This window comes from Staurois parvus, unplaced genomic scaffold (genome assembly GCF_062004578.1).
Source record: "Staurois parvus isolate SC_StPar_1 unplaced genomic scaffold, SC_StPar_1.0 ptg000096l, whole genome shotgun sequence".
NCBI classification, from domain to species: domain Eukaryota; kingdom Metazoa; phylum Chordata; class Amphibia; order Anura; family Ranidae; genus Staurois; species Staurois parvus.
The window spans coordinates 18,538,059-18,682,237 of NW_028317892.1; the positions used below are offsets into that span (position 1 = coordinate 18,538,059).

Here is a 144,179-nt window from a genome sequence, read left to right on the forward strand (position 1 = left end):
CCGAGTAGGAAACTTTGCCCCCGCTACTCTTCACTGGCTGACTGCTACTTCCTCCGTGCGCACCGGCACCACTACTGGCCGTGGTGGTAGGCTGCAGTGGAGCTGGTGCTCTACTCCGTGGACGTTTGGCTCCACTGACACTGATGCGACCCTGCTGCTGTCTCCTGGGCAACCCACCGACTGTTTTGCTCGCTGCCAAGCTGCCACCCTCTTCTCCTGATGATGCGGAAGAAATTGCCTGATGACGACGAGGCTGCCAAGTGCGATCAACCTCCTCATCATCAAGTAGGGTCTCCGCCTCACTACTAGCCCCCTCGGCTGCGTCTGGGTCAGGAGACAGACCTGTCTCTAGACCGGCTACCGAGCCACTCTCCTCGCCAGTACTTGTTCGCTTGGCTGCTGAAAAGGCCGATGTCTCCCCCCGTTCCTGACCGCCCTCTGTTAGCTCTTCCTCACTGTACAGTGGGGCTGAGCCCACAGCATGCGATACTTCGCTTGGTGAGGGAACAGCAAAGGACAGGGGCAGGTAGAGGACACGGGATTTCAGTGGGCTTGGTCCCGGGCCATGCCAACTAACGGTTGTGTCTGACGTACCCACCGACCGTTGGCTGTAGGTGTCAGAGGTGACCTGGGAAGAGGAAGACGACCGAGCCAACCAATCAATGACGGCAGGGTTGTCGGTGGAGACACGACCGCTGGATGACACCGGGAGCACTGGCCTCTGGCTGCGAATACTGCTGCCTCGACCCCTTCCTCTGCTGCCACGTCTGCTCGCTCCTAAAACATTGCCTCCTCTGCCACTCCTCTGCATGTTGTCTGACATACTATTTAATTCAACGATTAGGTGTCCCTGAGTAACAATTCTCTGGCACTCAGTAACAATTCTGTCTGTCCCTGAGTATGAATTCTGTGGCCCTGAGTAACAATTATGTGTCTGTGCGAGTAACAATTCTGTGTCTGTGCGAGTAACAATTCTGTGTCTGTGCAAGTAACAATTTTGTGTCTGTGCGAGTAACAATTCTCTGGCACTCAGTAACAATTCTGTCTGTCCCTGAGTAACAATTCTCTGGCACTCAGTAACAATTCTGTCTGTCCCTGAGTATGAATTCTGTGGCCCTGAGTAACAATTCTGTGTCTGTGCGAGTAACAATTCTGTGTCTGTGCAAGTAACAATTTTGTGTCTGTGCGAGTAACAATTCTCTGGCACTCAGTAACAATTCTGTCTGTCCCTGAGTAACAATTCTCTGGCACTCAGTAACAATTCTGTCTGTCCCTGAGTATGAATTCTGTGGCCCTGAGTAACAATTCTGTGTCTGTGCGAGTAACAATTCTGTGTCTGTGCAAGTAACAATTTTGTGTCTGTGCGAGTAACAATTCTCTGGCACTCAGTAACAATTCTGTCTGTCCCTGAGTAACAATTCTCTGGCACTCAGTAACAATTCTGTCTGTCCCTGAGTAACAATTCTCTGGCACTCAGTAACAATTCTGTCTATCCCTGAGTATGAATTCTGTGGCCCTGAGTAACAATTCTGTGTCTGTGCGAGTAACAATTCTGTGTCTGTGCAAGTAACAATTTTGTGTCTGTGCGAGTAACAATTCTCTGGCACTCAGTAACAATTCTGTCTGTCCCTGAGTAACAATTCTCTGGCACTCAGTAACAATTCTGTCTGTCCCTGAGTAACAATTCTCTGGCACTCAGTAACAATTCTGTCTGTCCCTGAGTAACAATTCTCTGGCACTCAGTAACAATTCTGTCTGTCCCTGAGTAACAATTCTCTGGCACTCAGTAACAATTCTGTCTGTCCCTGAGTATGAATTCTGTGGCCCTGAGTAACAATTCTGTGTCTGTGCGAGTAACAATTCTGTGTCTGTGCAAGTAACAATTTTGTGTCTGTGCGAGTAACAATTCTCTGGCACTCAGTAACAATTCTGTCTGTCCCTGAGTAACAATTCTCTGGCACTCAGTAACAATTCTGTCTGTCCCTGAGTAACAATTCTCTGGCACTCAGTAACAATTCTGTCTATCCCTGAGTATGAATTCTGTGGCCCTGAGTAACAATTCTGTGTCTGTGCGAGTAACAATTCTGTGTCTGTGCAAGTAACAATTTTGTGTCTGTGCGAGTAACAATTCTCTGGCACTCAGTAACAATTCTGTCTGTCCCTGAGTAACAATTCTCTGGCACTCAGTAACAATTCTGTCTGTCCCTGAGTAACAATTCTCTGGCACTCAGTAACAATTCTGTCTGTCCCTGAGTAACAATTCTCTGGCACTCAGTAACAATTCTGTCTGTCCCTGAGTAACAATTCTCTGGCACTCAGTAACAATTCTGTCTGTCCCTGAGTATGAATTCTGTGGCCCTGAGTAACAATTCTGTGTCTGTGCGAGTAACAATTCTGTGTCTGTGCAAGTAACAATTTTGTGTCTGTGCGAGTAACAATTCTCTGGCACTCAGTAACAATTCTGTCTGTCCCTGAGTAACAATTCTCTGGCACTCAGTAACAATTCTGTCTGTCCCTGAGTAACAATTCTCTGGCACTCAGTAACAATTCTGTCTGTCCCTGAGTAACAATTCTCTGGCACTCAGTAACAATTCTGTCTGTCCCTGAGTAACAATTCTCTGGCACTCAGTAACAATTCTGTCTGTCCCTGAGTATGAATTCTGTGGCCCTGAGTAACAATTCTGTGTCTGTGCGAGTAACAATTCTGTGTCTGTGCAAGTAACAATTTTGTGTCTGTGCGAGTAACAATTCTCTGGCACTCAGTAACAATTCTGTCTGTCCCTGAGTAACAATTCTCTGGCACTCAGTAACAATTCTGTCTGTCCCTGAGTAACAATTCTCTGGCACTCAGTAACAATTCTGTCTGTCCCTGAGTATGAATTCTGTGGCCCTGAGTAACAATTCTGTGTCTGTGCGAGTAACAATTCTGTGTCTGTGCAAGTAACAATTTTGTGTCTGTGCGAGTAACAATTCTCTGGCACTCAGTAACAATTCTGTCTGTCCCTGAGTAACAATTCTCTGGCACTCAGTAACAATTCTGTCTGTCCCTGAGTAACAATTCTCTGGCACTCAGTAACAATTCTGTCTATCCCTGAGTATGAATTCTGTGGCCCTGAGTAACAATTCTGTGTCTGTGCGAGTAACAATTCTGTGTCTGTGCAAGTAACAATTTTGTGTCTGTGCGAGTAACAATTCTCTGGCACTCAGTAACAATTCTGTCTGTCCCTGAGTAACAATTCTCTGGCACTCAGTAACAATTCTGTCTGTCCCTGAGTAACAATTCTCTGGCACTCAGTAACAATTCTGTCTGTCCCTGAGTATGAATTCTGTGGCCCTGAGTAACAATTCTGTGTCTGTGCGAGTAACAATTCTGTGTCTGTGCAAGTAACAATTTTGTGTCTGTGCGAGTAACAATTCTCTGGCACTCAGTAACAATTCTGTCTGTCCCTGAGTAACAATTCTCTGGCACTCAGTAACAATTCTGTCTGTCCCTGAGTAACAATTCTCTGGCACTCAGTAACAATTCTGTCTGTCCCTGAGTAACAATTCTCTGGCACTCAGTAACAATTCTGTCTGTCCCTGAGTAACAATTCTCTGGCACTCAGTAACAATTCTGTCTGTCCCTGAGTATGAATTCTGTGGCCCTGAGTAACAATTCTGTGTCTGTGCGAGTAACAATTCTGTGTCTGTGCAAGTAACAATTTTGTGTCTGTGCGAGTAACAATTCTCTGGCACTCAGTAACAATTCTGTCTGTCCCTGAGTAACAATTCTCTGGCACTCAGTAACAATTCTGTCTGTCCCTGAGTAACAATTCTCTGGCACTCAGTAACAATTCTGTCTGTCCCTGAGTATGAATTCTGTGGCCCTGAGTAACAATTCTGTGTCTGTGCGAGTAACAATTCTGTGTCTGTGCAAGTAACAATTTTGTGTCTGTGCGAGTAACAATTCTCTGGCACTCAGTAACAATTCTGTCTGTCCCTGAGTAACAATTCTCTGGCACTCAGTAACAATTCTGTCTGTCCCTGAGTAACAATTCTCTGGCACTCAGTAACAATTCTGTCTGTCCCTGAGTAACAATTCTCTGGCACTCAGTAACAATTCTGTCTGTCCCTGAGTAACAATTCTGTCTGTCCCTGAGAATGAATTCTGTGGCCCTGAGTAAGAATTCTCTGGCACTCAGTAACAATTCTGTCTGTCCCTGAGTAACAATTCTCTGGCACTCAGTAACAATTCTGTCTGTCCCTGAGTAAAAATTCTGTGGCCCTAATAACGTTTCTGTGGCCCTAAGTAACAATTCTCTGGCACGGAGTAACAATTCTGTCTGTCCCTGAGTATGAATTCTGTGGCCCTAACTAGCGTTTCTTTGTCCCTAAATAACGATTCTGTGGCCCTCATTAACAAGTCTGTGTCCCTGAGTAATGGTTCTCTGTCCCTAAGTAACTTCTCTCTGTCCCCAATTCTCGTTTCTGTGGCCCTCTGTCCCTGTCCCTAGTACAGAGCGGTCTGCCTCTGTTCAATGACTGCAGGCAAATGAAGATTTCCAAAATGGCCGCTATATATACCTCGACCATTACACAGTGCTGGCTGGCTGGCTGCTGATTGGCTGATGCGATCACATGTCGTTGAGGAATGCATTATGGGGCAGCGCGCCTTGTCTGCGCGCCTTCCCCGACATCCCCGCTCCGTCGCCGCACATGTCAGCCGCCATTTTCGGAAAAATTTCGATTCGCGCGTCCGAATTAGGCTGTTTTTCGGATTCGGCACGAATCGAAATTTTTCCGATATTCGACTCGAATTCCACTTCGGATACTTCGATTCGCTCATCTCTAATAGTAATATTCCCCCCATAGTAAGCATAGTAATTAATCCCCCATATAGTAATTCATCCCCCCTATAGTAATTCATTCCCCATATTAAGTCCCCAAGTCCCCCCTGTGTCAATTCACTTACCTTTGCTCCACGCGTTCCTCTCGCCGTGTTCCCGCGCCGTTCCGGTGTAGCATAAAAATCTGTCTCCTATGAGGATCTGTCCCCCTCGACGTATCTGTGCATGTGCCAGTTTCAGGCATTAGCAGCCGATCGGCAATCTCCGGCACATGCGCAGATACGTCGAGGGGGGCAGATCCTCATAGGAGACAGATTTTCATGCTACACCGGTCTTCAGGGCGGACTGTGAGAGGAGCCTAGCTCCCCTCACATTCGTCACGCTGCCCCGCCTAAACACATCCTGACTGCCATCCTGACAGTATTACGCACCGCGGGCCGGATTAAAAGGTCCGCCGGGCTGTAGTTTGCCCATTGCTGGTCTAGACATTGACAACTGAGGAAGTCCACTTGTCAATTTACTATGCCAGGGATATTTATGGTGGACAGGGCTGGCACATGAGTTTCTGTTCAAGCAAGGACCAAATTTGCTGCTTTTGAGCTATGAGACTTCTGGTTTCCCTCTATGCTTTATGTAGGCCAGCACAGTGGTGTTGTCTGACTGCATCTTGGTTGGATATCCTTGCTGCTGATTGGTACAGAACTCCAGAATACTGATCAGAGGATGAGCTTCTGCCAGTGACCAAGTCTCTTCCACAAATAGAGTATCCTGGACACCTTCCCAGCCAGGCTGGCATCTGCCATGTGAACCTTTCACGCCATGGATAAGGAGGATTTTCCTGTTTAAAGCACTGGACTCACAGGATCCACTAGGCCTAGGCAAACCTAATTTTGGAAGTCAGGGGTATACAACCATCCAAACTTAGGCCTGATCCATGCTGCCAGAAAGCTGAGTTGCAATGGTCTAAAAATATATTGCGCATATGGGACAGCCTCAAAGGAGGCTACCATCAAGCCCAGAACCCTCATGCCAAGGAATGGGAGTGGAGAGTAGAGTTTGTCCTGTGAAAGGAAAACCTTAGGTAAAGTTATGTCTAGGAGCAGGCCCAGATATTCTAAACAATGAGATAGCTTCAGTGTAGACGCCTGAAGGTTTAGGACCTCTGGAGGACGTTTGTTGGGCATTGGCTGATAGAGCTTGTGCTGATCAGAAGAAGATCATCTAAATAGCTAAGAAAGAGGATGCCTTGAGATTGAAAATAGTAAGAGAGAGGGGAAAAAAAAAAAAACACAACAAAACACACACAAGCAGAAAGGAAAATAAAAATAGTGTGATGATAGTTGCTGTTGCTAACATCAAATTGTGTTCCCACAATAGTAAACCAAATTAAAAATAAATAAGTGATGTAGCACTGCTAAATAATAGCTACAAAAAATAAAAGAGTGACATAACTGAATAAAATGTCCATAGAGTCCATATATGTAAAATCAATCAATTTGTAATAAAGATGCTGCCATAATTCATGCATTTTCTTCTTGTGCTGATATCCCAAACACCATCAAGTAAAATAGTGCACATAACATAGTACCACCTCAGTGCTCACAGAACTCCCACCTCAGAGCACATGGAAATGTGCTTTATGATATCAAATAGGTAAAAGGATCTTCACTTTTTCAATCCACAGCCATGTGATAGTAATCAAACACCTTTGAGCTTTCAATTGATTGTCAAACCATGCTCCTAATGAGACAATGGATGGTGTCCTGGGGTATTTCCTCCCAGATCTGGACCAAGGCATCACTGAGCTCCTGGACAGTCTGAGGTGCAACCTGGTGGCGTTCGACGAACTGAAACATGATATCCCAGAGATGTTCTATTGAATTTAGGTCAGGCGAGCGTGGGGGCCATTCAATGGTATCAATTCCTTCATCCTCCAGGAACTCCATGCATACTCATAGCATCACAAATATGGGAGTCTCAGTCAGGAACTTGGGAAGGCTCGCACATTGAAACTGTTAAACTGTTTGCACTATCATATATTGTGTATTCCTACATATATTGTTTTTTTTCTTTGCCATTTCAATGCTTATTGTACCTCTTTTTATTGTCCAAATGCTCACCACTCGATGGGTATTTGTTATTGCACTTGTCATTTTTAAATTCCTTAATAAAAATTTATTCAAAAAAAAAGTGGCTGTGTTTTCCTGTAAATGTGTGAAAAAATAAGGCAAGTAAAATTATATAGTGAATATTGTAATTTAATATACCAACCTAATACTGTTATCAGAAAACAATATTTTTCATGAAAATGGTCCCAATGGAAAAAAGCATCTTAGAGTGCATTTTATCTGGCTCAAAGCAGTCATAAATTCAAAGACTAAACATTATATGAAGGGCTAATGAGCAATGCAATCTAATATTGCTTGAAGGCAAATTTCCTTTGAACAGGAAACTTATTTTGAAGTCTTAAAGTAAAATGAGAGAAACATGCTGCTTCATTTGCTGACCTCTTGAGAATGCTTGTTATTGCCTGTCTGATTTACATACTTTAGAATAGGAGTGAAAATAAAGCCCACTACAAAGAAACGTTGTCCACAGTGACCATTCACATTTCTGCTTATACTATGGGAAACAAAAATCTATGGAAAAACCTTAATTTCTACCAATTTATTATTCATAGGCCCCACAAACCTGTAATCATCTTGCAAGGTTTTTTCTGGGTAATTAATTTAAAAAACAAAACCAGAGGATCTACATTGCAGTTATGGAATGGCATCTCAAAAAATCTGCAGTAATTTTTTTTTGTATTCGGACCAATTTTTTTTGTGTGCATTAGGGTCCAGTTCAAAACTGCTAAATCAACATCAGAAAATCACCCTTGATAATTGTATCAGTTATATTTAATACATTATTAACTATTTTTACTATCTTTTGGCTAGTAAATTTGGCTTAGATGTGTAAATGACTAAGATTTGAAGCCCTGGATTCCCAAGTACAACGTGACTGCAATGCAAACATGTCTTCACTTTACAATTAATGCATAATACTTCTTGCTTCAGAGATAAAATAATCTTGGTACATTTTTTTTTCTATTTAAAGCACAGCTACACCCCAAAACAAAAAAGTGTTAACACTCTTGCTGTGTTTTTTCATAACACACCATGACCAGAGTAGTATGTTACCATAGTAACATTGTACTACTCTGGGGAAGTGATCAGTATTTTTTTATTTTTTTTTTTTACACATTATGATTGCTTATCACAAAGAATTTAATTACTGTAAGCAAGCATTTAACTGAATTAAATCAATTAAAGAAATCAAATTATTCATTCAGGTTCTTTTGTGATGACACAGATGGGCTGTTATTGGCCCAGTCTGTACCACGTGATTACGATGACAAATCACATCTAGTGATAATAGTGACACAATTATATGCAATGGATGGCATGAACGCAAGCAATGTATTGTTTACAATTGTCATGTAACCTGCTGTGATTGGTCACTGCAGTCACATGGTACTGGCAACGGGCCTGTACACAGATCTGTCATCGGCTGTGTCCGTGGGACACAGCTGGAGACAGATCTCGCCACAGTGCAACCCCGTGCGAGGCAGGAGGATGTCATTAGATTGTAAGCTCCAAGGAGCAGGGCCCTCCTAGCCCTCTTGTATTGAACTGTATTGTCTCCCATTATACTGTAAAGTGCTGCGCAAACTGTTGGCGCCATATAAATCCTGTATAATAATATGACGGCCCACCCAGATCATTGAGAGTCCTGCTCAGCCGTCATTTTGCTATTGGGAACTGGTTAAATGTTTGTTTTTGGTTTAAATATGCTTTAAGAATATGTATGTAGTACACATGGTGACATCCCCAAGTTTTAGTTTTTATGTGACGTGTACATCCTTGCTCGCTTACAAAAATCTGAAAACCAACGGTCCTGCACCATAGCATACTTGTTTTTGAAGGACGAAGAAGTGTTTGTACCTGTGCTACTCTGAAGCTTTTGCCTTCTTTATCACTCTTTTATATCACTGGACATGGCTCATAGTGATTATTTCATCTGTTGTCTTTGAGAAAATAAGTATTCATCAATAACACACTTTAAGTAACTGGAACCTTCCCAAAGAAAAAAAAGTGTTCAAAACACAGTTTAAAAAAAATAGGACTAAATTTTTAAGAATTATTTACTTCTCATTCAGAAATGTAAACATACAACTAGAATTTACCAAATAGTAACATGTTTATTTCACTCATGTTCTTAAAAATAGTTCATCTGCAGTTGTCGCAAAAACATCCTACTGTAAAAAAATATTGAACTGTTAGGAAAAAAGCAAAGCATGAAAAACAGACCCAAAAATGTTAAGATTTTATTTACAAAGTTTTTTTTTTCCTCTTTTTGCTGTTTGTTGTACAGAAAGTAAAAATGGTGCTCCAATGTCTATTTAATAGGTAGCCATTGACAATCATGACTCACCAATCACACCCTTAACTTGGTAACCCTTAAGAACCTCAACATAATAGTAAAAGCATTGACCCAGTTTGTTTAGCTGGACATTTTGAGAATATATATATATTTTTAATCTCTGTATATATATATAATTTTTTTTTTTACTTTTTGAGACTTAACTATAAACCATGATGTAAGCTTCCAGTAGGGTTTATTGGCTGTAGGAATGTCACAGTAACGACTCTTTGGCTCTTTTTGGGTGTTCAGGGATAGGGCTTGTTTTCATTGTTACAATTTATTTGTAGCCTGTTTTTCAATAATCCACGAATGGGGCCAGTTCAATCAATACTGTATAATCCAATAAAGTCCTTTTTTTCCCCCAAATTTCCCAAATGACTTAGTCTTCCTCTTCATCACCCTCATCATCTGTTTCCCTCTTCCTCTTCTCTCCTTTTCCGACTTCTTCTTCTGGGGTGAAAAAAATATGGTTATTCTTCTTAAACAAGCATCCCACACAGAAAGCCATTCATACAGCTTTATATCACTTAAAGCAAATAAATGATTTCCATATTCTAATTCACCACACTGATGTGAATGTAGGGACTGATGTGAATATACTAATATATATTTATATATATACTGTATGTAATTATGGCAATTTGAAAATGAATTCAAGAGAATACTTTGATCTTCAGTATTTTATAAGTATGTTAACTAAACTTAAAGCAGAACTCTGTGGGAAAAAAAAAAATCTTATTATATATAACCACAGGTGCTTGCATACCAGTCAATAAATTGTCAGTAGTACTGTATTTAGTCCTGTTGTCAGTGAGAAAGCCAGCATTCTTTACTGCATGAAAGGCTCTCTATCCCCTTCATATCCTGTTCACAAGACCAGTGGCTGATATGTCCTTTTCCCCACAGCCACTGGTCTTGTACATTCCCCCTTGTAGTCCTTTAAAAGCAAGTGTTGCTGCTCGCTCCAGTAGGCAGACCCGCGATTCTCAGATAGCCCGGTCTGCTCCGTCCACTGCCCGGTCTGACCCGCCTCCTATGACAGAAGAGTGTGCAGCGATGCAGGTGGGCAGTGTCAGTGTCCTATTTGTAAACACTACTGCTCCACCTGCCCATACACCCATAGTCTCGCTCACTCAAGACTCAAGCCCAGAGCATATTGGGAATTGTAGTCTCAGTGATCAGCATCAAACAGTAACAGGAAGTGACGTCACCACTTCTGAGATCCCTCCTCCCAGAATCCGGGGACTGGAGGAAACTGGGGGAAAAAAATTACATCAATCGCTTTTTTAAACAGTGAGTTTTCTACAAAGTTTACATTTATATTGAAAATTACATTAACGGTTTTGCTTAGCTATGTAAACATTGCTATTGTGCAGATTTTAACCCCATTCCAGAATTCCTCTTTAACCGGTTCCCGACCGCTCTATAGCAGAAATACTCCTACAGGGCGGCAGGGGCACACAAAATCACGTATATATACACATGATTTTGCATTTCCGGATAGGGGGCGCGCGCGATACGCGGCTGTCAATCACCGGGTCCTGCCGAGTAATTACTCGCCGGCGCCCGGTAATTTCTGACGGTCACCAATGGGGAGGAGGGCTGTTTTGTTTACGAACAGTTCTCCTCCCTCTTGGCTCGGGCACACTGTTGTGAATGGCTGTGCACAGCACAGCCATCCACAGCAGTGTGCTTACTGTGAAGCACCAACACACGACCCCTTAGTAAAACACTCCCTGCACATAGTTCACCCTTTGATCACCCCTCATATTATCCCCTTCCTGCCCAGTGGCATTAGTACAGTGTCAGTGCTTTTTTTTTTTTAGCACTGATCACTGTATTGGTGTCACTGGGGATGTCAGTGACACCAAGCCAGTTCATCCCAGTGTCAGAATGTCCGCCGCAGTCTCGCTATAAATCGCTGACTGCCACCATTACTAGTTGAAAAAAAATTACAAATTCCAGTATCTATACCACCATTTGTAAACGCTATAACTTTCACGTAAACCAATTAATTTACAAATATTGGGATTTTTTTTTAGCAAAGACGTAGCAGAATACATTTTGGCCTAAATTTATGGCGAAATTTGATTTTTAAATTTTTTTACTGGACATGTTTAACCTCTTCACGCCAGCCGAACGCAAATGTGCGACCTCCTGGCGTCTGGGCTTAGACACCGAGCAGCTGCACATTTGCGTTCTATTAAAAAAAGACATACGTGCTGAGAGCGCGCGCCCCCAGCACACATGTCCGGTACTCAAGGAAAAGTTCCGATCTCCTCTTTTGATCGGGACCTTTCCCGATCATGTGACCGCCGTGACGGCGTGTCAGGGCGGTCACATGACCCTAAACCCCGCCCCCGGCTTCTGAAACCCTTAAAGGGCCGGGAGGCGCCGCAGTGAAGGGGTTAATAGCAAAAAGTCAAAAATATTGTTTTTTCTCAAAATTGTCTTTTTTTTTTTTTTTTATAGCACAAAAATTAAAAAACGCACAGACAATCAAATAGCACCGGAAGAAAGCTCAAGTCATGGGGAAAAAAAGAACGTAAATTTCATTTGGGTGCAGCGTTGAAATTCTCCGCATAGACAATATGTAATATTGATAAAATTTGATTTGTGTTTAACATGTTGGCTAGAAGCTCACATTGATGTAAGAAACAAACTAATTGTGAATTAGACTAACCATCATCCTCATCTTCATCCTCTTCCTCATCTTCGCGTCCAAAGTCTTCCTCCTGAAACAAATAGATTAGGATTAGCACCCTTCTAGCTTTAGTTTTAACATGCATTTAGACAAATGAGGTTGAATGCATCATACAGGCTTCAATGGCAAAACAGCTTGGATTATTACAAAACAATGCAAGCATTTACTGGAAGTAAATGAGAAGCGAGTATTGGTGGGCTATAACAGAACAGATGCCTGGGGTCCCAGACTCCAGGGGATGCTAAATAAAAAAAATTGCCATTCAGTACTGTTTATGGTAAGGCTAGGTTCACACTGCTGTGATCTGATTTCCAGTGTGATTGCGTAGTGCAGCTTGGATAAGGTTTGGTGTGATACTAGCGTCATTTTTGGCTCCATAGAATATCCAAAGTAGCACAAGAACCTTCTCCAAAATTGCTCCATGCTGAGTTGCGTTGATGTGAACGGGCCCCATTGAAAACAATGTGATTTCCATTGTCATGAGATTTAGTGAGACTAAAATTGTACTAGTGCAAAACGGAACTCAAGTCAATTTCAGGCAACATTAAACTTTTTTCAGAAGGTCAGTAAAGCAAGGTGCTGATGTCCACTAGATTTTAAAACTTACAGAATCCTATCGATGATTTTAATGAGGTTTTATCACAATGGTGACAACAATTCTGCTAAACAGAGTTGTTGTCAAGGTAACTGATGCGTGTGGATGCTGCTAAATTTGGCCTGGATATCCAGACATCAATGAGGGCGTCAGCAAAGAGCTAAAGCCCAATTAAAAACACTTTTTGTTTTAGACAGAGCAGGGAAGGGTTGGAACCCTTGTCAGGTTTATATTGCTGTTTATGCTCCTTTTGGGCACAATTCCCCTTACTACCTGACAGAACAGGACAGGACAGGACACATTACCCACTCTATCCAAAACTAAAATTTTTTGTTGGAGTTGGGTTTTGAGACTGGTACTATAAACTAGTGGAAATTTATATTATAGATAAAACCGTATAAATACATTTTAATTGAAAAGTATAAAAGCTATAATTACATCTTCTTCTCCACTTGCATCTTCTTCGTCTTCATCTTCTCCCACTTCTTCCTCCTCTTCATCCTCATCTTCTTCCTCATCTATATCTTCTTCCTCCTCACCTTCTTCCTCGTCATCATCATCTTCCTCTTCGCCCTCTATAAAACAAGGTACATGTGCTATATACTGCATTACTAGATAGATTTGGTGTCCACCAAATAGAAAATTGAAACATTGCTTGGATTTTAGGAATTACATAAAAGCTATTTAGCATAGGAAGAATGGTACAATATCAACCTCTAGGCTAGTCTCACATTTGTCCTATTCAGGAACATGTACAAATCCATAAGCATTCCTGCAACGACCAAAAAAAAAGTGCATCCTTTTGTAGGCGTATGGCGGTAGCCATCAATAGTTAATGGCACCCCAACACACAAAGGGGTTGAATTACTAAAACTGGAGAATGCAAAATCTGGTGCGGCTGTGCATTGGAACCAGCCAGCTTCCAGGTTTTTTTTAATCAAAGCTTAATTGAATAGGTTAGAAGCCGATAAATAAATATTGATCAGTTATGACACCAGCCATTTGAAGGCTTGACCATCAAGTTAAAAGCACAAGCAACTGCGGCATTTATTCACAGCATACCTTGAATGTAACGGTTCTGGGAAACCTGTTAAACTGTTGGGTTTAGTTACACTTTAAAGCAAGACTACACCCTTGACAATTCAGTTGACAGCATCTGTGACAGCCATCATTCATGGCATGTCTTTATTTACCTGTTTTGAGAAAGCCAAATCAATATTTAAAGTCAGACTTAATGTAGACCATTCTAAATCTATTTTATCAATTTCTGTGTTAAAGTAGGATTGTAAATTACACGAAATGCCATATATCTTTTTTTCATAATTACCACTGCCACTTCCTCCTCTGTCCTGATGAAGCAAATATTGGGAAACACGTCGACTGACAAGGACTGTTTGCCACACGTTCCTGTGAACTAGTCACAGTGGGTACTTGATGCACTACATATCTATATACATGTAGTGGTAAAGTTCTTAGAACCCATACTAGGTCTGATTGTATTGTACTACAACAAAATGTATTATAATTTAAATGATACTGTTGTCCCGAATGCTGTGCCAGTAAAGTCTGATACATTTTAAGCCTTTGTTTGTTGTAGAAGCAATTAGGACATGGTACATAAGTCATATTACACAGCCCATGCCAGCCAATCAAAACAGCCAAAGAACAGCACCTGGAAGAACCCAGGGAGAAGATGCTGGCACTGGCAAGGGACTTCACGAACGTCAGATTGGTAAAAGCAATGTACATATTTGGGCCTTTAGCGCCACTTTAACTATTTCTTAAAATAGTTACATTCAAGACACGCCATGAATTACAAGTCACATTTAATTGTGCTTTCAATGGAATTGTCAAGCCATCAAATGGCAATAAAAAGCAGTAGTAAAGCATAGCTGCAAAGAAGCACAAAAAAGCTTGTAAAGAGTAAGTATGGCTGGCCTTATACATGCATATAACTGCAAATCATACATAGAGACAAGCTTTTTCAAACATTGCCAGAAAGAGTCAATTTTTTTTTAAAGGTTTATTGAAAAACCAGTACCATTTAAACATCTTGAGTGGCAGGCCAGCACTACTTTCTTCCCCGGTCACTAAAAGCAGAACTGAAATCCCACTGTAAAAACCTGAAAGCAGGGGGTTTTTTTTGCATGAAAGACATGCATCGTCTCTTCTGCAACCAAATGCCCCTACCTACCTCCTCACCATCTCCTCTGGCATTATAAACTGAGCTGCGCATGCACAGCTCAGCTAACAATGCCGGGTTGGTCTCTGAATGCCAGGATGATGGCCTCCTGCGCATGTGCAAGAGTTACGCCATGCGTTGGCCTATAAAATGGCCTGAAGAAGATGATAGCACAGGACCGTTGGACAGGCAAGTATGGAGACTTCAGTTATGATTTAGAATGGAAAAAACCCCATCGACTTTAATGGTTTCCCAAAACAGATACAATCAAGGCATTTGAGGAATGATAAGTGTCACAGCTGCTTTTTCTCTCAACAAGACTTACAAGCCATCTTATGGCTGGTGTCACAACAGCTAAAACAGAGGCTAAGATGGCAAGTTTCTTGTCTGTAAAAGATAGAAGGGTTTAGGTCTGCTTTAAGACCGTTATGCAAAACTTGGCATAATACAATATCTAAATCAGCCTTGCAGAAATACACACGGATAGTTTTGAAAAATGTCATGTTTATATCACACACCTTCATCTTCTTCCTCCTCATCAACACCATCCCCATCAGCTTCTGCATCGGAATCTGGAGCTTCTTTATCATCTTTGTCATATCCATCCAGATAAGTCAGCTGAGGAAGGAGTTTGAATACACTTTCTCTGTAGTCATTAAGATTTGTTACTTCACAGTTGAATAGGTCAAGACTCTTTAGATGCTCCAATTTTTTCTGAAAATAAATCAATCATTTTCTCATCAGCAAGACAACGCTTACCAAAAGGAAGTCAAAATGAATGACATTTAAAATGTAAACAGAATGTTGATTCAAATAGATTCCTTCACCCCTGCATACATCTACAAAGATTTCACCTTTATCAGGCTGATTTGCAGCCTACAGATTTTGAGGACATTTCAAACTGCTATGATTTTTGAAAAATTAAAACCAAAAGAAAAAAAAAAATAATAATAATAATATAAAAACTATCTGATTTCAAAGTAAGCTCTGGTGCACACCAGTGTACCTTTGAAGTCACGCTACTTTAGCGTGACTTCAAAGCCGTTGATCAGTGCGATTTCATTGCAACCTCATTAAACAGATGTTAATGCAAGTCGCACCGAAAATGCACAAAAATAGTGCAGGGACCTTTTAAAGTCCCTGAGACTTGAGTTGCAGCATTTTGAATGGTTTCGCAAATGCGGTGCAACTTGTCATGCGACTTCGAACTGTCAATTCACATGACAAGTCGCACTAGTGTGAACCAGCACTTGCCCAACTGTTCTTATTGTAATAATAAACTAACCAATTAAAGTATGGGGAGTGGGCCAGTCTGCAAGCCAGTTATTACACAGATCGTGTCAGAGCACCAGTAACTGTGGACTGCTAATTCCACAGTACAGATGAAGGTGGGATTGCTTCAGTTCCACAGGGGGTTAAAGGGAAACTTTAATTTGTGTCAATGAACAAGCATGCAACAAGTGCAGCCAGAACTCTTATTCTGCATACTTATTCTGGACCCAGGATCACTGAAGCCACTGAATAAAGCAGTTCTAAATAAACCCAAGCAGAGTGGTATTGCAATTTAATACAAAATCCGTTATTACATATCTTATACAAAAAAAAGTGAAACCTTGCAAGGTAATCAAACACATAAAACACACAACAGTAAAATTTAAATAAGCACTCCAGACTGCAATATAGCCAGGTCCTCAGTAGCATCAATTGGAGATGCCAATGACCACACAGATGCTCAAACAAATGCCACGGATGCATATAAGCCTATTAAGGAGAGTGGAAACAAAAAACAGCAAAGCGCTGTGTACAAGATAAATGTGGAGAGGGCAAAATAAAAATGGTCATCGATATCATGAGTGCTGCAAATTAGTGTCCTTAATCATGAATGATCTTATAGGTAGGATTTTACAAGTTCCAATGACCTTGGAATAAAAAGTTTTAAAGGTCATATAAATATTCTGAAGAACACTGTAGAGTTATCCAGTTATATCCATAAAAATAGATCATGTAGATCAGGGCTTAAAATTTCAAGTCCTGCGCTACACACAAACATGTACACACACACACACGTACACACGTACATACACACACAGACACATGTATACACACACAGACAAATGTACAGATACACACATGTACGTACATACACACACCCCCCCCCCCATAAAAAGTTGCAGTACTTCGTTGTTCACTCACAGATCCGGGTACTGCACTCTAGGGGGAGGCAGAGAGCACAGCACACCTTCCTTCCTTCCTTTGCTTTCACTGCGCTCAGCTATTGAGCAGTCTGATGGCTCCCAGTGCCAATGACAAATCCGGCCTGAGCTCCGAGCCTGCTCAGCAAGACGGCCCTGGGGGACACACTCACCCCCACCATAATTTCCACTCGCCATTGGCGAGCAGGCGAGTGGAAATTTCAAGCCCTGATGTAGATCACAGAAAATGCAAGCAACAGGCATCGTCCATTATGACCGCAACACAGGAGCTGGAAAAGATGGCAACTGCTTCAGCAATAAACATGTAATGCCATATATATTAGCTTCGAACTGGCATAAGGGTTTAACAGATCAGCATACATTTAGACGTTAACACAGATCCAGCTGAAGTGGAAAGTGAAGGTAGATAGTTGCATAGGAAGATCACAATTGAATCATTCACGAAGAGTGTACCCGACACTTCATGACTTGGTAGTGAGCAGTTGATCTCTCTGCATACTTCTGTTGAATGCGGTCTGCATTGAGCTGCACTGTTCCTCATTGAAGTGGTCCAAATGTTCCTGGCAATGACTCCTTTTTAAAAGCAGTTAACAAGTTCTTGCAGTGTTTAGGCACTGCACGTGGCTCCAGATTCGGCCTGGTTTGACGCATTTCATCCGCCAATCACTGCAGACTTTGTCAGAAATGTGGGTGCTGGCTCTGCTGATTTGTTTAAAATGTCCATGGTTGGGCATAGTCATATTGAATTTTAGTAAATCATCTGAACAATCATATAGAAAATTCCTGGGATACCAGACAGGCACCTACATAGGAGCAAGCATTGACTCACCAACTAGTAATAAAGGGTAAGAACAATGCCCTTGCAGCAGACATCTTCACAAAAAGTCAGCGATGCCTTGCAGATAGTTCTCCTTCACCTATTCTTGTGCAGTAGTGAACTAGTAAGTAGGAACATGACTGCTATGTAGTTTACAGGGAAGTGGGTAGCCGCTTATTTTTCCCCCATGGAAAATTGTACTATAGGTGACATTTCACAAAAGCATAATATTAGCTAAACTTCCACAAAAACAGAAAAACATTGGAGTTATGCGACTTCTCATCATTTTTCTAAGCCCCCCAAAAATAAAATAAAATTATTTTAATTTAATAAATAAAGGTGGTTTCCATACTGATCAGCAGGGATCCGTTAACAAATCCCTTTCTGTATCAGAACAGAATGAAATGGATGTCTTGTTTTGTGACTTTAGTGTCTGTTTTTTTTCCCCTCCGTCTTATGATATAGGAAAAAATGGAATGTAACATACCCATGTTAAGTCCAGAGGTAGGCAGATGTAAATTGGATGTGAATACGGTTACATCCCCTTACTGACAATCTGTCATGTTTAGGTCCGAAAAAGAGAAAAAAAAAAAATAAATAAAAAAGGAGAAAAAAAAAAAGGCAAACTTTTTTTTTTCCTTTCCTGACCTAGACGGAGGTAATCTAAAGTAAATAGATGTACAGACAGTGAGCTATTCACATCCACCTGAAAAACCTGACAGGCGGACCTAATGGGACCTGATAGAAATGACCAAAGGGATCTAAAGGGAAGAGCAGGAGATTAGCAGCAAGACTAAAATTAAGGGCTGGTTCACATAGGATACAGTTCACTGTGTTTTTTTATTTATTTATTTTTTAAATATGGACAGAAGATGTGTTCCAATGGGATAGTTCACACCAGTGCAGTCAGTTCTGGTGCATTCCAGTGCACAAAAAAAGAAAAAAGTAGAACATAATTAATTTTTTCTGTACAAAACTGTAGTGGAACACAGCAAACATATCACGTGAAGAAAACCAAAGAAACCTTGGAAAAAAGAAAATCAAAAGGAGGTAAAAAAACACTGGAACGCATTGAAAACGCATCAAAAAAGTGCATGCAGAAATACATCTGGAAAAATGTATAATATAGGCTTCATCTGGTACATTCAGCTTTAGGGCTGATTCACACCACATGCAGTCCAGTGAGTTTTTTTTTTTGCAACAAAAACACATGGATAGTAGGTTATATGGTTTCCAATGGCATAGTTCACACCAGTGCAGTCAGTTTCAGAAAAAAAAAAGTAGAACATGCAGCATTTTTTCTGCACTGAAATGTACTGGAAAGCGGTAAAATGAATCCAAAACACACCAGAATGCATGTGTCTATATTGAAGATGAAGAAAAAAAAAAAAAAAAAAAAGGACTGGAATGAAACAAAAAATGCACTGGAACGCATCAAAAACATATATACAGAGACAGGGGCAGACTGACAACTTATGGGGCCCCCGGGCAATAGGGTATCATGGGGCCCCTGTGTCCAAACCCACACTCAAACCATACCCAAAAAAGCCTATGAAAGGTACCAGGGGCATCTCATGGGGCCCCCTACTGACCCTGGGCCCTCGGGCAGTGCCTGAGTTCCCAAATGGTCAGTCCACCCCTGTACAGAGAATAATCTGGAAAGCATCCAGACTGCGTTTCTATGGTGTGAACCTCCCCTTAATGTATATTAGATAAAAACAATGGATTTAAAGCGGTAGTAATGTCTGAAATAAAACTTGTTCCTAAAGGTAAACTTATTACAAGTCCTACTTTTAGGTACTGTGAATATCTACTAAATTCACACCGTTTAGTAGATCTTCACATCGGCCGCAGCCAAAGACATCACTGCATATTAGGGCAGCACAGTGGCTAAATGGTTAGCACTTCTGCCTGGCAGTACTAGGATCATTGGTTCACATCCCAACCATGGCACCACCTGCCTGGAGTTTGCATGTTCTCCTAGTGCCTGCGTGGGTTTCCTCCAGGTACTCCGGTTTCCTCCCACACTCCAAAGACATGCTAGTAGGTTGACTGGATCCTGTCTAAATTGGCCCTAGTATGTGTATGAATGTAAGTTAGGGACCTTAGATTGTACACTCCTTGAGGGTTAGGGACTGATGTAAATTTACAATATAAAATAAATTGACGGCGCTATATAAGTATGTGAAATAAATAAAATCTGTCACCATGCATATTCAAGCAGCCGGAGAGTGGGAGCTCAGCACTGGAGGGCTAGGCTTTAATGGTATGTCTGTCATGACGTGCTAGTATGCAGTGCCCTATTAAAATAAATTATTAGAGTTTCTACCACTTTAAATGCCATAAATTGAAGTTCATCTTCTAATGAAAAGGTTCTCTTAATCTTTTTCTCTTTATGAATATCCAACTTACAAAGAACACAAATGAATGCATAAATCACAGTGATGGTGCAATGAGCCAAGTGCAGTAATCAAGCTTTAGTTTACTGTGGTTAGATCGGTAAGAATTCATTTTGATTGGCTGTTATAAATGAGCGCATTTTACGCTTGTTGAATGCCTGTATTCTTTGGGAAACAAAACATCCACTATATAAACATACGTACTTCTGACCTTATATAACAGATCAAACCACTGTGATGTCAAATGCTTGCAAAAACTGTAAGCACCAACACACTTGGAAATGTTCTAGACTGAGAGGGCAGTGTGCGCTGCCTCACCCATATTTGCATTCTGTGAACTTGGTCTAACAACATATTTGTGTGTATGTCTGTGACACAGCTGGGATAAAGGTCATCCTGGACTGCTACAAATTGACGTAGAAAAATTTGAACTTCGTAATGATTCTAACACACTGCCCTTTTTGCCTCCTTTTCAGGATCACTTTAGTTGGAAGAACTTAGAAATATGTGGGGGAACGGACTATAGCAACAACATCTGAAAATTATAGGTATTTTGCTTTTGCTACTGAGGACATATTACCCATGCACAGCGTGTTTTCATGCTACTACTTTGCCAAAGCAAAATCCACAGAAAAGTGGTGGAATTACTTGATGAATGAATCTCAGAGCAGTTATAGAAAATAACAGGTTTGTCAAGACCTTTCACAAATTAACCTATGTTGTGGAGATGACGTTAAACTTGTGTGACTGCTGTATCTACAAAAAGAGTGTTAGAAGTTTAGAAAAATAAAAAAAACAACCTGAGTTCCATGTAACCCTATGGCTCCTTGAACTGTGGTTCCATGGTGCCTGCATAGATCTGAGCCATTGGCATGACACCAACAATCTTTTTGGCCATCTGTAAGAGGGACACTCTTTCCATACACCAGGGGTCTTCAAACTTTCTAAACAAAGAGCCACTTTACTGTTCTTCAGACTTTAAGGATTGAGGCCACTGGGAGTAGAAATTAACCCGGCTTTAGTACCCCATCATTGGCGTCCATGTGAGGAATAGTGCCACGCTGTTGGTGTCCGTGGCAGCAATTATACCACATTGTGCAATAGTGTCTCATATTAGTGGGAGACAAAGTCCCCCAAGGGCCTGATAATGGCAAGCAAAGGGCTGCAGTTTGGAGACCACCAATATAAAGGAGGATGTGGTTTTAGCAGGGGTTACCCATAGAACCTGAAAATTATTTCAGAAATCCTGAACTAGAGTTTTGAATGAGCATAATAAAAAAGTAAACAACTCCAAAGTTTCTGGTATACCAACCTTCCAAAACATACACATGCACGCGCACACACTTAAAGGACCGCTTTTAATCAGAGTGTAGCATCAAGTCAATTAAACTCCTGGGATATTGATCTGGTCAGCTAAGTAGCAGAGGGGGTTGTTAATCAGTTTCAGCTGCTTTGGTGTTAATTAAATTAACAACAGGTGCACTAGATGGGCAACAATGAGACAATCCCCAAAACAGGAATGGTTTTACATGTGGAGGCCACTGGCATTTTGTTTCCCTACTCATCTTTTCTGACTGTTTTTCATTAGTTTTGCATTTGGCTAGGGTCAGTGTCACTACTGGTAGCATGAGGCAATACCTGGACCCTACAGAGGTTGCACAGGCAGTCCAACTCCTCCAGGATGGCACATCAATACATGCCATTGCCAGTCTCTCTCAGCACAGTCTCAAGAGAATGGAGAAGATTCCAGGAGACAGGCAGTTACTCTACGAGAGCTGGACAGGTCAGTAGAAAGTCCTTAACCCATTAGCAGGACTGGTATCTGCTCCTTTGTGCAAGGAGGAACAGGATGAGTACTGCCAGAGCCCCACAAAATGACCTCCAGTAGGCCACTGGTGTGAATGTCTCTGACCAAACAATCAGAAACACTATATGAGGGTGGCCTGAGGACCCGATGTCCTCTAGTGGGCCCAGTGCCTGGCACCATAGAGCTCAATTGGCATTGCCATTGAACACTAGAATTGGCAGGTCCACCACTGGTGCCCTGTGCTTTTCACAGATGAGAGCAGGTTCACCCTGAGCACATGTGACAGATGTGAAAGGGTCTGGAGAAGCCGTGGAGAATGTTATGCTGCCTGTAACATCGTTCAGCATGACTGCTTTTGTGGTGGGTCACTGATGGTCTGGGGAGGCATATCCATGGAGGGACGCATAGACCTCTACAGGCTATACAATGGCACCCTAACTGCCACTAGGGATGAAATCCTTGGACCCATTGTCAGACCCTGCACTGGTGCAGTGGGTCCTGGGATCCTCCTGGTGCACGACAATGCCCGGCCTCATGTGGTGAGAGTATGCAAGCAGTTCCTGGAGGATGAAGGAATTGATACCATTATTCAATGCCCCCACGCTCGCCTGACCTAAATCCAATAGAGCCTCTCTGGGATGTCATGTTTCGCTGCCATTATCTCAGACTGTTCAGGAGCTCAGTGATGCCCTGGTCCAGATCTGGGAGGAAATACCCCAGGACACCGTCCGTCGTCTCATTAGGAGCATGCCCCGACTTTGTCAGGCATGCATACAAGCACGTGGGGGCCATACAAACTACGGAGTACCATTCTGAGTTGCTGCAATGAAATTTCAGCAAAATGGAGTGGCCTGCTGCATCATTTTTTCACTTTTCAGGGTGTCTTTGAAATCATTCCTCTGTAGGTTTATAATTTTCATTTCCATCAAACGATGGGGTATCCTTACGTTCCTGACACATTACCCAGTCCATATCAGTATAGATATCCAGCATGATATTTTTCCCCATTGAGATCAGATCTGTTTCCAAAGTGTTCCTTGTATATACAGTCAGGTCCATAAATATTGGGACATCTACACAATTCTAACATTTTTGACTCTATACACCACCACAATGGATTTGAAATGAAACGAACAAGATGTGCTTTAACTGCAGACTGTTAGCTTTAAATTTGAGGGTATTTACATCCAAATTAGGTGAACGGTGTAGGAATTACAACAGTTTGCATATGTGCCTCCCACTTGTTAAGGGACCAAAAGTAATGGGACAATTGGCTTCCCAGCTGTTCCATGAGCAGATAAAAGGTCCAGAGTTCATTTCAAGTCTGCTATTTGCATTTGGAATCTGTTGCTGTCAACTCAAGATGAGATCCAAAGAGCTGTCACTATCAGTGAAGCAAGCCATCATTAGGCTGAAAAAACAAAACAAACCCATCAGAGAGATAGCAAAAACATTAGGCGTGGCCAAAACAACTGTTTGGAACATTCTTAAAAAGAAGGAACGCACCGGTGAGCTCAGCAACACCAAAAGACCCGGAAGACCATGGAAAACAACTTTGGTGGATGACCGAAGTATTCTTTCCCTGGTGAAGAAAACACCCTTCACAACAGTTGGCCAGATCAAGAACACTCTCCAGGAGGTAGGTGTATGTGTGTCAAAGTCACCAATCAAGAGAAGACTTCACCAGAGTGAATACAGAGGGTTCACCACAAGATGGAAACCATTGGTGAGCCTCAAAAACAGGAAGGCCAGATTAGAGTTTGCCAAACGACATCTAAAAAAGCCTTCACAGTTCTGGAACAACATCCTATGGACAGATGAGACCAAGACCAACTTGTACCAGAGTGATGGGAAGAGAAGAGTATGGAGAAGGAAAGGAACTGCTCATGATCCTAAGCATACCACCTCATCAGTGAAGCATGGTGGTGGTAGTGTCATGGCGTGGGCATGTATGGCTGCCAATGGAACTGGTTCTCTTGTATTTATTGATGATGTGACTGCTGACAAAAGCAGCAGGATGAATTCTGAAGTGTTTCGGGCAATATTATCTGCTCATATTCAGACAAATGCTTCACAACTCATTGGACGCCGCTTCACAGTGCAGATGGACAATGACCCAAAGCATACTGCAAAAGCAACCAAAGAGTTTTTTAAGGGAAAGAAGTGGAATGTTATGCAATGGCCAAGTCAATCACCTGACCTGAATCCGATTGAGCATGCCTTTCACTTGCTGAAGACAAAACTGAAGGGAAAATGCCCCAAAAACAAGCAGGAACTGAAGACAGTTGCAGTAGAGGCCTGGCAGAGCATCACCAGGGATTAAACCCAGCGTCTGGTGATGTCTATGCGTTCCAGACTTCAGGCTGTAATTGACTGCAAAGGATTTGCAACCAAGTATTAAAAAGTGAAAGTTTGATTTATGATTATTATTCTGTCCCATTACTTTTGGTCCCTTAACAAGTGGGAGGCACATATGCAAACTGTTGTAATTCCTACACCGTTCACCTGATTTGGATGTAAATACCCTCAAATTAAAGCTGACAGTCTGCAGTTAAAGCACATCTTGTTCGTTTCATTTCAAATCCATTGTGGTGGTGTATAGAGTCAAAAATGTTAGAATTGTGTCCATGTCCCAATATATATGGACCTGACTGTATAAACACAAATGCACTTTTTCTTTTACAACTTTTTTTTTCAAAAAATCCACCATTACATAATTCCATATAAAACAGTTCTTTATGTATTTTGGTACCCCATGCAGAACACTTACATCGCAATTATATTACAAGCTAACAGAAGACTGCAAATCTAAGCTCAGCATTCTAAATTCTAAAAAACATTTTTCGTAACTACTCTCAGAAGCAAGGCATTTTGAACACCAAAGCAAAAAACAAAAACAAAAAAAACTAAGAGCTTGTGGCCAAATAAATACATACAATTGGAAAATGGGCCTTTTTCAGGAAGCACAAATACTTTTTCTGACAAAAATGAGTTGTCATTCTTGCTGGGCTGCTTGCTAGCTCTGTTGCAGCAATGACAGTCATGGTAAAGTTGTGTTCAGTTTCACTGCCCTGCAGCTTAGGGGTCAAATGTTGGCTTCTACATTAACTTTATCACGCAGATTTGAAAGTCTGAATAGGTGACAATCGGGTTTTGCATGCTAATGCACAGTAACGTACTGTTCTGAAGGTATCTTAGATTTCTTGTGTTCCAATGATTCATGCCGCTACAGGTTGATAAAACTCTTCTCTAAACTTACCTTGCATCCACAAAGTTGCATTTCACTAAGACTACGTTCACACTAGCCTTGTTTGCAAGCAGCAGACAGGCGTTTGGGAAGCGTTTTTACCGCTTCCCAAACGCCTGTGAAAATTCTGCACATTGCAGCACATGGTGCTGTTCACACGGGAGCGTTAGCATCACGGCAAAACGGACACCTCTGGTAGAGTCAGGAGGAGTTGAAGCCTCCTATTCAAGTCTATGGTGCCGCTCCGCAAACGCCCGGCCGGCGTTTGCGATGCGGTTGCGGGGCATTTGCGGTTGCGGGGCAGCATTCAAACTTCATTATAGGCGTTTGTGGGGCTTTTTTAATGCTTTGCAAACGCCTAGCAACCGCCTATAAACCGCGCATGTGGCGTTTGAGGAGCGTTTGCGGAGCGCTATAAAACGCTATAAAATGCTCCGCAAACGCCGGACCAACGCTTGTCAAACGCTATAGGGGCGTTTGACAAGAGTTGGAAAAACAGTCAAGTGTGAACGAGCCCTAACTGACTTGCAGAAAATGTTATTTACTTCATATTGTGGAAACAAATCATTTTAGCAGTTTACTCACTAGAGGGCAATATTGTAGCATTGAAAAAAATCTTGCTACAGACAAAAGCAATATTTTTAGCCTGAAACATTGAAGCAAATATAACTAAAACAGCACTATTCTGAAATTTAAAAAATATAGGAGCGATTCGATAAGGCATACGCAACATATTTCTAGTGTTGTACTACGAAGCTTTGCTCCAAGTTCATAAAACTGCTGTTCCATTTTTATAGTTAGTACCGTTGTGTGTGTCAAATTCAGATTCATACATACAATTGTGGATGTAAATAGGACCTCTTCCGTAATGACGTAAATAGCAAGCAGTGTGTTGCACTACTGCAGGACTAAAGATCATCTATGACAATGGCACGCTTTATGAATTTCATAGATCATGTGAAAGAACAGAATCAGTTTACCATGTACAGATATACTTGTGTCATATTAACCAACTCTGTACAATGGTTTTGCACATAGCAGCCCCGATCCTCCTCTTTTCGGGTACCCCATGGCCATTTCTGGTTCCTCCCCCATTCCCCCAAGCCGCTTGCTAAGGAGGCACCCTAGTGTGCTTGCTCCCAAGCCGGTTCCATGTATCCAGAAGACACATGAAGCATGGCTTGGCCCCGCCCCAACCCCTGCTCCCTCCTCACTGGCTGTAATTGTCAGCAGCAGCTCTAATGGCTCCCACTGCTGTGTCTGAGCCAATGAGGTTGAAGAGAGCCAAGAGAGTCTCTGCTCTTGCACATCGCTGCATCAGGTTCAGATAAGCATAAGGGCGGGGGCTGGGAGGAGCACTCAGAAGGTTTTTGACCTTATTGCAGAGAATGCATTCAGGTAAAAAACCTTCAGCCTTTAGAACCACTTTAATCTTACTCCCGTGTGAGGTTCATGTTTGTATGGACAGGTGTTCCCTGGATCCCTGTGCTGGCAGTCCCCATTCATGTCAACTGGGAAGCAACAGCTGCTACCAATTTGGCATTCATGTGGGCGTGGGTCTCCAAACGCAGACAGTGTCAGTTCAGGGACATGCACCTGCACGGATGTCAAACAGAGCAGCGGCTGTGTCTGTGCAGTTGCTGCGTCCCAAATGGGACTGCTTGCACGTGGATGCACGGAACATCTGTGCATCCCGTGTGGGAAAACACAGCCCTACTACTTCTAAAGTACTGGCGTTGATATAATGGGCACAATACCATGTGCAAAATGACAGGGTAGACAGGAAGGCAACACCAGGCCATACACGCAACAAAATTTTCAACAACTTTGCTTTATCGAAATGTCTATGTAAATGAAAGACTGGAGCATTTTAGGTCATAATTTTATACAGCCTGTATGATTTTACAATAAATCTTTTTTTAGATCTGTAAAATCTTCAGATTGTGATTTTCCACAATTTTGAGCTTTATCAATTTTATCTGCCAAAAGTTTCTTTTGTACTTTTAATGCCGTCATTTTGGACATTTCCCCAACTTTTCTCTTGAATTTGTCTCTATTAGGCTCTGTGTGCACAAGGCATGCCTTCATGCACAGAGAACTACTGTTCTCCATACATTTTATACTCTGCACAGGCTCTTTTCTCTCAGCCCTGGTTCCCTTCTCTCCCCCCCCCCCCAAATATGTGTGGGCAAGAGGAATGACAGGCCTGCAGACATCCATGTAAACCAAGCCCTTCGTTTTGAAATGTATTTTAGTCATAAAACAGTACACTTCAGGACAGATGAATATTTGGGATTTAGCATTTTGAGTAGTGGTGAACACAGTAGAGTATCTTCCAAGTGAAATCTTTAGAACTTCCATGCCCCCAGTTGTTCGGGAGATATCAATCCTCTGTTGCCATGGATGCTACTAAAAAGCACTTACATAAGCCATGTCCTTTAATCAAACCCTTACCTTCTTTACATTTGGATACTATACAAAAACTTATAATTGCAGTCGTGAGGCAAGCAGCCTGTAAAACTAATGATGGGCTGAAAGCTGCTGCGGCTGGATGGGGCACTAAGTACTACTAACGTTTAGAGTGGTATGCACCCAGGAATGAATGCCCAGAATGCAGACTTCTTGCATGCCGGACATTCATCCCTGGGCACATACTGCCCTAAACATAAGTACTACTTGGTACTAGTTCAGCTGAAGCAGCTTTTAGCCGCTCAGGTTTACAGGCTGCTAGCAGTGGGGCTACACAGTGCACATGTACCTTCTGCCCGCATCTAAATGCTAGTCTTTCCCGCACTGCAGCCAAACGCCCAGTGTGCATGAGACCTTGAAGATGTAATAAATTTGAATTAAATCAAAAATATGTCCTCTTAGGGCATGCACTTCTTTGAACATACACGATAATGAAACACTGCAATGTTCATTATCGGAAAGACACAACAGTCCAGAATGTTTCCATCATAAGTTATTCTACAGAGCTCTAGATCAGTGGGAATACTCTACTTACCAAAGGTTCCAAGGTGCTAATATCTTTTAATTTATTTCCACTGAGATTTAGATGTGTGAGGTTTGGGAGCTTCTCTGCTAGTACATCTAGACCTCCAGAAATCCGGTTGTCACTTAGTTCAAGCTAAAAACACAGGAATGAAAAAAATATTTGTAAAGGTGACCATTTTATACTGTAAAAACTTGCATAAAGAAAATAACCGCAAATAATGTTCCATGCACATATATGCAATTTACTCTTCCATTTGGCTCAATACGCTTTTTGTACTCCGGGCACCAGGGAATGCTCAGAAAGTTACAAATATATACTGAGTGCTCCTTTACAGAATGTATGTTCACAAGCACTGAAACCTCTTCCAAGCTAGCTGTTCATAGAAATTCATATATCTCAGTGTTTTTCAACCTTTTTTTAAGTCAAGGCACCCTTTAAATAGCAAAATCCTGGGGCACACTAGTCTAAAGGGCTTGTTCATACAAGGAGGTGCATCTGAGCACGAGCGCTTTTTCACGTTCCCACATGTTGCATTTTTGAACAGGCTGCTCTATGTTTGTGAAACACGCAAAAAAGGAACTGGTATGATTTTTATACTGTGCCCCACTAAAATGCCTGGTACTGTGGTACCGTGCATTGTATTGGGCGCAAACGTACATGCAACTGGTGGAAGCATGGTGGTGCCATTAAGAATTAATGGCACCTCTATTCATCTTCAAAAGGCAGTGTACTCTTTCACACGCATTCCCGCACTGTGAAAAACGCCCTAAAATGTAGTTTGTAAGGCAGATCCCACTTGCTAACACAAATCCCTCCCTCCATCCCCTATAGAGAGAGGAGGCAGGAGGGGTTGTACAGGATTGTGCAGCATTACATTACTGCCCCCACCCATGGGGAATGAGCAGCCTGGAGAGGAGGTGGGGGAGGTAATCAAGCCCTTTACAGTCTGATCATGAAAAAGTTACTCTGTCAAAGTGGAACGTCACTCTCTCAATCAACATGGACTATTTCTAATGCTTGTGCTGCTAGCATTAGAAAAGAGATAGAAAAGTATACCATATTTACCGGTTTTAACCTTTTTTTTTGCATTCCTGCTTTTACATCCTGGTTTCCATGCCTAGGCAAAAGTCATACATCCCAGGAGTCTTCAGGAGGCGAGGGTTCTCACCTTAGCCAATGCCTGAGCTATGGACAGATGGACTCCACCAAATAACTGCTACATGAATCCTCTACCTCTACTGCCCTCATCTGGCTACTGCCAGAAATGCCAGGCGGTGTTTTTTAAAATGATTTTTCAGCAAAATAAAGCTGGATGGATGGATGGATGGAGGGAGGAGTTGGTTTTGAATATTAAAAATTAATTCTATAGAATTTTTGCATAGCGTTAGTCAGATGCAGTGCAGTTCCACTTTAATGTCTGTGTAAAGAGAGGAGGGAGAGAGCTCACCTGCACCTCCTCCTGGCTCACTCCTCTATGCGGTTATCTTTACTCTCGCCGGCAAAGCTGAAAGCTATACAAGCTACCCGGCCTGTCCTTAGCAACCGATGACATCATCAGTTGGTAGGATGCAGGCGGATGGCTTGTACGGCTTTCAGTTCTGTGGCAACAGTACAGATAACAGGATAGAGGAGGAGAGAGCCGGAAGGAGGTGTGGGGTGGGCACTCTCTCTCCTCTCTGTACACAGATGTTAACACAGCAACTTTTTCATGATCAGACTGTAAAAGGGTTATGTGTCATTTTGCAGCCGGACCCAGATTGAAAAACCGATATATTCTATGACAGACGTTCAAAACATTTACATGTTTATCTGCATCTACAGTGCAGTCAATATAGTGTGAAAAGAGGAACATTTATCATCTTCCTTACACAAGGAAGTGCTATGAAGGAGGGAGTTTTATGACACAGACTACCCATACCATTGCTGTTCAATGCAGAAATTCCTGCTACTCAAAAGTGCACTACGCATACATAAAACATACCCCTGACCAATGCTTAGAAGCAAAGTAAAAAACAAAAATGGTATAAATCTAGCACAGATGTTTGGTAAACAATCACAGGCAGGTAGTTGGAATTGCAGGTAGCAGGATTGGAAAAAAAAAAAAAAAAAAATCACATAAAAGTTGACTGACACAGGGAGCAGTGTATTTTATTATAATAAAAATGCCACGATGCAAAAAAATTGCCTTTATACATTACAATTCATAATGTATGTGTTGTCCTCAAAATGAATGTTACTGTACCCCAAACAATGCATTTAGGGTTTTTTTTTTGTTAAAAGTACTGTCAATGGTGTAAATAAACTATGTTGGAATTCTTTTTTTATTGTAATTCCTACTTGACATGTATTTCCTTACAGTAAAACAAAAGTCTTCCCACAGAAAGTATGGGCAAACTCCAAGGTACATCATGTGATTATGTAGTCTTTCAGCTCAGGTACTCATATACCTCAGTAATAAGTTTCAATGCTCCTGTACAGGAGAGACCGACTCTCCATCCAGTGTTTCAGCAGCAAGCTGTGGCTCCTGGACTTAGATTGGTCACTTTATTCCGATTAACAAAATAGTAGGCCTGTGGCGCTTACTGCTCAATGGGAGATGCGCTAACAACTAACCATTAACAACAAAAAAGGCTTGAATGTGTTATGAGGTAAGCACGTTTTGTGGGGTTTTTTTTTATGGGAAATCATTAGCGATTTCTTTTACTTAAAGTGGTTGTAAACGCTCAAGGTTTTTTATACCGTCATGCATTCTATGCATGAAGGTAAAAAAACCTTCTGTGTGCAGCAGTGCCCCCAGACCCCCCCAATATTTACCCAAGCCCCACTGCGATCCAGCGATGTGCATGACAGCCTCGGCTGTCTTGGGTCTCCACATCCTCATTGGCTGGGACCGTAAACAGGGAGCCATTGGCGCAGACTGCTGCCAGTTACAGCCAGTCAGACAATGAGGAGAGAAAGGGGATGGGGCCAAGCCATGGCTCTGTGTGTGAATGGACACATGGAGCAGTGGGTGCCCCCATAGCAAGCTGCTTGCTATGGGGGCACTTCGAAGAAATGAGGAGCCAGGGGCACCAGTGGGGGACCCGAGAAAAGGAGGATCCAGGCTGCTCTGTGCAAAACCACTGCACACAGCAGGTAAGTATAGACATGTTTGTTATTTTACAAAAAAATAAAAAAACAAAAATTAACCTTTAGTATTGCTTTAATAAACTGAGGTTAATTTGAAGGCTTGGTCAGTCACATTTTGAAATCAATAGTGGCATCATTGAATTACAAAACACACTAAATTCTCGATTGGCAAATCATTCAGAATTCGACCCTGCAAAAGGTAGGGAAAGGGTTAAAACATCAAGGTTTTTTTTTTTTTGCTCTCCGGAAGGGACATTTTTGCTCTTGTGACCACTGTCATTGGAGCAGAAAGTAACGGAAAATGAAAAATCTTACAGTTGTCACCCTAAACAGAGAAGAGGGAAATCTCAACAGGGGCACCTTGTAAAGCTACAACTATCTAAGGCAGGCCATAGATCAGGGCTTAAAATTTCAAGTCCTGAGCTACTAGCCAGGCCTTAAGAGTTACTCGCCACCAACAAACACACACAAACAGACACCTGTACACACACACACACACACACACACACACACACACACAGACATGTACATACGCATACACACACAGAAACATGTACACACACATGGAAACACATGTACACACATACAGACACATGTATACAAACACAGGCACGTACAGACGCATACATACAGATACATGCACATACACAGAAATACACACGCACAGACACATGTACATACATACACAGACACATGTACACACAGACACATGTACGCACATACACACAAACACACATGTACACACACATACATGCATACACAGACACATGTACATACATACAGACACATACACACACATGTACACACCCCCCCCTATAAAAAGTTGCAGTACTTCGTTGTTCACTCACAGAGCCAGATACTGCACTCTAGGGGGAGGCAGAGAGCACAGCACACACTCCTTGCTTTGCTTTCACTGCGCTCAGCTATTGAGCAGTCTGACGGCTCCCAGTGCCAATGACAGATCCGGCCTAAGCTACTGGCCTGCTCAGCAAGACGGCCCTGGGGGACACACTCGCCTCCACCATAATTTCCACTCGCCATTGGCGAGTGGAAATTTCAAGGCCTGCCATAGATGATTCAATTTTCTTTCCTGCTACCAAGGAGCTGCCCCTGCCAGGGAAGCACAGTGATTATTGCTAGCAGCTATAGCTGCTGGCAATCGCATGTAAAAATCCAACATGCTGGTTGTACCCAAGTCGATCGATGGATCAACTTGAGTACAATGTGCCTGCCCATAGATGGTTTGAATCTTGCCCGGTCCCTGCTGAACCATCTATGGCTAGCATAAGTAGGATGCCTATTCTCCCTAATGGGTCTACATAGGAAAATAAAACAATAGCCGCACATCTTCCTATTCTTAATAAAATGTTCTGAATACAGATGGGCTACAATAGTTTTTTACACTGCACTTTTGCTTTACTGAATAACTGTAAAAAGTAAAAAAAAAAAAAAAGTAATACCTTCATACTACAATTAGGCAGTGCACTCATACATATGGATGCAATCAACATCCTCAGAAGACCAACATCAAAATGAAAAGCAACAATGTTCTGCCACCTCTCAGGAGTTTGTGGTTAACAGCCTATATTAGCTCACATGCATTTAGTTTAGGAGAGTTTAGTATTTTTTCTGCCAGAATGCTCCAATCAAAAATGCAAACCAGAAGGGTTTTCTCGCCTGCATCTAAACATTGAGCTTAAAATACGCCTCGAATCGTCCTAATGTGCATTGACCCATAGGATAACATTGAGCTGCTTCTATAGGCAGAACACAAAACATAAAAAGATTTTTAAGCCCAGTGTGCATGGAGTCTTGGTCAACTAGCCTAAAAAGCACCATGTTTATATTATATTTATATTAATACAGCCTCGGTTGGCTCATAGAGACAAAAAAGGTCAGTTTTCCATCTTTACTTCCAATTTAAATACTTTCTCTACTATGCAGTTTAGGGCTCATTCACATCAACCTGCACATGAAAATCTGGGGCGGGATCACTGGGTAATGCCACTGGGTGACCCCACCCCTTTGTTTCCTTTAGCGGCGGGGAGAATGACAGCTCCTTCTTGGAGCTATAGTGAAGGAAAAAAAAAAGCTGGTAATTACATTTAAAAACCGGCATTGACATATGGCGGCAGCCAGTGTCAGAGCCTGAGTGTACACACTGCTCCTCTCCTGCCCCCTCCTTGCACACACTGCCCCCCACACCCTCCTACAAAGAGGACCTATCACTCATACACTATCACATAGGGGACTATTGGTCCCCTATGTGATAGCAATAAAATCATATGAACGATAGGTCTTCTTTGTAGGGGGGACAAATAATGCAGATAGGGCTATTTTTGGCCGATATGTTTCGGCTGACAAAATTTTGGTGGATCCCTAACAACTAGTTAATGACATAACTCCACCTCCTAGGCTTAGACCGGCCATTTACAACAGGAGTAGCAGTGGGTGAGGATTGTTGGGCTATGGTGCTGTGTCAACATTGCTAAATCATTGAGAATGATGTGGATGGACATTTCCCCACCCGCCTTCCATTCCCCAAAAATATATGTCACCTAGATTCCTTGGCCCCTTTGTTTACAAAGAGAACCTGCAGCGGATCTGTCATTTAGCCGCAGTAAAAAAAAAAAGTCCCCCCCTTTTTTTTTTTTAGAAAAAAGTACACTGTACTGCTCTGCATCACCACATGCATATTTTAGGGGCATCCCAAAACCAAGGTACCTAAAAGATTTGTGCATTTGTAATGTTTTCGTATAGGCTCCATGCACACTAGCATTTTTTTAAAGCGCCTAGAAGCTGTTATTAGCAAGTTTTCTGCTCCTAGAAGCGAAATTGTGTTATCCTATATGTGTCTATGCACACTACTCTATGGTATTAGTTTCCAGATGCTGAAGCTCCTAGCTTCAGCATCTCGAGCAGAAAAACATTTTTTTGTAGAGTTTTTGGGGCGTTTTTCCATGAGAAAAAAATGCTAAATGCTCCTACAAGCTGCTAAATGCTACTAAAATACTCCTGATAGCTTTTTTTCCCCTCTACATGTACTGTAAAAACACTAATAAAACGCTAACGCTCCTAAAACACTGGATAAAGAAAATGCTGGTAAGAGCATTTTTTAGCAGTGTTTTTTTCTGCTTTAAAAATTGCTAATGGGCAGGGAGCCTTAAGCTACATTAAAAGGCCCTTTCCCTGCTGGACAGCATTTATTAAAAAGAAACTAAAAATAATTTTCCATTGATACACATCTCCCGTGGCATCGCCCTGATACACATACCCTTTATTTTAACACAAACTGAGAAACTGGCCCTGAAAAATGGGCAGAAAAAAAAAAACAAAACAATATTTGACTCTTACACTTCAATGGGGCTTAGCATTCTGTTTGGGTTTAGCATATCCTCTCCTGGGTTCACTGGACTTTAGGCAAACCAAACCTTTCCCGTGTTGAAAACTTAAAGAGGTTCTTCAGTCCAAGAAAAAAATCTAAAAAATTGGCTACTGGTGCGCAAGTAGGAGTGGGTACCGAACAACCCCCCCCCCCAAACAACAACCCTCCAAAAGTGTCAAAGGCGCCAGGAAGGAGATGATAAAGCGGAACGTTCAATTTAGGGTGAAGTTCTGCTTTAGGTGTCTTCCAAGTAATAAATATTTCTGTTCCAGCAAATGTGTTTTTATTCAGATTGTTCAAACTGCAAACCAAGAATTGCTGCACAGTAATCCAATTAGTAAAGACAGTTTATGATTTGTCTAACTTTATTTGAAAAGCTAATGTAGCAAAGAAGTGTTAAAACTGGGACAAAATTACAAGTCTAAAAGAAATTAAGACGAAAAAATATTATTAAAATAAAAATGAAATGAAAGTCTCACCTTTTTTAACTTGGGTAATTTTGGAAGATTTGAAACAGACATCAACATAACATTTATAAGGCTGAGGAACTCTAGATTGACAAACTCTGCTGTTAGACCCTCGATTTTGCCTTCTTTTGCCCTGCAGTTGTCCAAAACTAGTTCCCGTACCTGTGTAAAAGCAATGACAAACCTTTAATAAGCAGAAAAATAGTTTACAAGTCTTAAAAAGTCAATACTGAACAAAATATAACAGGGAACCTATTACAGTGATCAAGCTCCAACTTTTCTGGGAATTAAACCAAACTGTAGCTCTGTTGTAATCTCTTTTTTTAAGTTAATAAGATATATATATATATTTATTATATATAGATAAAAGCATACCACAGTGTGTAAACCAGAGTGTGTATAAAAGTATTAAATACGAACACTAGTTCTAAATGAAGTGGCATGCAAAGAACGAACCAAAGAATAAAGTAATTAAGAAACAGCATATGGAGAAACTATGGCAACAGCATTCCCCTTAAAAAAAAAAAAATTCAAAGACTGTAAACATAAGAACGAAATATTACTAGATTAGTTTACAGAAAAATTCCATAACTGATGTGTATTTGTCAAGTCATCTGAATACATACCAACATACTGCTACCATGTCTGCAGTGACTGTTTAGCCAATCAGACATTGGTTATTTTACTCTGTCTAATATAGGATTAAAGAAATAATTTTTTTTTAAATAAACATCTTATACTTACCTTCTCTGTGCAATGGTTAGCACAGAGCAAACCAGATCCTCCTCTTATGAGGTCCCCCCACCAGTGCTCCTGGCTTTTCCTCCTCTCCATGTGCCACTAATGGAAGCCGCTTCCTATGGGGGCACACAGACCGCAGCACTGCTCCGCTCCCCCATTCCCTCAACACTGGATTTGACTGACAGCAGTAGGAGCCAATGGGGTCAATTCACTAAAGGTTACTGCATGTGCTATGAAGGTCATGTGACTTTTTTTGGATCACATGAGATAATAAAAGAATCAATTCATCAAAGTAAAAGATTGAATAAGAAGTAAATACCGCACATTTGTAAACCCCTTCACACTGGCGCCTCCTGGCCCTTTAACCTCTTCACGCCGGCCGCACGAAAATGTGTGGTCTCCCGGCATCTGGGCCTTGAGGCCGAGCGGCCGCACAGTTACATGCAATTAGCAAAAACATATGTGCTGAGAGTGCGCGCCCTGCGCGCTCCCAGCACACGTGTCCGGTGCTCACAGAAATGTCCCGATCGCCTCTTTCCATCGGGACCTTTTCCGATCTTGTGACCACCGTGATGGCGAATCACTGTGGTCACATGACCTTAAAACCCCACCCCGCCTCTTGAAACTCTCAAAGAGCCGGGAGGCACCGGCGCCAAGGGGTTAAAGGGTTTCTGCCGCCAGAAAGTGGGGCGGGGTTTAGTGTCATGTGACCACCGTGATTGGCGATCACATGATCGGAAAGGTCCCGATCGCAAGCAGAGATTGGGATCTTTCCGGGGGACACTGACACGTGCTGGGAGTGCGCTCTCAGCATATATTTTTGTTTACAAATGGTACGCAAATATAAAGCTGCTCGGCGTCAAGGCCCAGTCACTGAGAGGCCGCATATTTGCATATCGTCAGCATGAAGAGGTTAAAATAATGAGAAATACTGCACAAAACATAAGATAAATCATTACATTCAATTCACTAAAAAACACGCATTTTTTATTTCTCACCTGCTGTTTGCTGGCGGTATTTTAGAAAAATACAAAATAACAATTAGGCTCCATGCTCACGTTAAAAATGGGAGTTTTTTAGCGTTTTTGCATTAGAGTTTACTGGCGTTTTGCAGCCAGAAACGCCAGTTTGCGGTGTTTTACATCACTTTGCTGCATTTTTCAGCGTTCAAGAGTTTTTACAGCTAAAAAACTCCTCTAGAAACCCACTAGTTCTGGCCAAAAATGGCGATTACAGTCTAGGTGTGCATGGACACATAGGATAACATGCTGGGGAGTTTACTGGCTGTAGAAAAAAGCATCAAAAGCCAAAAACAGCCACTGTAAAAATGTTTAGTGTGCATGAGGACTTAGAGGAACTCCGCAATGGCTAGAAAGTGAAAAGTATACAATGTGGCAGTGTGAAAATGTTCTCCTCTGAGCTCAGGAATGTGAACTAAATTGTAACATTTCATCAGAGGGAGATTGTTTTGTGAATGAAAACACACAAGAATGTTTTCATAGTTTCACAATATTGCTGTGTGCCTTCTGGTGCATTGAAAAAAAAAATGCGAAAACACACCAAAAATAATGCAAAGTTTAAGCGCTAAAAAAAACAAAACAAAATTTTAAAAGTCAGATATACAGTAAATACTGTAGCTGCTGACTTTCAAAATTAGGGCATTAGGCATCCAGTGTGTCTTCACCCAAGACGAATCTTCAATCAGCTATTGCTGCCCCCATCTTTACTAAGGGAGACCGGCAGTGAAGCCTTGCAACTTCGGAGCCAGTTTCCTGAAGAACGCTGTATTTCGTGAATGGGCCGCAGTCTCCTGAGACTTGTAGTGTCCCAGAAAGCTACAGGGGAAGAGAGGTGTGAACTTCTGAGCCAGTGCACCATGGCGGATACCAGGTCAAAACCAGGTAAGCACCCCCCCCCCCCAAAAAAAAGGTGCCAAAGGTGGAAGGAGTCAGACAAGCAGAGCTTCCCCATTTGGGTGTAACTCTGCTTCAAGGTAAAAAAAATCTTGGGCATTTACAACCACTTTAAACCTACATTTGAACTCCAAACAGGCATCCAAAAAACTATTTAACCACTTCCCGTCCGGCCCATGTATATAAACGGCCGGACAGGAGCAGTGCAGGAGCGGGTGACCGTTTATTCACTGCCTGCGCACGCTCCCTGGGAGCGCGTGGCACCGCGATCCGCAGCGGAACACCGATCTCTGTGCGAGGTCCCGATCATGTGATCACTGATTGGCCAATTAGTGATCACATGCAGAGTAGTAAACAAGATATCACTTCCTGACATCATTGCTTACTATGTGTGAATTCTGTGAATGATCACAGAGGTCACATGGTACAAGCCTATTCACAACAACCTTGTACCATGTGACAAGCTGTGACCAATCACAGCTCTCACAGTATTTCTCAATGGCTGCAAGAATGCAGCCAGAGAGAAGGAGAAATGATTGCTTTTACGGCCTTTATGGGTGTAAAAGCAATCAGTGTAAAAAAAGAAAATAAAAACTTCATCACCCCCCACAAGTAGTACAGTGTCACTATGGTGACACTGTAGTGCTAGGGTGATGGAATGTTAAAAACAAAACAAAACAAATAATATAAAAAAATACAATAAAAATGTAAAAACAATTTTTGAAAAAATTATAATTTTTGTTATAAACTAATTTGGGTTATTATTTATTTCAACTAAAAAGATAGCTGAATACACTTTGGCCAAGATTTATGAAGAAAGATTATTTGCAAAATTTTATAAGAAAAACACTTTTTTTTTTCAAAATGTTTGGACTTTTTCATTTATATAGCAAAAAAATTTAAATCCCAGTGGTGAATAAATACCAGCAAAATAAAGTTTTATCTGTCTCAAAAAAATTCATATGGGGCCAGTGTTGCATGACTGCGCAATTGTGTGATGGCACTGAAAGCTGAAAATTGGCCTGGACAGGAAGGGGGTAAAAGTGTCCGGACTTGAAGTGGTTAAAAGAGATTTAAAGTGTATGCAAACCCAACATATACCATACTTTTCAGCATGCTCAGAATTATGTCTGTGCCCAGTTTTCCTAAGCAAACACAATTTTACGTATCTATGGCAAAGTTTCTCATCTTAAACCAGAACTCCAGGAATAATTCACACAACAGACTTAATGTGGAGCAACATTCTACCAATATTTTACATGCCAGAACTGTATATCCAGCCATGTATGGATCAAAATTCATCCAGTTCAGAAGGGACCAGACGAATTTCGATCTATGTATAGGCAGAGAGATTGTACAGAAATTGATCCATCAATTGACTTTTGTACAACTGCCTTGTTGAATTTTCCTGATCACTGACAATTGATGATTGACAGGTAGTTCCTGTATGGCGGAGGGGGCAGAAGCTCCTGAACATATTTTGTATCTGGCAGCAGAGTGAAGTTACTCCTACCTTTCTGGATGAAGGCACTGCTTATTGTATGTAGTGAATGCTACTACAGACTATTTACAATGTACCCAACATCTATAACAGATTATGCCAGTGTCACATGTCACATATTAGGCTGCGATTTGTCCCGCATAGTTTACAGTGATTTCTGCACGTTTTTGAGCTTTGGCATTTTTATTAGCCAGTAGAGAAAAATATCATCTATTGCATCATTTGTTGCTAGGTTTTTCTGTTATTTTTAGTTTTCCATCAACTTTTAGTTTTATTATTGTTATATTATTCGTTTATTATTTTGTTTTTTGTTCGGGTAAGGGATTAGAGTTAAGGTTATGTTAGAGTTAGGATTAGTATTTTATTTCTTATTATTTATTTATAGTATGTTATTTATCATTTTCTTTTTTTTTCCTATTTGTTTTTTTGTTAGGGTGATATTAATAATAAATTAATAAATTTAAAATACATAAATACATTAAACTAATCATAAATACTTGTAAGAACAAATTAATATTAATTAATGCATAACCTTAACCCCCTAAAAGTAATAAAATTATATTTTTTTAATATAATTATGGTCTTTTTTTTGTTCGGGTGTTTTTTATTATTATAATTATTTATTTTTAAGGTTAGGGGTTAATTATTTATGATTTATTTAGCAAGATTTTTATTTATATGTGTATTTATTTGATATATTTTACATTTATTTATTCAGATATTACTTTTTTTAAAAAATTTTTAATTTGAGCAGAAAATCCTGCAAAACGTGCATTAAACCGCGCTTTTCTATTCTTTTCTATGGGAATAAAAGCGCACCAAAAACGTGCAAATCTGTCAAATATGAGCTACAAAAGTAAATTTTTTTTGAGCTTCAGGCGACTTGGAGTGCAAATGTTAACCATCTCCATAAAGTAATATTGATTTTTCCCCCTGAGCATTTTGGAGCTTTGAGCTACAAAACGCTCAGGTGTGAATGGGGCCTTATGGCATGTGCTGGCCTACAGCAAGTTAGACGTGAAATTATTCCTGAAGTTCAAGTAACAACAATTCCTACTGCAGGCTGATAACACAATAACAGCAGCATAGTAAACATGTAGTACATCCTCATTCAGTTGGCTGTTGGACTGCCTTCTAGCTTTGCTGCTCCCTGGTCGCTGCTGGTAGTCAGTGCTTTGAGCTGAATATCTGATACTCCCACCGCACTGTGGTTTCTCCTGCTGGTTCATATATCTACAGCAGCAGAGGAAGCAGTAAACCGAAGGCTTTACAACATGTGAGATGCCAGAAGGGTAAGTACAGTGGAGTGCCTAGGTGGGTGCGGGGGGTGCAAGCCGCACCGGGTGACACCAATCGCACGGGTTGACACCCAAGACCCAGGGGCGTATCTGCTGCGAGGCAAACAAGGCGTTTGCCTAGGAAGGCAGTTTTCAGGGGGGGCGGCACTGCCCCCAGGCAGAAGGGATAAGGGACCAGGGCTTGACAAGTCGGGAGAGCTTGGCATGGCTCGGGCGGGAGGCATGGGGGCGGGCTCAGCAAGTCTTGAGCAGGGAAGATGGGCTTAGCTTATGCCATCCTGAATTAATTGCAAGCCAGCTGCCTTACCCTCTCTGTTCCTTCCCGGAGCGCTGATTTCCTGCTGCACCCACTGACATCGTTAGGATCTGGCAGGAAGCCCAGACCTGGATTGACCATCACAGCTATGCTCCTCCCAGCCGACTGCTAATCCATGCACTGTATAGGGCCAGAGGGCGGAGCCTAGAGGTCAGCTGACCATGAAGAGGGGGTGCAGGAGAGAAGACCATCACTGCATGTCAGGTATTAGTGCAGCCACAGACACCACGGACCCCAGATAAGTGCTCCATTACTTGTCAAATAGAAACCCCGTCTCTCTCTCTCTCCCCCCCCGTTCTCTTCTTCTCCTCCTTCTCTCTCTCTTCTTCCCTCCCCTCTCTCTTCCGTTCCGGGACTCCGGGAGGTGTGACGGGGACACAGAGAGGGGAAGAGCCCAGCCAGGCTGTGTGTGCACGACAGGGACCGCCCACCTCTGGAGGGGTGACACCACGTGTTACCGCACCGGGTGACACCAACCCTAGGGACGCCTCTGGGTAAGTATATTGTGTTTTTTTTTTTTTTACAAGCTGTAGAAGAGACCCTGTGCTGAAAGGGGCCCCGTGGGTTGATGTTAGTAAAACACTGATAAGCCATGCCCATAGATTACATAGGTGCGGGTCCCCGCCCCCGTGGACCAATTAAAAGATCTTTGTTTCATATGGACTGTGTTGCCTAATTTCACAAGGGGATCCAAAGCTGGGCCATTTATTGGTGGTCTAAAGTGCCTTTAATGATGTGTGTCCTTAAGGCAGTGGATGCTTTAGTTAAAACACAGTCTAGCAGCTTGGAATTCCAAGTGAACAAGCACCTGCTGGCCAATGCAAATACTGGAATCCACCAAATGGAAATGATCATCTGATGTGACTGTGTAATCAAGGCATGTTTTTTTAAGTTTAAAGTACATGAAGCTCTTGCTGACGTATATTATTATAATATTACCCAATGTTGGCATGTGGGCTTTTCCTTGACATATTATAATCTTACATTTTTATTAAAAGAAAATGGGATTAAAACACCAAATGGTGGCTTTTAATATTAAAAATTCCAAGGTGTAGCTGCATGGACTAAATTCAACACAGTTTTAAAGGTTCTTTTATAAAATTTGACATGTTAATGTAAAATAGGTGTCAAAATACAGTTGCCCACACTAATTGTTAAAAAAAAAAAAACACACCACTTTTGCACAGAAGTTTGCTTTCACATTGTATGTCTTAAACCTACCAACAATCTGTACATGAAATGTTCCCCTGCACAATGAGCTGTGCTGAGGAACGGTTATTAAATATACTCTCTTTTAAGGGGATCAGCCAACACTTTTTTAATCTTGTGGCTCTCAATTCTAACTCTCCAGGTCTGGATCCTACTAATGAATAAACAAAACAGATTAAAAATCAAAATGATTCCCAGCCTGAAGGTGGCAGTATTCAACTGTTTAACACTGTATTTGTCAGATACAATTACAGTATACAAACAATTACAATTAGATTTTTTTTTTAATTTTTGTCCATTTGTGAATTTGCAATAAATATATAAAAAAAAAGTGTGTTTTTTTTTTAATTAGAACAGTGTGACAAATAAAAACCATCTATATCTTTGAAAACAAACACAAAACTACCTGATGTATACTTATACTGTAAGAATGGTCTTTATGTGGAAAATATTAATAGAGAAACAACAGCATGTGTGCAGTATACCCACACACCAAACCCACTATATGACCTAAAACTTCACTTTTATTTGTAACTGTCAAACTCAATGTAGAAAATGAACGGAAGTCAGAAGGATGCCAGGTGTATAACCTTATAGGGAAATGTGGAATTAGTGCAAAAATACAAAAAGAGGGAATGGATATACAACTGCCTTCATTATAGGGAAATAACAACCAGACAGTAATGCAGGCCATAGATGGGTCGAAAATCGGCCGATTTTTCAGCCGAAAAAAAAAACGGCCGATTTTCGGATCGTTAGTGGGCGATTTGGTCGGCCGTTTTTTGGTATTTAGGCCGTTTTTTTTTTTTTCGGTAAAGTTGGAAAAAAAATCGGCCGATTTTGCCGATCGGCCGATTTTCGCGGCAATTAGTGGGCAAATCGGCCGTTTTTTTACCGATAAAAAAATCTGCGCATGAGCAGTGACCTGCAAGAGGAAGACAAAAAGAAGAAGAGGAAGACGATGAAGAAGAGGATGAAGAAGAAGAAGATGAAGAAGAAGAAGAGGAAGAAGAAGAGGATGAAGAAGAGGATGAGGATGATGAAGAAGAAGAGGATGAGGATGAGGAAGAAGAGGATGAGGAAGAAGAAGAAGAGGATGATGAAGAAGAGGATGATGATGATGATGATGAAGAAGAGGACGAGGATGAAGAAGAGGATGAGGATGAAGAAGAAGTAGAAGAGGAGGATGAGGAAGAAGAAGAGGATGAGGATGATGATGAAGAAGACGAGGATGATTATGAAGAAGAAGAGGATGAGGATGAAGAAGAAGAGGATGATGAAGAAGCAGAGGATGAGGATGAAGAAGAAGAAGAAGAAGAAGAGGATGAGGATGAAGAAGAAGAGGATGAGGATGAAGAAGAGGATGAGGATGAAGAAGAAGAAGAAGAGGATGAGGATGAAGAAGAAGAAGTAGGATGAAAATAAGAAGAATTCCAGTCCAGCAAAAAGTGTCTCTGCAGAGAGCTCCGCTATTTCTGACAGTTCTCTGACAGTTCCTTGACATTTACAGCGGTTGAAACATTGTATCTATTTGTTTCCGAATAAAAACATCTGTATCCTAAATGGAAACAAATAGATATATTGTTGCAACTTCTATAAATGTCAAGGAACTGTCAGAGAACTGTCAAAGAAATAGCAGAGCTCTCTGCAGGGACACTTTTTGCCGGCTCTAGACGGGTAGAAAATTGGCCCATTTTTTTTACCATTGATGGTAACGTCGGCCGCTTGAACGACCGAATTTTCGTTTTTTAAAAGAAAATCTGCCGTTTTTTCTCCCCATCTATGGCCTGCATTAGTATGCCTTTAGCTGCCGTTGGTCAATTTTTCTAAAGTGGAGATATGTATAGGGAAGGGTCAGTATCCTGGCCACATACCATGAACCAAAAGCATAAATTGATGCAGAGGGTTACAGTGATTACTAAAAGGATCAACTGCCCATGAAAAACAAAACATACCGCAGTACCCTTCCAGCCTGGGAAAAGAATGGACTTCTATCAATCCACTAACTCCAATAGGTCCAGGAATTAATGACCTCTTATCATAAAGTAAATAATCCTTTTACATGTAGGTTAATTAACCAGTATCAAGTAGTGAAAGGTTCTTATGAAGCCTCACCACAACAAAAGGCACCCTCTAACACTTCGATAAGAAGTGGAAAATATCACAGTGCATTTTGTGGTGAGATACCCAGACACACTTCTCAGTTCAAAGACCCTTACAGAATAATGTGTGGTAAGAGTACCGGACCTGTTGCCTTGATGGCATGACAGTCCTACAAAACAATGGTAGGAAGAAAAAAGCAACCGCATGCCTGAGCTCCTGTGCTGGACAATGGACTCCACAATGTCAGTATCCCCACGTGTATGAAAGGAATGCAAGCCTTGCTGCCCTCAACGGACCAGGGAAATCCAAAGAGAACTGTATATGAAGAGACAAAAAGAGGGCGCATGGGCCTAGTGCATTACCTTTAAAAACAAAATGTATTAATAAAAAATACTCACAAGAGAAATAAAATCAAATGAAGAGCATGTCACAAGAGATGCAGTGTGGTCCAATATCCCTGAAGGTAGTGTGGGCTCTGAGGTAGAGGTACAACCTCGAAACGCGTCAGTATCAGCTATCCAGAGGTCTACAGTCCCCCACCAGACTACCTTCAGGGGTATTGGACCACACTGCATCTCTTGTGACATGCTATTCATTTGATTTTATTTCTCTTGTGAGTATTTTAATTTTTATTAATAAATTTTGTTTTTAACCACTTGCCAACCGCAGATAGTCAAATGACGGCTTCACTGCGGCCGACCAGTTCTAAGAGGGTGTCATATGACGTCCTCCCAGAATGCGTTCTCCTGTGCGCCCCCGGCGATCTCCGTATTCTCTGTGTCCTATGGACACAGCTGATCACATGGTAAGGTAAAAGGCCAATCACAGCGGCCTTTTACCACGTGACCAGCATTGTCCAATGACACATTGATCACTGGGAAATGCAATTGCCGGTTATCAACTGCACTTCCCTCACGCTGTCAGTGTGAGGAAAGTACTAATGAGAACCAGCAGTTGTCAGACGGGGGATCGGCACTGATGATCAGTGCCCAGCAGTGCCACCCACCAGTGCCCAGCAGTGCTGCCAGTCAGTGCCCATCATCAGTGCCAGCTCATCAGTGCCACCCCACCAATGGCACCTCATCAGTGCCACCTCATCAACGCACATCAGTGTAGAAAAATTACCTGTTTGCAAAATTTTATAATAGAAACAAAGAAAAACTTTTTTTTTTAATTTTTTGCTTTTTTTTGTTTATAGCGCAAATAATAGAAACACCCAGCGGCGAGTAAATACCACCAAAAAAAGTTCTATTTGTGTGAAAAAATGATTAAAATTTCATATGGGTACAGTGTTGCATGACCGTGCAATTGTCAAAGTGCGATAGCGCTGAAAGCTAAAAATTGGCCTGGGCAGGAAGGGGGTATAAGTGCCCAGTAGGCAAGTGGTTAAAGGTAATGAACTAGGCCCTTGCGCCCTCTTTTTGTCTCTTCATCTACAAAACAATGGATGTCAAGGGATACGCAATAGTTAGAGATGCATGACTTTTCTGTTTGCTGGTGAAGGGTTTTTCAATGGCAGAGGATTTACAGCAAAGTTACATATCAACAACTACGAAGCTGAAACATGCAGATGTGAACTAGATTACCTTTAGAAACATTAATCATTTTGTTCAGTCTTGCCGCTGTAATACTTCTAATCAAAACCCACAGCTTTGCAACTTCCTGCATCACATTCTCATTTCCAGTTTGCTCAACAGACTACTTGAGAGTATTACTACACTGTTGAGGTCCTTCCTGTGCACCCCCCTCTTTATAGGATGCCTACACATCTTCCCTCAAAACCCCATTGTAGTATGGCAGCACTGCACAATGCAAAAAAACAAAATATATAAAGAGTATGTAGGTTATAGGGGATTATGTGAAGCACGCCTGTCATAGAAGAAATATGTGGGCAATTTCTGGCCTCCCCCCAAAAAATAAGAGTTGCCAGGTTTTGACCAGCTCCAATGACCCGATCACTGGCTTGCAACGTAAAAAAAAAAAGCCCACAACACACCGCAGAGAAGGAAATTCAGAGACAAATCAAACTGCTTATCTCTTTGCTTGTTCCAGGTTAGTGGCTCAGATCATATTGAAGTATCAGCATCAAGGCAACTAATTCTGCACAAAACATTTTCTTGGCAGATCGAGGCATGCAGGTTAGAAAAAACAAGAATAGCCAAACAACTAATCATTTTCAGAAGTAGTCTGCAATGGCTGCCTACATATTTTTCTTGCTGCGTGTCCCTTAATATGAAAGCAGATTTCAATCAGTTTCAGTATTTAGCATATAGTTTTAATGATGTTTGGGATGACAACAAAATTGGACTAGCTCAAGGACGGAGCAGGTTTTCTGCTTTTACCGTTACACTTGGGTCAATTGTTTATAGTATGAAAAGATTCACTTAAAACGTTTTTTATATATATGCAAAACTTTTCAAAAAGTTTGACATACAATTATGCATAGAAATGTCATAATTAAGCTGTAAAATCAATAAAACCTGAGGTACCATCAAGGACTAGGAAACATGTTTTTATGACATAAGGGAAATTTTGAAGGTTGCAGTTACATTGTTCAGATTTAGTGTCTAGGGTCAACACCAACTAAACAGTTACTTCACTGGGAAATCTGTACAAAGATCAAAGAAATTATTTTATGACAGTTACTAATTTTACTAATCTAATATACTTGAAATAATTAATTTTATATTTTCAGACAAATGTGGTTTTGGTTTTAAGATCTACAGAACACGTAAAGTTAAAAAAAACCCCTATATTTACCTTGGACTGACATCTGTGGGTGTTTCTGTAAGTTTAGCCCCTGTACCCAAAAGGAGAACATAATTATTAGCCAATAAGAGCCGTATTACCATGCATAGTAGTATTACATGCATGGACAGCTAATTGCTCAAATGCCCATTTACAAGTTTTCCATTTGTGCCCAATTTGTTTCCCATTAACCACTTCCTGTCTGGCCCATGTATATAAACGGTCGGACAGGAGCAGTGCAGGGGTGGGAGGCCATTTATAAATGTCCTCCCCACTTCCCAGCTTGTGCGCGCTCCCTGGGAGTGCGCAGCACCACAGATTCGGTGCCCGCTTTGTCCTCTATCCCCTCTGTGTGAGGTCCCAATCATGTGATCACTTATTGGCCAATCAGCGATCACATGAATAGTAGTAAGCAAGATGTCACTTCTGACATCATTGCTTACTACGTGTGAAATCTGTGAATGATCACAGAGGTCACATGGTACAAGCCTATTCACAACAGCCTTGTACCATGTGACAATCTGTGACCAATCACAGCTCGCACAGTATTTCTCAATCGCTGCAAGAATGCAGCCAGAGAGAAGGAGAAATGATTGCTTTCACAGCTTTTATGGGTGTAAAAGCAATCAGTGTAAAAAAAAAAATAAAAAAATAATCATCACCCCCCCACAAGTAGTAGTGTGTCACTATGGTGACACTGTACTACTAGGGTGACAGCATGTTAAAAAAAAAACAAAAACATTGATATAAAAAAAATTTAAAAACGATTTTGAAAAATTATAATTTTTGGTTATTTTTTCTTTTACTAAAAAGATAACTGAATACATTTTGGCCAAGATTTATGAAGAAAGATTATTTATTTGCAAAATGTTATAAGAAAAACACTTTTTTTTCAAAATTTTTGGACTTTTTCATTTATATAGCAAAAAAAAAAAAATTAAAATCCCAGTGGTGAATAAATACCACCAAAATTAAGTTATATCTGTCTCAAAAGAATGCTAAAAGATTCATATGGGTACAGTGTTGCATAACCGTGCAATTGTCATTCAAAGTGTGATGGCGCTGAAAGCTGAAAATTGGCCTGGACAGGAAGGGGGTGAAAGTGTCCAAACTTGAAGTGGTTAATATCAATAGCAATGCATGCCAGTGCACACAATATGCATTCATGTGTAATGCATCTCAAGTTTTGAGGGGTTTCCTTTTATTTAGATGGGAAACACATCTGCCAATATGTACCTTTCAGCCCTGGGAAAATTGCTGGGGACACATGGAGTTTGTAAATGCACAATCACCCTATAGGATGCAATATGAAAGTCAGTGGACAATTGCTTTTACAAGCAGGAGCCAAGTGATGATGGTGCCCCTTTTAAAATGTCAAAATTTGCACTGCCATCTTACGGTTTAACAGCAAACCTAATAAAATCAATGTGGGTGTATCCTGAAGACTTTACATTACTTATTTGATGTGAAGAAAAGTAAAGTAAAAAGGACAAACAGTCTTGCTAAGTTTTTCCTTTGCCTCACAAGTGCCCTTCTATGAAAGCTTAAAACCACAAGGAAAGAATTTACTGAGAAAACAATGGTACAATGGAATATTTAATGGGAAGTATATATAGGGCACAATGATTTCATCACAAATGATGCAATGTTGCAAAATTAAAAATTACATTAAAGCACAGAACAAACCTAAGATTTAAAAAACTCGGGAAATTTCATGCGGAGAAATGTATTTTAATAATAAATGGGCCTTGCTAGTTGACTCTCTACAATACTGATGGGAATATAGCAATACATTGTTTTAGTGTGACCTGACATAAGATTTTCTTTTCTTAAAAATATGTATTGTACATATTGCATGTATAATATGTAACACTGCATTTACATTTACTCTTATTAATAATATCTGTCTGTAATGTTGACCAGGTTTTTGGACATGTACGAAACAGGTACATTTTATTTCTCTAATAAAAAAAAAAAAAGAAAAAAAAAAAGAAAAGACTGTATGTGGATCAGAAATCAGTTAAGCAAAAGAAAGAAGCAATTTATGCAATTCATTTTTTACTCTGGTAATAGAGTCTTCATTGAATAATCAAAAGGATCATTTCTGTATATGATCTAAGAGCTATAAGACAAAGATAAAAGGTGTATTCCAACATGTGCTTGTCTTAGCAAATCTGGCTATGTAAAAAGTAAAAGCATATCTATTTTGCAATGATTTTGTGATAATGATCTAAAAACAAAGCCTCAAAAACATGCAAAGTAGTAATTTCTATACATGATGGACTTTGATAACATCTACTGTACATATATTTTTGTGCATGTTGGTTGATCTCTCCCTTACAAATTATTGAGCTGGTTATCTCCATCCTTTGGGATGGGATAAAAAAATCATTTGAACATTCCCAAGCCGACCAGAAATCTACAGATGAAGGTCTTACAATTCTTTTATGCACTGTTCTGGGGCCAGTATATGTAGAATACACCTATCATGCAATGACACTACACTATCTTTGTATAGAGACCTTTGAGCCTCAGGAGTGAGATTCTTGCATATAGAAATAACAGTAGCTCAATAAAAAAAAAACTAAGAATCAGTATGTTTGACTTTAAAGTGAGATATTTGAGGGACTGGTAAAATAGAACATACAAGAACATCTATCAATGCAGGATGTTCTGACAGCACATCACCACGGCACCCTATACTAACATACAACTATGAAGAAAGATGTGGCTCAGGTCATATCAGCACCACATTCTGCATGGAGGACTGCCAATTTCTGGACAAGGTTTGAAAAGAAAACATTGAAACCATCCAGAAAAGTATAAAAAGAAACCCCTATAAAATATAGCCGGGGGTCTTTGGTCCAATAGCATGATGTCACAGGTTCAGGTGACTATGCTGGGTGCTGCAGAATTCCCTTAGGAATTCAAGAGTGGCTGGTGATGTTTGATCAGGGAGTGGTGTCCCTAACATCCTGGTCTCACAGGAACGGTGTGTAATGATGTATATATTCGGTTTATTCCCAAGCCTTCCTGTAGGTGAAGGTCTTACATTAAAGTGAAGTCCAACAGAGTAAAGATCAAGAGACCTACTCACAGCGGAAGAAGCAGGCACTGATGAGGACAGCCTAGAAATAGGAGTTCTCCCATGATGGGAGGTTGAGAATTACCTCACGTACCCTAAGAAACAAGAGGGTTCTTATCAGCGACCAATGGATAGATAGGAACCGCCTGCACATCTTGCTCCATTTAGATAAAGTGGGAGACTAAGAAAGACTGAAGGTCAACAAAAGAAGTAGAGGTGGTGTAACAAGGGTACGCTGAAATAAATGCCTACTCCAAGTAACTAGCCTGAGACTGAAATGGGCATCCAAAAAACAAACCAGGCCTGATACCCAGGCACCCATCTAGTTGTGTGAACAGCTATCAACTTGTAGAAGAGAGGGAGCACCTTCATGCCAAAAGTTTCCTGAGGATTTAGCAGATCTCCAACTTGGCCATAGACAAATAGAAATTTGGGACTGGCCAATTTTCGATACATCTATGGCCATTTTTCATTTGAGAGAAGTCTATCTAAGAACTGGCTGCTCTCGAAAGGGCTTGTTGAAAAATTTTGCTTCAATCAGCGCTGCAGCGATTGGTGTATTCTGATGGAGGAGGAGTCCTGCTGTCAGAATACAGTGACACATTGGGGAGGATTCCCCCATCCACCTCGATTGTATGAATGGGGGAATCCATTACATTTTTTCGATCAGCCTGCTGGTTGACAAAAACTGATACATGTATGGCCAAGCTTTAGACTCAGAGTATCTGAGTATGCACTGCTAGGGATGAAGAAGTAAAAAGGACCTGACTTCTGATCTGCATATTGGTAGGAGCACACTGTGGACATCCAAGTCTTTGCTGGTCAAAAGCTGGTCCAAAGGGAAGATTTTGCTGGAAAGCAAAAAAGAAGCAGCTGATCATCTCATCAGTGTCCCACACACACACAGCCAGAGTGCCCTACACATTTGTACAAGAGTCCTATGTGGGACACAAGTTCAGAGGCCTGTAATAAACCACTGAAGCTAAAGCTCAATGCTCTAGGAATCTCTTCCAACTGATCCACAATGCAGGATCAACACTTGTTGAAAGATATGAACAAAAAAGAAATTGCCATATCATAGGGTATAACTACCCATCATCTTCTCTGACTCACCATAAATAAAAGGTGTGGATTATTAACCGAACACATAGCATACAAAAAGAAAGCAGTTGACAAGAGCACACTGCAAAAAGATCAGTATCTAAATCCTTGTTGAAAGATACTCTGATCAGTCAAACCATATCAGATGGGATTAATCGCCTTACAGATTTACCACCAACACAGGACAGAGGATCAAACTAGCTAACTCAACCAGAGATCTAAGGAAGAAATTCCTCTATCAATGAAGTCCCCAAAAGTAAGCATGATCCCTCTTGTTAACGAATCAGTGAGCCATTCACACAATTAGATAACTACATTCCTGGTGAAGTTCTGTACACCATCTGTGTACAGAAGGCCTGCAGGTTCCCAATGCATTGAATTTTGACAGAAAATTAGAGAGAATGCAGATTGAAAAAGGGAAAATAATTTTTAATAACATTCAGTGACAATATGGCTTCTGTAGCAATTGTACATGCTATATTTTTATTTGCCATTTTGTTTTCATGAAAGTGGAGGTACCCTTTAAATAAAGTTGGAATTTTGTATTACGTGGCTTGCTTTGTATTAGTTGAAACATTTTACCTGTATTCACTAAAAAGGAACACTACTTTCCTAATTCCTGAAATACTACAATGAAAACAAAAAATTCATAACCTAAGATTTCCACCAACGTAACTAATGCCTTTGCAATAGAATGTATAATTAGATTGCCATTTATAATTGTTTCACCTTTTGAGATTTTATATATATATATATATATATATATATATATATATTTGAACTGTTAAAGACACAAAAATTGCACTGAATAAATATTAAATCAGCTTAGCATTCTAGTCAGCTCTTTTACATACCATACCTTAATCCCATTTCACAAGTTTACGTCTACAATAATCCCTTTGCCCTATGAAATGATGTATATGAAACAAAGGTATTCCACGCAATATGACTATAGCGCTGTCTCTCAATATGTGAAAGAAAAACACATTCACATTGTAACAATATTTACCAGTTCAATACATGTGTATTATGCTTTTATTCCAAGAGCTGCACTTCTTGAAGTGGGAGTAGTATTTGATATCTAGTACATCAGCCTGTATACTTCCAGAATTGCTCACCTTGTTTATATCCATTTTCCATTTGCTAAGAAAGGCATGAATTTATCTGTCAGATCAGAAATACTGAAGCTGCCGTTGTTGACTAGTGTATGTAAACCCCATCACCAAAATCTCATATAAGCTTTGACATTTTAATAAAGCTTCAAAAGCTTTTTTTAAAGTTTGAAGGTTTTTATCAGAATACCTTGTAGTTCTATCATAAAGATCCTTGTGCAGACACTTACAGTTACATGGTGACAACAATCTGACTAAATCAATTGTGCTCCTGCATTGTCACCCTGTCATATGGGCTTCCAATGGAGCCAGGTGACACTTTTGACAAACAATACATTTACTTAAAATGGCTGCAAAAAGGCTGTAAGAAATCAACACCAATGACATGCAATAAATAACGAGAAAAGGTGAAAAGCGTATTACTTAAATAAAAGGTTATTGCCGATTATAGACATTGCTTTGCAAACTAAATCTCATTCAATTAGGGTTTATACGAGGTGGTATCATGCACAATCACAGGGATCACTGACCTTCATAAGTCAGTGTGCCAAAAGATATTGTTCTGTGTACTTTGGGAGCTGTGCAACTGGTGCTATTCTGAACACGTGCATTATCACGTTTGCAATTTCATCATGGACAGCAAGTTAGAATAAAGAGCAAACGTGAAATTCTACTTGAAACCCGCACACCCAAGTTTTGTCACGGGTAAAGATCCTCGACATGAAGGACGGGTCATCCATGGCATGCAGATGGAGTTCTTGGCAAACTTTGATGCAGTGTTCCTTCTGCTGGGTCAGCAGCTTGGGGAGGAACTTGATAGCAACACAGAGCATGTTCAAATCACACACGAGGATTGCCTGGACTGTTTCATACGACACACCAAAAATGGAAGCAATGTTGTGGATCGTTCTCCGACCATCATGCACAAGTTGCCGAATGGTTTTGACATTTTCGGGGGTTGAGCTCGTTGAAGGTCTTTCTGGTCTGTCATCGTCTTCCAGTGATGTTCTTCTGCTCTTGAAGCATGCATGCCGCTCAAAACACCTCGAACGACTCATTGCAGCATCGCCATAAATTTGCCGAATCATGTCAACTGTCTCTGTGGCAGAATTTCCCAGCTTCACACAGAATTTCACATTTGCTCTTTGTTCTAACTTGCTGTCCATGATGAAATAGCAGACGAGGTAATGCATGTAGCCAGAATGGCACCAGTTGCACCACTCCTGACGTACACAGGACAATGTCTTTTGGCACACTGATTTATGAAGGTCGGTGCTCCCTGTGTTTGTGTGTGCTGCCATCTTCTAGTGTGTTACTAAACTAGTCTCAAAACGTTTTGATACCACCTCATGTCTACCTCAAAACTGCAAGGTTCTTTACTACAGTAAAGTGAGTTAGTGACCTGGAACAAGTATGCAGCCAGTGCAGACAAATGCTATATGGCATGCTTGCTCAAAGTCAAGTCAAAGATTCAGATAGTAAAGCAAGTATCAGGATGCCTGTCTTGGACCTTGCGTCAATCAAATCAAGGAGGACAACTTGCAGATTCCCGAAAGGTTCCCTTTAATAAGGGAAAGGGCAGTGTGCAATAAGTCACAGTAATTTAAATCACGACCTATAAAATTGTGCTAAACATTTACAGCCACATTTCCCTCAAATCTAAACAGGGTCTAACTTTCTAGGTCAGTTTTATTATTATAACATTTATACAGATTCATATGTTTTGCAAAGTAACATTTAATATAAAGCGCACCCATGACAAAGGATTCCCAGAGCACTAAAGGTTTTCTGAAGAACACAAAGGTTTTTTCTTTTATTTAAAGCTGGGTAAAGAGTGTTCAATCGAAACTGCTCTAATCTGTATTTTACAAGTAATTCATATCATGCAGGCTGATGTGATGTCTCATGAAGTGTTACCGCAGAGAACATTCTGAATATGACTGAAAAGTAGGCCAGTCACATTACTTTGACGAGTCATAAGATTGGGCTCTTCCCCCTTCCATCCTCCCCCTTCACTGAAATGAATGTGGTTTCTTATTTAATACTTTGTTGTACCTTGTAATTATGCCTTTATTTTTTAAAACCGCAATATGGCCTCAGTAATGACTGGGCCTCTTTCATGATAAGCAAAAAGAAGTCGAGAACTCCACCTGCTAGCTGCATAAGAAATTACAAAATATTCCATATTTCTATTTTTTTTTTTTTAGACCTGACCAAATAAAGCATATAAAAATCTATTTTCTTTAAACGAAGCAAAGCAAATCACAAAATAAAAAGGGAAAAAAAGGAAGTAAGCCTCTCCTACTAATAAAAATATATTACAGATGATCCACAGTGTAAAGGACAACACCCATAAACCTTGGGGGTGCACAAAAAAAAAAAAAAAAGACCTACTCTATATTGAAGTATTTCAGAGTGTGATGCACAAGAATAGTGAGGTCTGAAACACCAAACTTTATGAACAAAATGGGGAAGTGGTACTAAGCACTGTGCCACCTTCGTTTTCCCCCAAAATTCACAAGTAGTTAACAGAAAACTGCAGGAATTAAAGTGGTTATAAAGCCTTAAGGTTTTCTGCCTTAATGCATTCATTGTAATAAAGGTATAAAAACTTTCTTGGCATGGCATCCCCCTTCATACTTACCTGAGCCTCATCTTGAACCAGTGCTGTGCATGAGAGCAGCAGCTCTCCTGGATCTGTCCCTCCTCACAGGGAAATTTGATAGTCATTGGCTCCCGCAGGTGTCAATCAAACTCTGCAGAGGGCTGTGCCCTGGTGTCTGTGTCTATGGACGCAGGCAGCAGGGCTCCAAAGCGATCCTGCACAAGTGCCATCATAGGAAGCGGCTTCCTATGGGGACAATGGATGAAGAGGAGAAGCCAGGAACACCGGAGGGGGACCGGAGGAGAGGAGGACCAGGGTTGCTCTTTGCAAAATCACTACATAGAGCAGGTAAGTATAACAGGTTTATTATTTTAATTAAAAGAAAAAAAAATACTAAGCTTTACAAGCACTTTAAATTTGTGCTAGGCATCCATGCAAGATTACATTGGAAAAACACAATCAAGTTTAGAGGGAATGCATAGAAATGATAAATTTTACTTAGTTAGGGTCTTCAAAGGACATGCAATGAGGCCCGGTCATAAATGGTCAAGTCGTAAACAGAGGCGGACTGACAACTCATGGGGCCCCTGTGTCCTTGGCCAAACTCAAAAAAGCCTATGAAAAAGGTACCAGGGGCATATCATGGGGCCCCCTACTGACCCCGGGCAGTGCCCGAGTTTCCATATGGTCAGTCCGCCCCTGATCGTAAACAGTCTGTAGAGCTGAGGAATTAAAGAATACACATCAGTGAGACTTGGGGTAGTGACCTAAATTAAACTAGAGCTAGAAGAAGGCGGTATCGCACAGACACCAAACATGTCTACCCTACAAGGTCCAAAAAGCTATTAGTCCTAAGAGAAATGTGTCAGATTTATATTTAAGGTATACATTATATATATTTATACCATATGTGGTATCTAACAAATTGTAATTTATTTCTGCTAAATAGCTGGTTTGGAGATGGTAAAACCTTGTCATATTCAAATACAGTTGTCCATAGGGTAGTTGACAAAGTAGTATTAAACCCTCAGCGTTTTTTATCCTTACACACTAAGCATAATAAAATAAATGTTTTTTCACACTAAACTGTTAAAATTCTTACCACAGCACTTGCTGTTTACAACTTTTCAAAGCTGTTGCTTCCTGCTCTCTCAGTACTGCTTCCCTGAACATCCTGTCTTCATAGGAAACAGTTAACAGTGGACAGCGCTGAAGCCATTCTCTTAGCTTACAGAAGGAAAGGGATGGGAAGGAGCAGGGTAATGCCTTGCCATCCTAGGCTATGGGGCTGTTTGTTTCTATTAGTATACACAGTGTAGGAAGAGACAACACTAGACACTGCATGCAAGGGTGACAACAGAATCTTGCAAGATAAAGGAGCCCCCTGAAACAGGAAACCTGGGACAGCGGTCAAAACACCTGTTAAACCTGAACATAGCCGGGATGTTGGATTCCTATCGCCCGACGCCCGGGACATGTATTTCCGGGTGCCGGGCAGGTAGTTTCTTTCTATCTTTAGCTCTGCTGCGGGCAAGCAGCAGGCTCACCTGTCAAGTGAAGCAATCGGCAACAGCGCTGCCGCCGACTACTTCACACAGTGCCAGCCTCTCTGCACCCCCGGTGTGAGGTCTCCCGTGCTCCGTTTGCCCATCTGCAGGCCAGGCTTGCCGTCAGTTAGAGAAGAGGGACAAGTCTGCTCCCCTCCCCTTCTTGTGCTTACCCAGAAGTAACGTTACAATGTCACTTCCAGGTCCCCGCTGAAAGAATGTAATGCAATCCCCGGAAAAGAATGTAATATGGTGCGATGAGCACCATATTACATTCAATGGAGCAGAGGGGAGACATGCAGGGTCTTTTAGACCTTGGATGTGTCAGAGAGAACTTGTCACCAAAAATCATCACATAGGGGACTTTGTCCCTTATGTGATGAAAAAAAATAAAAATAAAGTAAAAAAAAAAAATAAAAAGTAAAAAATGAAAGTTACACCCAAGCACATACCATCCCCCCCCCCCAAAAAAAAAATATTGAGGCCCCCACCCCCCCACATACGCACGTCCGTAACACTAAACTGATGATCTATAAGGAGCTTTAAAAGTGGCGACCTATAGAAAATATAGGGTACTGATGTTTGACGCCATTTCATGAGCGCACAAATTTAAGGTTTGACAAGTTGGATATCTATTTACTCAATGCAACCTCATCTTTTATATTTTACAAAAAAATAAGGCAATTTATTGTTTTTATTTGCCACAAAATTAACTTACTTGTATATTTTTCTGAAATTTTGCGGTAATATCATGTGACATAAAAAATTAGAACTATCACTAATTTATTCTCTAAGGTCTCTGCTTTCAGAAAATATATAATGTTTGGGGGTTTTATGTATTCTTCAGGCGTAAAATTATTTTTTAAACGTGTGCAAAAAACACAAAAACGGCTCTGGCAGCGAAAACGCAAAAATGGCTCTGGCAGCAAAAACAGCTCTGGCAGTGAAAAGGATAAAGTATAACCCCTGACCCACCCTTTCCTGATGAGCAGCCAATCAGTGCTGATTACACTTGCAGTCTCTCTTCTCCCTGCTTGTCCCCGGGAGCAGTGCTGGAGAGAGGCAGGGAGGGGAGGAGGAGATAAACAGCACAATACCTTTTCCCATCACCAGTTAGAGCAGTCTTGTGACCTCTATCAGTGTCCAGCAGAGCACTGGTTAAAGCTTGTAGGAGGAGTTTTCTCCTCTCTAGCATTACACACTAAACTGAGCATGTGCAGAATGGCTACGGGTTCAGTCTGTCTTATCAGGAGATAAGATGTGGACATTTGAAGAAGAGAAGGAGCAGAGAAGACAGGGTCAAATGGCCTTTTTCACAATGCAGAGGATTAACCGCTTAGATTCCACAGTGAGTATAACAAGCATGCTTTACTGCATATACAGACTGATTTTACTGTTGTGGGTTTAGTAACACTTTAAGGCTACTTTCACACTGCTCTGTTGCAAAAATGCATGTGCGTTTTTGCCACATTTCAGTGCATTTTGCACCAGTGAAAAAGGAAACGTGACTCAAACACACCAAAAGCGCAACCATGCGTGCTTTTGATACTTTGTTTATCCATTTCAATGGGGAGGTTCATTTTTGATGGTTTTTTGTTTTTTTTTTAACCGCACCAAAAGATGCAGCCTGCAGGACTTTGAAAAATGCAATGATCCCACAATTGGCCAGTGTAAAGAGTTCCATAGGATTTAATGCTCATGCTTTTTTTTTCTAAATGCAAAAATAGAAGAAAAAACTAATTAGAGTTAAAGCAGCCTAACAGGTGAGTTGTTGTTTTTTTTTGTCAAAGACAGCACACAGGTTGTGTACAGCAACAAGCAGCATTTCCAACTAATTCATTAAGTTACTAGGGCAAATGCTGGAGATAGAAGGTTCCAGAAAGTACACATGCAATGGCCGAGATGTTTTGCTTTGAATTATATCCCGTCACTTTTGCAGGGCTTAGCGCCCAATGAACGCAACCCATTCAAGTGAATAGGGCCATTCTGCATGCACCCTGCAATCAAAAGGTTATAAGCAGGCGACGCAACGACTCCTCACCACCTGTCAAATGACCTCCGAAAAGTGATCTGAATGCAGATCACACTTCAGCGAGCAAAGTTCACAAGAACGAGCCCTATTTCCTTCAAATTCTCTGCAGTTCTTACACAAAGTCAGGAAATATAAGGCACTAAACCAATCATCTCCCACTGCCAAATTATTAGCAACAACAATATTTTACACACAGCTTTTGTCTAATATAGGACTCCTAAAGCATTTGGAAGGTGAGGTACATTTGATATATGTCAGCAGTGGACTGGCTGTAAGGACTGTTATGTTTACCTTATTGCAGTCAGCTGTACACACTGGTAGATGTGCATTCTTCATATGATCCCAGACACAAGTGACAGCGATGATGGATGTACTGCAGCTGCTTCACACAGTATACAGGGGGCCCAACTTTCATCTGCTTTCTAATGTGACATGTCCACTTTAAATAAATTAAATGTTGTATGAACTTCAATGTGAACATTTCAAAGCCATTTTATATAGTTAGGGCCTGTTCACACCATCCCGCTGCAGTTACGTGGGTGTTACTGTAACGCACATCGGCATGATGCGATGCACCTTGTCAATGGATGAACATCGCAGAGCACCAAAATGCATGGTAATGCACTGCTTTACAAAAACTAATACATACACCTTTTTTTGTTTGCTAAATAAATGGGCTGCCTTAACGCAAGGAATGTTAAAGCATGGCACAACACACAAGTGCGAAAGCAGTGTAAAAATGCTTAGACCCCCCTTAAAGGAGATGTCCACAAATCTGAAATATTCATTTTCAACCTGTATACACAGTATCTGTGTAAGTTAGGGCTTTTTCAGAGGAGGTAGATCTGTCATGCACCAGGCCAGCCTTCCTGTGAACTGCTGTAGGGCCAATCACACCAGCAAGCGCAAATTATGCTCTGGTATAAATTATACCCTCTGGTGTGCATTGGTAGGGGCAGCATGATGCATTAAAAAAAAAAAAAAGTAAACATTGTAATTTTAACAAAATGTCATTTAATTCAACTCCATGCACCGCAGTGTGATGTCACACACATGTAAAGTGTGAACAGGGCACTCAGAAAACAATAGAAAAATATATCTGAAATATATTTTAAAAATATTCTTCTCAAATATACATATATATATATATATATATATATATATATATATATCTCATGTTGAAATGCGTTTTTACAAAATATACTGTATAAAATCTACATTTTTGGAATTAATTTACAAATTTATGTTACGATTTTTTTTTTTCATATAAAAAAAGTAATTTTAAGAATATATTTAAGAATTTATTTCAGACAAGCTGTATAAATTCTGGACTTTGAACTTTGTAGAGAAGAGAATATGGCAGATAAACAGGTACAACTTATGCAGGAGATTTGTTTCATCTCTGCACGTTACCCAGGCCTGTCGCTTCGCTGGGTATGTGTAAGGGTTTACAACCACTTTAAGGCTACATGCATACTAGCATTTTTCTTTAAGCTCAAAAAACGCTGGGAAAAACATTGGAATAAAAATGCTGGTATAAGAGTTCTTTAGTAGCATTCATGAGTGTTTTACAGTACATGTAGAGGACAAAAAAAAAAAAAGTTGTTAGGAGTGGTTCAGGAGCATTTACCGTTTTTTCAGCTGTAAAAACGCTCCAAAAAAGCTCAACAAAAACAATTTTTTTTCTGCTCCTAGATGCTGAAGCTCACAAAATGCTAATAGCCTAAAGTAGTGTGCATGGACACATAGGATAACACTATTTAGCTTCTAAGAGCAGAAAAAAAAATATGCTGATAATAGCTGCTAGGTGCTTAAAAACACACTAGTGTGCATGACCCAGCCCTTTTATTCCCACTGGATGGTTATTAGTGAATACTTGATCAGCAACATATTGTAAAAAGGATGATTCTGTTATGCACAAATTTCTGATCTGCAAGAATATGTGCATGCAGATCTTTCTGACCTGTCGGTTATTTCCGATTCTGAATTAAAAAAATCCCCTTGATTCATAAATTATTTCAATCTCCACAAACTGGACAAAATGAGAATACAAAAAAATCTGCAATTCACAAAATAGGGAAAAATTTAAATCATCACCCCTCTTCTTTGACCTAAAAAATTCCTAGGGGCATGTGAAGAAACTATGAAACAACAAAATGATAGAGCCATGAGCAGCACCAATAGCAAAGAAATTAGTTCTTCAGTAGAGGAGAGTGGGAAAGCATTAGTGGTGTATCGAAATGAAATTTCTGGTGCCGAAAATAAAAATTCAAAATTCACTTAGCCGAAAACCGAAACCAAAATGTGCAGTTTTTAAAAATGAATTTATATTTTTTGGAAAAAAATAAAGTTTGATTAAAAAAAAAATAAAAAAAAATACAATATACACCCCAATTTTTTTGTAAAATATGAAAGAGGATGTTACAGCGAGTAAATAAATTCCCAACATGTCACGCTTTAAAATTGCGCATGCTTGTGGAATGGCGTAAAACTGAGGTACTTAAAAATCACCATGGGTGATGCTTTACAAATTGCTACAGGTTAGCAGTGCAAAGTTACAGAGTTCTAGTGCTAGAATTATTACTCTTGCTCTGACGTTCGTGGCGATACTTCACATGTGTGGTTTGAACACCATTTACATATGTGGGCATTGCCTAAGTATGCGTTCACCACTACGGGGGAATGGGGGCACTTTAAACCTTTTTTTTTTCTTCTTTGCACTGTCCCTTTAAAAAAATTTTAAACACTTTTATTCTTATCACAAGGAATGCATACATAATTTGTGATAGAAATAATTAGTGACAGGTCCTCTTTATGGATAGATATGGGGTCAATAAGACCCCACAGCTCTGCTCTGCAATGTAAAGAATTAGATCAAAAAAAGCATTGGTCTATTGCTTTAAAAAAAAAATGGCTGAAACCGGAAGTGACATCACTCGAGTCCTCCAAGGGCATAGAGATGAGTAAAGGCCATCTTTCCTTCACTAATTTCTATGCACAGTGCCGGGATCATTCAATGGTTTATCAGGCAAGGCTGAGAACTACCGAGCGGTAGCAGCGGCGTGCAGGCAGTGGCGAGGGGCGGCAGCAGCGGCGGCTAGATTTTTTTTGGCACCTATATCAGTGCTTTTTTTCATACCAGCCGATGGCCGATAGGGGTGTTTTCGGCATTTGGTGCATCCCTAAAAAGAATATTAAATACTATATTCTTGGAAAGCAGCTAAATAATTGGTTGGAATACATATATAGAACAGGTTTAGCTTCCAAAGGATTTTTTTTAATTTTATGCAGACAGTTTTGTAATCCTGGAACTCCTGCAGACCTCTGATCCAGATCCTTGACCTTCACTGCAGCACAACTTGACAATAAGACTGGAGAAAAACAACACTAGGATTGGATAATGAAGGAGCAGCGGCACAATGATCAGGTCATCCCTCTGCACTTCTCAGCACACATGCACTAAGTGCCCGGTCATTCAGGTCGCGAATTAAAATGGCATCTAATAAATGTGAATGTCAGTGTCTTAGCATGTGTGATTTGCTGCAGCACAATTTCTAAAGTAGTTCTTGCATTACTTTTTCTGCAGTTTATTGCAGTTTCACATACATAGAATATAATGGAAATTGCAAAGCAAATCGCAAGAAATCATTGAAAATCTTCACACGTCGCAATAAAGTCTTCAGAAATCACACCTGAAATTGCACTGAAATCGCACACAAACTGCACAGTTTTAAATCACAGCGGTGTGACCGGTGACTAAATGAGCACATGACTGGCTTCTAGGGCTACCCAATCCCTCTCAGTCTGAGCGTTGTCACACACGAGATCAAAGGAGAACAATATCAACACAAATTTAGATACTTATGCTAGATTTATTTCAAAATACATGTAATCATTTTTTAATGGACGCATAACTGCATTCATTGGTGTTTTCATATCTACCAGATCAGCTTTCATTAATAAAAATAATAAATGCTCGTGCATAAAATGGGTATGTGATGTACAATCTCTTAACGTGACTTCTGGCTCATTCACACCAAAATGCAGTGCGCCATGGTGCTCACAATTTCTGCGTCAAGCCCAGTTGTGGGGCTCTGCTTTAGACAGATCATTCAAAATAAATGAGCGGTAACAAAAACTTGAAAATCTAGGTCATGCTGCATTTTTTGCAGTGCACCATTAATCATTATATCAGGGGCTATTGCAATACTGTAGTGTGACCGAGCCCTTCTACCAGTAAGGGCTAGTAAGGTAAAACCACCTGGATAGGTTTGGAGACATCCCCATGCATGTATGTAAGCAGTAGAAGAAGCCAAGTTTAGAAACAGACTTCTAGATGGTAAACTCCAACACTCAATGTAAAGAAGCAGCCGAATGAGAAAAGAAAAAGCAAAATGCATTGCAGTTAAAATATTAGAATAAGAAGTTTTTTGCTTTCTTGTGCAGGAAATGTTTATCAAATAAAATAAAAAAATATAATAAAAACACCCATTTGTAAAGAAAAATGTTTCAATGAAGTATCTTTTTTTTAGAGCCATCAATGCTCTATAATGTAAAAGTGATCCGAGCAGCAATACAGCAACCTGATCACTTTTTTATAGGGAGAATAAGGGAAGTCCCCCCTCCTTCTGCATTTCCCGGGCTCTCTCATTCCATCAGGGAGCCTGGGACTGATGCAGGTGGTTGGGCTGGCTTACATAGAGAAGGAGGAGCATCTGTTTCCCAATCATCTCTATGGTGTCTGAAACAGGAAGCGACAAGGATTCCACCTATTCTGGTTATAGTTTGTTGTTTATAAGCAGTTATAGCTTGTCAAGCAACTGCCCATGCTATTATAAGGGATATCTGGAGAGTTTGGAGGCCGAGTCAACACCTATAAGTCGTGTTCCTAAAAATTCTTGAACCATTTTTGCAGTATGGCAGGGCACATTTTCCTGCTGAAAGAGGCTACTTCCATCAGGGAATATAATTTCCATGAATGCGTGGACTAAGTCAGTACCAATGTTTAGGTGGTACAGGTCAAGTAACATCCACATGAATGGCAGGACCAAGGTTTCTCAGCAGAACATTGCCCAAAGCCTTACATATAGCCTGCTTCCCATACTGCATTCTAATTAGATTAGCTTCAACTTTGTCATTGTGCAAAGTACATGTACAGAGCCAATGAAATACAGTTAGCATCCAACCAGAAGTGCAAAATGGCCCATTTACAATAAATAATAGTATAACTAAAATAGGGGTATGCCATCTCTTCCCCATGTAAGCAACATATGTCTGACCATCCACATGATGTAAAAGAAAACATGATTCATCAGACCAAGCCCCCTTCATCCATTGCTCTGTGATCCAGTTCTGATGCTCACGTGCCCATAGCAGGTGCTTTAAACTGTGGACACGGGTCAACATGAGCACACTGACCAGTCTGCAAATATTCAGCTCCATAAGTGAAAAACTACAATTCCCATTTTTATGCTTTCAACTTCAGAGACAGCATGTTCTCTTGTTACCTAATACAGCCCACCGACTTTCAGATGCCAATGTAATGGGATAATCAATGTTATTCCCTCATCCTGACAGTGGTCATAAAGTTATGAATAATCGCTGTATATTTTCGCTACACATTAATTTTCAAAAGCTGTTCGATCAGAAACAAAAAAAAAAATATTGGTATTAAAAAGGTATTTGAAGAATGATTCCTTGATCCAAATTTAAAAGAACTAGCACTTAAAACTAGTATCCACATTACTTCTACACCAGCCAACAGCTCACCTAATCTTTGCGGCTAGGCAGGGAAGTTGGATTCTTGTGAGACACTGCTAGGATACCTATCAGTATTCAGTCATTGTTACGGTATATTCAAAAGGGAAACAGTATCAACTCAAAACAACACTATGTGGGAAACAAAACTACAAAATATCATTAAATGTACTGATGTGTCTCTAAGAACACAGATCAGAACTATTCGGGCCAACCATTCCCAATCAGGTTTCCTCCAGAGATTGCTATGCATTCCTTGAGCAGTGACTAATTGACCTCCCATTTGGTGGTACCCGCAAAGTTCTGGGTTCAATGTCACTTGGCAGAGACAGCTATAGGACGCCAAAGATCATTTAAGCCACCTGTACAGGTGGGCATTCTGATTACAACCAATGTTAAGGGAAATATTCTTTGAACTGACCAGTGGTAAAAATAAAATTCTCTTGCAAGGTCATATAATGTGCTGGTACGAACTTCATTTGAGCACATTATGAAAACCTTACCTTAAAATGAAGCCCTCCAGTGATGTGCTGTCACCACTGAAGAGGCTTCCTTCTTCACCCGGTCTTCCTTCCGGGTTTGAGGGCTGTGGCCGCTTGAATGGCCGAGCCGCGATGATGCCACTCCTGTGCACGAACTGCCAATGTCACTGGCTGCTGCTCGCTAAAATATCTCCTATACAGTGCACATTTAGGAGATATTAATTTTACCTACAGGTAAGCTTTACATTAAGCTTACCTGTAGGTACAAATTAAAAAACTGAGTTCACTACCAACGTTAAAGGGGACATTCTTCAAACTGACCACCATTAAAGGGACACTCTTCCTGCAAACCACCAACATTACCGGGAACATTCCTCAAATTGACCACCATTAAGGGGACACTCATCCTGCAAACCACCGTTAACGGGGACATTCTTCCTGAAAACCATCAACATTACCGGGAACATTCTTCAAATTGACCACCATTAAGGGGACATCCTTCCAGCAGACCACCAACGCAAGGGGACATCCTTCAAGCAGACCACCAACGTAAGGGGACATTCTTCCCAACAAACCACCAACGTAAGGGGACATTCTTCCCAACAAACCACCAACGTAAGGGGACATTCTTCCCAACAAACCACCAACGTAACGGGACATTCTTCCCAACAAACCACCAACGTAAGGAGACATTCTTCCCAACAAACCACCAACGTAAGGAGACATTCTTCCCAACAAACCACCAACGTAAGGAGACATTCTTCCCAACAAACCACCAACATAAGGAGACATTCTTCCCAACAAACCACCAACGTAAGGGGACATTCTTCCCAACAAACCAACAACGTAAGGAGACATTCTTCCCAACAAACCACCAACATAAGGGGACATTCTTCCCGACAAACCACCAACGTAAGGGGACATTCTTCCCAACAAACCACCAACGTAAAGGGACATTCTTCCCAACAAACCACCAACGTAAGGGGACATTCTTCCCAACAAGCCACCAACGTAAGGAGACATTCTTCCCAACAAACCACCAACTTAAGGAAACATTATTCGACCTGCCCACCAATCTGAAGGGGAAAGTCTTCCTAATAAACATCAATGTGAGGGAGATTCTTCCCCTGATTAATTCAATTTAGCAGAGGTTACATGAGACCTGAAAATGTCATGTTTCTCTGGAGTGAAGTCGTCAAAAGGGCTAGCCCAGGCTATAGAACTTTCTGTCACTGCATGTATGGGAAAATTAGACAAAGAAGAAAGACAGGAAACATTGTGATGCCTTTGAACTTCGGTGCTAGAAAATATTATAGTCTAAGAAAATTGTGGCTAGCAAGGACAACAAAAACGGTTCCTTCAATAAATTAAGCCCAAATGTTCAGGAAAACCTCAGATTTACAGACGTAAGTGATCATATTTTGGACTCTTGGATGAAAAAGGCAACTTTACTTGAGAATGACATAGCTGGAAAGCTGACTGAAAATCCAAAAGAGAAGACAACTCTCTCCATGGGGTTGTCATGAGCAAACATTGACTTGATAGAACTTCATAACACCACTCAGGATATTGTGGTAATAATTGAGTCTACATTTCAGCAACTATAAACCTGCTAGGAATTTCTTAGGGTTTTTTTATGCACTTTGTGTTTTACATTTAAAATACAGGTCATGTAAATATGTTTCTTCATAAATGATAACTAAAATATATCCAGGTAGAGATGTGACAAGTCAGGTCACTATGAGATGGTGGCCCTTTTTAGAGGAAGTATTTGTAAAGACGTAGATGAATGAGGAGATAGCCCCCAGTTGAGGAGACAATAAAATAATATCGGACTGGTCATCTCCTCAGGTGGGGACATTTATTACAAACTCCTGACAGGGAACACGATTTATAGGTCAGCCGCCAGTGCGGAGTCCCTTTACAGAGAGCCGACACCTTCCACAGAAGGCGGTGTGCAGACAAAAGAGACGCTGAGGAGGAGGAAGGAAGCCGGACACAGGGCTCCTCATACAGACTAAATGCCAGGCCACCCCGCTTCATACACACACAACGGGGCAAGATGGAGGGGGAAGGCGGGCACTGCAGCTGTCACCAGAGGAGGAGAGCACCGACAGCTCGACACATTCAACATGGAGCACAGTGAATGAGGAGGAAGACGAGAGGACAACATGGCGATGTCTCCTCCTCTGACATTGCCAGGCTGAGGGACGTCAAATACAACACGCCAGGCCGGCTAAAGTTGCGTGTACCTGGGCGGGGGCACATTAGCCCCATTAATACGGTCATTGTATTTATTTTTTACTATGTATATCGCTATATGTTGTGTGAGTGATTAGGACGCCACATTCTCCTCCCCCTCTGCTGCTTAGCGCTTTCCCGCCCGACAAGCAGAGGAGGAAGAAGAAGAGGAGGGAGGGGAGGGGGGCCATGTCTCCATATACACATTCTCTGTCACATAACACGCACTTTATACATCGGCTGTATGCACGTCTACACCCTGTACGGTCACCTCAGCCTAGCACACACACAGCATGCCGTGCCTGTATTCACACACATACAGGGGACCGGGTTGCTGCTGCTGAGGTAAACTGAGGCCGTTTGCTGCCAAGAAGGGGAGTCCATGGAAACTGGGGGCCGTACAAAAAGGGGACATACACAATGTCTGGAAAAAGAGTCCACACTGTTGTATACAGAATGTCTAGGAGAACGACCACACTGCATGCCATACAAAGGCTGCCTGGAAACGGGCCACACTGGGTGTCACATACAAGCTATCTGGATATAGGGGTGACAACTGTGTACCATACATTTAGGGGCCATATGTAAACTGGAAATGGGCCATAACTGGGTGTCATATATAAGCTGTCTGGATATAGGGGCCACAAATTTAGGAACCACACTGTGTGCTGTACAAAGGCTGCCTAGTAACGGGCACGCTAGGTGCCATACATAAGCTGTCTGGAAACGGGCCATAACTGGGTGATGTACATGTAGGGGCCACACTTAGTGCCATACAAAGGCTGCCTGGAAAAAGGGGGCACACTGGGTGAAATATATAAGCGGTCTGGATATAGGGGCCACACTGCGAGCCATACAAAGGCTGCCTGGAAACAAGGGGCACACTGAGTGCCATATATTTTAGCAGTCACACTAGGTGCCATACATAAGCTGTCTGGAAACAGAGGCCAAAACTGGGTACCATATATTTAGGGGCCACAACTAGGTGCCATACATAGGCTGTTTGAAAATAGGAGCCACACTGTTTGCCATAAAAAGGCTGCCTGGAAACGGTACACTGGTTGCCATAGATAAGCTGTCTGGAAATGGGTCACTCCTGGGTGGGATACATTTTAGTGGCCACGCTGTGTGCCATACATAGGTTGTCTGGAAACAGGGGCCACACTGGGTGCCAGATATAAGCTGTCTGGAAATGGGTCACTCCTGGGTGGCATACATTTTAGTGGCCACGCTGTGTGCCATACATAGGTTGTCTGGAAACAGGGGCCACACTGGGTGCCATATATAAGCTGTCTGGAAATGGGTCACTCCTGGGTGGCATACATTTTAGTGGCCACGCTGTGTGCCAAACATAGGTTGTCTGGAAACAGCGGCTACACTGGGTGCACATATAAGCGGTCTGGAACCGGGCCACACTGGGTGTCATATATATAAGCTGTCTGGAAATGGGTCACAACTGGGTGGCATATTTTTAGGGGCCACAATTTGAGCCATACATGGGCTGTCTGGAAACGGGCCAAAACTGGGTGGCATATACAAGCTGTGTGGAAACGGGCCGCAACTGAGTGCCATACATTTAGGAGCCACACTGGGTGCCATATATAAGTTGTCTGGAAACGGGCCGCAACTGGGTGCCATACATAGGTTGCCTGGCAACAGGGCCACACTGGGTTCCATATATAAGCTGTATGAAAACCGGTCACAACTGGGTGGCATACATTTAGGGGCCACACTGCATGCCATATATATTATGTATATGGAAAAAGGCCACTCTAGGTGTCATACAGACAGGGCCCACAGGCTGTCCATGAAAACAGGGTCCACATACAATGGTAGCACCCTAATCCTGAGGTGACAGTGCCACGGAGCTACATATAGGATGCATAACACAGTCCTGTACACTCGGTCCCATTTATTACATGGAAATGTCATTACATTACAGCAGCGACATGCCCCTTTAAAGCAGATGTACACAGTCAAGGGACCCCAAGTGCAAGACGGCTTGGGGCTCCTCATTCAAATCCTGCCCCTAGTCTTCATAAACAGTGAGTTCTATTGCCATAGTGCAAGAGAGGCACGAGCAGCACCCAGATCCTGCTAGAAATGAGCCATGTGTACAAATAGCACGGTAATAATGGCGGAGGAGTGTCCCCTTGTCCTGTGAAGCTTGCACTCTAATATGGAGGCAGGAAATGACAGTAATGAAGGAGTGCTGGGTGATCTATAGTCAGGGTTCTACATACAAGGCAGTGACTGAGCACACAACACATGCCTGGAGTGTCCTCCTCCTGAACACTTCACTCTCCTCCAAACTTCCTCGCACACTTCACCCTCATCACACAGCACTGATCCCTGTATTAGTATTATCACTCCACATGTAGCCCCCGACAATCCCCCAAGCCTAGGCGAGTTCCCAGCAAACTAAGTGGGAAAACAAGCTCCGTAGGTGGAGAGGAGTGCCTCCTCCCTTCCCAGTGATCAGCATGGTGGAAGGCAGACCTCTGACCAGCACAGCCTCCCCCTCCAGCAGGGCGATCAGGTACAAGTCTAAAAACATGGCTCCCAGCATGGGGACTGAGCAAGAAATCAGACAGCGACCTGTGCAGACCAATGACCCTCCATGTCCATCTTTTATACCACCTCGCCTTTCTCCTACACAACGATCAAACAAATACAAGATCCCTGCGATCGATAACAAACAAGGCAAAGTTTACTTGGAACTTCAGCTAAATGCTCCCCATCACTGTGTTGTACACAACGATCGGAGAGCTGGAGCTCCTAGACTTTCTCCATGACATGACGTCTACACACATCAGCGATCGGCTGTAGAGGGAGGTCACAGCAGCGATCAGGAAAGATTAAATAAATAAGGCAGAGCCCATGTGGTCGCAGTGTCTAAACACAAAAGTGATCTGTATATGTGTGCAGGGATGAGAATGCTGCGATCGGTGCAGCTTCCATCCTCTTAGTGTAGTGTGTGTGTGTGCGATGTGAATGGAATGAGCAGATCTTACATCAGACGGCGTCCTGTTCCTCAGCTCCAGGTGGATTCTCTTTTTCATGTCCATCTCGTTCCTCCACTAGTCGCTGTGTCTATAGATCTGGGATAGATGTCTCTTCCCCCCGTCCTGGCTCTCTCTTCCCCCCCCTCTAGGTGATCTAAGCGAGAAATAAAAGTTTGGCAGGGTGGGAGGGGAGGCTGCACACTGCTCTGCTTGTAAAGGAAAAAAAGAGCAGCAGCTCGAGGTGTGGAGGGAGAGGAGAGTGTGAGCGCTCTGTTGTATAGGAAAACGTGTGGAAGCCGCTGCTGACACCAAACGCCAAGTTACTCACAAGAGCGAGGAGGAGAAACCATGGAGGGAAAAAAAAGCACAGAAATATAAAATAGAAAAAAAAAGATGCCGACACTGCCTCTGCTGGTCACAGGACGTCAAGGCAGCTTCAACCAGCAAATGCTGCAGCAGAAGAAAAAAAGCAGAAGGGACGGAGCGGAAAAAAAGGTTTGCCTGAGAAAGCTTGTGTTACACGGCGGTTAGCTGACACATCCAAGCTCTGCATCTCTTTTACCTTGCTACAACAGTTTGGGTTCTTTTTTCTACAGTGATATGTAAGACAGGGTTTTGGCTGCAGACGGTGTTGCATATTCAACAACAAAACAGGCTCATAAAGACAAGAAAGGAGTGGCCCAGATGGATCAGCTAAAGTGTACAGCTTTGTTTTTCTAGGAGTTCGTGTATCCAGGAGTTCACCTAGTTACATAGGGATTGATTTACTAAAACTGGAGAGTACAATATCTAGTGCTTCTCTGCATAGAAACCAAGAACCTTCCAGGTTTTATTGTCAAAGCTTAATTGAACATGCTTTGACAATAAACCCTGGCAGCTGATTGGTTTATATGCAGAACTGCACCAGATTATGCACGCTCCAGTTTTAGTAAATCAACCCTTATTGGGGGGGCTGATTAAAAAAAACTTAATCCATTCCAACCAATACGAGAAATAAATAGTATAAATAAAATGCCATATGCACATTCCTTCACCCAGTTGATCCAGAGGAAGGCATAACACCCTTATGAAGCATGTCAGATCTGTTTCAGCAAGGAATAAAATCCTCCCCGATGTCCTGGGAGGCAATATAGTCTTTGGATCAACAATCTTTGGTGTTACTATCTATAAATGTCAATATCCAGTTATATTTTGTGCATTTAGGAAGCATCCAGCTTTGTTTTAAAACAATATTCTGAGCAGGTCCGAACTAGTTTTTAAAGCAGAACTATATTCAGTTTGTCTTCAGCAATGCGGCGTCCTGGAGCTCCCCACCCGCCCGTTGACATATTCAAGCAGCTGGCTTCCGGGTCTCGATCGCAAGCCACTGTCATTGAATGGATGGGAATGAAGTCACTCCTATGCATGCGCAAGAGTTTTTTCCCCTCTGTTTTACTTGATCTAGCCAGTAACAAATTTCCTGTATTAAGCTGACCATAAACAGATAGAAATTCAGGCAGTTCAGCAGGACATGGACAAAATTCAATCTATTTATGGCAGACTAGTATCACTCAACTTCAATACAACCAGCCTGTTTAGTTTTTTTTTACCCGGTCACTACCGGTAGCTATAGCCGCCGGCAGTGATCATTGTATTCTGAAGATGGGGAAGGCTCCCTGCACTCTCCACCAGCAGAACACATTAGCGCTGTGCAGTGCTGGAACAAGGTCATCCAACACCCATGGCAAAGATGGCAAACTGCACCCCCCAGGTGAAGTTCCCATTAAGAGTCCTCCTTTACATCTGGTTTCCCCATTAGAGTCCCCCTTTACATCACGTGTCCCCAATTTCATCAAGTGTCCCCAGTAGAGCCCCCCTAACAGGTGTCCCCAGTAGAGTCCCCCCTTACATCAGGTATTTCCAGTAGAGTCCCCCTTCACATCAGGCGTCCCCAACAGAGTTCCCCTTTACATCAGGCATCCCTAACAGAGTCCCCCTTTACTTCAGGTGTCCTCAGTAGAGTGATGAGTCCCCCTTTTACATCATGCTCCTGAGTTATTTTTCTCTCCTTTCTCCCTTGTATTAGGAGATCAGTACACACAGCGTTTCCATCCTCTACGTGCAAGGCGCATTCTGGGAGGAAGTCTATAGACTCCCTCCCAGAATGAGAGAAGCGTGCTATAACCATCTTTTGGCTATAGCGCAGTATTAAAGTGGTTAAAAGACTAATGGTACAATGTTTCTTTGTGTATTGTATCTGACTGGAACAGATCACTGTAGTAGGCAGTGGGATCATCGCATTATAATCATAGATGTCACTGACATGAAAAGCTCTCATGTGACCTGACACTATGAGTAGGGTCTCAAAGGAGTTTTTCATGCCGGTGATTGCATGCCTGCAAACTTGACAGATCTTCTTTTAGCCAACCCTTAACCTTAGGAACACTACCCTAAAGCTGTCCCTACACTTGTAAAATTGCAGTACAATTGTATCCTGTTAAGAACATTTGTTCAATTTGCTAATCATTAGTGGGGCTCAAATTGACGTTCATTTTCAACATTGACAAGAAAATTGGAAGGAGCAGGATGGAAAATGTTTCTTGAACACATTTTTAACAGTATATATGGTTTTCATTCGAGAAAATCCATTTTTTCAGAACAAATCCTCCACCCCTCAAAATTTCCCTCCAAGCACAAATCCTTCCCCAGAACCCCCCCCCCCCCAATGCCCCCCTTTAGCACAAATCCCCTCAAATTTCCCCACAAGCACAGATCCCCAACCCCCCCAATCATCTCTAATTGCACAAATCCTCCCTCCCAAATCCCCCTTCCAAACACAAATTGTAACAATTATGCACAATAGAGACATGGAAGCAGTACGCGACAGTCATCTTGTTAAGGTATCAGCCATTTTGTTTTTCATGAAAAATCATCTTTCACCCCTCCTCTTAAAATGGAATTTGTAGCTGTAAGTTGTAACGAACTTCAAAAGAGCCTCTTACTGTAAGTAAAACACAAATAGAGGCCAGCTCCAGAGCTGTAAACCGCTAATTAGTCTTGGCAGGATGTCTATTTTGCAAATACACTTTCCTTTACCCTATCGTAAAGCAATACCTCAGCCATCACACATGACATGTTAGGCCATTAGAGCTTAGGAATGCAGAGCGTGCCATAAAACGTCTATTCCACATGTAACCATTTCACATACAGTTCATAGCATCCAACAGGAACGGGGCACATTAATATTGAATATATTTGAATAGGGCATTTCATGCCGAGCCAAACAAGGTCCTACATGACTATGTTAGCACATAGGAAAGGGCAGAAAGCAGTCTCTTCCTTCCTGGGTGACAAAGATACGCTGTGTTTGGTATCCCTGGGTTTGATTTATATTAAATAATATGCCAGTTGCTAGAATACCACCTGCACATACTGGAAGTTATTAATATTAGTATGAAATTGTAGTTGGGACTTGGTCACAAATTTGGTGACCTCCTAGACCGGGTGTCGGCAACCCGCGGCTGCGGAGCCGCATGCGGCTCTTTTTCACCTTTCCTGCGGCTCCGGAGCACACTGCCCACCAGGTGACAGGCAATAGGGTCGGCAAGCCGCGGCTCTTTTAATGCAGCTCTTCTATGTGCCGGGCGCCCGCTCCCCTCCCTCCTCCAAACATTGGCTGTCAGGATGTAGGCGGGGCAGCGTGACGAACTCCTCTCCTCTCACAGTCCGCCCTGAAGACCAGAACGGCGCGGGAACACAGCTAGAGGAACGCGCGGAGCAAAGGTAAGTGAATTGACACAGGGGGAATGAATTACTATAGCGGGGATGAATTACTATGGGGGATGAATTACTATATGGGGGATGAATTACTATATGGGGGATGTATTACTATATGGGGGATGTATTACTATATGGGGGATGAATTACTATATGGGGGATGAATTACTATAGGGGGGATGAAATACTATAGGGGGGATGAATTACTATGGGGGATGAATTAATTACTATATGGGGGATGAATTACTATGGGGGATGAATTACTATATGGGGGATGTATTTTCAGTTTTAAAAATGTTTCTCTCAAAATAAATTTCAATCGTGGTTTTGGCGAGATTTGGCTCAGTTGAAAAAAAAGGTTGCCCACCACTGACCTAAGGCTATGATTGTGATTATGACGATACACTGTGGCCCTGGTTAACCCTTTGCTTACTGGGCCCTTAAACCCCCTTCATGACCAGAGCGCTTTTCGCAATATATGCAGTGTCGGATATGTTTTAAATGTTGCAATGGTTTTGCGGCTCCCAGTCTTTTTTTCCCTCTCGGAAACGGGTCCAAGTGGCTCTTTATGTCTTAAAGGTTGCAGACCCGTGTCCTAGACCCATCCCCTAAACTGGATGATTGGTCAGTTGTTCTCAGGCGACACCCCTTTAATATCATAGAAAGGACTGACAGGCCTGGTGAAGGGGGCGCTCGTTTAACATCAATCAAGAAACGTCTTAACGGACTTGAGAGCAGGGGCAACATTTTTGCTCGGACAATTGGACTCTGCTAAGCCAGGACTTTGCAAGTATTCTGCTTTCTTAACTCCTTCCTTTTATTTCTCTGTTGCTTTATTGTTCTCTTTATGTCTTTGTAACATCTTTTTCTGTAAATATTTTAATTGCACCATTTTGACCTCTTTAGTAATAAACCCTATTTTGAAAAGTGTTGAAACCGTCTCTAAAGCTTTTAACGCAAACTAAAGAATCACTGTCTCTTGAAGAGTGCTACTGTATGTAATAATCCTCTGAATATACCTGTCTGCGGTGACAGTGTGTGTTGCAGACATTTATGCTAATATCATAGTGTTATTGCTAGAATTTGTGAGTTTCCTCCTTCTCTGTAAAAAGTTGGTGGTGGCAGTGTGAAGAGTTAATTTCGTAATTAACCTAACCCAGTAACAATTGCTCTCGGGCTGCTGGCACATAGATCGTGGTCCTGCAAGCTGGAAAATCTTTGTGCAGGGCGCAGCTGAGAGTGGCATTGTTACGCAAGTAACAGCGCGGTGTGAGATTGGCGAGTTGGTGAGAAGGGCAGGGGTCAGCCACCGCGTTCCATCACACAAATGCCCCACAAAAAAAATCCCTTCCTAGCACAAATCCTCCCCCCCCAATTGCTCCTCCTAGCACAAATTCCCCCAAATCCCCCTTCCTAACACAAATCCCCACCATAAAATTTTCCTTTGTAGCACAAAGCATACTTCTCCCAGCACAAATCCCCCATCCTTACTGAAATCTCTGCCCAAATATCTCCTCCTAGCACAAATCCCCCCACCCAATTATTTCTATTAACACAAATCCTTCCCCTCTTATCCCCCTTTGTAACACAAATCCCCCTTCAACAACAAATTTCCCTTACTAGCAAAAATCCATCCCAAATCGCCCTTCCTAGCAGTCACCCTCTAAAAAAATCCCCTCTTCCCACCCTCTGAATAATCCTCTTTTTCCACCCTCCTAGCACACTGTCATCCCTACTTTCTTACTTTGCCCCCCTCCTCCCATGTCCCCAGTGCAATTCTCCTCTCCCTCAACCACACAGACCTCAGATTCAGCATGGCAGATGGCTGTGTGATGTCCTTCCCCTTAGATCGGAGGCTCAGATCAGGACTGTACAAGTTTGCAAACCCTGCACAGTCCCGAGCTGACAGTTTTGATGAAGGAGCGATCAGCAGCAAGAGGAACTGGAGGGCAGAGAAAACAAAGCTCACTCCTCCTCCCAGCTCTCTTCTGCTCTCTGCTTGTGGCAGCAGTGCTTGTGACATGCCGAGCTAAACTGTGACATCCTGCACTAAGCTGCTTGTGACTTCACTTGCTAATCTGACAGGAGAAGTGGTGCTGCTGTCACTACCCCTGTCGACTTGGCAGTAACTCTCCAAGTAGCGTCCCCCCCACCTCACATGACACCCACGCCCTGTGCAGCCACCCCTTTCCCCTTGTCCTGGCCCTGCTTCCACGTTGCCTCCACCCAATAACCTACTGTTGAGGAGATTCCCAATCATTTCAAAAACAAGATTTTTTTTTTTTTTAATTCAAATGTTTATTAAGTTTTCATATTTATAAATACATATAAAAAAAAAAGAGGAAAAGGAAAGAAGAACATAACAATACATTTCATCAACATTCTCATATAATATATAAAATTCTTAATCCTATCTCCTTCTGTTACCCCCTTTTTTTGTCCCTTACCTCTACCCCTATACCCTACCACATCCCTCCACCCTCCCACTCTGCATTTTTCTCTTACTTCCTTCCCTATAAAATCCAGAAACTTCTCTTATCATTGCTTCGTGTATATTCGTTTGATGTATAAAATCTTCCCATTTCTCCCATCTCCTATTATATATCTCCATCTTATCTTCTTGGATATAGTACAATTTCTCCATCTTACTAATCTGATTTACTCTCTCTACCCAATCCTTTTCTCTCGGAACCTCTAAACTATGCCAGAATTTAGGTATCAAACCCTTTGCTGCATTCACAAAGTACCATATACCCGAGTCTTTGTATTTATTCACTGGTAAGTCTGTTTTATGTAATAAGCACACTTCTGGATCTAATCCTATCTTTATCCCTGAGATTTTCTCTATTAAGTTGACCGTTGTCTCCCAAAAACTTTGAATCCTTGGGCACTCCCACCAGACATGAAACCACGTACCAATCCCTCCACACCCACGCCAGCACTCTTGTGTTCTCTCTACACCCATTTTATGTTCCACATTTGGTGTGATGTGCCATTTTACCAAACTCCTATAATTTACCTCCACCTCTCTCATACTAATGTTTTCGTGTGTGAGTCTATATATTTTCCTCTGTTTATCCTCATCTATCTCTATCCCCAAATCCTTTTCCCATTTTTCTATGTACATTGGTTTTACTTCCGTGACTAACTCAGTGAGAATTTTATAGATTTTTGCCGTGCCCCGTTTTCCATCTCCCCGTGATTCCAACAACCTCTCAAACAAGTTCCACTCCTTTCTCCCTCTTATAGGTTTCGGAAGACCCTCAACGAAGTGTTTTAATTGGTGATATTTCCACTCATCAATCTTAATAAAAAGTTCCCTTCCACCTTTCTTTAAATCTTTCAATGTTTTCAATTTCTGTCCATCCATAATATCCCTTAGTTGAATGTCTTCCTTTTTAATCCATTTTCCCATACTCCCCTCTATACCTGGTGGAAAATACTCCATATTCCTTAGTGACATTAATTGTGAGTTAAAATCCCATTTCATACACTTATGTAAATTATCCCAAACCTTTAAAACATTCAGTGTATACACACTCGTGGTATCTTTTAAACCTCTATATTGTGCTGGTGCCCATATGTTTCTACTCAGGTCAACTCCACTCAGATCATTTTCTATCTTAACCCACCTTTTCCCCCTTATATTGTGTGTCCAATCATAAATTCTTGTTAAAACTACAGCATTATAGTATCTCCTAAAATCTGGCACTCCCAATCCCCCTCTCTCTTTACCTCTACTCATCAGATCATAGGATATTCTAGATTTTTTATTTTTCCATATAAATTTTGTTATCTTTTTAATTTCTTTAAAAAAGGCCTCTGGGAGTCTTATTGGGATCATCTGAAATTTATACAAGACTTTGGGTACAATTATCATTTTTATCAGATTTATTCGTCCTAACCAAGAGGGGATTCCTCTTCCCAGTTTCTTCAGTTCCTCTTTAATCTCATTTAGAAGAGCAATATAGTTTAATTTAGACAATTTTGTATATGAAGCAGTAAGTTTAACCCCTAAATATTTTATCTCTCTATCTCTCCATATAAAAGGGAATTCTTTTTGTATCTTTTCTTTCTCACTATTTGGAAGATTTAAGATCTCAGTTTTTGTCGGGTTGATTTTTAAATTTGATATTTCCCCATACTCTTTTAAGCTTTTTATTAAATTCGGGAGTGTTATCCTAGGATTTCCCACATAAAACAACAGGTCGTCTGCAAAAGCTGCCACCTTATGTTCAGTTTCCCCTATTTGTATTCCCTTTATGTCTACGTTCTTCCTGATAACACATACAGCAATGGGGACAATGTACATGCCTGTCTTGTCCCATTTGACATCCCTATGGGCTCAGACTTTTCACCATTAACCAAAATAACCGCGGATGGCATTTTGTACAACTTTCCTATCCACTCCCTCATTCTACCACCTACTCCCATGATCTCTAGGGCATCCATCATGAAGCTCCAGTTTACTCTATCAAAAGCTTTTTCAGCATCGATCGAGAGCACCACTGCCGGGGTTTTCCCTTTCTTAGCTTTCTGGATCAACAACATAGTTCTAATTCCGTTATCTCTACCCTCTCTCCCCGATACAAAACCAACCTGATCTCCCTGGATCCATTCTGGCATTAAATCTTTCATCCTATTTGCTAAAACCTTTGCATATAACTTTGTATCTATATTTAGGAGTGCAATTGGCCTATAACTAGAACATTGAGTAGCGTCCTTCCCTTCCTTATGTATAAGTGTTACATGGGCTTGTAGGGATTCCTGTCTAATCTCCATTTCTCCACCCACGGCATTCATATACTCCTTCAATTTAGGTATTAACAGTTCACTATATTTTTTATAATACCTCACGGTATATCCGTCTGGGCCAGGGCTTTTCCCCACCTTAGTATTTTTTAATGCTATTTTTAATTCCTCCTGTGTGATTTCTAATTCCAGGGATTTCAATAGATCTTCATCTATCTTTGGTAGTCCTGCATTTTTTAAATATGCCCTTCTTTTTTCTCTGTTCTCATTTTCACTATTATTTACTAAGTTCTGAGAATTAATATTATACAGCTTACTGTAATATTCCTTGAACACCTTCCCAATCTCTTTAGTAGAGTGAGCCATTTCTCCCTTGGGATTTCTTATTTTTTCTATGTAATTTCTATTTTTCTTTTTTCTCAGGGCTTTCATTATATATTTTCCTGGTCGATCTCCCCATCTATACCTCTCCCCTGCTACTTTATGGAGTACTCTCCTCCTGTCTTCTTCCATTAATATCTCCATTCTTTCTTCTTTCCCATTACTTTCTGCCTTATCTCACTTGTTAATCTATTTTTATGGATCTGTTCCAGGTCATATATTTCTTTTAAGAGCCCTGTCATTTTCTTACTCCTTTCCCTTTTCTTTTTTGCCCCTAGCGCAATCAATATACCCCTAATATATACCTTATGGGACTCCCAGATAGTGGCCACTGAGACATCCCCTGTTTCGTTCTCCTGAAAATATCTTTCCATCTCCTTTCTGATCTGCTGATCGATCTCTTGGTCTATTAGAAGGGCCTCGTTTAACCTCCATCCTACCCCCCTTGTCAGCTGCCTCCCCCATCTTACCTTCATTATAACTGGGGCATGGTCTGAGAGAGTCATTGTCTCTATTTCTACTTTAACCACCCTCTCGATAAGTTGATGTTCTACCATTATATAATCCAATCTCGAGTAAATCTCGTGTGCATTAGAGAAGAAGGTATAGTCTTTCCTTTCCATGCGTTATTCTCCATATATCCACTAGTTGACCCTCATGTATCTCCTTCTTTAAGGTCCTCATAGACCTACCTCCCTCTCGTTGCACACGAGAAGTTGTATCCATCTGTGGATCTAAACATAAATTCAAATCTCCCGCCTCTATCAGTCTTCCCTTTTTAAAATCCATCAATTTTCTTAATATCCCTTTCAGGTATACCTCTGGTCTCTTATTTGGGCAGTAAATATTCGCTATTGTACACTCTATTTCCTGCAATCTACCTTTCAAGAACAAGAATCTCCCCTCAGGATCCGTCTCTCTCTCCTCCACCTCCCACCTTACATTTTTAGCAAACCCAATTGCCACCCCTTTAGCTCTCTTAATTGGGGAGTCTGCATAGAACCATGTTGGATAATTTCTGGTATTTAATTTAATATTTGACTTAATCTCAAACTGCGTCTCCTGTAAAAAAAACTACCGAAGCTTCTCTATGTTGCAACTTCTTAAATAGCTTAAATCTCTTCCCAGGACTATTCAACCCCTTTACATTATATGTTATAAATTTTATATTTTCCATATTTCTTGTATACATCTCCTCCCTATGCAGAGTATTTTTAAAACCTTCCCCCTATACCATCCTTCTCCCCCTCTCCCGCCATAACCCTCCCCTTTCCCCTCCCCTCTCCCCAACATCCTCCTCCCCCCTCGGCAACCCTTTCATTCTTCCATCCGATTAGACACATTGAGCCACTCCATCTATATTGTATATTCTGTTTTTTCATCTGTTCTATTAGTGGTCTCAATGATCTCTTTCTTCATAATGTCTCAGGTGTCAAGTCTGCAAAAATTTGTATATTTTTTCCTTCGTACTCAATATTATATCTTCCTTTTATCTTCTTCCATATTTCTTCTCTCTCTCCATTTTTATTAAATTGTACCACTACATCTCTCGGTTTCTCTTCCACCCGATCTCGTTGGACCCTTCCTAATCTATATATATTGTCTAATAGGAATGTCTCTGTTCTGGATCTACCCATAATGGAGTTTAAAATTTTATGTATTGTCTCTCTTAAATCTTTATCTTGTGCAAGCTCTGGGATTCCTTTTATCCTGAGATTATTTTTCCTATGCATGTTACCTTGTATCTCCAACTTATATCCCAATTTTTTCTGTTCTTGCCTAATCTCCATTATCTGATTTCTCAGTTCAGGAATAGCTTGAGCATGTTTTTTGATTTTTTTCTTCTGTTTCTTCTACTCTAGTCAAGAGATGTCCCAGGTCTTTCCGAATAATACCCATTTCCTGTTTAATTGATTTTTCCAGATTTCTAAACATTTCTGCCATCTCCTTTTTTATTTGGGATTTGTAGTTCTCCTTCATTTTCTTTTAGCTCTATTTCCCCTGTTATTTGTTGGTTATTATTATCCATTTCCACAGGAGATCTGGCGCTTTTATCCATACTGTTTTCCATTATACTTTTTTCACCTGCCCCCTGAGTTCTTTCTGGGGTCACATTACCTTGGGACGTAAATTTTCTAATTGTTCCAGATTGGGCGTGCTTGGGACCACTCCCTTTACTATTTTTGCTCTTCATATTTTCTATATATATCCATGCTTTCTTCTTTTAAACTTTAGGGTATATGCTGACAATGAGTCCTTTAGATGGATTCTAATTTCTTCAACCTACTTGGTGGTCCCCCCTTTTTCTCTATATATACTTCTCCTGCTGCATCAAGGTACTGTCCATGAACAAATTTACTATACAATCCAGACACTCTCACTCACCCTCCTTCCAGCTGCTTTACTCCAGGGAGGCTGTCCTTTAGGATCTCAGTACTCTGGTGTGGCTCTGCTCCTTTTCCCTTCGACTGGAGGGGGGGGTTTCTCCGAATCCCTTTCTTCCTTCTCTGTCCGCTTCACTCCTGGGTAACCGGCAGTCGGGAGTATTTCTCTATTGAACCGGCTCCGACTCCATAGGAGGCCAGCCGATTTTCTCTCCTTCCTCTCCTGCTAAGCCGGATTGCTGAGCCGGGTCCACCTGCACTGTCGGTGAGAGAGCCGGCGTCTCCTCCTGACTCGTGAAGCCGGCCGGCCTCTCTGTCTCCCAGAGCTCCCTTTCGGGAGGTCACGTGACCGCCTCGCGTCACCTGCGTTCCCAGCAGTCTCGGGCGGGAGGTTGTCAGCCGTCCCGCTGTCCTGGACTCCGTCCTCACCGCTTCACCTCCCGGACCCCCTCTCACCCGTAAGTTTTAGCCGGGCACCTTTGCAGCATAACATGGGGAACATTTAGGGAAGGAGGGCGGTCGTCCTGTGGAGAGCGCTCACATCGCCCTCTCTCTTGCTGCCATGATTAGGCTCCTCCTCCATTTTAAAAACAAGATTAATACAACTCGAACAAGATCTTCACTGCCCAACTTTCTCCTCCAGTCAGCATCCCAGGACCGCCTGTCCACTTTTTAGGTGGACCTGATTGGTCCATCAATAGACTTCTATGGACTATTGTCCATTGACACCCGCTGGCATTCAATCCAATCCTGTGCACCAAAAACAGTTGGATGGGGTTCCATTCCACATCCATCCATCAGATCGGATGACAATCGGGGGGAAACAGAAGTGTGGTCCGTTTCCATCTGACTGTCCCATTGAAAGCAGCGGGCAGTCTCTTTGTCCTGCTCAGCGGGGATCAGCGGAGAGATCCACCACTGAGCAGGCGGATCACACTTATGTATCCGCCCCATCTGAACGGAGCAATACTCCTGAGGAAGTTGCTAAACCCCTTTCTGACTCCCACCTGTCCCCTGACCCTGCTCCCTTACAGCTACTACAGCCCCCTTCTACTTTATTCTACCCTCTCTAACCCATATCTTTAATCCATTTATGAATCATTAGGTCCTGGGAGCATAAAATATGATCATGGTGCTAACCCAATGCATATAACTAAAATGTATGCACAACATAATGGTGGATGTTGCACCAAAAAAAAGAAAATATAGAAGAAGACACCGACTAGAAGCTACAGGATCATTCATTTATTTAATAATTGCTAAAACACATCACCATATCAAGAATCAAAAACGTATATGTCACAGCACCAAGTCCACCTCCTTACTCCACTCCCAGCCCTCCTACCCACCAGAACATCCAACCACACTCCCTTGACCAAACCTTATAGTCAAATAACCAAGTTCTTTGTGTACATGTAGGACCAAAACTGCGCAAATAACCAAAATCTTAGTTGCCAGTGAGGAAATAACTGTACACCATGTTAGATAAGGCTAGCAAAACAATAAAGTGTGTGTACTGACACATAACAGACGGTCTCTATGAAAATATTAAATCTACACCAGTATATCCGAGAGCAGGGCAGCCATCCGAGAGCAGGGCAGCCGTTTGGGCCCCTTACACAGCTTTAGGCCTGGGCCCCATTGGGCCTGACCACCAACATTCTTCTGGGCCCGCTCACTCGCCATCCCACTGAATCCACTCACCATCCCTTGTCCTCCTCCTTCTCCATCCCATGTCTTTTTCGTGCAATCTCATCTCCAACATCCCATGTTCTCCTCTGTCCCATGTCCTCCCTCTCCAGTCCATCTCCTTCATCCCTTGTCATCCTCCTCCAGACCCATCTCCTCTGCCACATGTCTTCCTCCTTCTGCATACCCATCTCCTCCTTCTTATGTCCTCCTCCAGTCAGATTTCCTCCATCCCATGTCCTCTTCCAGTTCCATCTCTTCTATCCCATGATAGGGGGCAGCGGGACAGGAGGGGGGCAGTGGGACAGGAGGGAGCAGGTGTCACTCATTGTGATCTTTCACACACCTTGGGAAGCACCAGTCCTTCCAGCTCTCACCTGTCCAGCAGATTCTCCAACTGATGCCAGTGGAGAGGATCTGGTGCCAGGTAGCTGAACCTGTGTCCCATCTCCATCAGGATCTTCGGCGGCAGCTGCAAAAAGAGCAGAGAGACTCCTGACCTCATCCTCTTCTTCCTCCTCTTCTATGGGGCCCTCCACTAGCACCCCCTGGCCTCATCCACCTGCACAGCCTGGTGCACTCTGCATTTCCTGACCAGAGCCTGCCTGACAGCGAGCCCCGTCTGCTCCATGCACACACCGGAGATCCACCCACCACTCCGCCCTCCTCTGCAGCATGTCTGCTCTGACAGCATTTGCCTCACGTTAAACACAACCCTGGTTGGGGCCCAGAGTCCAAGCCCCTCAGGTCACCCGACCCCCTATATATGTATCAGCCCCCCCCCCCCCATGGCGGCCCTGTCCGAGAGCCCACATAACAATAAATGGACCCAATGCGCAAAGTGAACAAAGGCAATATCTAGGATCCAGATTGAAACAAAGTTGTAGAGATATGCAGCCAATGTGATTTCAATAGGAGATATCATGAGATAAATAACTCGGTAAGGTAAATGAATATCCACTGGTGTACGTCATAGAGTGAATAACTGAATGAAAGTATGTAGCTTATTGAACAAGACCAAGTCCATCATACTGTATATATGTTGTATGTGTTCCGCTAGTCCTCTAAAATACTACTTCACTGTGCAGGATGTCACCATTCAATTCTCAATGCAGAAAGATAACATTGCCAAAGTGTATAATATCTAGCTGCTGCCACAGGTAATCTGTGTTTTTATACACAGTAACTGTCCATGAGCCTGCTTAATTGAACCTACCTTGGTATAGCACACTGGGACTTTCACAATATAAGAGTGCCTAATGCCAAGCTATCAGCATAGTGGCCAAGGCTACCCACATGCACTAGTCCATGAGTAGACACCACCTCAGTGCTCAGCGGCATGATTGCATCTCACCTAATCCGGGTTCCAATTTCTGACATGAAGTCCATCCATGCCCTGGATATGGTAGTTAGTTGCATAATCTCATGAATATATAGTAGCAAAGGTCAGTGCATCGCCAGAGCAGGCTGGCATGCATTCCAGCCCCATGATGTTACACTTCCTTAAACTCAGTCTCTCTAAAACTGAGCTCATAATATTTCCTCCTTCCCAGTTCTCCCCTCCTGATTTCACCATCAAGATCAATAGCACACCCATTGGTCCCTCCATGCATGCCAAGGTTCTAGGTGTAATCCTAGACTCTAACCTCTCCTTCAGGCCCCACATCCAGTCAGTGGCTAAATTTTGCTACCTTAACCTCCACAACATTTCCAAAATTTGCCCCTTCTTAACTAAAGGCACCACAAAACAGCTTATTCATTCCCAGATTATATCTTGCTTTGACTATTGCAACTCTATTCTCACTGGCCTACTTCCACACAGACTATCCCCCCTTCAGTCTATCATCCTCAGTCTCAATCCTGCTGCTAGACTTATCCACCTTACTAATCGATCTGTGGCTGCTGCCCCACTCTGTTATAAAACACTGCCTGCAGCTACATCACCAGCCTCATCTTGATAAATCACCCAAATCGTACACTCCTCTCCTCCCAAGATCTCCTTCTCTGTAGCTTCCTTGTCATCTCCTTCCATGCTCACCTTTAAGACTTCTTCAGAACCTCCCTTTTCCTCTGAAAATCTCTACCCCAATCTGTTTAGTTATCTCCTACCCTGTCCACCTGTAGGCAATCTCTAAAAACTCATTTATTTAGAGAAGACTAGCATGGCTTCACGTAAAACTGTATGTCAATCATCTCCATCAACTCATCCTCCACAGCTCATACCTTTTGTATCACCTCCTCCAGTGGTGGATCTACCAGAGTCAATAAGGTTGCATTTGCAACCAGGCCCTGGTGTTCCAACACTGTGCGGAGACTCCAAGATGGCAGGAAGGGGGCCTGCTGCAGAACATGTGAAAGAGATCCGCTGTGGGACCGTAATAAAGGGCCGCACAATGGGAGGAAAGGGCCCTGGGCTCAGAGGGATGGGCCCCGGCCAGGATCAGGGTCTTTCATGGTTTCTTGCATTTGGGCGCTGAAGGTTCTAGTTACGCCTCTGTTGCTCAGTTTTCACAGCTGGCTTTCTCCCTGCAAGCAGTTATGCTACCCCCAGTTTTGAGCAGTTCTTGCAAGCATCACCATCTGCTGTATGTTGAATTGATTCATCTAGCTGTGCTGGTCTGATGTCCCAGGTGTTTTTGTGGCTGGCTGCATGCTAATCTGCCTTTGCCTCTGATGTAATAGTGCATGTTCCTGTGACACCACCGGAGGGAGACTTTCCGTTATTGTGAAACCACTGAAGGGAGACTTCCCTTCACTTCCTGTTTCTGTGTCCCCAGAGGGAAATCTCCCCTCACTTCCTGTTTCTGTGATACCACTGAAGGGAGACTTCCCCTCACTTTATTTCCATGTGACCCCACTGGAGGGAGACTTCCCCTCACTTACTGCCCCTGTGACACCACTGAAGGGAGACTTCCCCTCACTTCCTGCTGTGACCCCACCGAAGGGAGATCTCCTCTCACTTCCTGTTTCTGTGACTCCATCGGAGGGAGACTTCCCCTCACTTCCTGTTTCTGTGACACCACTGAAGGGAGACTTCCCCTTACTTCCTTTCCATGTAACCCCATTGGAGGGAGACTTCCCCTCATTTCCTGCCCCTGTGACCCCACCAGAGGGAAACTTCCCCTCACTTCTTGTCCCTGTGACACCAATAGAGGGAGACTTTCTGTTTCTGTGACCCCCACTGGAAGGAGGCTTCCCCTCAATTCCTGACCCTGGCACAGTAACAGCCATAAATACATTGCCTTCCTTGCTACTATAAATGTGTTCTTGTCCGTGACAACATGGGATACGTTTCAAGTCATCTCCTGTAGTATGGCTACAGTCTCTGATTAATTTGTTTATCTGCTATTGTGGCTGGAGGGGGAGAGATGGCATGTGAGGATAGCACCCACAGCCAGTAACAGAAAACCTAGAGGAGGGAGAATTCAATATGAAGTAGACTACATAAATTGAACTAAACATTTTGCACATGGATGCTTTACAGTTATAAGATTGTCATCTGTCTGTGTGATGCTGAGTAGTTTGACTGGAGAATGAGAGGGTGCGATTTATGTGGGCGAGTACACATTCAACGTGTACAGGCCTAGTGTACCCACCCATGTACACTGCAATTCCCAAAGGTTGATGGGAAGTGTAGTTTCCTGGGAGGAGAGAATATGATGTAATCCCTGCTGATCACCTCCTTCTTGGCACAGCAGATACTGTTATCTTTTGAATTACAATGAAGGCTTTCTGAAAATTCAATTAGACTGTTCTCTTCAATGGTAAGGAATTTCACAAATGTATTAACTGTTTAGTGTTTTGTGTAGGGGAGTGTACAAATGGGCGACTTTTTTGCCTATCCCAAAGTTATTCTCTAAACTAATACCTGGTGATCCTGCCAAGGTCCTTGTTTTGCTTCCCCAATCCAAGATTTGCAAGTGTGATCTCTATAACTCCAGCTATGGCGAGATAGCTATGACTTATTCTTCCGTGAGCATTGGTAGACAGTGACTCAATCCAAATAACATCTTGCTAAACATAGAAAGCTTTAATCGAAAACTTGTGCAGAGCATCACAAACATCAGATAGGTAAAAAAAAATCATAGTATGTCTAGCTCCAGCAATTACATGTGTTCAGAACAGAAACTCAAGACGCACTGAAAAGAGGGTGAGACTAGCTATACAGAGCATCTTCTACCTATGGAGTGAGGAAGGGACAAAATTATTTAAAGGCAAACAAACAACAATGCATGTGTAATGTAGAGCCCTCTAGTTCTAGATAGGATTTTTTTTGTGAGCCAGAGGCTTGTTAGAAGCCTGGGATGAGTCAGACTGGGATTGAAGTAGTGAACTCACCTCAGGACAGGCTGGGAGGCTCTATAGGTCAGGGCTTCTGGAGCTCTCCTACCCTTCAAGAAACTTCTGGTACTTTCTGAAAGAGGGGAGGAGGCCCAGATTTGCATGTTTAGGCGAACTTAGCCAATCCCCAGGCAGGAGGTCGGGCATGGTGGCAAGGACAACCCCTAAATGTGAGAGGGCTTGTGCAACAGAGGAGCCGGGTGGAAGATGGACTGAAGGAAGGTGCTAGAGATTGGAGCCTGGAAGGGGGCCCCAGGGAGGGGAGCCTACCTACAGCTGGTTGCTGGAAAGAAGGATCTTCACTATGCCAAGTCTCCTAGGGAGGACAATTCTATTTTTAAAAATGTATTTATTTTACACACTGTTGTTTTTTTTCCCTCTCTCTGAAAGAACAGAGAGAGATGCAATGAATCTCTCTCCTCCATTCAGAGAGAGAAAACACATGGGCGGGCTTCACAGTGACTGATCAATGTATTAGCCAATCATGAGATGTTTCTTGTGTGCCACCTTGGTCATGAGACACCTTTTTCATAGGCTAGCAGTTGAGACTGAACCAGCTGATATTATTTGCACTGACAAGGGGCAGGATTGTTTTCTAATTACTGATAGATTTCAGCTGGTGTCTTGGCTTTCCATGCTTATTTGCGCCTCCATTTCTTCATGTGTTCAGTACTTTTTCCCTGTGTCATTCCATTTTATTACACAAAACTTAATTTCTGAATGTATTTTTTTTTTGTTTCTTTGTATGCATGGATTGTTACCAATGTGTGGTGAAAATTTCATGTCAATAGCACCTTTAGAATTATATATACCGAGAAAAATGGTGACGTGTTCAATACTTATTTTACCCGCTGTATATATGACATTGGTTAAGATTTATGTCCCTGCTTTAGGCTACGTTCACTCTAGCCTTGTTAGCAAGCGGCAGACAGGCATTTGGGAAGCGTTTTTACTGTTTTCCAAATGCCTCGGAAAATTCTGCACATTGCAGCACATAGTGCTGTTCAAACGAGAGCGTTAGCGTCACGGCAAAACAGACGCCTCTGGTCGAGTCAGGAGGAGTTGAAGCCTCCTATTCAAGTCTATGGTGCCGCTCCGCAAATGCCCGGCTGGCATTTACGGTGCAGTTGCGAGGCGTTTGCGGAGCATTAACACCATTCAAACTTCATTACAGGTGTTTGTGGGGCGTTAACACTTGGCAAACGCCTAGCAACCGCCGCTAAACCGCACATGCGGTGTTTTTGGAGCGTTAAAAATGCTCTGCAAACGCCGGACCAACGCTTGTCAAACGCTATAGGGGCGTTTGGCAAGAGTTGGAAAAAAGGTCAAGTGTGAACGAGCCCCAAGGGAGATAAAAAGGTGGTGTAATAGCAGCTGCTCTTATATACACTAGATTGCCAAAAGTATTGGGACACCCCTCCAAATAATTGGATTCAGGTGTTCCAATCACCTCCATGGCCACAGGTGTATAAAATCAAGCACCTAGGCATGCAGACTGCTTCTACAAACATTTGTGAAAGAATGGGTCGCTCTCAGGAGCTCAGTGAATTCAAGCGTGGTACTGTGATAGGTTGCCTCCTGTGCAATAAGGCCATCCGTGAAATTTCCTTGCTACTAAATATTCCACAGTCAACTGTTAGTGGTATTATAACATAGTGGAAACAACTAGGAATAACAGCAACTCAGCCACGAAGTGGTAGACCACGTAAAATGACAGAGTGAGGGCAGCGCATGCCGAAGCGCACAACTATCTGCAGAGTCAATAGCTAAAGGCGTTCAAACTTTGTGTGGACTTCAGATTTTCACAGCAACAGTGCGTAGAGAGCTTCATGGAATTGGTTTCCATGGCCAAGCAGCTGCATCCAAGCCTTACATCACCAAGTGCAATGCAAAGCTTTGGATACAGTGGTGTAAAGCACACTGCCACTAGACTCTAGAGCAGCTGAAACGTGTTCTTTAGAGTGATGAATCGCGCTTCTCTGGCAATCCGATGGACGTGTCTGGGTCTGGCGGTTGCCAGGAGAACAATACTTCATTGACTGACTGCATTGTGCCAAGGGTAATGTTTTTGGTCGAGGGGGAATTATGGTATGGGGTTGTTTTTCCAGGGTTGGGCTTGGCCCCTTAGTTCCAGTAAAGGGAACTCCTTAAGGTGTCAGCATACCAAGAGAATTTGGACAATTTCATGCTCCAAACTTTGTGGGAACAGTTTGGGCCCCTTCCTGTTCCAACATGACTGCGCACCAGTGCACAAAGCAAGGTCCATAACAGCATGAAAGAGCGAGTTTGAAGTGGAGGAATTTGACTGGCCTGCACAGAGTCCTGACCTCAACCCGATAGAACGCCTTTGGGATGAATTAGAGCGGAGACTGCGAGCCAGGGCTTCTCGTCCGACATCAGTGCCTGACCTCACAAATGAGCTTCCGGAAGAATGGTCAAACAATCCCATGGACACACTCCTAAACCTTGTGGACAACCTTCCCAGAAGAGTTGAAGCTGTTATAGCTGCAAAGGGTGGGCCAACTCAATATTTAATCCTATGGAATCCCTACTTGGAGGCCATTAAAGTTCATGTGCGTGTAAAGGCAGGCGTCCCAATACTTTTGGCAATAGAGTGTACATCTGAGTAATTTCCATCAGTGTGGAGTATAGCATTAATTATGTTCATTATTCATTTGCTTATGTCAGTGAAACCTATGTCATTATTCTGTCCACTATCACCTGTAGCAACCATGGCTAGCTGCAGAACCTATGAGGATTACAAATTCTCAGTCACCCAATAGTGGCAAATACTTTCTTTGAAACCTGCAAAAGTCAGTGTGTTATATGTGATCCTGTTTGCCATTGCAGCCGGAGTGGCTTATCTACCTGTGGATTACACATGTCCAGTTGTCCAACAGTGCCTGGAATCAGTGACTCTCTGCTAATGTGCTTTGCAGCGGGGAGTGTGTCTTGCTCCTTGCTGTTGCCTGCAACAACTCTCATGGGCCATCGCTACTACAAATACCCAGTCACCCAACAATGGCTGGGGTCAAATGTTTTGCTAATGTCAGCGGACTGTCCTTGTGTTCCTGCCCAGATTCAGTGCTCTACAAGCCTGCAAACCAGACAGAACACTCCCGCTCGGCGGAGCAGGGGTTAACACAAGCGTGGGAAAAATTCTGCTCAACAGTCCCGCTGGTGCCAACATATCAGAAAGGGGTGTGGCCATGCACTTAAAGCTGAGCTCCACCCAAAAAGGGAAGTTCCGCTTGGTTGGATTGGATTGGTCCACCTCTCCCTGTTAAGGATTGGCACCTTTGAGAAGCGGGGGGGGGGGGGTACCCACTTCTGCTGCGATTGCCTAGGCGATCAGAAGCAGAAGTTGTTTCCCCCACTTCCCCGTTGTCTTCTGAAACATGTGACAGGTCCCAGATGACTACCATTCACAAAGCGCATCGCTACTCGTGCATGTGCAGTGAGCACCCGGCTATGAAGCTGCAAGCTGTCACAGCCAGATGACCACATTGAGGATGCCGACAGGGTGGCCGGTGAAACTTCGGGGAGGACACCGCAGGAATCAGCAGATGTCTTGGAGCAGCTAGGCTCACCCGCAAGCCCTGGCAGCCCCGTCTGGAAGGAATTGAGCTGTGAGGACATCTTTCATTCAGGTGAGCCAGTGGGGAGTGTAAGTGGTGGAGGTCAACCAGACTGCAGGCCGAGTTTGGTCCCTGAAGGCAGACTGTGAGGAATGGTACCAAGAGAGTGCAAAGGAGGAATGGGACTGGGGAGATACCACAGAGGACCTTTACTCCCTGATGGGACCGTCAGGCAATTCTCTCTGAAGCCTGATGGCATGGCTGTTAGACTGCCTAGCCCCTGGAAATAATGCTGAAATATATCTTGTGTTTTTTTCAGATTAGGCTGGACTACTGGTATCTTTGTTGTTCCCCAGTGTGCTGGTTCAGGGAAGAAGCTGGGATGCAGCCTAGTTTATTGCTTTATCAGGAGGGGCTCCTCCTCAAGTTCTTGTACTCTAAGGACATTCTGTTACTCAAAAGAACATTTTGAATACTGGAGTGCCTTAAGATAGATAGTTAAAATTAGGAATGTGTTGTTTCTTTTTGTTCCTTTCTTCCACTGTTCTGCAGGTATGCAAGGAAAGCTGTCTCCCCTGTGCAAGAACAAGAAGATTCCTTGTTGCTGTGAAGGGTTTCCTCTGGGGAGGAGGCACTTCATGTCTAATTATATGAATATTGTACATGTTATCTTGTGTTTTCTATTTTCATGCTGCTAGCTGCAGGGAGCTGTAGTTGGGGTGTAAATATGCTGATATTGATACTGTGTATATATTCTATTTTTCTACTGATTTATTTATTTGTACATATCCCCTTCCAAGTTTATTTACTTTCCCCCTCCATGTTTTCTATATGGGATGCCCTGCTCCTATGCTCAGGAGCAATTTTTGTTCCCAGCCACAGAGGACATGGCTGTTTTGTACTGGGGGGTGGATGTAGCACCCTCTAGTGCTAGCTAAGATTTTTGGTGAGCTAGAAGCTTGTTAGAAGCCTGGGATAAGTCAGCCTGGGAGTGAGGTAGTGAGTTTACCTCAGAACAGGCTGGGAGACTCTACAGGTCAGGGCTTCTGGAGCCCACCTACCCTTCCAGAAACGTCTGGTACCTTCTGCAAGAGGGACAGAGGAGGGGAGGAGGCCCAGATTTGCATGTTTAGGGGAACTTGGCCAATTCCCAGGCAGGAGACTGGGCCTGGTGGCCAAGGATAACCCTCAAATTTGACAAAGCCTGTGCAACAGGGGAGTCGGGTGGAAGATGGACTAAAGGAAGGTACTAGACTCATCTCATCCAGGACTTCTTAATTGGAAGATCTTGGAATCCCCTGCAGCTTGGTGAAAGAGGAAGGATTCATCTGAGGTCTGAGGAGGTACATCAAGGGGACTTTAGTGCTCCTTAACCTCCCTGGAGGTATTCCCGAGTGTAGCTCGGGGTAAAGTTTCAGCACCACAAGCGGTAACCCCGAGCTACAGTTGGGAATACCTTGCAGCGATGCTCCGAGATCTCTTCTGCACTTACCTTGTCCTTCGCTCCCGCGATGTCCCCCCTGCAGCGTCCCCGGCCATCTCCTCTGGCCGATGCCGGCATCTGTCTTCCGGGTTCCCTTCCCTGTGACGTCGGGACGTACAGGGGACGTAACCGGTGGGAAATATAAAAATGTCAAAAAGCGACATTCACTAAATACACTAAAATCACACAATATAACATTACTGTATCAAAGCATTTCACATACATTTTGTCCCTAGTGCTTTGTCCTGTGCCCTGCCTGCATTTTTACTGTTCTTTCTGCCTGGAAACTGAGAAATGTTCATGGCATCCAAAAAGCATCCCTTTAGGTCAAAAGCGGTTTTAGATCAGCTAGAGAACAGCGATAGTAAATTAGAACCACTTGCAGAATTGAGTGATAATGATTCGTGGGGAAATTCGTCATCAGACACTAAAAATGATTTTGCGACTTTGCTCAGTGATGTGCGAACTTGGCGCTCTATTTCAAATTTCAGTGTTTTTGGTTTGATTACATTATTGAATTAAATTTATTATATTATTATTTTTTATGATTATTTATTAAATTATAATTTATGATTTCGTGTTTCAATTTTTTATCATACCCGGGATGTTTACTAGACCCTTGTTCGAACAGATTTCAGTGAGTTATTCCTAAAAAATGACAGGCCTACAATAAAAAAACAACATATTTCCATGCAAAAAAATGTACCGCTTTGAGCACATAAATACTGAAATAATCAGACCGCTAGAGAGGTTAAAGAGACAGTGCTATTTTTGCTGATCCACATTTTTGTACAGTTTTCTAAAACGTTTGTCCTCATGTTTGCAGTTCCTTGGGCATCCTGCATATCCCTAGACCCCATCCAAGTTGTTAACCCCTCAATAAAAACAAATAAAAGCTTAAGGACTGTTTTACTGATTCCATGTGTGAAAATGTGGAGAATGCTTGTTGCCTGGCCGTGCAGAGCTTAGGGGGGACCCACTCAATCTCAGCGGCTCCTGCGGGGGTATCGCTATAGTAAATCTAGGATTTTATATATAAAAATTGAGAATAAAATCCAGACATTGCAAGAGAAGAATATTCACGGAACACCTGAAAAAGAAACAAGGGGAGGACACAGAAGAATAATGCAAACAATAACATACTGTAAAACTTGTAAAGTCAATACTGGTGTCTTTAAAGCGAAGCTCCAGCCTCCCACAAAAAGGTTAAAAGTCAGCAGCTACAAACACTGTAGCAGCTTACTTATAATATAAAGACACTTACATGTCCAGGGATCCTTACTCGAGCCAATTGTTCAATCGGCTTCTGGGGCGGGTGCTGGCATCTTCAGTAACACTTTGTGAATTGTCCCATACTCTTCTGGGACCTGTGAAGTGTCTCCGAAGACTGCTGGGGAAGGAGGAAGCATCTGACTGGAAGAGGGAGCTGGTAGTTGTCAAAACCAGGTACCTGCTCCCCCCCCCCTCCCCTCCAAAAAGAGCCAAACGTGGCAGTGAAGGGGGGGGGGGCAAACCAGCTGAAATTCCCCCTTTGGGTGAAGTTTCACTTTAAGATGGCACAGAAGAGTTTATGAATGTGTCCTCAGAGGAGAAGGCAGCAAAATGCACCAGTCCTTCTTACATCCCTTTGAATCGAGTTTTTCAGAGGGTAAGATTGCAACATGTACCAGTCATTAGTTTATAAGATGAATCCTCTTCATCAGCACAGGGCGAAGCTGGAGCTGGATTTCAGGTCTGGACCCAGGATAGAAGAAATAAACAAACTCATCTACGAATACGATGACCAGCGAGCCCTGGATGTCCACACAGCCAAGGACCTGTCAGGAAGTGACATCAGATGTGTGCATTCTGCCATCTTGAATGTGTATATTCCTGAGCATTTTAACTGTAATAAAACAAAAAATTGTATCAAATACTTATCTTAATTTTCCTTTCCTGGTGCCAAGCTATGTAAGCTTATATGTAGTATGCTGCTATATTAGTGACTGAAAAATGGAAAATTGTATCAAATGCTTACCATAATTTTCCTTTCCTGGCACCAATCCATGCCAGCATACTGCCACATGCATGCTGCCATGTTAGCGCCAGGAAATACGTTTTAGATGGATTTTCTGCACTATTGCTTTTTTTTTCTTGTACACGTCCTGATTACAAGTAAGCTTTTAGAAGATTGAGTAATAAGGAGACTGGAGGAGCGATATACAAGAGGAGCATTAAAACAAGATAACTCAACCCTGTGCTATATGGATTGTTTTTGGGTAAGGTGTTTTGTGCATTGGGGAAGGTGCACGTTGTCATTAATGAACTGAATCACAAGTTTGCACTGAGGAGAGCATGGTATAATGTGGGCACAAATTAGTAGGGTATATTTGTTTATGAATGCACTGCACTATTGAGTTTTTCCTTTCTGGGAGACGCTGTGAGGTGGAGGATTCCGATACTGGGTCTGATTCACCTGAGGGAAACACTGGAGTGATATGTGATATAGAGTGGGTGTTTGGTAAGAAAATAGACAGAGGGTGTGGGAAGTTAGGCATCACTGGTGATAATCACGCATGTACGCACATAATTGGAGTTTTTAGTGCTACTATAAAACGTATTACACTACGTTTTGTTTTTTATATGTGTGGGAACACATATAACAGGAAATGATGAATTAAGCCTAGTACACATGATCAGAAAATTATATGAAAAGTACTGCTTTTGAAGCGATCGTACCACAAGCTGATCATTAGTACACAGCTTTTGTTTGAAATTATTTGAAGGGATAAGCACGAAAATATTTCCAGTGTGATAGCGGATCATATAATTTTCATTTAATCAGTACAGTTTCGTTTGAAAATACAATACAAATACATCATCTCCGATTTTATTTTGTTGTACAAGAATTTTTGGAACTTTAGTAACCCATTCACTTTCAATATGAGACTAGCATGCAAAAAAAAAAAAACATACTATCATTCGTCCGATATTCTCGTCATGTGTACGGGGCTTAAAGAAGACAAAGAAGCATTGAAATTATAAGGTTTATTAGAAACAAATAAGGAAGACACAGAAGCACTGGAGTGATAAGGGTTTGCTGGTCTCATTCTTTTGTATGTGGGTCAAAAAATCTGGTAAGAGTCTGGGGAAGTGACCTTTTTTTTTTGAATACACTTACCTGCTGGGGAATAGAACTGACTTTTTCATGTATATCTGAAGTGCTGGACAGCTTTGATTATAGTATCCTTAGAAATGTTGAGTCCCTTTGATATGTTAGTCCCTGGCGAGTACGTTTCATGTTGAACACATGAAATGATCACATTTTTTGCTTCTGAATTTACCTTGGGTGGGAGACCCTCTAAAGATGTGCCATCCAACACAATCTTCATGGTCCTCATTATTGGTTGCAATTTGCTAAACAACATGCATAAGTCATGCAGTGGTGCGTACAACAGAAGACCACTTCAAGACGCACTCAAAACAGTGAGAACTCAGCTTCATCTTTGACTTCACAGAGGTGTGGACTGTGACGATATTAGCTTTGATTTCCCTATCAGACTCAGGATTATCCAGTCTAACTGTAGAATCAGTGAGAATTGTGATTTGTTCATCATTGTTGCGATACCAACGGAGCCTGAATAGGTTTCTGTTGTCTCCCTGAATGATGAAACAGTGGGACATTTGCTGAATGTTGGCCATAACAGCAACTGGTTCTTGTCTGAAGTGGAGAAAAACTATAAGGTTGTTGTACAGAATAGGCTCAGTGAGAAGGACATTGTTGGGGAAAACACCTTGAGTCAAAAACTACCCTGATCTAATCTGGCTTGCAAGGATGGTACATGCCAAAGCCTGGGAAGTACCATCATTCCTCTCATTCCCTAAGTATGGTACAGGCTCAGCATGATCTCTCGCAAACACATTCTGCATAAAGTCAACACAGTGTTTTTTATCTCTTTTCACAGTAAATTATAAAATAGTAAATTGTGCTTCTGCATGCTGAACATTATTTGGTAGTTTCTTTCTTCAGGAAATAAATAATAGTTGTGCAGCCCAGCTGTTGGAATTGTCTTGATAGAACTTCTTACTATAGTTTTTAGTAACTTTCTGTCCTTTATGGTGGCTGCCAGCTCATTGTCTTTAGTTGTTACATTGAACACTGTGGAGCCAACATTATCATCCTAGAAATGAAGGTCCTCGTTGTCTTTTGTGTGAAGAACTGTTGCATTCCTTTACGGCAGTCTTTATTTGACATGGTAGTGATGTGGGCAGTGCTCAAAACAAGTAATCCATCCATTTGGCAAGAAGTGTGTCTTCAGGTCATCCAGCTGCAGCTTCTATTAAATGATCCAGAGAACCGCAGCTTCAGGCAGAATATTTGGCTGAGAGGGGTCCCTGAATCCATTCCACAATCAGAACTACGCTCAGTGGTAATCATCATCTTTAACCGTTACCTGGTCAGCCCGCCTGACACGTACACTGACACGGTCCACTGAACCCTGGGCTCACAGTCCTCCTTCCCTGACAGGCCCAGGGATGTTCTATGCTGCCTACATTTCTTTACCCTTAAGAGGAAATCCTGCAATGGGCCTGACAAGTGGGCTTTCTGGAATTTGACGGTGCAGCTATTTATCTCCTCCCGGACATTTCCAGGAAAACTGCTGATGCGGAGGACACTTAAGCCACTTCTAGATGGCCTCGAGGGAAAAGGATTCATCTGCAAATGGGGTCACCCGTTTCACCTTGTGGTCTGGAAGGGCACGAACACCTTTCATCTACACTGCCCATCAGAACTACCGGATTTATTGACCTTTGCAGTGTTGGACCCGATTCATGTATCCAGCTGGCTGTTGGTGTCTGTACCCCAGAATTTGCAACAGAATTCGGTGGGTGGCTGTGTGAGTGGATGTATGCGTACGTCTATGTGCCTGTGCGTGTATGCTTAGGTACACATGCATGCAAGTAGGTGTGAATGCATGGGTGCCTGTAGGTATGCATGTGTTTAGTTAAATCGTTAATGAAAGGTTTCCAAAAGGTTTAATTTGACTTTGATGCAATATTTTCTACTTGGTATTCTGGCACAAGGGATATTAATTATTGCTGCTGCATCGAGTTCCCGCGGTTGGGACTCTGCTCTTGTTTGTGCCGTCCCACCTTCCACACTAAAGATACTCTGCCCTGGTGGCAGTAGCTCTCCTTTGGGGAACTTCTCGTTGTAGGCAGATCTTTTTCTTCTTCTTTCCTGTCTCTTTTTTCCCCTCACCCTTCTCTTTTTCCCTCCCCCCCTTCCCTTGCATAGGGAGTAGGTGACCTCAGCTGTCTTCCCACCAGCATAATGGCTCTTAAATTCCTTTCCTGGAATGTTAAGGGTTTGAATTCCCCTGAGAAGCCTACCAGCTGTCTAGTCAAACTCTGGAGACACAGGGTCCATATAGCCTTTCTCCAAGAAACTCCCTTCTGGGCAGACAGGGTCCCAAAACTCACCAACAAACATTTCCCATCAGCTTACCACTGTCCACCTTCACCCTCCAAATCCAATGTGATGAGCTTTCTGATAGCAAAAACCCTTTCCTGGCAGTTACTCAATGAGCACTGAGACCTAGAGGGCAGAATAGGGGGACACTTAACTCTCAAACATTCACCCTTGTGAACATCTTCCCAATACAAACCAACTTTCGGTACTGGACACTTTCTTGCATGCCCTGAACTTCTTCCTCGAAGGCACCCTCATTTTATGGGGGGATTTTAATCTCACTTTAGACCGCTCTAGGGACTCCTCAGTGGGCTCATGCTCGGTGCCCTGGGAACAGCGACTTCGCCTTAGGGACCTATTGCATGCTCATCAACTGGTCGATATTTGGTGGATTATGCACACACAGGAGTGGGATTACACATTATTATAATACAGGACTTATATAGCGCCGACAGTTTGCTCAGCACTTTACATTAGGAGGGAGACAGTGCAGTAACAATACAGTTCAATACAAGAGGGATTAGAGGGCCCTGCTCCTTGAAGCTTACAATCTAGGAGGGAGGGGATAGTGGTACAAGAGGTAATTAGCTGTGGGGGATGGAGTAGTAGGAAGAGTAGAGAATTCCAATATTAGCTGGGGTTGGGGTAGGCTTCCCTGAAGAGATGGGTTTTCAGAGTGTGCCTAAAAGTGAGCAGAGTAGGCGATAGCCTGATAGATTGGGGTAGGGAGTTCCAGAGGATGGGTGAAGCCCTTGAGAAATCCTGGAGATGAGCATGGGTGGAGGAGACAAGGGAGCTAGAGAGTAGGAGGTCTTGCGAGGAGCGGAGAGTACGGTTTGGGTAGTATTTAGAGACAAGGTCGGTGATGTAATTAGGGGCAGTGTTATGAACGGCTTTATACGTCAGTGTAAGTGTTTTGAATTTTATCCGCTGGGCAATTGGAAGCCAGTGGAGGGATTGGCAGAGAGGGGTGGCAGATACAGAGCGGCTAGTAAGGTGAATGAGTCTGGCAGCAGCGTTCATGATGGACTGGAGTGGGGATAGCCTGCGATGAGGTAGGTCAGTGAGGAGGGAGTTACAGTAGTCAAGGCGAGATATAATAAGGGAGTGAATGAGTTGCTTAGTGGTTTCCGAGGTTAGGAACGGTCGTATCTTGGAGATGTTGTGGAGGTGAAGTCTACATGAGTTTGTCAGCGATTGGACCTGGGGCTGAAAGGACAGATTGGAGTCTAGGATTACACCTAGTAACTTGGCATGAGGGGTGGGACTGTTGGTGGTGTTGTTGATCTTGATGGAGAAGTCAGGGGGGCACGGGCTGGGGGGAATACTAGGAGCTCAGTTTTGGAAAGGTTGAGTTTGAGGAAGTGGAGTGACATCCAAGCTGATATGTCACTTAGTAGGCTGGTGATGGGATTGGAGACTGAGGGGGTGAGGTGAGGTGTAGAGAGATAGATTTGTGTGTCGTCAGCATAGAGATGGTAGTTGAAGCCGTGGGAGGTCATCAATTGGCCAAGGGAGGAGGTGTAGATGGAGAAGAGGAGGGGTCCAAGGACAGAACCTTGAGGGACCCCAACAGAGAAAGGGAGTGAAGGGGAGGTGGCAACGTTATAGGTAACACTGAAGGAGCGCTGCGATAGGAGGAGAACCAGGAGAGAGCGGAGTCTCTGAGGCCAAGAGAGTCCAGTTTTTTGAGGAGGAGGGGGTGGTCAACCGTGTCAAAAGCTGCAGAGAGGTCAAGTAGTAGGAGTATAGTATAGTGGCCATTGGTTTTGGCTGTTAGTAGGTCATTGGTGAGTTTGAGTAGGGGAGTTTCGGTGGAGTGTAGGGGACTGTAAAGGGTCAAAAAGGTTGTTGTCGGTGAGATGGGACCTCAGGCAATTGTAGACTAAGCGTTCTAGGTGTTTTGAGGTAAATGGCAGTAGGGAGATAGGTCTTAAGTTGTTCAGGTTGGTGGGGTCCAGGGAGGGTTTCTTAAGTATGGGAGTGATGTGCGCATGCTTTAGAGGGGAGGGGAAGGTACCGGTGGAGAGGGAAAGATTGAAGATGTGAGTGAGGGAGCATAGGATGGAAGAGGAGGGGGACCGCAGGAGTTGTGAGGGGACAGAGGGCAGGTGGTGAGGCGGGCTTCGGAGAAAATCTTAGTGACCTTTTCGGTAGTAGTGAGGTCAAGGAAGCAACGTGTTGAGGGGGTTATTGTGTGAGGAGTGCTAAGTGGGGTGGGTGTCTGAGCAGTGGCGAAGTCCCTACGAATTGCATCAATCTTGTTTTTGAAGTGGTTAGCAATCTCGTGGGCGGTGTGGTACTGTGTGGAGGCGGAGAAAGTAGAGAGTTAAAAGTGGAGAAGAGCGGGCGAGGACTGGAGGAGAAGGTATTAATGAGGGTAATAAAGTAGGCTTGTTTGGCAGCGTGAAGGGAGGAAGTGTACGTTAAGAAGGCAGATTTATAGTGGGTGAACGCTTGTTGGGATCTAGTTTTACGCCATAGTCGCTCCAGTGCACGACTATGTCGTTTGAGGTTTCTGGTGTGGTCAGTCTGCCAGTGTTGTAGCGGTCGGGGCCTAATGCCTCGTGTTGGGGGTGCAAGCGAGTCTAGAGCGGCTGGAGTGTTCCCATCAGAGTGAGTGGAGGACTGTATGCACTGTGCTAGTGCAAAAGAAGAGGTTATGTGGAGGAGTTGGGATGTAGCCGGGCTATTGATGTTGATAGGGATGCTGAAGTCTCCAAGAATGATAGTGGGTAGCTCAGAGGAGAGAAAGAAGGGTAGCCAGGCGGCGAAGTCATCAAGAAAGCGGGACACGGGTCCAGGAGGCCGATAGATCACTGCGATCCTCAGAGAGATTGGAGAGAATAGCCGGATGCAGTGGGTCTCGAAGGAAGAGAAGGATAGAGAGGGAGGGTTAGGGAGGACCTGGAAGGTGCTCAGTGGTGACAGGAGCAAACCAACCCCACCACCTTTCCGACCACTGGGTCTGGGTGAGTGGGTCCAGATGAGACCTCCATAGGAGAGTGCTGCGGGGGAGCCAGAGTCTGTTGCTTGGACCCAGGTTTCGGAAATCACTAGGAGGTTAAGGGAGCGGGAGACAAAGAGGTCATGGATGGAGGTGAGCTTGTTGCAGACCGAGCGGGCCTTCCAGACTGTGCATGAGAACAGGAGGTTGGTTTTGGGGAGCAGGGGGACAGATATAAGATTGAGGGGGTTGCGGCAGTTCACGGAAGAGAGAGGATGGCTTGTGTGTGGGCGAGGTAGTGGGGGACCAGGGTTCGGGGAGATATCCCCGGAGGTTAGGAGAAGAAGAAGGGTGAGAAAGGTGGCATGGGAGCGGGATGTATATGAGCGTGCATGCCTTCCAGTCCTGGTGTTCGGATCAGCAGGAGAGTGGAGTATCAGGAGGAGGTGAGTGATGAGAGCAGTAGTGGGGAGATGGAAGCAGTGAGGGTGAGATGTACAGTTGTTTGGGTGGAGCAGAGGGACAGAGAAAAGAGATTTTGGGGACGCAGGAGAGGAATATGAGGAGGAGGAGTAGAGGAGGCATTTCCAAAGGTAAACGGAGTGGGAATCAGGTGTGGAGAAGAGTTTCCCCGGGTGCTTGATTGCAGATGGCCCAGTGTGCAGTGGAGTTTTTTGTAGTTTTGTCTTCCTGCAGTTAGGGTTCTTGTGCTTAAGTTCGGTAGAGTTCAGTTATGTGTCTTCTGGGCAAGGGTGGTACTGGTCCCAGGGGATCTATGGCGCCCGGTGCCGGTGTAGAGGACTAGTAGTATAGTTGGAATCAGGCTACAAGTTCCAATTTGTGTAAGTTCTAGATTGTAAGGTGAAATTTGACTCGGGGCGGTGAGGGATGGATGTCAGCTGTACTCACGGGGGGTAGACAGATGGCCTCAGGTCCGGGTCAGGCCGCGTCGTGGTAGGCCTCACCAGGCCGGGATTATCTGCTGCGTGCAGGTGGAAATAGGCCCGCTCCAGTTCCCTCCTTTAGGTGTGGGTAGGGATGTGTGCGCGAGGTTCACTGCTGATCGGTTAGGAGATGGGGGAGTGTGCCATGGTGGGCTGCGATGGTTCTTTTAGGCTAAAATAAAATAAAATGAAAGTGAGCGCTAGATAGGGAGCTGCTATGCGCCAATAGGTACCAAAGGACTCTACAAAGAACATATGAAAAAAGGGGCGCAGCACTAAAATATAATATACCTGATACACATACATATATAGCAAAAAGAATTATTGCAAAAATAAGTGATTATAATGTGCCAAGAATTGTGCAAAAAAGCATTCAAAAGTCCTTAAGTAATAGATGGTGATTCAAAAACGTGCATCTTCCGGTGATCAAATTAATTGAATCATGCACTCACCAGATGCATAATTCAAATATGCATATAGATGATATCCCGATATCCAAGCGGAGTTATCTCAAAATCGGATATGGCATCATAGGATCATCGTCTGGGCACATCTGTCCGTCCAGGTTCTCCTTATGGATCGTGTGTTTACACACTCAGTCTGCTGTGTGCTCCTCTGGTGTGGTCTACCCAGTCTGCTTGTCCATGTCCTCAAGTGATAACACCACTAGGGATCAGTGGTCTTAGAGTGCTAGCTCCTCTGGTTCTCCTGTGTTTTTCTTATTCAGTATCAGAGCTGAGATTGATGCAGTCTCATTCCTAAGGGCAACAGGATCCGATTAACAGTTGGGGAAGAAAGGATTCATCACCAGGGAGGGAAGAATACTGTCCAGCCCCCTCCCTGCACACACAGAACAGCCAGGGTCTGGGAAGATGAGGGAGGAATGGAGGTCTCAGGCTGGGTGATCTCCCTACTCCTTTGTTGGGGCTGCTCTCCCCCGAGGATGGATCACAACTCCAACTTCCCAATCTCTAAGCACAGATAGGAGTGAACCTCCTAATGATAACAGTTTTTTTTTTTTAAATATAAAAAACTTACAAGGCACTGTTCCAAATTATTATGCACAGTAAGTTTCAAAACACTTTATAGGTTGCAAAGAACTGAGTTTGCAGCATATTTACTGAAATCAAAAGCTATTTCAATCAAACTTTTAACAACATTTTAACTTTTTAAACATTTTTAACACGTCACGTTACATTTTAACATAGGACCTCTTATTTGATAGCAGCTTCACAAGTCTTGCATCCATTGAACTTGTGAGTTTTTGGACAGTTTCTGCTGGAATTTGTTTGGATGTAAACTGCCTCCCACCCTCATAGATCTTTTGCTTGAGGATGCTCCAAAGGTTCTCAATAGGATTGAGGTCAGGGGAGGATAGAGGGCACACCATGACTTTCTCTCCTTTTATCTCCATAGCAGCCATTGATGCAGAGATATTCTTTGCAGCATGAGATGGTGCATTGTCATGCATGAAGATGATTTTATTACGGAAAGCATAGTTCTTCCTTCTGTACCAGGGAAGAAAGTGGTCAGTCCTAAACTCCACATACTTTGCAGAGGTCATCTTTACACCTTCAGGGACCCTAAAGGGGCCGACCAGCTCTGTTCCCATGATTCCGGCCCAAAACATAACTCCACCACTGCCTTGCTGACGTCGCAGCCTTGTTGGAACAGGGTGGCCGTCCACCAACCATCCACTACTCCATCCATCTGGACCATCCAGGATTGCACGGCACTCATCGTGGACAGGACTGTTTGAAAATTAGTCTTCGTGTATTTTTCTGCCCAATGCAGCCGTTTCTGCTTGTGAGCATTGGTTAGTGGTGGCCGAATAGAAGGTTTATGCACAGTTGCAAGACTCTGGAGGACTCTACATCTTGATGTCCGTGGGACTCCAGAGGCACCAGCAGCTTCAAATATCTGTTTGCTGCTATGTAATGGTATTTTAGCAGCTGCTCTCTTGATCCGATGCAGGGATCTGGCAGAAATCTTCCTCAATGTGCCTTTTTCTGCAGGAACCCGTCTGTGCTCTGAATCAGCCACAAATCTCTTAATAGTGCGATGATCACGCTTAAGTTTTCATGAAATATCTAATGTTTTCATACCTCGTCCAAGGCATTGAACTATTTTACTCTTTTCGGCAGCAGAGAGATTCTTTTTCTTCCCCCTATTGCTTGAAAATGGTGCTCTGCTTAATAATGTGGAACACCCTCCTTTAGTAGTTTTTCCTTAAATTGGGCTCACCTGCCAATCTAATTATCACAGGTGTCCGAGATTTTCAGTGATCAAAAGAGCCCTGAGACACAATGCCATTCAGGAGTTAAACTGAAAAAACAAAATATTTAATCTTTGTGACACTTAAATAGAATTTGCATAATAATTTTGAACAGGGTGTACACACAATGTATAAACATGTGAGTGCATCTATAGTATTTTTCCAGTTTTTGTGGGATACGCTTTTTAAGGATTTCCACATGTAAAACAGTTGTCCTCTGATGTGAAAACAGCCCCAGCACAAGCTGTAATTCCAGCCATTACTTGCAGTGCTTTCTGTTCTTCCGACCATGGTTCCTACTCCAGAATTGACTTCTTCCTGATTCAACACCGGGTGATTCCTATGATCTCTAAGACAACTATTGGTCACATTACGCTCTCTGACCATGCCCCGGTTTTCCTGGAACTTGTCCCATCAAGTTCCAATTCTAGGACGCCTATATGGCAGCTTAACAAAGCTCTTCTTAAAGATCCTGAAATTGCTAAGGAGGTTCACAGAGAACCCACAACTTATTTGCCACTAACACGGGCTCTGTAGCCAACCCTCTCTCTCTTTGTGGTCTGCTCATAAATGCTTCATCAGATGAATCTTCATAAAACTTGGCCATGCCAGAAAACAGCAGCGTGTCAAGACCCTATTTGATCTACTGGCGAGGCTTTACATACTGGAAAGATGACACAAGGACCAACCAGACCGTAACACTGAAGCTGAGTCAGTCTGAGGTGATCAGGGAACATTCCTTGTATAAGGCGAAACATGTATTGCTCAAAACCTGTCTCTTGATCTATGAATACAGCGACATACGTGGCCGCCTATTAGCCAATGCTTTGTGGGCCACATGCACTCAGCTGGGACAAAAGTCCACACCTCCCTGGACCTGGCAAAGGCTTTTTATGACTTTTACCTCAAACTCTACAACATAGATCGAGCCTCTGCCTCTGGCCCGACTTGTCCTTCCCTCGAGTCCATCCAGGATTACCTGTGATAAGCCAATCTACCCACCCTCACTCCTGAGGACCAGGAGACACTCTTCCAGCCCCTTATGATGGAAGAATTTGCTGCGGTCATTGCTTCTACCCAGTCTGGGAAGGCCCCTGGCTGGATGGATTCTCTTTGCTTTACTACAAAACATACTAGAAATACCTGACGCCCCACTTTATCACATCCTTCAACACCATCCTAGAGGGATACAGTATCCCACCAGACATGTTACATACTTCTATTGCTGTGATCCCAAAACACGAAAAAGTTCCACTGATGTGTTCCAGTTATTGACCTATATCCCTTCTGAACAGTGACATTAAACTCTTTACTAAAATCTTAGCCTTCTGATTGAATGACCTGATGTAACATCTCATTGCGACTGACTAAGTTCATTTCATCAAGATGAGAGTGGCCAGAGGTAACACCATTCGAACACTAAATGTTATCATGAAAGCAAAAAGATCCTGCATCCCTCTTTTACTCCTGTCCACTACCGCTGAAAAGGCGTTTAATCTGGTGGGCTGGAGGTTTCTTCAAGAGACACTTCAATCTGTCGGAATGCAGACACCCATCCTGTCATGGGTCTCTGCCTTATACACTAATCCTACCACCATGATCTGGGTGAACGGATTTGACTCCGACCCTTTTCCAGTCTCAAATGGCAGCTTTGCCCCCTCTCACCCCTATTATTTTTTCTCACTCTTGAGCCTTTTCTCCGTCACATAAACACTAACCCAAATATTAATGGGCTCCAGGCAGGTACATACCAACACAAAGTGGTGGCTTACGCAGATGACCTTATTTTTTATTGCTGACCCTCTAACATTTCTGCCTTCCTTGATACTAGATTTGAAGCAATATGGGACTCTTTCTACGTTTAAAGTTAACCTCCATACTAGATTCTGCACTGGCGAGTCTCCACCCCTTTTCCCTGTTTAAATAGGCAACTCATTCAATACAATATCTTGGGACGAAAATTCCCTCCAATCTGAATTATGTTTTTTCCTTGAATTTCCAGCGCTTCCTGACAACGTTAATGGCCGATTTTAGGAAATGGGACACCCTTGCCATTTCCTGGTTTGGCCGCTGCAATGTAGTTAAGATGAATGCAATGCCTAGATTTTTGTACTTGTTACAGGCATTTCCTATCAAGATACCCCAGAGTTTTTTCCATGCCGTATGTTCAGCGTTCATATGGTTCATTTGGCAAGGCAAGCGCCAATGTATCGGCAGAGCGCTACTGTTACGACCCAAGCGTAAGGGTGGCATTGGCTTTCCAGATCCTGCCCTGTACTATATGGCTATACATATGACACGGGTAGTGGATTGGTGTCACCACAGCGAATTGAAATTATGGATTGAACTGGAACGGGAGATGGCTCATGCTCCACTTGTAGAATTACCATGGGCAGGCAAGCTACAAACAGCCTATTTAGCCAACCATCCGTTAATTGGTCGTACATTGGCAGAGATAGACAGGTTCTTCCGCCTCTCTTCCTTGCCTAGCTTCCCTTCGCCTATGATGCCAATCATTGGACACACATTGGCTTCCCCCCAGGCCTTACAAACCCATGTTTTACAATGCAGACCACAAAGAGGCTTTTCCGTGACTCCATTTTCTTAGCTGGATTCCCATTCAGACTCTAATAGATAGATGAACACCTATTGCGCTGGATCACTGGAGAGCCCTCCAGCTTTCACACTTTATGTTCTATGCCTAAACCTGTGCTCTTCCCTTGGCAACTTCACTCCTTTGAGGAGCTCTGCTTGAGCGAGGGCCCAATCCATGGATCTCTCTCCCTTTGCTACAAAACTCTCTTAGACCTCCATGCAACTGCTGATCCACCTTTTCTAACAAAATGGGAGAGGGACCTGCAAACGAGTTTTACTGAACTTCAGAAAGAATGCATCCTCTTTTTTTGCGCAAAAATCTTCCCTCTGCAGCAAATATCAAGAATCCTCTTATAAAATTACCACACGATGGAACAGAATCCCATCTGTCTTGGCCAAACTATTTCCTAATCAATCTGACATTGCTGGCATTGCGAACTACACCCTGGCACTATCCTACATATCTTCTGGAAATGTCCCAAACTCCAGATTTTCTGGCAAACGGTCCTTCGTCTCATCCACAAACTTACAGGCATATCCTTGCAAAATGATCCAGTTTCAGTCCTACTTAACCTCACTCCCAAGGCACTGTGTGGGTGGCTCTTACTTAACTTGTCCAGTGGGATCCTCCCAAATATTATACTCAGGCCATGCTGTAACAGGGCTTCAGATCCACATATGATGATGGTTGCCCCAAACTAACATAGTGTCTTTTCTGTTTATCAGTATGTAACTATTCCTTGATTGTACCACTGTTACCTTGTTTGACTTATGTGGTTGGTAAAGTCGCCTTTTCTTTTCATTCCATTGTTAAAGCATAGCATTAAATAAAATATTGAAAAAAAAGGGTCCAAAAAATGGGGGAAAAGGGGAGTTCCAGTGTTTGGAAATCAGCATAGACAATATGGAACTACAGGTCCCCACAGTCCCAGTGTCCAGAAAGTAGCACACAGTCCATATTGAACTATCAGCATCAGCAGTTCTAAGCACCTTCTGGTGTTTTCCTAATGGGACTTGCAGTCATGTGCATCACTGAAAGAAACTCAGAATAGTTTGACACTTTTCTCTCAGCATAGGGATGTTGTATGGTACTTCAAATTCAGTTGAGGCCTCAGCCCCCAAAGTGCTGATGCTGAGGTGTGTGGCTTTATCCTGCTACAGGATAAAACAACATCTGACCTGCTTGCTCTGAGGAACCTCATCTCATACTCCCTATATGGGCACAGGAACTGACAGATCAATTTATGCAGACAAGCTGACTGGGTTAGAATTTCCCAAAAACTTTAATATTTCTGACCTACGTTACAAGGCAATAACGATTCAACACACCATGCAGATCAATAAGATGTGATTCTGCAGTGAGCAGAGCGGCATAGTGATGCCAGAAACAAGCAAAAAGTAGAAGCAAAACTCACCAACAGGGTTGGTGCTAGACTATTTTGCACCCTAGGCAAAACCAGCTACTTGCCCCCCCCCCCAATCAAAAAAAATTAAAAAAATAAATACATTTAAAAAAAAAAAACCAATATATTAAATCAACAAAACATGGAACTGCTAAATTTCTTTTAATTTGCAAAAATAAGTGCCATAAGATGCCACCAGCACCAATATTAAAGACAAAATCAGAGTCACTGACTGTATCTGTGGCTGGCAGTGGCAGGGTGACAGTTGCAGTGATGGATCCACACTCTGACAGATCATAAGCTGGAATTCCTCAGGCAATATAGAGAGAAAAAAACTCTGACAGCAAGCAGCCCACACATACACACAGAGAGAACACATGAACTGGGCAATCCCATGCAGTGACAGATCCAACACAACACACCACCAGCAACACTGACACTGATTAGCAGGCAATAGAAAAGCAGGCTGTGGGATTGTGATGATGTCATCAATCACTGACACATTGCTCATGTGATAGATGGCTTGCCGGGTTACACTCACACAGACATGAGACATTTGAATCAGACATTACCTTCCTCCACAGGCACAGCTCTGCCTCTTCTGATGAATGGGTAGAGAAGGGCTGGAACTCAACAGTGATCAGCAGCCGCCAGCCAGCTTGCAGTAAGGGACTGAGTCTGAGAGGAACACTGGAAGGAGTGGCAGCTCAGCTGCTACACTGGCCCCAGACACCCAGCATCTTCCTCTGTCCTTTCTTCCTCCCTTCTGCCGCCCTTCCTCTCAGCTGAAGGATATTCATGACGTGGCGACGTCCCACACAGAAAGAGTGCTGGCATGTGCTGTGCCCCTAGGTGGCACTGCACCCTAGACGGCTGCCTAGTTTGCCTAGTAGAAGCACTGGCCCTGCGCACCAAACTCATGCAACAGAATTAATTTATTAGGGCAAAGTATATGAACACATGTTGACAAAATACAGTCCAGCTTCAACAAGAAGCCTCAACAAGAGTTAGAAAACCCATAGAAAATAGTAATAATCTGTGTATACTTACATGGTTCCATTCTGTCTCCCCTTCCTTTTCAGGTTGCCTCTGCGCTGCCTGTGCCCCTACTCCAGCACTACCATTTTGACCAATACGCCATGCCCCGGCTTGCAATATTGTTGTACTGTGAGATAGAGCGCATTAAGTCATGTGCCTCATCTCATACAAGCACCATACAACATTACATTCAACGGTTTTAAAAAAAAAAACCCTTCACCTGGAATCCCGGAAGAAAGTGTTTTTTTACTTTTTATTACCAACAACACGTGTAATGCCATATGGTGCATGCACAAGATGAGGCACATAATGCCATGAGTTTAATCTTGCGCATGCATACAAATAGTACAACAATATGACAAGATCTCCCAGATTAGATATGAGATATCCCTGAAGGCACTGATGAAGTTGCTTTCCCAGGGGACATTTGTGTGGCCAGGACTATATCATCAGTGCCTTCAGGAAACCCATTAAGTGGATGGAAAAGGTAAGTTGATCAAAACATTAAAAAAAAGTGTTATAAGATTTCACATAAGCATGCAGAAATTTATGCTGATGTGATATTTAGTAACAGAGGGAAAGGTCCACTTTAAAAAGGTTTGCCAAATCCCCTGTAAAACTTGTAAGGTCAGCAAAACCCTAATATGGTCAGCAATCTGACTATATTAGAGCTACGAGACAAATGCTCTTTGCAGGCGGATATAAAATCACCTAACACTTTTTTTAATAAAAATTTTTTTGGCTTTACTTAACTTTTTTGTCTTCCACTTTCTGGTTTCCCTGGAGGCAGTGGTGATATAGCCCCAGTCAAACAGATGGCCTATGGGAAGGCAATGCCACCATTGCCTTCTGGGAAATATGTACCTAAATTGTGAGGACTTGGGAGATCTCACAATGCGGGGCAAGGATGGCTTGGCTCAATGCAGGACAGACAAAAACATTTAAATGTGAAAATGGCTTAATGTAGCTTAACATGTAATAAACTGCCTAAATCTCAATCAATTGACTTGACACTTTGCACAGCCCAAGTTCTCAACATCCCAAACATGCCCTGTAAGTTTCATAGATTTTGGCCTTCAACAAAGAAAATGGGGGATATTAAGCTTGTTTTTTGGAGAGCTTAATGTGGCTTAACGTACAAAAAAGAGCTTAGATGTTTACCAATTTCCCCCAAACTGCGCACAATAGAAGACTCTACAGAGTTGAACAGTTCCATTGCTGACAATAGGGTGTGACTTGTCATGCGATTTGGAACTGTCAAATCTTAGTGTGGCTCGTGATACGTGTCAGTTAGACAGTGCCCACAAAGCATCAGTTAACGTCAGATTGTCCTCCGCACTATTGCAGTCCCATTATAAGTCGCTGATCAATTTATGTACTCAGAGTATTACAGTAAGCGATGATGCTTTCAGCACAAAAATTTGGTCCACCCCTTGTCCCAAATTTGTTGAGTGTGTACATTATATACTATTTTAGAGCCAGTTCACATGATATGCGTCTGCATCAAAACGCATGGAAAGTAGGTTATATGGTTTTCAATGGCATAATTCACACTAGTGCTTGCAGTTCCAGTGTGTTCCAGTTCCAGCAAAAAAAAGTAGAACATGCTGCATTTTTCCTGCACTGGAACACACCTAAATGCACCAAAAACGCACTGGAACGCACCTAAATGCACTGGAGCACACATGTCCTTATATAAGTTTTAAGAAGAAAAAGGGGGGAAAAATGCACTGGTCTGCATAAAAAGACCCCCACCAAAAATGCACTTGAATGCATCAAATATACGCCAGAAACACACATGCAGAAAAGCACCTGCGTTTCTATGATGTGAAGTTTGGGGGAAATTGGTTAACATCTAAGCTCTTTTTTGTACATTAAGCTCCCCAAAAAACAGCTTAATGTCCCCCATCTACATTGTGGCAGGCCAAAATCTATGAAACTTCTAGGACATGTTTGGGATGTTGAGAACTTGGGCTGTGCAAAGTTTCAAGTCAATTGATTGAGATTTAGATACATTATGGTACGTTAAGCTCTTTTTACATTAAGCCGTTTACATTAAATGTTTTAGCATTGTAAAATATAGCTTAATGTGAATAACTTTTGGTGTGATTTACCAAATGTTCTGAAACTTTCAGACTATTTTGCCATAGATAGAGTCTTCTATTGTGTGAAGTTTGGGGGAAATTGGTAAACATCTAAGCTCTTTTTTGTACTTTAAGCCACAGTAAGCTTCCCAAAAAACAAGCTTAATATCCCCCATTTTCTTTGTGGCAGGCCAAAATCTATGAAACGTATAGGACATGTTTGGGGTTTTCTGCACTAATTCAACTGATAATTGCGCGGTCATGCAATGCTGCACCCAAACGAAATTTCCGTCCTTTTTTTCACACAAATAGAGCTTTCTTTCGGTGGTACTTGATCATCTGTGCGCTTTTTATTTTTCACGCTATAAACAAAAAAAGGCCAAAAAGTTTGAAGAAAAACAATATTTTTTACTTTCAGCTATAAAAAATATATAGTAAACTCAAAGTTGGTTATAAATTTAGGCCAAAATGTATTCTGCTCCATGTTTTTGGTAAAAAAAATCCCAATGAGTGTATATTGATTGCTTTGTGTGGAAGTTATAGCGTCTACAAACTATGGTATAGATACTGCAATTTACGCCATTTTTCTGCTATACAGCGCTGCGCTAGTTTAATGGACAATTGCGCAATCATGCAATACGGTACATAAATGAAATTTACATCCTTTTTTTCCCCACAAATTGAGCTTTCTTTTGGTGGTATTTGATCGCCTGTGCGGTTTTTATTTTTTGCGCTATAACAAATAAGGCTGACAATTTTGAGGGAAAAAAAACAATATTTTGGACTTTTTGCTATAAAACATGTCCAGTAAAAAAAAAAATGCAAAAATCTAATTTAGTCATAAATTTCTGCCAAAATGCATTCTGCGACATGTCTTTGCTAAAAAAAAACAATACGTATAAATTAATTGGTTTACATGAAAGTTATAGCGTTTACAAATGGCGGGAAAGATACTGGGATTTTTAGAGGTTTTTTTATACTAATAATGGCGGCGATCAGTGAATTATGGTGGCGATCAGTGACTTATGGCAGCGACCGGCGACTTATGGCGGGACTGCGGGACTACGGCAGACATTCTGATATTGGGGGGTACTGACTTGGGGTCACTGACATCCCCAAAAACACTAATACAGTGATCAGTGCAAAAAGAAAAACACTGACACTGTACTAATGGCACTGGGGAGGTAGGGGTTAACTTTATTTTGCAGGGAAGGGTTGAGTGAGGGGGAGTGTTTTACTAGGGGGTGGGGGTGTGTACTGCACGGGACACCGCTGATTGAGAGAGAGAAACTCTTCTGTCTCGATCAGCTCGTCCTCGAGCTGACAAGGAAGTGACAGACAGCACAGCTACTACAGCTGTGCTCTCTGTCACTGTTTACCGCCGATCGCCGGGAAACAGCTGCCAAGGACCAGCTGTGACCCGGCGACTGACATCCGCGGCGGTGATCGGCGGGACAGATAGGGCGGCGGCGCGCCTCGCGCACGCCCCCTATTTGTTTACAAAACACACGTTTTAAAAAGTGGTTTTGCCTGTGAGTGCCGCCCTGCCGCCGTATATCTACAGTGGCTGGGCGGCAAGTGGTTAAGCTACATTAAGCCATTTTCACATTAAATGTTTTAGCCTGTTCCGCTCAATGCATTTTACAGTCACCTTATGCTGCTTTATCAGGAATGCTTTTGAAGGCAAAATCACATTGTTATAATATGTGCAACTGTTCTCCAGCCAACAAGCCCACAACCCAAGGCTCAGTCAGTCTCTCTTCACAACACAGCATGTACAGAGGTACCTGAGAGGCCAGCTGCCACCCCTTGGATGTTTTATGTAGAGCGGCTTTATATGGTCAGTATTCATAAAAAAGCTGACTGCTCATCCCTAATATAACATAGATCCCTTAAAACCGTCTCAAAGGATTCTAAAGTGCTGGTGCAGGATCTTTGTATGAATCTTGTAAGCTCGAAAGAGCAGGGCCCTCGATCCCCTCATGTTTTGCATTGTATTGGTATTGTTCTGTCACATGTTCTGTCCCCCTTTGTAATGTACAGCGCTGAGTGAACTATCGGCGCTTTATAAATACTGTATAATAATAATAATAATAATCCCCCAAAGATGTAAGTGCCAGCTTTGACGATTCCCCAGTCTGCTGTAAGCTTTCCTCACCCTTCCATATCATAGTAGCACAGCCATTGTAAGTACTCTGACCAGGAACACCACTTTTTTTTTAAAGATTTCTGATGATGCCTTGCCATAATTGGTCAAAGTATAAACAATCTTGTACACAGCTCAGGAATATTAATCTTTAAGTCTAGGGGTTTTTTTTTACCTAAAACTGATCTAACAGAGCCACAATTTATACATATTACATCTTTCCTGCTATAATTAAGTTATCTTAATAAAAAGTTGTAACTAATAATAATAAGATACCAATCACCAGTCACCAAACACACCTTTATTACAAGGTCTAGAAGGCTAATAAGACACATTAGGCCTCCTGGAAGAACATTCATTAGAAATATATCATGCCTGGACTGTAACAAATCAAACCTTCATTCTGCTAAATAATTTGCTGGTTCTGAGATTACGAAACCTTGTCATGTGGAAATATAGATGTATCCAGGATAGTTTTCATTTAGGGTGTGTCTGCTGAGTATAATAACATACTCTTTAACACACCCCTCAAATCCTTTGATTGGGTGAAGTTAGCCCTGTGAGGCCCTTTCAGAGAAAATAAAAAGTTGCTGCATTTAGCAGCTGTATCTCTCGTCTTACTATTGCAACTAGTAAGGAATACTAAAGGGGAGATTTACTATTATTTATTTTATTTCAGGTACTTATATAGCGCCGGCAATTTACGCAGCGCTTTACATATATATTGTACATTCACATCAGTCCCTAACCCTCAAGGGGCGTACAATCTAAGGTCCCTAACTTACATTCATTCATAAACGTACTAGGGCCAATTTAGACAGGATCCAATTAACCTACCAGCATGTCTTTGGAGTACTAAAACTGGAGTGTGCAAAATCTTGTGCAGCTTTGCACAGAAACCAATCAGATTCCAAGTTTTATTAGTGAAAACTTAATTGAACAAACTGAAGTTAGAAGCGGATTGGCTACCATTCACAGCTGCACCAGAGTCTGAGTGCTCCAGTTTTAGTAAATCTTCCCCCAAGAGTAATTTATGAGAGTCAGTGGCTTTTGCCATATGAGAAAAGACTTAAGATAAGCAATTCGAACTCTGCACTGAACCAAAGGCCAGGTAGACTACACCGATTTACACGCATTTTCAGATTACATTTATTTTTTTCATTTTTATAATCTTTCATTTACTGTTGCTGTTGGAATACACTGTTCATGTATTTTGTGCAACAGCTACATCAACCTGTAGGTGGCAGTGTTTATAAGTTGGAGCTGCATCTATGACAATACGCTATGTCTTCTTCCTAAATAAAGTTTCTGTTTCCTGTTTGCAGAGAATCAGCAGATAAACACTTGTGGACTGTGCACTGTCTGTTCTGTAGGGCTATATACAGAACATCTGACAGCTGCTTAAATCTGTTTTGTAATACATTTTCTGAAAATAAAGCTACATTTTAATATCTTTAAATGGAATCTCTGAATCTCTAACTAGAAATTAAGTCTGTGAAGAGCTAGCTTAGTGTAAAACTTTGTTACATCCCTGTCTGGGCGTGCCAGTGATTTATTTAAAGGTAGGAATTTCAACAGCGGATGCTGTGAGCAGTGTGTGTTTCTGTTAAAATACTTGGAAACCACAACCAGTCTGTTGGTGCTTAGATTGTTGTGGAAAATTGTTGCAGGAAAATCTCTGTGCAGGGTGAGGCTAAGTGTGTAATTGTCATACAAGTGAACTCCATTTTGGTTCCTTTGAAGTTTCCAGTATAGTGGGACCTATGTTGCTGCTGCCAATTTGTTTACTGCCACTGCAGACACTAGCTTCCCTTCCACTTTATCCTCTTGTATTTTGGTGGATGAGGCCCTAGAATAATTTGCACCACGTTTATTTCTGACATTTAGAAGGTTAGTAATTGCTACCCGTGTCTCTAAAATATACTCTCTACCTTGTCCCATTAACTACTACTGTGAGAGCTTTGATTAGTCACAGCTTGTCACATGGTACAAGGCTGTTCTGAATAGCCTTGTACCATGTGATCTCTGTGATCATTCACAGATTTTACTAGTAGTAAGCAATGATGTCAGAAGTGACATCTTGCTTACTACTATTCATGTGATCACTGATTGACCAATCATTGATCACATGATTGGGACCTCACACAGAGGTCCCGTACAGCAATTGGTGTTCTTCCAGGAGCACGCACAGCCTGAAAATGCGGGTGCCGTTTATGAACGGCAACCCACTCCTGCATTGCTCCTGTCCGGCTGTTTATATACATGGGCAGAGAGAAGGAGAAATTATTGCTTTTACAGCCTTTATGGGTGTAAAAGCAATCAGTGTAAAAAAAAAAAAAATCATCACCCCCCAAAAGTAGTACAGTGTCACTATGGTGACACTGTACTGCTAGAGTGACAGTATGTTAAAAAAACAAATAATAATTTTTTACTAAAAAGATAGCTGAATACATTTTGGCCAAGATTTATGAAGAAAGATTATTTATTTGCAAAATTTTATAAGGAAAACACTTTTTTTCAAAATGTTTGGATGGAGAAGGAGAAGAAATGTTGCAACCGCAATACTTTTTAATGTCAAATATAATAGCAGGGCTCTCTGCAGGGACAGAAGTATTTAAACACCAGCTGTACACAGGAAGAAAAATCGGCCAATTTGTTTTACTGTTGGTGGTAACGTCGGCCTATTGAATGACTGATTTTTCATTTTTTTGTTAAAAAAATGGCTGGTTTTCTCCCAGTCTATGGCCTGCATAAGAATATACTATAGATGGGGCTTCAAATCAGTGGGGCTAAATTAAGCAGGTGTGTTATTTTACTCCCTTCCTTTTTCAATGCTGGTATACCAAAAAGAAACATGCAAATTGTTTGGCAACGATTACTTTCCAACATTTGGATATTTGTGTGTGACTTTCTTGGAGACAACGAAGTTGGAATTATTAAAAAAATTACAAAATAAATGCCTGAATTTGTCACAGAATAGCACAACACTATGGTTACTGTGGACATGCAAATTTTCAACCTTATCATTTGGACTGTGGGGTGAAAAAAAAATGAAGACCAACACAGCGTTTTTGTATCAGTATGCCACACAAACGTTTGAGCAATGCCCACATCCAGTAGACTGTAATTGGGCAGAAGCACGGCACTGGGACAAGGGAGCTTTCAGGCACTGCAACAAGCAAATGTACCGATTATTTTTTAAACACTCTGGTGAATAAACAGCCAGGGCACACAAAACTTTCCATTGTAGTTATAAGACTCAAGAGCACAAAAAATAATTTTTTTCTCAATATGTCAATGCAGATTTGAGAAAATGATACATTTATTTAGAATACATTTTTTAACTAACACGTGGCATGTTTGCTTTTTGCAATGGTATTGTGTTACATGTTTGAAAGCAATTAACAGTATCTTTAAGGAAAAAAAATGTGGTATGTTGCAAAAGGCATGAGAAAGAGCAGCATGCTAATGTACAAATGTGCTACTTGCAAGCAAATCCTAACCAAAGGCCACACAATATACACATTCCTTTTTAAAGCCTTTAGCTGCCTGATTACAGTTCAATATCAGATACAGTATGTGTATTTTATTTCACTGAGAGGACAGAGTGTGCTATTCTCCAAGTGTTAAAACATACACAAGTGAAGAATCCTTACTCTAAAACGGATTTCTGATGAACACACAAGAAGTTCAGCTAATACATTAGTAAATCCTCTCCAAAGGTACAACACAATCATTTAACTGTTTCAAGCCTCCACATTCAAAGTGCTTAAATACAGAATAATAACATATATGTATTTAACTTTGCTATTTGGAGTGAAGATTATTAAATGCCAAATGGAGCAAGAAATAGGAAGCATTTAAATGTACAGAATTGCACAAAATGTTACTCGAAAACTCACTGACATGGAATACATGTAAGGTTAACATAAGCCAATTCATTTCACAGGCCAAAAATACTTTTTTATTTTTGTTTATCATGCTTTTTTATTTTACGTGCTTGAATCAATTTAATATAGCTGTATATGTATTTTACTTTTGAGGGTACAGCATGTTGTGCAGCAGCTGGTGCAAGGATCTGGAAGCCATAAGACATGCAAAATTTTATGAATTCCTTAACCAAAATGGATTTGAAATATACAGTGTGTTTGAATACATAAGGCTTCATGCACATTGGTCTATTGTAAATGCTGTTTCTCCTTACATCAGAAAATCAGCATTACAAACTCACCTAAGCTGCACTTTTTCAAATCAGTTTAGGTGAGTTTAGCAGAGTTTAGCAGCACTTAGTGTTTGGGAGTTTATATATTTTATTGGCCAGAATTTTTTAAATGAATACATGCTGAAGTGCTAAATGTGCCTAGTGTTTAGATACATTTTCCATTTTAAATGCTAGTAAACTCTTGTCCTGAATGCAGTTTTTGTGCTTTCAGAGAAATGACTCAGCTGCCTGTAAACTCCTCCAAACGGACACATAGGATAACATAGAGAAGAGTTCAGGAGCTTCAGAAAAAACACCCAACTGCACCTAAATGTCAGTTTAGCATCTGTTCTGTACATGAGGCTTTATGCCGGGACGGGGGGGTCGGCAACCCATCGATCGCAGTCTACCTGTCGACCGTGGGCAGGTGACAGGTAGACTGCGAACAGGCCCCTCCCCCCCTTTCCTCCAGAATCCTCCGCTGCTGCTGTCATTCTCAGTGCACAGCAGAGAGTGGAGGACAGCACGGCTCAGGACAGAGGGTGGGAGGAGCTGATCAGATGAACTTTTCATATTAAGCCACAGGTGATTGGTTGCTAGGATGCTAGGACTGACCTAGCAACCAATCACCTGCGGATTAATATGAAAAGTTCATTTGGCCAGCTCCTCCTCCCGCACCCCGTCCTAAGCCGTGCTGTGCTCCACTCTCCGTTTTGCACTGCATTGCTCGGGGGCGGGGGGGGGGGAGGAGGCCAGAGGTCACTGCTATGGGGGAAAGGGGGGGGCAGAGGACACTACTGGGGGAGGGGGAGGTGATGTGCAGTGGACACTGCTATGGGCAGGGTTACCCCATAGCAGTGTCCTCTACTGCCCTTCACATCATCCCCCCCCCACACACAGTAGTGTCCTCTGCCCCCCCTTTCTCCCATAGCAGTGACCTCTGCCCCCCTTTTCCCCATAGCAGTGACCTCTAGCCTCTATACTGCTACAGGGCGGAAGGAGTGTGAAAAATCATGTGTGTATGTATATATACTGTATATATATATATATATACGCAATTGTGCATTTCCGGGTAGGGGACACGCGCGCGCCCTACCCACGCCGCCATTCACGTCCGCGGCTGTCAATCACTGGTGCCCGGACAGTGATTACCCACCGGCGCTCAGAAATTACCTAGGATCTCCGATGGGGAGGAGGGCTGCTTTGTTTACTAACAGTCCTCCTCCCTGTCGGCTCAGTCACATAGCACAGCAATCCAGAGCAGTGTGCTTATAGTGAAGCACCAACACACCGCCCCCCAGTAAAACACTCCCAGCTCACAGTTAACCCTTTGATCGCCCCTCATGTTAACTCCTTCCTGCCCAGTGCCATTAGTACAGTGTCAGTGCTTTGGTGTCACTGGGGATGTCAGTGACACCAAGTCAGTTCCCCCCAGTGTCAGAATGCGCACCGCAGTCCCACTATAATTCTCTGATTGCCACTAATAGTAGAAAAAAAAAAATCCCAGTATCTATACCGCCATTTGTAAACACTATAACTTTCACGTAAACCAATTAATTTACACATTTGTAAATACCAATTAATTTACACATTTGTAAACACTATAACTTTCACGTAAATCAATTAATTTACACATATTGGGATTTTTTTTTTTAGCAAACACATGTAGCAGAATACATTTTGGCCTAAATTTATGATGAAGTTTGAATTTTTACATTTTTTTTACTGGACATGTTTAATAGCAAAATATTTTTTCTCAAAATTGTCGGTCTTTTTTTTTTCATAGCACAAAAAACAAAAAAAAACGCACAGGCAATCAGATACCACAGAAAAAAGAAAATTTGTGGGAAAAAAAAGGACGTAAAATTTAATTTGCGTGCAGCATTGCATGACCGCACAATTTTCAGTTAAAGTAACACAGTGCCGTATTGCAAAAAATAGCTTGGTCAGGAAGGGGGGTAAATCTTCAGGCGGGCAAGTGGTTAATATATTTTTCTACATTTTCCTTGTTATTTATTTAGGCCTTGCTAGTTAGATTTTTTTTTTCAAATGTGGCTGAACCCCAGTGATCTTTGATCTCTTTCATGTTGTTCAGGTTGATCTCCATTTCTTAAAGGTTGCCTTCCCCTGCTTTAGACTCCATGCACAATAGCGTGCTACTTTGGAAAAAACGGTGGAAAACAAATGTTGGTAATAGTGGTTTTTAGTAGCATTTAGGAGCATTAGCATTTTATTAGCAGTTTTTCACAGTACATGTAGGAAAAAAAAAGCTAGAAAAGCTGTTTGGAACGTTTTAGTAGTGCTTAGTAGCGTTTAAGACCGTTCTGCTCATAAATGCTCCCAAAAACTCTACAAAAACAATTTTTTTTTCTGCTCCTAAATGCCAAAGCTTGAAAATCGCTACCACCCTAAAGTAGTGTGCATGGACACACAGGATAACACTATTTAGCTTCTAGGAGCAGAAAAAATGCTGATAATAGCTTCTAGGAGATTAAAAAATGCTAGTTTGCATGGAGCCTTAGAAAAACCTCCTCATAACTCAATAAATAACATGGTGAATGGGGATAAAAAATTGATTTGAAAAATGGGAAAATGGGGGGGTTGTAGTATATAAGTACTCTAAACCAGCGAATAATAGAGAGTTTTTGGGCTAACAATCATTATGCTTAGGGCTCCATGTGCACTGATAAACTCACGCTTAGGAGCTGTTCAGTGTTTTTTCAGCAGCCCCTGAACTCTCCCTAATGTTTTCCTATGTGTTTACAGGCAGTTGAGTTTACAGCTTTTTTTTTTTTTTTAACACAAAAAACTTGCATTCAGCAGTAGATCTTATCAGCGTTTTAAACGCAAAACGCTTGTAAACGTGGCTAACTGCATTTATAGGCGTTTGTGTTTGAAAATTATTTTTAACTCTTCCATTTCCAGACGCTGTCCAGAGCCTTTTTTCATCATGAACAATGCATGCAAAGCATTTTCCCGGTACTCAAATGGACCTGGTACACCATACTTTGAGGTTTTGCATGAAAAAAAATAATGTTTGACACTGCTGCAATAATTTCTGCAGAGAAATGAGCTGGAACACATCCAAACACCACAAAAAAAAAAAAAAAGACGGCTAATCTCAACAAATACTGCTCTCTCTGCTTCTGCTCTCTATTTCTCTCAAAATGTCTGAAATAGTTAATTTTTTACCGTTTTTCAGTGTATTCTGGGCATTTTGGAAGGTCTCCTGAGGTTATCTTAAAAAAAAATGCTTCTAAAAGCAAACGCTCATAAACACGCATAAGCGCGGTATGCAAACGTGGCTAAACAGACAGTTTTTTAACCTACATTTTCCAGCAGTCAGTTTCCATCATTCAAAAGTGTCCCGTGTACATGGGGCCTTATTCTTCAGCGACTTACTGTTTTGGGAAGGGAACTTGGAATGGAATTTGTGTGTGAGGAATTGAATATAAGGCTGGTATACCTTTTGGCAAGTAAAAACTTGCAGCATAGCAAGTCTAAACACAGATTCATCAAACAATAGTGAGGTGCTGTTATGAGCTTCAGAGTTGAAATAGATTTTTAGTTTCTTTGCCAAGCAAGATAATTTTGATAACAGAGCCTAAAACAGTTTTCTCAAATAACAGAGATGCAGCTTTTGAACCTCAATGCTGCAATAGATTGCCATCTTTTCTATCAAATGAGATAATATTGCTGAAAAAGCTTGAAACAGTTTTATCAAACAATTATGGGATGTTGTTCTGGACCTCAAATCCACAGTAGATTGCCAGCTTCTCTACCAAATGAAGTTGGTAACAGAGCCAAAAACAGTTTTCCATTATTCTATAGTAATGTTTACAAAGCATTCTTTTTCTATGGGGAAAACAGAGCTGAACCTGTTTACCTTCAGGCTAGATTCACACTAATGCGGTGCGGAACATCGCACATTATTTGCACAGGAACTGCACCTCATTCCTGTGCAAATCACATGCGATTTGTGTACAGTGCGATTGGAGCCATACATTTTGTATGGCTCAAATCGCATCGCACCCACAGCAAAAAGGTACAGGACTCTTTTTTGAGTCCGCACTAGAATCGGATCGCATGCGTATTCACACCTATGCGATCCGATTCTGCACAACGCACTGCGTTTTGCGGACCGATTTCGGGGTGTTGTTAACTTCACATACACACCTGCATCAGTTCGCATGAACGAGGTGCGATTCTGATGCGGTGCAGAATTCACACAGAAAATGGGAATTCCGCACCGCATCAATGTGAACCCAGCCTTGGACTGTTTCACCCTGAATGAAACTAATGCATAATGTCAGTTCTGGGCTTGTTTGACTATGTGTTGTTCGATTATTATTTTCCATATTTTAGTTAAGTAGAACATCTACAGGTGAGAAAGGCTGAAAGCCCAATATCAGCTACAACATATTTTTAGTTTTGAGCTGAGTGGGGATGGGTAGAATTTTTTAATTTCCTCTTTTTACGATACTACTATCAGCATCTCTTATCCCCCCCTTTGGACACTAAAATGAGAAATTAGTAGAATAGGGGGTCACTGCATCTGGAGAGGGCAGACAGCAAAAAAAAACAAAAAACTAACAGAGGTTATAACCTCTGCACCTTTTGACTGGCATTGTGATCCTTCTGCTTTGCTATTCTGTGATTTAGACAGCATGTTACAGCTTTAGACTGGCTACCTCTCATGGGAAGCAGTCATTTTTTTGTAATAAATAAAGGCCTTATGTGAGTTTATCCATGGTTGCAATATTTCTTTAAGTGGTAGTAAAGTCTTTTTTTACATTTTACCTACAGGTAAGCTTTACTTGTATGTACTGAAAATATCTCCTAAATGTACACTGTTTAGGAGATATTTACTTTAGCAGCGCTGGTGATGTCACCGGTGCATGTGCAGTGCGCTCTCAATGTATGGCGTGCCACATCCCGGGAACTTGGAAGGAAGACTGGATGTAGATGGAAGCCCCGGGGAGCCTTGACAGGACTCCACTGGAGTGCTTTGTTTTCAGGGAAGTCTTTCATAATGTGCTAGTATGAGATGCATACTAGCACATTATGCTCGTGCAGTGAGATTTTTTTTAGATGTATTTTTTTACAGTTTACTATTGTAGCAATTATGCACACAGAGATGGACACGGTCATCCATCTAGCTAAGGATCCTCTTGTATCTCTCTCCCTCCAATCCCCCCTCCCTCAGGAATGTGGTCTGTATGTATGCCCAGAGATCAAGGCATCAAACCCAGCGGGATAGCTTCATGGTTATAAACCCCAATTAGCCTGGGCCCAGTATGTCTGTGAGACTCTTGCTCTGAGGTAATCGTAAAGCCATAAACCAGTCCTTCACTGGACTTCAAACGCATTCTGAGATATCCGTAAAACAGACATCACATTTAAAACCCACTTTTCCATACAATTTCATATCTGGAGATAGGCAATCAAGCAAAGCATATTTGATATCTGGAGATAGGCAATCAAGCAAAGCATAGGCAGATTGCCTATCTGGAGATAGGCAATCAAGCAAAGACGAGTAAAGGACGTGGACCTTGCACCTCTCTAAAATGTCATGAAACACTTGATATTTGTTTAGCTTGTGAATTCGAGTCACAAAAATGTTCTCCAATACAAGTTTTTAATCATTGTACTGTACAGCCTACATACTGAAGTTGACATTCTGACTAGTATATCAGATATACCACATACAGTAGGTTGAACTACAATTAATGAAATGTCTAATTTCAAACCGTTCGCTTGTGGTCAAAGATTGAAAACTCTGTACATTGAACATTGTTCAGTTCACATTATCTACATGTTTTAGTACCACAGGCGTAAGAACCTGGGCATGATAACCAGGTGGAAGATTTTTTTTTTTTTTTTTAACTAAAAAGCCCTGCAACTTGAAAATCTACATCCATGCTAAAACTTGCAATTCCTTGTCTGTATACAATATGGGTAGATTCTTTTTAATAAAGTTTAAAATCTGTTGATACTCCTTTGAAATCATGGTAACAAATGTCACTTGCTTATTATCTCTAATATTCTTCTTATGTGGAGAGACCTCTCCTCCTTTTTGTACACTTGACTTGCCCAACAGATTTCTGTCCCTCACTTCTGCAATTCTTCTGCCACGTTCTATACTCCAAAGGGGGAAACCTCTGAAAGCCTTTTTTTGATGACTTCAGAATCTTTATTAAAGAATTCGGTAGTTGAGAAATTCTTATGTGCCTGGGGTGATTGTAGCCGTATTAGTGCATTTGCACCTCCAGTAATGTTGTGTACCTTATCCAGTGCAGAAAATGCAGCAAAGGATCCTATGTTGGTGAAACAGGACAGATGTTGCAAACACGGATGAATCTGCACAGACATACCATCAAGGAACATAAAGAAGGTGACCTTTGCACACCTGTGGGACACCATTTCACACAACCAGGCCACAATATGGAAGACCTCAATGTTTTGGTTCTGAAAGGAAAATTCAGATCTATCCAGGACAGAAAAACATTTGAACTAAGAATGATAATTCTATTTGACATAAAAGATAACAGCCTTAACTTGGACATGGGATTCCTCAACCATTATCCGACAGCTTTATGACTATTAGCTGAAGCTTGACCCCCTCTGTGTGAGTGTAGTACCCCCCCTCCCCCCCTTGCTCTTGATGTATCTTATCTGTAGCCTTTATTTTTTTCTCAATCCCTTCTAACATTCTGCTTAAACTTTGTAATTTGTAATAGTACTGTTTGGACTTTGAAGAAGGGGACATACCCCGAAAGCTTGTCCTCAAAATTGTATGTTCGTGCATATAAAAAAAGTATCACGGACAGTGCTCAATTGTTTATATGCCTGGATAAATTCCCCCACTGGAACAGCTTTAATGGTATGGGAAGGATGGCAGCTTGTTGCGTGTAGTATTCCCTGCACACGATTTTCAGAAGGTGGATGAAGAAACAGATCATTTCCAAATTGCTCAGTAAGATGACATCCAGAAAATCTATACATGTGACGTGGGCATTATAAGCATTACAAATTATTATTATTTAAGTAACCCACAAAATCTTCCAACTTAATAATGTCACCCTCCCATATGACTGACAGGTCATCTATAGAAGACCAAACCAATCAAGGTGTTTAGAAAAAGGGTTCCAATGTATAAAAAGAAAAAACTTCTCCCACCATCCCATAAATAAATTTGCTATAGAAACTGAAAATTTAGCGCCCATCAATGCTCTACATGATTGTATATAATAAATCGAACATAAAAAAAGTATGAACAAAAAGACACTCTATACATTGGAGCAAATATTCCTGGAACTCAACAGAGTAGGAACTCTACTGTTTTAAATTATATTTAACTGCTTGCAAAGCTAGGGGGTGGGGGAATACGTGAGTACAGAGCTCTCTCATCTAAAGTAACCCATACAAAGCTGGGGATCCAGTGAACTTTTTGTAACTGAGAAAGTCCTGTGCCCGTGCCTTTAATATATCCTGGCAATCAATGTAGCAATGGCTGTAGGTGTATGTCCAGCCATTCACTTAATCTTTCAAAAAGAGAGCTGATGCCCGCCACAATAGGGTAGGTCTGCATCGGTTCTTCTTTTTATGCACTTTTGGAAGAAAACTAAAAATGGTCATAGTAGGATCCTGAACCATAAGGTATTCTGTAGTTTTTAAAATAATTAATCCCAGATTTTTACCTCTATCGATCAGGTCCTGTAAACCTGCACTGAAGCTCCATTTCCTTGGCTGAGAAGCAACCCCACACATGAATGGCCTTTACTGTTGGCATGACACAGGACTGATGGTAGCGCTCACCTTTTTTTCTCCCGACAAGTTTTTTTCTGGATGCCCCAAACAGTCAGAAAGGGGATACATCAGAGAAAATGACTTTACCCCAGTCCTCAGGAGTCCAATCACTGTACTTTTTACAGAATATCAGTCTGTTCCTGGAGAGAAGTGACTTATTTGCTGCCCTTCTTGACACCAGGCCATCCTCCAAAATTTTTTGCCTCACTGTGTGTGCAGATGCACTTACGCCTACCTGCTGCCATTCCTGAGCAAGCTCTGCACTGGTGGTGCCCCGATCTCTCAGCTGAATCAACTTAAGAGATGGTCCTGACACTTGCTGACAGAGTTATCTCCAGCCTTGCCCTCATCAACACTGACACCTGTGTTAACGAGAGAATTTCTGACATGTCAGCTGGTCCTTTAGTTGCAGGGCTGAAATGCAGTGGAAATGTTTTTGTGTGGAATTAAGGCTGGCTATACATTATACAATTTTCTTGAGATTTTTGGTTTACATTTACCAAAAACCATATAATATAAGGTCAAACCTAACAACACTTTCAATTGTATCCAATTAGGCAGGCTCTTGTACTACATAGTTGAAGGTAAATCTAAAGGAAATTGGGCAGAAATTGGACAGAAAATTGTATAATGTATGGCCAGCCTAAGTTCATTTTCATGGCAAATAATGACTTTGCAATTAATTGCAATTCATCTGATCACTCTTCATAACATTCTGGATTATATGAAAATTGCCAGCATAAAAACTGAGCCAGCAAACTTTGTGAAAATTAATATTTGGGTCATTCTCAAAACTTTTGGCCAGGGCTGTATTCCAGTGTGTGTTTTGTGAAGGTTGGAATAAATGGAGCAGTGTTTTTCTTATGAGTAGTGGACTATCTACACGCTGTAAAGGCAGAACTGTCGGATAAGTTCTCAAAAGTACTGAGATATTTTCCATGGGGTTCATGGTGGAATGGGGATTTGCAGGCCTAAGTGGTCTTGCTTTGCTGATATGGGCATATTGAAATCTCTGCAGATTAGTGTGTATGTGATGGATAGAATGGACGATTTCAACAAGAGGTTTTGGAGAAAAGAGATCTGGTTGGCATTGGGGGAAATTATTTTTTAGTAGTATAGCAATCCCTGCCTTTTTCTCCTCTCAGTGTCATGGCTGAGGGGGGTGTGGGTATAGCTCAGAATTTAAAGTTATTTCCTATTGTGAACAGTGTTATCTGAAAGGAAATCTACTTCTGTCCAAGAACGCTTGTTCTTGGCTCATGAGTTGTCTCTCAATAAGTAACTATTTCAGAACAACATATCTCTCTGATTTTGTGGATTAAAAAGTCTAAAGTCCTTTCAGCTTGGTATACATATGTTATTATTATTATACAGTATTTATATAGCGCTAAAAGGTTTGCTCAGCGCTGTACATTATAATGGGGGACGGTACATGAGACAATACAGTAACAATACAATACACGAGGGGGTCAAGGGCCCTGCTCCTTGGAGCTTACAATCTAGGAGGGAGGGGATAGTGGTACAGGAGGAAGTGGCTGTGGGGGATGGAGTGGTAGGAGGAGATCGGCTGTTATGTGAGGGCGGGTAGGCTTCCCTGAAGAGATGGGTTTTCAGGGTGCACTGAAGAGATGGGTTTTCAGGGTGCGCATGTTCAATATTCTGTAGTCTCTCCAAGAAGTATAATCCTCTCTTTCTTCAATTGACATATTCACTTTGTTGGAGTAGGAATCCCAGGTTTGGGGCTGAGAGTTGTTAAAGGTAAGAGGTATCGTTGGCAGATTAGGAGAGTTTGGATGTTTCCCCAGGCAATCCGCATGCTGAAATAATGATGAGTGGTTGCAGTCTGGGCTACAGCCACATGGTTAGAAATCCTCTGCTCTGTGTCATCCTCCATACTGGCCATCGACCCTGACATGAAGTTAGGCAGGATCCGTGCTTTTCCCTGCTTTAACGTTGGACACAATGCCGTAATGTCACCGCTGGAGAAGACCACAGGCTGAATGACGTGAGCTGGGGACACAGATTCCTCCCAGTATAGGCTGGTCCAGATGAGGGCCTGAATGGAAACAAATGGAGCTGCGGAGCATCCTGCAATTGTGGGTGTCCAAAGGATGCTGAGCTACAGGAGTCCTGTGAGGGGAAAAAGGTGGAAATTCTTGCCCTGGTGCCATTTTCAAAGCTGCATGGGGCTACCCAGGTTGGGACTTTTGAAAAAGTTCCTCCTTGAGGAGTTAGTAGTCTTTGAACCTAACTGCTGGGAGCTGTTAGATCCTTGTAAAAGAAGCCTGTATTAGGCTGTAGACAGCAGAGTGTTGACAGAGCACAGGCAATCATGTTGCCAACACAGTATCAGAACACACCACCCTTTAACCCTTTTTTCTAATGGCATACAGTTTTTGTTTTACGTATAACCATTTATTTTGTTGCTAAGGATTCCCACAGCTCCACAGGCTCCGGTCTAAAATTTGCCCTAGTATGTGCATATATGAATGAGAGTTGGGGACCTTAGATTGCAAGCTACTTGAGGGCAGGGACTGATGTGAATGTACAATATACATTATATGCAAAGCGCTGCGTAAATTATTTACCTGTAATAAGTAAATTAAATCTTTAACTGCTGGCTGGATAGAATGCTACATAATATTCAAGTTGAAATTTCATTTTTCACAAATTTCATCTTTTGCTGAAAAAAATTTTTTTGCAGTCCTATCCATAAGAAATATATACAAAACCACTATACTGTACTTTAACATAATGGAGGAAACTGGTGTTTCAAGCCAATGTAAATAAGAAACAGAGGACAAAGCCATTAAAATTTACAATGCAATGTAGGAGAACTGTCTATTATTTTCACAGAGGGATCCAAATTACATTTTTCAAATTAATTGGACAGCCTCTTTAAAAATTTTGTATTTTTTAGAAATAAAACTGTAAAAGAACAAAAAAATAAATAAAAAAACCTTTTTAAGTATAAGAAATCCTTACATTTGCATAATGTAAATCCATTTTAATAACTATTAATATTCATTGAAACTCCAGTCATGACATATTAATTTTAATTTCTAATTTGATTTTGTTGTGGGTATGCCATTTTTTCACATTCATACATTTTTTTATTCAAAATGTTCAGTCTTTTTGAAATGTTAGAAAAATATACTTTCATTTCACAGAAATATGTCTTCAAGAGGCGATACAAACCATTCTTACAAATTAATTCCTCAGTACCCAGTAGAGCAGTAAAAGAATACAAGTCAAAATGAACCGTTATCACGCTTTGTAACATTATAGCCACTTGTTTCCAAATTCTAAGCACCAAACCTGAAGGCAAATACTTGACATAGAGAAAGCTTTACGGGCTCTTGAGGATGTGTACAACATACTCTGTGAAACAATAAAGATACCTACTAATGCAAAACTGCTATCCTGAGCATTTATGATAAATGTATTTTTTCAGAAAAGACAGTTTTACAAAATACAACTCTGATATTTTTCTTTGCAGGTGAAACAACTTATACTATCAGGTTTTTATCCATACTCCAGTTATTATACCATTCAAAGCTCTTATGTCTTCAGGGGGATTTTTGAATACAGATCAGAGGATATTGATTAAATATTACAAATGTTACCAATACACGGAGTCAAATGGTTTAACTATATGGATAATTTTAGAACAAATAAAAAGCAATCTGGGACTGCCACCCTTATAATATCATACTCTCAGGGGAGCAAGCATTGTACAGTTCATGTATGTGTCACAACCTGGGCTGCTGTTAGAAATCATGGGGCCCTGTACATCCTACCTGATGGGCCCCCGACCCCACACCCTAAGGGGAGAAAGAGGTGGGGGAGGGAGATGAGAAAGGGGGGAGGTGAGAGAGGGTGAGAGGAAAAGATGAGCGTAAGAGGGGGGTTAGAGAAAGAGGGGAGAGAGATGGAAGCAAGGGGGGGGGGGGAGAGAGGGGGTGGTGAGAGAGAGAAGGAGGGTTAGAGAGAGAAAGAGAGGGGTGAAAGAGGGGGGTGAGAGAGATGGGGTGAGAGAGAGGGAGGTTGAGGTGATAAAGAGGGATGTGAGCGAGAGAGGATGAGAGAGAGGGAGGGAGGGTGAGAGAGGGAGGGAGGGGGGTTGAAAGAGGGAGGATGAGATTGAGAGGGTTGAAAGAGGGAGGATGAGAGAGAGCGGATGAGAGAGAGAAGGGGGGGATGAGATAGAGAGGATGAGAGAGGGAGGATGGGAGAGATAAGAGAGAGGGGGTGAGATAGAGAGGGGGGTGAGAGAGAGAGGGGGAGGGGAGTGAGAGAGAAGGAGAAAAAGAGGGAGGGATAAAGAGAGGGAGGGATAAAGAGAGAGAGAGGGGAGTGAGAGAGAGGGGGGATAAAGAGGGAGGGGGTGAAAGAGGGTGAGAGGGGGTAAGAGAGGGAGGGTTAGAGAAAGAGGGGGGTGAGAGAGGGGGGGGTGAGGTGAGACAGGAGGTGAGGGAGGGAGGGTAAGAGAGAGAGTTGGACCAGTATGTCTGCTACTCACAATTTTGGCCCCAGGCTGCTGCCTTGTAGGCTCAGGCAGTCAGGATCTAGAGCTGCTGCTGTGTTCTGTATATTTAAATCTGCCACCTCCATAGCCCCTTTCACAGGAGTGGGGGAAGATCATCCTCCATCTACACACAGGATCATCTCTGGATCTTCCCAGCCGGGGACGCAGTAGAATGAATGGGAGATCAGGGCTGCTGAGCCGGGGCAGTGATCCTGGTGGCCAGTGAGTGGAGGGGCGGGGCAGTTATCCTGGTGAGTGGAGGGGCACGGCAGGGACAGTGATCCCGGTGAGCAGAGGGGTAGGGCAGTGATCCTGGTGAGCAGACAGGCAAGGCTGTGATCCCGGTGAGCAGAGGGGTGGGGCAGTGAACAGAGGCTGCTTTGCAGGAACATTTGATAGAGTATGAATAGTGCCCTGCAATGGGCAGAGTGACAGAACCTCTCATGGGGCCCCCTGAGCAAATGGTCAGTCTGCCCCTGTAGGGAACATGTACTGGCTGGGCCCCCTTTTTTATTGATGGGGCCCGGGCCCCCTACAGGAGGCCTAGTGGTACCCCCTTATCGGCGGCCCTGGTCACAACATTTTACAAGTTATAATATATACATTTCTTTATTGTCCATTAAGAAACACAGAAATTCAGGAATTCTGAAACATTCAGGATACATGCTGTCACATTACAGGAGGTATTGACACTGGAAAAAAAAAGCAAAATGTTGGAAAGCCAGCCCCATAAAACACTACCTCATTTTTTGCAGTGCTGGGATGAAAGAATATTTCAGCTGTGTAAGAAAAAATTAGGTATACCTTTTTTTTCAAATGACTGCATTCAAGATCCACTGGGCTTTGCACTGTGGCAATTTCCAAACTGATTATGCTGGTTAAATTAGTTACAGAGCACTATCCAGGTCCAGAGCCATGGTGCAGCCCTATCTGTGGTGCTGTCACTAAAGACTGTAAGTGTATCAATTTAATAAAAAACATTAAAAGGTACTTTTTTTTTAATTAAACTGATACACTTAGATGGCGAAGCCTTCTGTTTATTGTTTTAGTGCACAGAGATAGCCAATACACTGTTAGAAGAACTGCAGCCATTATAGAAGTGAATTAACACACCTGGATGTACCGTACAGAGGCTACGGCTTCTTGCTTGGGGCTTAATCACTCTGTCTCCATTTGTGCTATAGTGACTTTTATATTTTTGTACTCTGGCTGTAGCGAGGCTAGCCATGAGTTATGACCTTTGGGCACTTGGTATTGTAGCACTTTTCAGTGTACTGCATTCATTAGTCACAGATCAGTTACCGGTTCCAGAACTGTGGCACAGTCTATGGTGTGACCCTGTTTCTGAAGGCTCACTTAGTGAGTAAGGCAGGTCAGACTGAAGCACCAGGAGCTACCTCACAGTTAGTACCATTGGGCAACGTTTTTCAAATTTTCTTGCATCTTCCATTTTCACCAAGATAAGAATAAAGACTGAGGGATTGAAGACTGGTGTCATCTGATATCTAGAGTGCTGTATGTGCTCACACTCTGCACCTTCTTTCCTGATATTCATCCTAAAGAAAGCTCCTGTTTATGAAGCACCAAGTGGATTTCTGTTGTCTGAGTCTATTCCACTGCCCACCTACAATGACTTTTGTCACCTCCAGCCAATCAGCAGCCCCACCTGGGGTTTTTGAGTATTTGAGGCCCTGCCTCATACTGGGTCTATTTTGCTGACTGCAACAAAACACAACCTGTGTTCTCAAAGACACACAGAGGACAGTCCTGCCCCTAAGGCTGACATCGCTCCCATACTCATCTACGGGTTCTGTAATCTGCAACCTGGGACCCTTATTGATATAGGGTATTCATCTGTATAGTCGGTTTCACCTTTGTCGAGTGGCACCAAGGCTTCCCTCACGTCCATAGTGACACGTTCACAGTCTCCTGAAGTTGACTTGGATATACAAGCATTTGTTTCAAACCTTATTGATGCAATGTGTATAACCTTGCATTTGGAAGATTAGCCTGCTGTTAACTTTCTTATGTCTTTAAAGCTCCTACAGCTGGACACATCTCTCTGCTACACTCACTGTTTGAGGACTCCTCTATGTGGACTAGAAACACCCTGTAGGGTCCTGGGCCCACCTAATGCTGCACCAGAGCATTTGAAAATGGGTTAACTAACAGTTTATCCTTCCTCACTGTGGATGCTCCAATTATCCACATTAACAGAGCTACCACTAGAGAGTGGTACCAACTGATGAGTCAAATTACCTCCTTACGCCTCGTACACACTTACAGCTCAGGAGGAGCCGCTGTTAGTACAGCAATCGCCCCCACTGTGCTATTGTGTTCTCCACCAGAACACTCCAGTCAGTGCTCTCAGCCATTGGCTACAAAGTTACAACCAGCACAGGGAGGAGGGAAAAACTAGCCTATTATACACATGCCCTAATGTTGGCCGGTTTCTATTCTATTCAGCCCGTGTGTACTAGGCTTTAGATCCAAGTTAACTAGTTTGTCTCTCCTCCTTGTGCTGGCAGTAACTTTGATCTGCCATGCAATGTCAGAATAGATAAACTCCTTAGCTAGTTCAGCTCTTTGGATGTACTACATATGTCCATAGAGGGAACTGTTAAACACAAGCTGATTGCTTATAGCAGCCATGCCTGTGACTGTCTTACTCAGCCACATCCTGGCTTGAAAGTGATATGGTGGCTCTATAGCCACTGATCACTTTCACAACATGAGTGGCTCAGTGTCCTCTCCCCACTGGTGCCTCCCTCCCCCCCCCTGGTTTCGGGCTCTCCCGCTTTTGCCAGAGGGACATAACCCTGTTAAGGTTTTTTAGGCAGTGAGCCAGAAGTTTTATTTTTATGATCGCTTTTGAGAAAGCAATAAAATACTGTTTATTTTTACTAGTGATTGGCTGGTAATCCTGGGCTTCCCATACTACAAACACTACTGGGATTTTACAATCTTCTGGTAAGAAAGTTAACATAATTTACTATAACTTGCTTGCATCTATGGCTGAACTGTTTAATCTTATGTTTTGGTTGCTGACTACCAATGTAAGGGGGACACAGACACTGTCCACGATGTAGGGAGGGCACAAACATTGAACACCAACGAAAGGGAATAGGGAAAACAACTTCCAATATAAGGGTAGACACTGAACACAAATGTAAGGAAGCAAAAATACTGACAACCAATGTAAGGAGGACACAGACAGTGGCCAGTAATATAAGAGGTACACAGACACTGCCTGCCAATAAAAGGGGGGAACAGACACTGATAACCAATGTTAGTGGGCACAGACACTATCCACCAATGTAAGGGAGCACATTAACCATCAGTATAAGGAGGGGCACAGATATTGGCTACCAATGTGAGGGGAGCACAGACACTGACCACCAATGTAGAGAGAGGTACAGTCACTGACTGCCATAATGTAAGAGGGCTATAAACACTGACCACAGAGCTGTGGGGGCACAGGCAATGACTACTGACTCCAGGCATTTTTTCATCCTGTTAACCTTAACTGAACAAGCAGAAGATGAAAGCTGATTGGTTGCCATGTGCTGCTTCTGTACTTTTCGTTGTACGTAACAAAGTGCTTACTGCAGTACAGTAAAGTGTTTATTGTCTCAACAGTTGCTGGTTGCTAAGTGGTTTTTAACCATTTTAATGGAGTTTTTCTTTAATAAGGGCTCAAATAAAGTGTTAGCTCTTTGTCCATATTCTGATTTATCCTTTAAAAACTATCTTTCAGGTATAGCACTACCCCTGCAGGGGCCGCTTGCTGATATTAGCTGGTTCTTTCCCAAACAGTACAGAGGCCGCCAGTCGCCTAAGCAGCAGTCCATTCACTCCAATAAACAATCTATGGCAGGGGTAGGCAAACGTAACCTGCCTAGCGGTAATCCCGATCGTAGCTCGGGGTTAACTGTCAGTACCAGAAGCGGTAACCCTGAGCTACACTCGGGATTACACTGCAGCGCTTCTCTGGCAATCCCTCAAGCACTTACTTTGTCCTGCAGTCCTGCGATGTCCTCCCTGCAGCGTCCTTGGCCATCTCCTCCGGCCGATGCTGGCATCTGTCTTCCGGGTTCTGTTCCCTGCAAGCGTTGGTACGTATGGGGGGGCGGAACCAGTGGGAATTTAAAAAATTTTTAAAATTTGGCATTCACTCAATACACTAAAATCTGATAGTATTACATTACTGTATCAAAGCATTTCACATACATTTTGTCCCGAGTGCTTTGTCCTGTGCCCTGCCTGCATTTTTACTGTTCTTTCTACCTGGAAACTGAGAAACGTCCATGGCATCCAAAAAGCGTCCCTTTAGGTCAAAAGCGGTTTTAGACCAGCTAGAGAACAGCGATAGTAAATCAGAACCACTTGCAGAAATGAGTGATGATTTGTGGGGAAATTCGTCATCAGACACTGAAAGCGATTCTGCGACTGAGCTCAGGTGATGTGTGAACTTGGCACTCTATTTCAAATTTCAGTGTTTTTGGTTTGATTACATTATTGAATTAAATTATTATTTTTTATGATCATTTATTATATTATAATTTATGATTTCGTGTTTCAAATTTTATCATACCCAGGATGTTTACTAGACTCTTGTTCGGACAGATTTCAGTGAGTTATTCCTAAACATTACAGGCCTACAATAAAAAGAAAAAATACATATTTCCATTGAAAACAATGTACAGCTTTGAGCACAGAAATACAGACATAATCATACCGCTAGGGAGGTTAAAGAGATGGAGGTCTACCTGAACAACATGGAAGAAGTCAAAGATCACAGTGTTGCCTCCTCACACCAAATTTAAACCTCAAATTGCCAATCTACCGTGTTGTAATTGTGCGCATTGCATGGCAATTGGGTTTAAATCAGGCAGTGAGGAGGCAACATATCACTACTCACTGCCTGTCAAACACACTTGAATCCCTTTTCAGATGAGCAGTAGTGCCTGCTGCACTTATGAATGAGCCCTTAGATACATTCAGCAGTGGCACCCTTAGGGCTCGTTCACAGGTAAAGTTGGGGGGTGGTAAAACCCTGTGATTGAGTTGCCTTTTTACCACCCCCAATCCCTACACCCCCCCTTAGTTGCTGAGGCAGCACAGTGCATCTGCGACTTTCCTGGGTTAGCTACGCTTTGGCATAGACTTCTATTATATCCTGTAGGTGTGGTGCACTTTCTGAAAGCTCACCAAAACTTCTGCATTCAGGAGATTTGGTGCACTTTCAGAAAGTGCAACAAACCCACAGAATATAATAGAAGTCTATGGCTAAATGCAGAAAACCTGTAGGAAAGCTGCACTGCACCCACAGTGTGGGTAAACCGCAGTCATCAGTGTGAAAGCAGCCCTATACAACGATGCCCAATGTATTTCTTCACACTGATCTGGAGATCTCTTCTTTCCTGCTGCTGGCACCACTCTGAAGACTGGTAGTTGGGATAAAAAGGGGAGTGCAGTTGATATCACTCAGCATGGGCCAGGAGCCAGCACTACAGAGGAGGCATTGGCTTCTGCGGCTCTTAGTCACTACTACAACAGCAACAACTTTACAAGTACTGTAGTCATCTGCATTGCACTCTGATGCTCTGGGATGGTAGGTCAGCAAGCCAAGACCGCTATCTACTGGTTGCTGATCCCCAGTCTCGGGGATGTCTTTTTGTAGTTTATTGTTGGTAGAACTTAGAACAGGCGAGAGATTAAGACCCCAGTCACACTGGATGCGAATTGGCATGCGATTTGCATGCCATGCGACTTGCAAATTGCATGCCAAATCGCAGCCTAATGTCTGCAATTAGAGTGGTCAGATTGGTGCGGTTCCGACTTGGTCGGAGCCACACCGATTTCTAAAGTAATACATGCACTACTTTTGGTCCGATTTGCATAGACATCTGTATCAGATATCTTGCAAATCACACCTGAAATTAGCATGTCACCCGACTTTGCAATCGTGCGACTTCACTGTATGTCGCACGATTTCAAAATAGGGTTTGATGTGACCGGGAAGTAAAGCATGGGATACTTCAAAATGATTAGCAAACAACAGTTAGAGGACAATCTTCTCCTGAAGTAAATGTGAATAATGAACAGTCTATTCCCTCATGGCTGAAGTCCAAGGGCAAGTCGCTTTGGCATCTGGTTACCTTGTATAAGTGAAACCTTGCGAGCAGCTCAAAATAAGCTCTTACACAATCTCTTACCAATATATTCTTCTGCTACTCAGCAAATGCTGCTCATACTTACTCATATTAATGTGCTATGTAACAAACACTCCAAAAAATTGTGCCGCATTTTCTCCTTAAAATACTGAAATACCCAAACCCATATGTGTCATCAAATACCACATGACTGTGTGTACCTTCAGTTCAATATCACATGGATAATAAAAAAGTAAACATTAAATAAAATAGAAAATGTTGCTTTAAACCAAAAAAAGTCCCATGAAAATCGTGTAGTCCTTATTAATATTCCTCCAATCAATATGTGAGCCACCAGTCAATATGTATTCAGTATATATGCTCAAATCTTCTCTCAATTTATGTGCCTCTATCAACACACCCGATGTGCTCCTCCCCTACGCATTGCGCCACCAGGTTGCATGGAAGCCACATGATCCGGTGGTGCAATGTGTAAGGGGGGACTCAATGATGTCACAACGCTCGTGGTGTCTGGTGGACTGGTAACACAAGATGACGATAGTATTGCACAGTACATATTGTTGTTTTACATGCTGGCTGTATCTGGTGCGATTGAGCATCAATGAAATGTGAGTTGCTCATTGTTAGTGCTTTATCGTTTAAAACAACTTTATTTCCAAACATTAAAGCCTATGTTCTGCCCATTTGTTCCTTTATGCTGAGCAGTGGAGTGAGAAGGAGGAAGTTGTATATAGAGGATGTGATCTGCCAACAAGTGCGAATTGTAATCCAGAAGACATCCCTACAGAGTCCAATTAAAAGGACACAAGCGTTATTTGACCAAACATTATATATGTGAGGTCAAAAGCTCCAGGTGATAACACATCGGGTGTGTTGGTGGAGGTGCACAAATTGAGAGAACATTTGAGCATATTTGAGTACTCATCGACTGGTGGCTCACTACACAATTTTCATGGGACTTTTTTTTGGTTTAAAGCAATCTTTTCTATATTATTTCATGTTTACTTTTTCATTATCCATGTGATATTGAACTGAGGATACACACAGTCACGTGGTTAACTTGTGCTAATACACAACTGCTTGTAGCCACTGCAGTCTCCAGAATGCTGTACTCTCACAGGGATCAGTTTATCAGTTTAGGATCTTTACTCACAAGTCCCCAGAACAGCTGAGCACCTTCCAGCTTCCTCTGGACACGGTGCAATAGGCTATCTGTCCACCTACCTCCATTGTCCTGTCAATGATGAATCCCCAGGGAGTCACAGAATGCCATCAACGACCCAATCTGCTCTATATGACTACATTTTGTCACAATTGCCTGATTGGTGCTCATTTATTGTCATGATTACCCATTTATTGCTCATGTATTTTAATAATTGCAACATAAGTGACAAATAGAAGAGAGAAAACACCGGTGGTCATGGTGTTGGGACCCAGCGAACTCACCTGGGGAAAGGGGATGTTATATTGCAGTAAGATCACAAACAGAATAATAATTGCTTGCTTTGGATTATTGAATTATGCACATAACCATTGTAAATAGCACTACCTTAAAGTGGAATTTTATGTAAAAAAAATAAAAAAGGGCGAACAGGCAGGATTTTTAATCAGAAGAGTGAACTGCACTGGACTGAAGGGGAGTATAGTTCTGCCTGGCTATGTTCCTGTTTAAACATTGTTGTAGATCATGCAACACAGCAATAAACTAGCATTTCAATGGGAGGACATTTGGTTTATACATAACCTTTGAAAACTAAAGAAACATTTTTTTTTATACAAAGTGAAGTTTAGCATTAACCCAATAATGTAAATGTGGCAGTCAACACCATGTCACTTTTTGTTATGAATAAAAATAACTCAGTGAGACTGCTGTCTGAATTTTGACTTTTTTCAGTCTTTTTCATAAAACTGCAATTGTTGGAGGTGGCTTTATAGATAAGAAATAGGCTTTAGCTGCCTTCACAGATAATATGTGCTGGGAGGGCTCTTCAGTAGAGAATAAGCATGTGCTGTTAGGTTAAAAGTGATAAACACATCCTGATGACTGGATGTCATTAGTTTTCCTACAGTGCCCTGTATTGCACCAACCTATTGATTGCAGTACAGTATGTCAGCATGACTATGCAGGCTGAATACTTTCTCTGACTAGGCAGATATGTTTGCACAGAATCAATGGGAGTTTTTGGCACTTTCTCTACATGAGGATTTTCACAGCATTCAGTGGTACTAATGCAAAAGTTTCTAGTTTATTCTTTTGTCTAGAAATACTCAGGTGTAGTTCAACATACCATATTTGTGTTAAGGATTAGGAATTTAAACTCTAGTTTAAAAAATAACAAATCAAGTATGTATTCCTGACTCAATAAATACCTTCTATTGCTCTAAGCCCCCCTCTACTTTTCCAAATTCTGTTTTTCTGCTTCTGTGATCTGACTTCCTGTTAGAGGGTGGCTATATTCATTACCATGGTCCCACTGTATGTTGAAACGTAACCACCCTCTCTTACTCGCTCCAAAGATGGATACATAGACCCTAGGTCTATGTATTATGGGATTTCTAATGCATATGGTGCAGTGCACATGACCACAACTAAAGTACACTGCTTGTTCCAAACAAACAGAAGTGACAGGGTAAGAGGTTTGGGCGCTCACGGAGGACTTTACAAGGAGAAACAATTTAATGAAAAATAGATTACAGGGCCATTAAATAGCGGATGTATACATATTTGGACAATAAGGATACCGTCACTTCAAGGTTTGATGAACTAGAACATACTGTAAATTTCTCCTTAATCAATCCCAAATATATTTTGATGGGCATTTATGAAAACAGAATAAATTTACAATGGCTTATTCTTATTAACTAGAGCAGGGGTGTTGAATTAAAATTCAAGGAGATCCGGTCACTAAACTTTTCTTCTGGCCGAGGTCCAAATAGGGTGTGCCCATCAGTGTGCCCCCTTACATTAGGTGTCCCCATGAAAGTGCAACTTTACATCATGTATTCTCATGACATCAGGTGTGCCCATCACAATGCTCCTTTACATCAGGTATCCCCATCACATTGCCACCTTACATCAGGTATTCCCGTCAGAGTGCCCCCTTGCACTCAAAGTACCCCTTTCTATCATATTTCCCCATCAGAGTGCCCCTTTACATCACATTTCCCATCAGAGTGCCCCTTTACATCACATGTGCCCATCCGAGTGCCCTTTTCCACAGTATGTGCTCATTTTTGCCCCCTTAACATAAAATGTGCCTGTCACATTTGTGCACATTTATATTAAGCGGCACGCTGATGGATACATTCTATGTTGTGCCCATCAGAGTCCCCTTAACATTAAATGTGCCCGTCAGAGTGTCTCTTAACATAAAATAAGGGACATGTTGATGGGCACATTTTATGTTAAGAGGCAATCTGATGGGCACATTTATATTAAAGGGCACTCATATGGGCACATGTTATATAAGGGGCACTCTATGTTATGCCCATCAGAGTGCCCCTTAACATTCAATGTGCCCATCAGAGTACCCCTATAAGACTACACCCTACCTTGAGGGCAGACAGGAGCTGTGTCGGGATCCTTGCTGGACGCTTGTGTACAGGCAGGGAGCCAGAGAGACAGTGAGCTGAAGGAGCAGGGAGCACACATGATGTCAAGTTGCTGTGACGACTGCCGTGCTCAATGGCGGATTTGTCATTGCGGGCTGGAGGGCTTGTGGTCCGGGCGGCAGCACTGCTGGGGCTGTTAGACTGTGGTCCGCCATTTAGTGACCGCTGAACTAGAGACTAGAGGCAAACAACATTGACAGTGTGAAGTGCCTGCTTTTTTCTGGATGTACATCTGTGCTTTCATGCACATATGAATTGGCTGTGATCATGCACAACTGTGCGCAGGAAGAGAAATTGGGCAAGAAAAACTCAAGTGCTACTCTTATCTCTGCCACAAATTTGGTAGACCCTAGTGGCAGGCAAATCAGCTTCAATTTGATTTACGGGCATATTTGGTAAACAGGGCCAAAAATCTGCAAATTGCTAACTTTAATGTGAACCCTACACATACATACACATACATATATATATATATATATACAGTTGTGACCAAAATTATTCAACCCCCACTGAAATTGAGTGTTTTGGCCAGTTTGACATTGCTTTTGATCATTCAGTCATCTTGCTTACATTTACATTAAAGAGGCACTTGTAGGTCAGACAAATATAACATAACAGTTATAATGAAATAACCACAAATGTCTTTTCTGTGCTCACAGCATTATCAGTTTTATTCAACCCCCAAGTGACATTCAATCTTAGTACTTAGTACAGCATCCTTTTACAGTTATAACAGCTTTTAAACGTGAAGCATAGCTTGACACAAGTGTCTTGCAGCGATCTACGGGTATCTTCGCCCATTCTTCATGGGCAAAGGCCTCCAGTTCAGTCACATTCTTAGGCTTGCGCACTGCAACTGCTTTCTTTAAGTCCCACCAGAGGTTCTCAATCGGATTTAAGTCTGGTGACTGCGATGGCCACTCCAAAATGTTCCAGCCTTTCCTCTGCAACCATGCTCTAGTGGACTTGGAGGTATGCTTGGGATCATTGTCCTGTTGAAAGGTCCAACGTCTCCCAAGCCTCAGGTGTGTGACGGACTGCATCACGTTTCCATCCAATATCTCCTGGTACTGAAGAGAATTCATGGTACCTTGCACACGCTGAAGCTTCCCTGTACCTGCAGAAGCAAAACAGCCCCAAAGCATGATTGACCCTCCACCATGCTTCACAGTAGGCAAGGTGTTCTTTTCATCATAGGCCTTGTTCTTCCTCCTCCAAACATAGCGTTGATCCATGGGCCCAAACAGTTCTAATTTTGTTTCATCAGTCCACAGAACACTATCCCACAACTTTTGTGGTTTGTCCACATGGCTTTTGGCATACTGCAGTCGACTCTTCTTATTCTTTGGAGACAGCAAGGGGGTACGCCTGGGAGTTCTGGCACGGAGGCCTTCATTACGCAGTGTGCGTCTTATTGTCTGGGCTGAAACTTCTGTACCCACATCTGACAAATCTTTTCTCAGTTCCTCAGCAGTCACACGGGGACTTCTCTCCACTCTACGCTTCAGGTAGCGCACAGCAGTCGAAGTCAGCATCTTCTTTCTGCCACGACCAGGTAGCGTTTCAACAGTGCCCTTTGCCTTGAATTTGCGAATGATGCTTCCTAAGGTGTCTCTTGGTATGTTTAACATCTTTGCAATCTTCTTATAGCCATTGCCCTTCCTGTGAAGAGAAATCACCTCTTCTCTTGTCTTCCTGGACCATTCTCTTGCCTTCACCATGTTTGTAACCACACCAGTAAATGTCTAGAAGGAGCTGAGTATCACAGTCATTTTAAAGCTGCCTAATTGGTGCTTATTATGCTTGATTGCTGCTCGGTGACATCCACAGGTGTTTTCAATACCTGATGGAAAGCACCTGTATGAACCTCTGTTCTTCAGAGTGGTAGTCTTTAAGGGGTTGAATAATTGTGGCAATGAAGAAACCACATAAGAACCATTTACTACTGTATTACATAAACAATTGATGTCATTTTAGTTGCATTTGGGTAGTTACAACGTCCTTGTAGGATTTGATTCTGAATACAATTCCAAATGTACACTATAGTCCCTAAACCCCTTTACAGCATTGGGGGTTGAATAATTTTGGTCACAACTGTATATATATATATATATATATATATATATATATATATATATATATATGCATATAGAAGGTGAATCTTAGAAATCAGTCACATACAAAAAACATGCAGCGCTAGAGTATAAAGATCTGTCTCAAGATAAGGTGTGACCACCTAATTAGGTATAAACACAGCTAGCATAAAGGTAATAATCTAAGCAACCAATACTACAACATTCTCATGGTTAAGAAGGTGTAAATGGCGATATAGGTGTCAAAGTCAATATATCATAGGAGTGACGTAAATAAATCTGTGACTTCTGTGGTAGGAAGTGTGGCTGTAGAATGCACTAACCAGATAGCGCAGATATTAGCGCATTGGAGTAAAATGACCTACTCCTGGTCAATGGATCAGGGAACCTGCCGGAGTGGTGGTCGTCTCTGCTGTGGTCACCAGGATCGTCTGCGTCCTCTCCAAATATGGAATTCCCAGGTGTCCAGTGGAATAAACGATCATCCAGTATATGGTGGAATCCTTATGTCAGTGACCTCCAGGGGTGCGGTGTGCGCTCAAGGAACAGGAATCGCCTTCAGGGCTCAGAAATAAATAGTAATATAGTAATAGAGTAATAGACAAATAAAGCACTTACATGGTGCAATACACAATTCCAAAGATGGCCGCCCGTATCAAGGTGTGGACCATGTGGGTAGTAGTGGTAGGTCAAGTAGCATCTCCCTAACGCGTTTCGTGGCAATTGCACGTTGTCAAAGGGAGTTTGTCTATTACTCCTTAATAAAAGTTATCACACTATCGGAAGCCTCTCTTTTGGGTTTATTTCTGAGCCCTGAAGGTGATTCCTGTTCCTTGAGCGCACACCGCACCCCTGGAGGTCGCTGACATAAGGATTCCACCATATACTGGATGATCGTTTATTCCACTGGACACCTGGGAATTCCATATTTGGAGAGGACGCAGACGACTCTGGTGACCACAGCAGAGACGACCACCACTCCGGCAGGTTCCCTGATCCATTGACCAGGAGTAGGTCATTTTACTCCAATGCGCTAATATCTGCGCTATCTGGTTAGTGCATTCTACAGCCACACTTCCTACCACAGAAGTCACAGATTTATTTACGTCACTCCTATGATATATTGACTTTGACACCTATATCACCATTTACACCTTCTTAACCATGAGAATGTTGTAGTATTGGTTGCTTAGATTATTACCTTTATGCTAGCTGCGTTTATACCCAATTAGGTGGTCACACCTTATCCTGAGACAGATCTTTATACTCTAGCGCTGCATGTTTTTTGTATGTGACTGTTGTACCACGAGGCTTTTTGTAGGCTTGCCTTTCATGCCAGCTGCTTTTATATTTTGCTCTAATACTATCCAGCGCTCGTTACACCCCTTTTTATCTAATCTTAGAAATCAGTTCTCTCTAAAGTGATAATTTTTTTTTTCAATTTTTTTTAAATAACAAACATGCTACAATTACCTTCTCTGCGCAATGGTTTTGCACAGAGCTGCCCCAATCCTCCTCTTCTGGCATCCCCTTGCTCCACAACCAAACCCCCCCCCCCCACTGAGTTCAACCAAAGCAAGTTGCTTGCTCTGGGGCACTCGTGCATGCTCGCTCCTGGGTCCTTAGCCCCACCCCCCCGCTTTTCGTCATTGGCTCTGATTGACAGCAGCGGGAGCCTATTGCTGTATCTGAGCCAATAAACAGCAAGAGAGACAAGATAGCCTCAGCTCCTGTGCACATCGCTGGATCGAGATCGGGCTCAGGTATTAAGGGGTAAGGGGGGCTGTGGGGGGAGATGCACACTGAAGGTTTTTTACCCTACTGTTTAGAATGCAGTAAAGTTTTAAAAAAAGCCTTCTGCCTTTACAACCACTTTAAGGCTAAAAGGCAAGGGGTTGTCAAACAAACATGGGGAGCTAGCTCCTGCCAAAGGAACATGTAACAATGCAAAAAAAAAAAAAAAAAAAAAAAAAAAAAAAAAAAAACCTTTCTGCAAGGAGCAGCTGAAAGAAAAACATATATAAGTTGGTAGTAAATTATTTTTCCCAGTTGCTTTGTTTTGTTTGTAAACTAGTGTCTGGGATTCCCTTCAACATGCATTCCAGACCCTTATCCTAGATGAGGGTCTGGTATGAACTGTAAGGGAGGATCCCATAAAAAAAAAAAAAAAAAAAAAAAATTGTAGGGGTCCCATCTAAAAATCCGTACAAGGCTCTTAACCTTGATGAAGATTTTCTGTGGGTTTTAATGGAGACCCTACACACACAAAAAAAAAAATGTAACAACATGGGGCCTTCCAAAATCCACACAATACACATATCCAAGCATGCAGCACACTAGCTGGCCAGAAAAGGGGAGGGGGGGGGGGGGCAGTGAGCCTGTAATGTCCCTCCTGAACCATACTGGGTCACATTCCCTCAACATAGCAAGGGAACCATGCAAGGGGCTTGGTACCACCTGAAAAAGCATCTTGTCCACATTTG

General features: G+C 42.3%; 1 protein-coding gene across 1 annotated transcript; it reads right to left on the reverse strand.

Annotated features, from left to right (window-relative positions):
• Window positions 1-9,049: 9,049 nt before the first annotated feature.
• Window positions 9,050-70,382, reverse strand: ANP32B (acidic nuclear phosphoprotein 32 family member B). The gene is made up of 7 exons (XM_089670956.1): window positions 70,039-70,382; window positions 35,246-35,395; window positions 28,262-28,384; window positions 15,293-15,488; window positions 13,031-13,167; window positions 11,977-12,028; window positions 9,050-9,743 (listed from the first exon to the last, which is right to left on the reverse strand). Exons 1-7 carry the CDS (start codon window positions 70,090-70,092, stop codon window positions 9,673-9,675), a joined length of 783 nt encoding a protein of 260 aa, XP_089527082.1. The 5' UTR covers window positions 70,093-70,382; the 3' UTR covers window positions 9,050-9,672.
• Between the last annotated feature and the right edge of the window lie 73,797 nt (window positions 70,383-144,179).

Bases quoted from the DNA above. Each gene is read 5' to 3' on its own strand.
- ANP32B (XM_089670956.1), bottom strand. From the start codon at position 70,092: ATGGACATGAAAAAGAGAATCCACCTGGAGCTGAGGAACAGGACGCCG. The intron at 35,396-70,038 runs GTAAGATCTGCT...GCTTTTACACAG, and splicing joins GGAACAGGACGCCGTCTGAT to GTACGGGAACTAGTTTTGGA. The intron at 28,385-35,245 runs GTGAGACTTTCA...CTGTGTTTTTAG, and splicing joins AATTACCCAAGTTAAAAAAG to CTTGAACTAAGTGACAACCG.